A 144179-nucleotide genomic window follows, 5' to 3' on the forward strand; every position below is an offset into this window, starting at 1 on the left:
CTCATACCCGCTCCTCCCTCACTAACACACAGTCTGTCCCACTCTCAGATACCAGCTCCTCCAACACTAACACACAGCCTGTCTCACTCTCAGATACCAGCTCCTCCCTCACTAACACACAGCCTGTCTCACTCTCAGATACCAGCTCCTCCCTCACTAACACACAGTCTGTCTCACTCTCATACCCGCTCCTCCCTCACTAACACACAGTCTGTCTCACTCTCAGATACCAGCTCCTCCCTCACTAACACACAGTCTGTCTCACTCTCAGATACCAGCTTCTCCCTCACTAACACACAGCCTGTCTCACTCTCATACCCGCTCCTCCCTCACTAACACACAGTCTGTCTCACTCTCAGATACCAGCTCCTCCCTCACTAACACACAGCCTGTCTCACTCTCAGATACCAGCTCCTCCCTCACTAACACACAGTCTGTCCCACTCTCATACTAGCTCCTCCATCACTAACACACAGTCTGTCCCACTCTCAGACCAGCTCCTCCATCACTAACACACAGTCTGTCCCACTCTCATACCAGCTCCTCCCTCACTAACACACAGTCTGTCCCACTCTCAGATACCAGCTCCTCCCTCACTAACACACAGTCTGTCCCACTCTCATACCCGCTCCTCCCTCACTAACACACAGTCTGTCCCACTCTCAGATACCAGCTCCTCCATCACTAACACACAGTCTGTCCCACTCTCATACCCGCTCCTCCCTCACTAACACACAGTCTGTCCCACTCTCAGATACCAGCTCCTCCCTCACTAACACACAGTCTGTCCCACTCTCAGATACCAGCTCCTCCCTCACTAACACACAGCCTGTCTCACTCTCATACCAGCTCCTCCCTCACTAACACACAGTCTGTCCCACTCTCATACCAGCTCCTCCCTCACTAACACACAGTCTGTCCCACTCTCATACCCGCTCCTCCATCACTAACACACAGTCTGTCCCACTCTCATACCAGCTCCTCCCTCACTAACACACAGCCTGTCTCACTCTCATACCAGCTCCTCCCTCACTAACACACAGCCTGTCTCACTCTCATACCAGCTCCTCCCTCACTAACACACAGTCTGTCTCACTCTCATACCAGCTCCTCCCTCACTAACACACAGTCTGTCTCACTCTCATACCAGCTCCTCCCTCACTAACACACAGTCTGTCTCACTCTCAGATACCAGCTCCTCCCTCACTAACACACAGTCTGTCTCACTCTCATACCAGTTCCTCCCTCACTAACACACAGTCTGTCTCACTCTCATACCAGCTCCTCCCTCACTAACACACAGTCTGTCTCACTCTCAGATACCAGTTCCTCCCTCACTAACACACAGCCTGTCTCACTCTCATACCAGCTCCTCCCTCACTAACACACAGTCTGTCTCACTCTCATACCAGCTCCTCCCTCACTAACACACAGTCTGTCTCACTCTCAGATACCAGCTCCTCCCTCACTAACACACAGTCTGTCCCACTCTCATACCAGCTCCTCCCTCACTAACACACAGTCTGTCCCACTCTCATACCAGCTCCTCCCTCACTAACACACAGTCTGTCCCACTCTCAGATACCAGCTCCTCCCTCACTAACACACAGTCTGTCCCACTCTCATACCAGCTCCTCCCTCACTAACACACAGTCTGTCCCACTCTCAGATACCAGCTCCTCCCTCACTAACACACAGTCTGTCCCACTCTCATACCAGCTCCTCCCTCACTAACACACAGTCTGTCCCACTCTCATACCAGCTCCTCTGTCACTAACACACAGTCTGTCCCACTCTCATACCAGCTCCTCCCTCACTAACACACAGTCTGTCCCACTCTCATACCAGCTCCTCCCTCACTAACACACAGTCTGTCCCACTCTCAGATACCAGCTCCTCTGTCACTAACACACAGTCTGTCCCACTCTCATACCAGCTCCTCCCTCACTAACACACACACAGCCTGCCCCACTCTCAGATACCAGCTCCTCCCTCACTAACACACAGTCTGTCCCACTCTCAGATACCAGCTCCTCCCTCACTAACACACAGTCTGTCCCACTCTCAGATACCCGCTCCTCCCTCACTAACACACACACACAGCCTGCCCCACTCTCAGATACCAGCTCCTGACCTGGTCACTAAGGAACATGGAGACATTGAATGAACAACAGCAAAGGGATGGAGAACTTATATTTACGGAAATGGTTATCAACAAACTGGTGGCTACAAACAATGTTTCTGTCTTCCTGATCCTTATTGGGCTTCTATCCACCTAGAAATTGGCATTTAAAAGATGTCTGTGCATGAGCCAAGGATGACTACCCTATTGAAGAGAACAAACCCATACAGCTGAGATCAGGGACTGAAACCTGTGGGGGCCCAGTCAATAGCACATGGTTTTTTTAATTGGTTCGGGGATGGGGGCATCACTGGCTAGGCCAGCATTTATTGCCCATCTTTAATTGCCCTTGAGAACTGAGTGGCTTGCTAGGCCATTTAAGAGTCATTGCTGTGAGGCTGGTGCCACATGTAGGCCAGATTTCCTTCCCTCTCAGGCACTAGTGAATCAGATGGGTTTTTACAACAACCAGCCATGGTTTCATGGAGTTCCAGGTTGTTTTTATTGAATTCAGATCCACAGAGTATTACTCTGGGTGTCTGGATTGTTAGACCAGTGACAATACCGCTACGCCACCACAACTCGCTGGTTGTTTTGTAGAACTATGTTTGGTCAGACATAGAGACAAACCTACAATGATAATAGCTCAGGTCATTCTCAGCAGCTCCCGTGTTACTGCTATCTTTCTGCCTTATTAATAGAGTGTGGTCTCCATTGGTGCCTACCTTGGTACTTGACAGCCGTATATAAAATTGCGTCCAGATTTAAATCCAGTGCGAGCTAAATGGTCCAGCACCATAGGGTGATTAGACCCATGGAAACAAAATCAACAACAACCAATGCCAAGAGGAGGACTACAGTATGGAATTTTCATCTGCCTTTCCCGAAAGCCTCAAAGCAGCTAGGGTTAATCAAACGACGGCAGAACAGTACAACTCCTACTGTTATTTTCCAAATTCTCAGATGAGCTACAGCTTATATCTAGGTCTATTTCCGTGGTAGTGGCCTCAGGAAAATGTGTGATGTATTAGCAAGAGTGTTTGCCATTACCCTTGGGTTTGCTAGAATTCATGTAGATTTAATTAAGGCTGATTTATTGATCCATAGATAACACTTCAAAGACGTAGGAGCTTTTCTTAAAACTACTTCTGATCTACATTTCATCTTGTTTTGACGTGATGCATTATCTTAAATCATTGAAGATATATCACATAAATCTACAGCTTTTCATTTCTCCTTGAGGTGTTTGGATTCAGAACATATTGCTATTTTCTGCTATTGTTATTTTATGACCTTCTGGTCATTTCCTGAGTTGGATAACAAAACTGAAGCATGCCTCCCTCCCACTGCTACCCCATCCCACACCACTAACCTGTGCCATCATCACTATGTAGTCCACTGATTCCCTTGCCTTGTTAGCCTTCTCCCAATGCATTACCTCACAGTTCTCCAGACTGAATTCCGTTTGTCATTGTTCCACCCCCTGACACGTCCATTGATATCTTCCTGCTGTCCCCAGGTTTCTTCCTCATGATCAGCCATACAACCAATTTATGCATCGTCTGCAAAATTCTTTCAAGTCCAAATCATTGAAACATACCACACAAAGCAAGGGACCTGGTATTGAGCCCTGCAGAATGCCATTGGAAACATCTTCTACTCACAAAGATACCCATGATCTGATGATTTGATCATTAACACATTGCTGTCTGTGGGATCTTGCTGTGCACAAATTAGCTGCTGCCAATTACAATAGTAACTACACTTCAAAGATACTTAATTGGCTGTAGAGCACTTGGTGATGTTCTGGGGTCGTGAGTGGAGCTATAGAAGTGCTAGGCTTTCTTTTTTTCAGTTTTAATTCTGTCCTACATTCCGCATGATCCTCAAGCCCTACTTTTGGCACTGAATAGATTATAACCTATAATTCATTGACACTATGCAGTATATTGTTTTGCAAAATGAAGCTTTGTGTACTTTTTTGATATTATGTTATAGTAACACGTGCAGCCAAATCACAATGAGTCAAACTTGGGTGAGACTCAACCAATCCCACCGGTAGAATAGCAAATCTCATGGAATGGTGCCTGTGAAATTCCATACCGCTAACTCCAGATTAGTCGAATTTGTCTAACTTTGTTATATGACCATGCTGGCCAATCATAGCGCAGTTAGACCGCCTGCCCGCTTGCTCACTCGCCTGCTTCTTTTCCTATTCAATGCCCCAAAGGCCACAGAGATGCTCTGGGATTTCGCACTGCAGCATGAGAACACTGAAAACATGTTTGACTGTGTTGACAACATGGTGGAATCTATCGCGCACATCCAAAGACAGTCCGCTAAGCAGAAAAAGATCACGGAGCTTTTCCGGAGCTAACTTCAGACATTTTTTGATGCAGAACTCTGGCCATTTACAAGGTCAGGGTATTGTAGGCCATAAGACGTAAGAGCAGAAGTAGGCCATTCGGCCCATCGAGTCTGCTCCGCCAGTCAATGAGATCATGGCTGATCTGATAATCCTCAACTCCACTTTCCTGCCTTTTCCCCATAACCCTTGATTCCCGGACTGATTAAAAATCTGTCTATCTCAGCCTTGAATATACCTAATGACCCAGCCTCTGCGGCAAAGAATTCCACAGATTCACTACCCTCTGAGAGAAGAAATTCCTCCTCATCTCTGTTTTAAGTGGGTGACCCCTTACTCTGAGATTATGCCCTCTGGCCCTAGACTCTCCCACAGGGGGAAATAACCTCTTAGCACCTACCCTGTCAAGCCCCCTAATAATCTTATATGTTTCAATAAGGTAACCTCTCATTCTTCTAAATTCTAATGAGTACAGGCCCAACCTACTCACCCTCTCCTCATAAGAAAATTCCTCCATCCCCAGGATCAACCTAGTGAACCTTCTCTGGACTGCCTCCAATGCCAGTATATCTTTCCTTAGAAAAGGGGACAAAAACTGTTCACAGTATTCTAGGTGTGGTCTAACTAGCGCCTTGTATAGTTTTAGCAAGACTTCCCTATTTTTATATTTCATTCCCTTTGAAATTAAAGGCCAACATTCCATTCACCTTCCCTATTACCTGCTGAGCTTGTACGTTAGCTTCTTGGGATTCATGCATGAGGACTCCCAAGTCCCTTTGTGCTGCAGCTTTCTGCAGTCTTTATTAAATTAATATTCAACTCCTCTACTCTTCCTGTCAAAGTGCATAACTTCACATTTTCCCACATCCTATTCCATCTGCCAAGCTTTTGCCCACTCACTTAACCTGTCTCTATCCCTCTGTAGACTCTTTGTGCTGGATTTTAATGTCGGCGAGCGGAGGGGGGGGGGGGGGGGCCCGCTTGCCGACGCGTAAAATGACATCAGTCGGAATTCCCGATGTCACTGCGCCCCATTTAAATTTTCTGGGAGGTGGGGGCGCAGCAAAATCAGCTGCAGGCCCGCCAGACTGTCAATGGCCCATTGAGGCCATTGACAGATCAATTAAAGTAATTAGTGGGCCTGCTCGTCCAACCTTAATATTGGTGGGCAGGCCAGGATTCCCGGTGGGAAGTAGAAAAAATATGAAACATCATCCATGGGCGGGATGAGGTTTCATGTGGGTTTTAAAAATTTTAATAAAGCTTTTTTGGAAATTATGAACATGTCCCAGCTCATGTGAGGGAATTTTTTTTTTCTATTTTTAATAGAAAATAGAGTCGATCTCCCTGAGGCTGCACTTAGCCTCAGGGAGATGAGTGCACTCTTTCGTGCGCATGCGTGAAAGAGCACACTCTCGATTTTAGGCATTTCCCCTCGCCCGCACAGGGAGCAGACGTCACGCTGGGCGGGCCTTAATTGGCCCACTCGTGTAAAATGGCGCCGCGCCTCTGATCGGCACACCCACATGCGCCCACCCATCAACTTTCCCCCCAACGGGGGGAAAATTCAGCCCTTTGTGTCATCCTCACCACTTGCCTTCCCACCTATTTTTGTGTCATCCGCAAACTTGGCGATAGTACATTCACTCCCCTCACTCAAGTCATTAATATATATTGTAAATAATTGTGGCCCCAGCACTGATCCCTGTGGCACTCTACTAGTTACAGGTTCCCATTCTGAAAATGCCCCCCTTATCCCAACTCTCTGTCTTCTATTAGTTAGCCAATCCTCTATCCATGCTTAAATACTACATCCAACACCACGGACTCTTATCTTATTAAAGTAGCCTTGTGTGTGGTACCTTATCGACCACCTTTTGGAAATCCAAATACAGCTATTGGTTCCCCTTTATCTATCCAGCTTGTTACCACCTCAAAGAATTCTAATAAACTTAATAAGTTAAATGTAAGGTGTGAACAAATTGAATTTAGAATTTTTTCACACATTTACTGCTTTACTGTGTTTTCATTTGGCATGTGAATTTGTTTTTTTGACATAAACCACGTTTGTACGCATACCGGGTTACATACAGACACATTCATGTGGGAATGGGGTCTCCTCGGCTATCATGAAGCTCCTCTTAACACAAATTTGTGGGTGGATATCCTGGGATTCAACTCATCAGGATTTTACTATACCAGCTTTGTCAACAACAACCTGCATTTATATTTCACATTTAATAAAGCATCCCAAGGTACTTCACAGGATCATTATCAAACAAAATCTGACATCAAGCAACATAAGGAGTTAAGACAGGTGACTGAAATCTTGGTTAAACAAGTAGATTTAAAGGGACGTCTTAAAGGAGGAGAGAGAGGTGCAGAGGCAGAGAAGTTTAGGGAGGGAAATCAGAGCTTAGGGCCAAGGCTATGCTGAAGGCATAGTCACATTGTTGGAGTCAATAAAATTGGCAATGGACAAGAGGCCACAATTCACAGTAGCTCTAATATCATACTACACGACATAGAATCACCTAAGGGTTGCAAGCTTTGCAGTCTAGAAACTCGCAAGGTACGGAGTTTGTAATCAGATTCCATTGGATTCAGTTTAGTAACACAACCACTCACAGGAGACAGCCAACACTGACCAGATGGCCCGATTAGCCCCTTTCCATGCTGTCACCATTCTGTGAAGCTAGGATACAGCAGGTTGTGACAAAGTCTCCGAATATTCTGTATGGTAAACTGGCATACAGGCAGCCCTCGACTTTACAACATTCGAGTTACGGCGAAGGGCACTTACGATTTTTATATATTGACACCCTATTTGGACTTTCCTATGTCGGTTTCGACTTTACAGTACCACACCAACAAAAAGTTCAAATGGTCATACACGCATATCGAAGTTCTCCACCGCCCATCTCCTTGACTCAAGACGCTCATTGTTGGTCTGATGCCATTAGTACAGTACTGCATATTTCTATATGTATTTTTAGCTTATGTAGTTTACTTTATGTCAATATGGTTGTTACTTACAACATAAATAGATTAATGTTGCTATATTACTTATCTATAATTGAGTGCAAAATTCTGAGTTATTTTGGTGAAAATAGGGTATCAGGTCTTAGTTCAGGAACCAATCCCCCATTTATAACATTGTTCTTATGGGAAAATCAGTTCCCAGTTACGACGTTTCGACTTAAGACACGGTTTTCAGGAACCAATTGTGTTTTAAGACTGAGGGCCGCTGTACTAATGTCAGAAATTATACTTACTTCATTCCAAACAGGTCCATGGCTCACTGCGCCTTCAGGTACCCGGTTCCTAATGCCATGACACAACTTCCAGTGCCTCCCACACATGGTTCCAATTCCCACCCACATGGTTCCCATCCCCTCAGAGAATGCCCATCCCCTCTCTCAATACCTATTCCGAGCCACCTTTGTTCCCATTCCCTGCCAGGAGAATTCCCATTCTCTCTCACTACATCATTCCCATTAAATTCCACAGTTCCCATTTCTGCCCGCCACACACATGGTTCCCATTCCCTCCCACCATAATTCCCATTCCCTCTGACCCCATGGTTCCCATTTCCTCTCAAAACATCATTCCCATTAAATTCCACAGTTCCCATTCCTGCCCGCCACACACATGGTTCCCATTCCCTCCCACCATAATTCCCATTCCCTCTGAACCCATGGTTCCCATTTCCTCTCACTACATCATTCCCATTAAATTCCACAGTTCCCATTCCTGCCCACCACACACATGGTTCCCATTCCCTCCGACCCCATGGTTCCCATTTCCTCTCACTACATCATTCCCATTAAATGCTGCAGTCCCCATTCCCGCCCACCACACACAGTTCCCATTCCCTCCCACCATAATTCCCATTCCCTCCGACCCCATGGTTCCCATTTCCGCTCACTACATCATTCCCATTAAATTCCACAGTTCCCATTCCTGCCCACCACACACATAGACCCCATTCCCTCCGACCCCATGGTTCCCATTTCCACTCACTACATCATTCCCATTAAATTCCACAATTCCCATTCCCGCCCACCACACACATGGATCCCATTCCCTCCGACCCTATGGTTCCCATTTCCTCTCACTACGTCATTCCCATTAAATTCCACAATTCCCATTCCCGCCCACCACACACATGGATCCCATTCCCTCCAACTCCATGGTTCCCATTTCCGCTCACTACATCAATCCCATTAAATTCCACAGTTCCCATTCCTGCCCACCACATGGTTCCTTTTCCCTCTGACCCCATGGTTCCCATTTCCTCTCACTACATCATTCCCATTATATTCCACAGTTCCCATTCCTGCCCACCACACACATGGTTCCTTTTCCCTCTGACCCCATGGTTCCCATTTCCTCTCACTACATCATTCCCATTATATTCCACAGTTCCCATTCCTGCCCACCACACACATGGTTCCCATTCCCTCCCACCATAATTCCCATTCCCTCTGACCCCATGGTTCCCATTTCCTCTCACTACATCATTCCCATTAAATGCTGCAGTCCCCATTCCCGCCCGTAACACACAGTTCCCATTCCCTCCACCATAATTCCCATTCCCTCCGACCCCATGGTTCCCATTTCCGCTCACTACATCATTCCCATTAAATTCCACAATTCCCATTCCCGCCCACCACACACATGGATCCCATTCCCTCCAACTCCATGGTTCCCATTTCCGCTCACTACATCATTCCCATTAAATTCCACAGTTCCCATTCCTGCCCACCACACACATGGACCCCATTCCCTCCGACCCTATGGTTCCCATTTCCTCTCACTACGTCATTCCCATTAAATTCCACAGTTCCCATTCCTGCCCACCACACACATGGTTCCCATTCCCTCCCACCATAATTCCCATTCCCTCCGACCCCATGGTTCCCATTTCCTCTCACTACATCATTCCCATTAAATGCTGCAGTCCCCATTCCTGCCCACCACACACAGTTCCCATTCCCTCCCACCATAATTCCCATTCCATCCAACCCCATTGTTCCAATTTCCGCTCACTACATCATTCCCATTAAATTCCACAATTCCCATTCCCGCCCACCACACACATGGATCCCATTCCCTCCGACCCCATGGTTCCCATTTCCACTCACTACATCATTCCTATTAAATTCCACAGTTCCCATTCCTGCCCACCACACACATGGACCCCATTCCCTCCGACCCTATGGTTCCCATTTCCTCTCACTACGTCGTTCCCATTCCCGCCCACCACACACGGTTCCCATTCCCTCCCACCATAATTCCCATGCCCTCTGACCCCATGGTTCCATTTCCTCTCACTACATCATTCCCATTAAATGCTGCAGTCCACATTCCCGCCCACCACACACAGTTCCCATTCCCTCCCACCATAATTCCCATTCCCTCCAACCCCATGGTTACCATTTCCTCTCACTACATCATTCCCATTAAATTCCACAATTCCCATTCCCGCCCACCACACACATGGATCCCATTCCCTCCGACCCCATGGTTCCCATTTCCGCTCACTACATCATTCCCATTAAATTCCACAGTTCCCATTTCTGCCCGCCACACACATGGTTCCCATTCCCTCCCACCATAATTCCCATTCCCTCTGACCCCATGGTTCCCATTTCCTCTCAAAACATCATTCCCATTAAATTCCACAGTTCCCATTCCTGCCCGCCACACACATGGTTCCCATTCCCTCCCACCATAATTCCCATTCCCTCTGAACCCATGGTTCCCATTTCCTCTCACTACATCATTCCCATTAAATTCCACAGTTCCCATTCCTGCCCACCACACACATGGTTCCCATTCCCTCCGACCCCATGGTTCCCATTTCCTCTCACTACATCATTCCCATTAAATGCTGCAGTCCCCATTCCCGCCCACCACACACAGTTCCCATTCCCTCCCACCATAATTCCCATTCCCTCCGACCCCATGGTTCCCATTTCCGCTCACTACATCATTCCCATTAAATTCCACAGTTCCCATTCCTGCCCACCACACACATAGACCCCATTCCCTCCGACCCCATGGTTCCCATTTCCACTCACTACATCATTCCCATTAAATTCCACAATTCCCATTCCCGCCCACCACACACATGGATCCCATTCCCACCGACCCTATGGTTCCCATTTCCTCTCACTACGTCATTCCCATTAAATTCCACAATTCCCATTCCTGCCCACCACACACATGGATCCCATTCCCTCCAACTCCATGGTTCCCATTTCCGCTCACTACATCAATCCCATTAAATTCCACAGTTCCCATTCCTGCCCACCACATGGTTCCTTTTCCCTCTGACCCCATGGTTCCCAATTCCTCTCACTACATCATTCCCATTATATTCCACAGTTCCCATTCCTGCCCACCACACACATGGTTCCTTTTCCCTCTGACCCCATGGTTCCCATTTCCTCTCACTACATCATTCCCATTATATTCCACAGTTCCCATTCCTGCCCACCACACACATGGTTCCCATTCCCTCCCACCATAATTCCCATTCCCTCCGACCCCATGGTTCCCATTTCCTCTCACTACATCATTCCCATTAAATGCTGCAGTCCCCATTCCCGCCCGTAACACACAGTTCCCATTCCCTCCACCATAATTCCCATTCCCTCCGACCCCATGGTTCCCATTTCCGCTCACTACATCATTCCCATTAAATTCCACAATTCCCATTCCCGCCCACCACACACATGGATCCCATTCCCTCCAACTCCATGGTTCCCATTTCCGCTCACTACATCATTCCCATTAAATTCCACAGTTCCCATTCCTGCCCACCACACACATGGACCCCATTCCCTCCGACCCTATGGTTCCCATTTCCTCTCACTACGTCATTCCCATTAAATTCCACAGTTCCCATTCCTGCCCACCACACACATGGTTCCCATTCCCTCCCACCATAATTCCCATTCCCTCCGACCCCATGGTTCCCATTTCCTCTCACTACATCATTCCCATTAAATGCTGCGGTCCCCATTCCTGCCCACCACACACAGTTCCCATTCCCTCCCACCATAATTCCCATTCCATCCAACCCCATTGTTCCAATTTCCGCTCACTACATCATTCCCATTAAATTCCACAATTCCCATTCCCGCCCACCACACACATGGATCCCATTCCCTCCGACCCCATGGTTCCCATTTCCACTCACTACATCATTCCTATTAAATTCCACAGTTCCCATTCCTGCCCACCACACACATGGACCCCATTCCCTCCGACCCTATGGTTCCCATTTCCTCTCACTACGTCGTTCCCATTCCCGCCCACCACACACGGTTCCCATTCCCTCCCACCATAATTCCCATGCCCTCTGACCCCATGGTTCCATTTCCTCTCACTACATCATTCCCATTAAATGCTGCAGTCCACATTCCCGCCCACCACACACAGTTCCCATTCCCTCCCACCATAATTCCCATTCCCTCCGACCCCATGGTTCCCATTTCCTCTCACTACATCATTCCCATTAAATTCCTCAATTCCCATTCCCGCCCACCACACACATGGATCCCATTCCCTCCGACCCCATGGTTCCCATTTCCGCTCACTACATCATTCCCATTAAATTCCACAGTTCCCATTCCTGCCCACCACACACATGGACCCCATTCCCTCTGACCCTATGGTTCCCAATTCCTCTCACTACGTCGTTCCCATTCCCGCCCACCACACACGGTTCCCATTCCCTCCCACCATAATTCCCATTCCCTCCGACCCTATGGTTCCCATTTCCTCTCACTACATCATTCCCATTAAATGCTGCAGTCCCCATTCCCGCCCGCAACACACAGTTCCCATTCCCTCCGTCCCCATGGATCCCATTTCCGCTCACTACATCATTCCCATTAAATTCCACAATTCCCATTCCCGCCCACCACACATATGGTTCCCATTCCTTCCCACCATAATTCCCATTCCCTCCGACCCTATGGTTCCCATTTCCTCTCACTACATCATTCCCATTAAATGCTGCAGTCCCCATTCCCGCCCGCAACACACAGTTCCCATTCCCTCCGACCCCATGGATCCCATTTCCTCTCACTACATCATTCCCATTAAATGCTGTAGTCCCCATTCCCGCCCACAACACACAGTTCCCATTCCCTCCCACCATAATTCCCATTCCCTCCGACCCCATGGTTCCCATTTCCGCTCACTACATCATTCCCATTAAATTCCACAATTCCCATTCCCACCCACCACACACATGGTTCCCATTCCCTCCCACCATAATTCCCATTCCCTCCGACCCTATGGTTCTCATTTCCTCTCACTACATCATTCCCATTAAATGCTGCAGTCGCCATTCCCGCCCGCAACACACAGTTCCCATTCCCTCCCACCATAATTCCCATTCCCTCCAACTCCATGGTTCCCATTTCCGCTCACTACATCATTCCCATTAAATTCCACAGTTCCCATTCCTGCCCACCACACACATGGACCCCATTCCCTCCGACCCTATGGTTCCCATTTCCTCTCACTACGTCATTCCCATTAAATTCCACAGTTCCCATTCCTGCCCACCACACACATGGTTCCCATTCCCTCCCACCATAATTCCCATTCCCTCCGACCCCATGGTTCCCATTTCCTCTCACTACATCATTCCCATTAAATGCTGCAGTCCCCATTCCTGCCCACCACACACAGTTCCCATTCCCTCCCACCATAATTCCCATTCCCTCCAACCCCATTGTTCCCATTTCCGCTCACTACATCATTCCCATTAAATTCCACAATTCCCATTCCCGCCCACCACACACATGGATCCCATTCCCTCCGACCCCATGGTTCCCATTTCCACTCACTACATCATTCCTATTAAATTCCACAGTTCCCATTCCTGCCCACCACACACATGGACCCCATTCCCTCCGACCCTATGGTTCCCATTTCCTCTCACTACGTCGTTCCCATTCCCGCCCACCACACACGGTTCCCATTCCCTCCCACCATAATTCCCATGCCCTCCGACCCCATGGTTCCCATTTCCTCTCACTACATCATTCCCATTAAATGCTGCAGTCCACATTCCCGCCCACCACACACAGTTCCCATTCCCTCCCACCATAATTCCCATTCCCTCTGACCCCATGGTTCCCATTTCCTCTCACTACATCATTCCCATTAAATTCCACAATTCCCATTCCCGCCCACCACACACATGGATCCCATTCCCTCCGACCCCATGGTTCCCATTTCCGCTCACTACATCATTCCCATAAAATTCCACAGTTCCCATTCCTGCCCACCACACACATGGACCCCATTCCCTCTGACCCTATGGTTCCCATTTCCTCTCACTACGTCGTTCCCATTCCCACCCACCACACACGGTTCCCATTCCCTCCCACCATAATTCCCATTCCCTCCGACCCTATGGTTCCCATTTCCTCTCACTACATCATTCCCATTAAATGCTGCAGTCCCCATTCCCGCCCGCAACACACAGTTCCCATTCCCTCCGACCCCATGGATCCCATTTCCGCTCACTACATCATTCCCATTAAATTCCACAATTCCCATTCCCGCCCACCACACATATGGTTCCCATTCCTTCCCACCATAATTCCCATTCCCTCCGACCCTATGGTTCCCATTTCCTCTCACTACATCATTCCCATTAAATGCTGCAGTCCCCATTCCCGCCCGCAACACACAGTTCCCATTCCCTCCGACCCCATGGATCCCATTTCCTCTCACTACATCATTCCCATTAAATGCTGCAGTCCCCATTCCCGCCCACAACACACAGTTCCCATTCCCTCCCACCATAATTCCCATTCCCTCCGACCCCATGGTTCCCATTTCCGCTCACTACATCATTCCCATTAAATTCCACAATTCCCATTCCCGCCCACCACACACATGGTTCCCATTCCCTCCCACCATAATTCCCATTCCCTCCGACCCTATGGTTCCCATTTCCTCTCACTACATCATTCCCATTAAATGCTGCAGTCGCCATTCCCGCCCGCAACACACAGTTCCCATTCCCTCCCACCATAATTCCCATTCCCTCCAACTCCATGGTTCCCATTTCCGCTCACTACATCATTCCCATTAAATTCCAGAATTCCCATTCACGCCCACCACACACATGGACCCCATTCCCTCCGACCCCATGGTTCCCATTTCCTCTCACTACGTCATTCCCATTAAATTCCACAGTTCCCATTCCCGCCCACCACACACATGGTTCCCATTCCCTCCCACCATAATTCCCATTCCCTCCGACCCCATGGTTCCCATTTCCTCTCACTACATCATTCCCATTAAATGCTGCAGTCCCCATTCCCGCCTGCCACACACAGTTCCCATTACCTCCCACCATAATTCCCATTCCCTCCGACCCCATGGTTCCCATTTCCGCTCACTACATCATTCCCATTAAATTCCACAATTCCCATTCCCGCCCACCATACACATGGATCCCATTCCCTCCAACTCCATGGTTCCCATTTCCGCTCACTACTTCATTCCCATTAAATTCCACAATTCCCATTCCCGCCCACCACACACATGGACCCCATTCCCTCTGACCCCATGGTTCCCATTTCCGCTCACTACATCATTCCCATTAAATTCCACAATTCCCATTCCCGCCCACCACACACATGGTTCCCATTCCCTCCCACCATAATTCCCATTCCCTCTGACCCCATGGTTCCCATTTCCTCTCACTACATCATTCCCATTAAATGCTGCAGTCCCCATTCCCACCCACCACACACATGGTTCCCATTCCCTCCCACCATAATTCCCATTCCCTCCGACCCCATGGATCCCATTTCCTCTCACTACATCATTCCCATTAAATTCCACAGTTCCCATTCCCGCCCACCACACACATGGACCCCATTCCCTCCGACCCCATGGTTCCCATTTCCTCTCACTACATCATTCCCATTAAATGCTGCAGTCCCCATTCCCGCCCGCAACACACAGTTCCCATTCCCTCCCACCATAATTCCCATTCCCTCCGACCCTATGGTTCCCATTTCCTCTCACTACATCATTCCCATTAAATGCTGCAGTCCCCATTCCCGCCCGCAACACACATGGTTCCCATTCCCTCCCACCATAATTCCCATTCTCTCCGACCCCATGGTTCCCATTTCCGCTCACTACATCATTCCCATTAAATTCCACGATTCCCATTCCCGCCCACCACACACATGGACCCCATTCCCTCCCACCATAATTCCCATTCCCTCCGACCCTATGGTTCCCATTTCCTCTCACTACATCATTCCCATTAAATGCTGCAGTCCCCATTCCCGCCCACCACACACATGGACCCCATTCCCTCCGACCCCATGGTTCCCATTTCCTCTCACTACGTCATTCCCATTAAATTCCACAATTCCCATTCCCGCCCACCACACACATGGACCCCATTCCCTCCCACCATAATTCCCATTCCCTCCGACCCCATGGTTCCCATTTCCTCTCACTACGTCGTTCCCATTAAATTCCACAGTTCCCATTCCCTCCGACCAGATTTCCCATTCCTTCCCACATCATTCCCATTCTATGGTTCCCATTCCCTCCCACCACATGGTCCCCATTCCCTACATCACGTGCTCCAGTCCCAGGGGCACGTGGTTCAGGGCGGCGCGTGTCTAAGCGGGCGAGCCTGGCTCAGTCCATTAACCGCTCGGTGGAAGGGGGGGGGGGGGGGGTGGGTGGGGTTCAAGGCAACAATCCTTCTGAATCTCTCCGTACGTTCCAGCATTCATCTAAACTAAAACTTCAACCCTCAGAAACCATTAACCCCTACATCAGCACCTTAAAACGAGTTAGCCCCGTAACGCCCTGTGCCAATTTGTCTAAAGAGTGTGAAACCAGATCCCCCCCCCACTCTTTCTAAATAATGGAGTGGCCCTTCACCGCGTGACTGGCCCCGCGGGGGGGGGGGGGAAGGGGGCGGGGCGATAACCTTCCGCCATTTACTGACTTGGGCGTCTCGCAAATTCGATGCAGGTGCGATTGTGAAGCGATGGGGAGGGTTTGAGGCGGGAGGGCCGGGGCTTTGAGGTTCGGGGTTCGGGGTTCGGGGTCTGGGGTCTGGGAGTGAGGCGGCCCGGAGGCGTCGAATGAAAATAAGAGACCCCGGGGAGGGGGTGGGGCAGAGAGAGACCCCGGGGAGGGGGTGGGGGAGAGGGGGGCAGAGAGACCCCGGGGAGGGGGTGGGGGAGAGGGGGGGAGAGAGACACCGGGGTGGGGGTGGGGGAGGGGGGGGGGGTAGAGAGACCCCGGGGAGGGGGTGGGGGAGAGAGACACCGGGGTGGGGGTGGGGGAGAGAGACCCCGGGGAGGGGGTGGAGGAGGGGGGGGGGGTAGAGAGACCCCGGGGAGGGGGTGGGGGAGAGACCCCGGGGAGGGGGTGGGGGAGAGGGGGGCAGAGAGACCCCGGGGAGGGGGTGGGGGGGAGAGAGACCCCGGGGAGGGGGTGGGGGAGAGAGAGACCCCGGGGAGGGGGTGGGGGAGAGAGACCCCGGGGAGGGGGTGGGGGAGAGAGACCCCGGGGAGGGGGTGGGGGAGAGAGACCCCGGGGAGGGGGTGGGGGAGAGAGAGACCCCGGGGAGGGGGTGGGGGAGAGAGAGACCCCGGGGAGGGGGTGGGGGAGAGAGAGACCCCGGGGAGGGGGTGGGGGAGAGAGAGACCCCGGGGAGGGGGTGGGGGAGAGAGAGACCCCGGGGAGGGGGTGGGGGAGAGAGAGACCCCGGGGAGGGGGTGGGGGAGAGAGACTCCGGGGAGGGGGTGGGAGAGAGGGGGGGAGAGAGATCCCTGGGTGGTGGGGGGGGTGGAGAGGGGGGGAGAGAGACACCGGGGTGGTGGTGGGGGCGGGTGGAGAGGGGGGGAGAGAGACACCAGGGTGGGGGAGAGGTGGGAGAGAGACTCCGGGGAGGGGGTGGGAGAGAGGGGGGGAGAGAGATCCCTGGGTGGTGGGGGCGGGTGGAGAGGGGGGGAGAGAGACACCAGGGTGGGGGAGAGGTGGGAGAGAGACCCCGGGGAAGGAAGTGGGGGGGGGGGGGGAGAGCCCCGGGGGTGGGAGGAGGAAGAGAGAGACCTCGGGGAGGGGGAGAGAGACGAGGGGGGGTGGGGAGCTGGAGAGAGACAGAGTGAGGCTGGGGCCCAGAGGGGAGATAGAGCCGCATTCAGCGCGGGTGGGAGGGGAGACACATGCACAGAGGACCGAGGGAGACACGGGACCACGCTGAGGCCCAGCCACCTCCACCACACATTGGGATCAATAGCCCAATTTGGAAGGAGTGCCTATTTATTGTTTTTTGCTTTAATTAGCTCTGATTGGTGGGGGCAGGGGGATGAGGCTGTGTTTTTCCACTCACTCACTGACAGACAATGTCTGTTTTGTTCAGCAGGTGAGGGGGTTCCACTACTCGGGGACATCTTGGATTGTGGTAGGATGAATAGGAAGATGGGGATGGAGGTTGAAGAGCAGAATGGAGGGAGGAGTGGTGAATGGGGAGGGAGGGATAGAGAAGTAAAATGGAAGGTGGTTGGAGGGAGGAAGAAGAGAGGAATGGAGGAACGAGAGGGATGGAAGGGAAGTGGAGGATGGAGAGGAGATTGGGGGATGGAGAGGGAGAAATGGGAGAGAGGGATGGGTAGGGAGAAGAGAGGGAGGTGAGTGGTGAGGGGATAGAATAGGGAGGGGCAAGAAGGATGTGGGTAGGAGATGGAGGGTAATGGATAGGGAATGAGAAGGACGAAGGGAGAGGTTTGGGGAGGGGGAAGAATAATTGGAAGGATATTGAAGGTGATGTATGGAGGTGGAAGAAAGATTGAGGGAGGAGGGGAAGAAGCAAGGACAGATGAGGGAGAGTGGATAAATGGAGAGCAAAAGGAGCATAGAAAGGATAGTGTTATGGTTCATTTAACAATTTAAAAAATCTTTAAGAATATTATTTATTAAGTAAATGCCTTTTTTTAAAGTTCCAGTTTTATAATTGAAAAACGCTTTACATTTTATGAAATAAGTATTGAATTGATAGATTTTAAAGCGTGGTAGCTTGTTAATTTTGTTGTAAGTTTAATAAATGGGATGTTAATTGATTCAAACAGATGACAAAAAATTATTTGTCAATACATAACTTTTGCCGTTTCTTTTTATTTGTTCAGTCCATTTGGAATTTAGTTGTAATAATTAGCTATCTCATTTTATTTTCACTTGGCCCTTTTGTTATTTAAATTATACTTGTTTCGTCCAATTTAAATGTTTAGTTATTTTTGTTAATTCTCGGCATGTTGGCGCCAACATTAATTGTCCATCCTCAGAAATACACTCCATTTACGGTGATTTGATACAACCTGAGAAACTTAAGTCACTTTAGAGGGCAGTTAAGCGTTAACCACATTGGTGTGAGACTTGGGACGATGAATGGGCCAGATGGTCGCTTTCCTTCCCTATACACAGGACATCAGTGAACCAGTTAGATTTTTACAACAAGCTGAAGCTTTGTGGTCGCTTTTATTTTCTGATTTTATTTTAAAAAGCTGAATTTATTCTCAAACTGCCACAATTTGATTTGGACTTGCATTCTTGTGATTAACAGTGACCTGACAGTTGCTGCTGGCCTTGGTTTATTTTTCATTTCTTGCTTGCATTACTTATCCTTTGCTCTCTTTTATATTATCCTTCTCCCTCTTTCTCGCTCCCGATTTCCCTCTCTTCCCCCACTCCCAATGCCCTTCTCTTTGTCTACATTCCTTCCTCTCCATTTCCTTCTCAGTTTTCTTTCCTTGTCTCCCTAATGGAGATGATTCTTGACGAGGGATAATTCTATGGCTGACAGTCTGGGATACCTTGCCTGAGATGCCACTGTTAATGCTTGGTTCCTAACATCTTAATACTGCCCACATCTTTTATCCACACAGCTGCACTTTCTAGCCTGATCACTGGAAATCATGAGGGGATGCCAGGACTTTCTTTCCAAGGAAGAATGAAAATATCCAAAGAAGTTTTATTCTTGCTCAGTGGTCACACATGCACTTTACATTTGGGCTCTTCTGTTGCTCAAGTCTTTGACCTTTTTACGTGTCCATTGATATTATGGAAAACGTAAGCAGGATTGGCATTTTGAACGGAAATGGATCAACAGAAAACATGATGAGCAGATAGTACCACCAGGAGAGAGGAACAACAGCAAAATAATGAGTGAAACCTGGTAACTTAAGCATCAAGTTCAAGGTGATTTTATTTTCACAAGTGTGGTTTGGGGTTTCAGGCTTAATGATGCTGAAGATGAAGCATTGAGATGTCATGCTTTTAATTGGATAATTTTTAGGGAGTGGTGGAGATAGTAAAAGCTGCTGTGGTATAATATTTTTAAAATTAATAATGTGATTGAGATGAGGGTAAAAGACAGATGAAAAGACTCAGTCAAGATATGTCATGCAGGAGTTCTAATTGTTGGAGCTGAGCTTTTAATGGAGTGTGAAGTGCAGGATGTCCAGTTACTATTGCAACAACCTTGAATCTGAGATGAATTTTGGAACTTTCTGCCAAGTGACGAGCATTGAACGTTAAGACTTCATCTGATTTTGATGTTTGTATCCATGTTTGTGTGTGGAGCTGCGTTTTCCCGATGTGAAATAAAAGTACAGATCAGTTCTGACTGAAGTTCATTTTGCAGAGTTGTTAATGTTCATCCAAAACTAAGTGGGAACCATATCAAACATATTGAATTATGTGCCTAAACCTACCTTCTGCAATGCAAGCATATTTTTGTTGGTAGTGAGAATATTATTGAATATACTAATTTTGCTATTGGTAACGCTAGTGTTCCATTGTTGATGAGAATTTATTGAATTTTGGTTCACATTCATAGCTTTGTTTCAGTTTTTGGAAACTAATAATTATAACCATTAATTTAGAGAGAGAATGTTGTTTTGTTACTTTTGTTTTAAGAAGTGCCCATAATTTACACTGACTAACTGATACTCTAATTTTAAGCACTTTTAACCATAGTGGTATTTTTGTGGACTGTGCATGCATGGTTCTCATGCTCTCTACAGCACTTCTGACCATAAATGACTTGATCTCTGCCAACAGGTACAAAGATCTACTTTTGGCACATCTGTTCAAGGACCAGAGCTGCAATGCACAAAGAGCTTGAAGACTTGCAGCTCTTTGTCAAATAACATTTTCTTTTTCTGGCTGTTAAGCTTTGAAAGGTCGCTTTTACGTTCTTGGCAGCTGGGTTAAAGCAGCATTTCTAAATGCTACAAACAGTTAAGTCACATGTCTTCTCAGCAGGTGATTCGTGGTTCAGGGCTATTAAAGGAGAAAATGGGGAAAGAGGAAAAAGTTATAAATAATATCTAAAAGATTGCCCATTTTGAAAACTGTTGAAGATCCTTGTTATTTAAGAAGCTATATCACAAATGATTTAAAATCAGTAAAACTATGTTCAGACACTCCATAGGTGAAAGTCTCTGATCTGAAAAATAAGCATAAGAATTTCTAGAAACTAGAGAGAGTGCATCAGTATAACCATGTTCCATAATGGATCAACCCTAATTACCTGTCTCACCATATCCACCTAATCCAAAATCAAAATATGTCAAATTCGAACCAAATATGGGTCCTGTCACACTGATGATGGCACCCTATGCATTGCAGATAAAAGTAGCAAGTACAGCTGACTTCTTTTGCAATGCAAGGCCAGCTCAATTTACTAATTTTACCACAATCCCTGTGTAGATGAGTCTCAGGGAGTACACTAACAATGCGGGATAAGATATCTAGCAAGTCTTTCAAAGGCATGATGGGCCGAATGACCTTGTGACGTAAGATTCTATGATTTGTGAACTGATAACAGAAGTGATTGGCTGATTTTGTATCTTCACATCTTTCCCATGGTGAATATTGTGAAGCAGTGGAAGTATTTGTAGTCTGACAAGCTGCAACATTAATGTTCCTTCCATAACTATAATGACCTTTATATGAATTTGTTCTTTCGTTCTATGTGGCGGGAGGTTTTACTGGCTCCCACAGCCTGGATGATGAGGTCGGGATGACCCATACCCACTAATGCGAATATCCTTTCGAATCTCAAGTCAGAATTTAGAATCAGAGGACCAGCCTTCACTTGCCAGGAATATCTGGAGAGATGCTTCAAACCCTGTACATTCTGAGGTGGCGACACTGCCATTGAGCTAATGCTGGTCCAACCAAAAGTTGAAACGTTTATTCAATATGTTAACTACATGTGGCTATTTAGGAATCCAGATGTGGCTAATTGCATTTCTCATTAACCAGGAGGAGTGGGAGCTGAGCAAGAGAGAAGTGAGATAAAAGGCACAGCGGCAGAGCAGGCTGTGGCCCAAAGAAGCACAGACAGAAATTGGAAGAATGTCAGTGTCAGTGCAGAGAGGAAGGAGCAGCAGAACCCAAGGGAACTATGATCAGTGTAGAGGGTAAGTATTGAGGTGAGGATCTAAGGTTTAAAAAAACTAGGAATATTAGATCAGGTTTTAAATCTTTACTTTGTTTTTAAATCTTAAGTTACTACAAACTAAACTTTAGAAATGTATCATTGACCATCATTTGAGTTCTGAAGTCAAAGTTTAATTGTACCAAGGATCGGCATTGAGCCCCTTGCTCTCCCTAATAGTCATGGATGTTCAAACTAAGCAAGTGTGACAGGAAGTACCATTGTGAATGATGTTTGTAGATGACATTGAGCTGTATGGTAGGGATGATGAGAACATGACTGGAGAGAAACACTGGATAACAGGGGTAAGAAAATCAGTGAACCAAAGACCCAATATATGGACTGCCTGTTTGAATCCAGGGCGCATAATCAGAGTGAAGGTGTAAAAGATTATGGTTGAAGGTCTGGAGAAAGTGAGTAGCTCCAAGTACCTGGGGTTAGTGGTGTCAGAAGATGGAAGCATGGGAATGGAAATTAATCAATGGTTTACCTCTGGTTAGAGTAATCAGAAGTGCATTGGAATGTAGTAGAAAAGTACTGATAAAATTGAAAGGAACAATTTAGAAGACAGTCATGAGTCAATACAGTGCAGAAACTTGGGCATTATCAAGAAGCAAGGAATGACAAGAGGGTACTAATGAGACATGGATGTTCGGATGGGTTTGTGGAGTGACATGTAAGGACAGAATCAGGAACCAGTACTTCAGGCAGTCAGTGAAGATTGTGGAAGTATCGAAGAAAGTTGAGAAAAGATAAAAATGGTATTGTCATCTGTTGCGTGGAGAGAGAGGACATGTGGTGAGGCAAGTAGTAGAGATGGGACTGCCAGGAAGAAGGAGAAAAAAAGGGCCCAAGATCAGATAAAAGGATGGAGTGACTAGAGACTTAAATACAGTGGGACTGGAAGAAGAATGGTGACTGACAGGAGGAAATGGAAAGGGGTGATCAACCAGCGACCTCAAGTAAATTGGGAGAAGCTGATTGAAAATGTTTAGTTAATAATCCAATAAAGAGAGACATGGTAGGGCAACTGTTGTGGAATGCCCATCTGTTCCATGTGAGAACTCCAGGATGGTTCTTATGTCCTGGACATTCAGGAATTGTAGGCAGCTGGAGTCGCAATGGTGCATCTGGAGACTTGAGAGTTTTGAGAATCGTGCGTTTCTAGAGGTTGTCATCTCTCAGCTGATGAGTGTGCAAGCAGAGAAGGATTGGGTAACCATCAGTCAAGCAGGAATAGACAGGAGTCCTTTGAGTGTATCACGCTCTCCAACCAGTTTTCAGTTCTGAACACTTGTGAGAGTGATGGTTCCTTGGGCGAATGCAGCAAGAGCCAAGTTCTTGGCACCACGATTGCCTCAACTGTACAGTGGGGTGGCGGGGGTGGGGGGGTGGGGGGTGGGGGGGGGTGGTGGCTGTGTGTGGGGTGGGCGGCTGGGGGATGCAGATACAGGAAGAAGACTGGGAAAGCAATTGTGATTGGGGATTTGACAGGTGAACAGTCTGTGCTATAACAATTCTATGATTCTATTTAAAAATGAGTAGTAGACAATGTAATTGGGCATATGATCTCAGTACTCATTTGCAACGTGTATGCATATGTAATTTAAGCATTTTTGTATGTTTGTTGATAATTGGAAAAGCAGAGTGTGTATTTTTTGTTAATTGTTGCAAGTGCTCTACCTCCTTAATTCGTGGTGGATGTTTGTGGAGGAAATATACATGTACAAAATACATTTATTTGGATTGCAATTATACTCTGTTTTCTACTGAAGTTAGAACTTGTGACTAAAAGGTTTGGCTATAGCCACACCTGTGTTTACTGGGCTATTATTAGCTCTTGTAGATCATGAACCTGACATTGGCAGCTCAGGATTAGTAAAATATGCTACTTTGTGATCTTGCAATCAGTCACCTTTTACCTGAGCAGTATATGCTAATGAATGCCATATAATACCAAATATTACAGAAAGAGTTAATTATAAACTGAACCAGTTGCGCCTCTTATGTTCCTCTGCAAATGACCACGTAGAAGATTCAGGGTAAAGGTACTCTTGTCTAGCAAAATCTCCTTCTTAGGCAATCCCCCAGGGTCGAGGATGACTTGCTTCCACACTAAAAATGAGTTCTCAGATGACTGAAGAGTCCAATGTGTGACCTAGAGTCGCTGTCACAGGTGGGGCAGACGGTGGTAGGGGGAACGGATTGGTGGGGTGTCCGGGTTGCCACACACTCCTTTCGCTGTTGACCACTTGGCTTCAGCTAGTCCTTGGCGATGGGACTTGAGCTGTTAGCTGCTTCCTGGATGCTTTCCCTCCACTTCGGGCGGTCTTGGGCCAGGGATTCCCAGATGGCAGCGGGGATGCTGCACTTTTTCAAGGAGGCTTTGAGGGTGTCCTTGAAGCGTTCCCTCTGCTCTTTTAGGGCTCGCTTGCCATGTCAAAGCTCCGAGTAGAGCGCTTGTTTCGGGAGTCTCGTGTCAGCCATGTGGATGATGTGACCCGCCCAGTGGAGCTGATCGAGTGTGGTCAATGCTTCAATGCTGGGGATGTTGGCCTGAGTGAGAACACTGACGTTGGTGCGCCTATCCTGCCAGTGAATTTGCAGGATCTTGCGGAGACATGGTAGGGCAACTCTTGTGGAATGCCCATCTGTTCCATGTGAGAACTCCAGGATGGTTCTTGTGTCCTGGACATTTAGGAATTGTAGGCAGTTGAAGTCACCATGGTGCATCTGGAGACTCAGAGTTTTGAGGTCGTACTTCTCCAGAGTTTTGAGGTGCCTGCTGTACACAGTCCACATCTCTGAGCCATATAGGAGGGTAGGTCGTCTGCATACTGTAGTTCAATGACAGAGAATGGGATGACCTTGGATCCGGCCTGCAGGCGGCGGAGGTTGAACAGGTTCCCGCTTCTCTTGTAGTTTAGCTACACTCCAGCGGGGAGCTTGCCGAGGGTGATGGAGCATTGTGGCAAGGTAGATTGAGAAGAGCGTCAGTGCGATGACACAGCCTTGATTGACCTCGGTCCAAATGTGGGTTGGGTCCCTGGTGGGTCGTTTGGTCAGGATCATGGCTTGCATGTCATCATGGAGCAGGGGGAGGATGGTGACAAACTTGGGGGCAGCCGAAAAGGAGGAGGATGCTCCATAATCCTTCGCAGTTGGCAGTGTTGGAGGCTTTTATGAGGTCAAAGAAGGCCATGTACAATGGTTGGTGCTGTACCTTACATTTCTCTTGCAGTTGACACGCAGAGAAGATCATGTCCGTTGCGCCCCTTCATGGGCGGAATCCGCATTGCGACTCTGGGAAGAGCTCTTCAGCCACAGGGAAAAGACGATTGAGGAGGATTCTTGAGATGACCTTCCCTGTGGCTGATAGCAGGCAGATTCTTGTATAGTTACCGTAAAAATATCTTAATAGTAATATCAGAAAAGAACTCTGATGTTTGTCTTGCACTTTACAAAGCTGTCATTTTGCTAATTTCTTTGAATATGTTCACTGTATCTGACGTCAGCTGATTAATAATATCAAAATGATAGATTCAGTGGTTTTTCAAAATTTAATAAATTCTAATCATTGGGGAACTTTTTTTAAAAAAACCTACTTGGGAAACAGGGTTTTCTACAATAAAAATAGTCCTACCTACTTATTCCTTATTAGATTAAGATTAGATGATAAATCTACAAGTCATTTAGGATTTATGGATGAATATCTCCACTGCCTCGTGGATACATCAGGAGAATTGAAGGCTAAGGGAGTAAACCTTGACAAAAAATATGGAGTGGCGCTCAAAGGCGGACTGTTGTCTAAATATGTCATCTTTCCAGCAACTCCTGCAACCAAGCTGTTGCCAAACGTAGTGCGCTGTATTCCTTTGGATTCAACTGGGTCAAGAGCAGGACCCTGATGATTAGGCAGCCAAGGGTCTGCATAAATTTTGCCCAGGCTAGCACCCTGGAAAGGACACTGCTGCAGAGCATTAACACAACACGGGGGAATGATAGAGAACAGGTGCTACTGGCTGGCTTCTGCAGGAGGAACCATCATGTCGCACTAGTCAACTGCCACCCACCTCAAGTCAGGCAGACCCCAGATAATAAAGCGTTGACCTGTCATGTTGGGTGCTTGGATCTTAAGAGTCTCTGCTCAAAAAGTGGACTGAATCCATCCCACCAAGCAAACGAAACAAACAAAAAGAAAGAAGATGCCAACTTTTCGATTAGCATTTGGAACATAAGGACCATGTACATGGGATTAGTAGATGACTTGCAGCTCTTTGATAACACCTGTAAGATGAGTGTCATTGACATGCAACTTGATAGGGAAGCCATGTCAATATTCAGCCTACAAGAGACAAGGCTTGCTGAGTAGATCACTGAAAGAAAAACTTTATATGTTCATCTGGCTGGGGAAGAGTTCAGAGGAAACACAGGAGCAGGGTGTAGGCTTTGCTGTTAAGTGTTACAAGGAGCTTGACACTGCTATCAGTAGAATCCCTAAGAACATCTTTACCTACTGGGTATTGGAAGCAAGAGTGAGTGTGGGCCATGAGGCATGGCCCTCCTACCTCGGACATTATGGCTTGGGAAACGTAAATGAAAAGTGACAGCGACTGGTTGAGCTTTGCTGCCATGAGCTTTGTGTAACTAACAGTTTCAGAACAAACCATGCACAGGGTGCCCTGAAGACATCCAAGATCAGCAGGGCATTGGCACCAACTGGATCTGATCATCACCAGGCCTGACTCTCAACAGCATTCTCAACACACACAACTACCACAGCCCTGACTGATATAAATCACTCCCTGCTGTGCACCAGGGTTAGGATGCTACCTTTGAAGCTTTTTTGTTCAATACAGAAAGGCTGCCCTCGTATCAACTTTACCCATACTGCCTAGGCTTTAAGAACGAACAGTCCTTCGATTCGATTGAACAGGCATTCTCTGGCATTTACACACACAAGCAAAATGGAATATAATTGAAGACACCATTTACAATACTGCTCTGTCAACGTAGGAGAAGCAAGAGTGGAAAAAAGCTGACAGGTTCATGGAGTTAAGGTTCAGAACTGATGAAGAATCATGATGACCTGAAACATTAACTCTTTCTCTCTGCACATTCTGTCTGACCTGATGTGTATATTCAGCATGTTTGTTTTTATTTTAGATTTCCAGTATCTGCAATACTTGGCTTTTGTATCACTGTGATGGAACCAGTTAATTACGTCAAACAATCCGTTCTCATTAATTATAAAGGAGTGCCGGGTGAGAAGACTGCTGACTGCACTAAGAACTGCTCAAAGTAAAGTCCAACAGACTGCTAGGCATCGCGTCAGCGACTACTGGTTACAACCCTATCAGAATTTTCAGATGTCCTTCAACACAGGGGATGCTAAACATAGAAACTAGGAGCAGGAGTAGGCCATTCGGCCTTTCGAGCCTGCACCGCCATTCATTATGATCATGGCTGATCATCCAACTTAAAAGCCTGCTCCCGCTTTCTCCCCATACCCTTTGATCCCTTTCGCCCCAAGAGCTATATCTAACTCCTCCTTGAAAACATACAATGTTTTGGTCTCAAGGGCATGCTAGGGGCATGTATGATTGGATCAAAAAGGCAACAGGTCAATCGGCAAAGAAACAGCTACGTTAAAAACAAAGGCTTGGGTAGGTCATCAACAACTGGAATAAACTGTTGGAGAGATGGGTTGAACACTGCCTTGAGTTGAGAACATGATACCTGAGGCAGCTCTGGACACACATAGCCTATCTTGGAAGAACTGGATATCAAACCTGTAGTGGAGGAGCTTAGGAAAGTTATTGACTCGCTTGTCATTGGCAAAACTTCGGGTGCTGATGCTATATCACTTGATATCTGAGCATAGGAAGCCAGCATGCTAGCATCTGCTTAACCTCCTTTCTCTGCTGAAAGGAGAGGGCAGTGCTTCAGAGGCATGATGCAAAGATTGTGATCCTGTACAAGAACAAGGGAGAGGTAAACGATTACAGCAACTATCGAGGCATCTTCCTGCTGAGCGTTGTGGAAAAAGTATTTGCCTGTGTTGTCTTTGCCAGATTGCAGATCCTGGCTGAGTGCATCTATTCCGAATCCCAGTGTGCTTTTGGAATTGGAAAATCCACAATTGATATGATCTCAGTCCAGCAGATAACAAGAGAAATGCCATGAACAAAAGATGTAATTAAATATTGCCTTCATTGATCTCACCAAGGCATTCAACCATGTGAGCATAGGTGGTCTTTTTAAGCTACTGAAGAAAATTGGCTGCCCTCCAAGCTACTCAGTGTGATCTCATCCCATGAGAACATGATAGGTGAGGTCAGCTATGACGGAGTAATATTGGAATCCTTTGAAATCCGCAGTGGGATTAAACTGGGTTGCTCCCTGACACCGACACTCTTTGGTATATTCTCTTTACTGCTGTCAAATACCTTCAGGTCATCTACAGTAGGTGTCTGCTTATGTACTACAGCTGACGGAAAGCTGATCAGCCTGCTCGCCAGAGATCCAAGGCAAAAGTGTGCCACGTTCTCATTGCTCTACAGCAGTGATGCCGCACTAGCGTTCCATACTGAACAACACTCTCAGTGGAAAATGGATAGACTCTCCTACATTTGTAGAGTTTGGTTTGACTATCAGAATCAGGAAGACAAGTGTCATGGTCCAGGACATTGCCATACTGCCATCAATCAGCCTTGACAATGTGACACTGAGGTTGTTAATAGATTCACATATCTAGGCTCTGCAATTGCCAGCAATCTGTCAGCTGGTTTTGAAATAGCATGTGCATTGCAAAAACTGCAGCTGTTTTGATGCAGTTCAGATAGATTCTGGAAGACACCAACTGCTGGATCAACATTCTGCGCATGTCCAGGGAGCTCTTTCAAAGGCATGAAAGAGGCAAGTTTGTGTGCCTGTGCATGGGAAGTTTGATACGGCCCTTGAGACAGCATTCAATTTGCACAGCATTCTGTGCATGTGCATGGAAAGTTCGAGAAGGAGTGCCCCAGGAGACAGGCAACTAGAAACATTGTCCAAGGAGTTGCTTTACTCACTTTTACAGGGTCAAGTTACAGGGTCTGCAAATTGGCTAATAAACTTGCATTAAGTGACAAGAACTCCACTACTCCCAAAAGGAAGAGGCAGAAATTAGAAGTGATGACACTGGTGAGAAGACAGTGGCCATAACGAGTTCACTTGGGCTTCTACTAATGTCTGAGCACCATCAAGAAGAACAACGATAAAGGTTAGTGGGCAAAGTGCTACTCCTCTAAGTGCCACAAAGATCACCCATACTCGGTGCAGCGTACTAGAACACATGGAGCAATTATTGAATGCAGGGATTCTAGCTAAGGATTTGTTGACTTTGATGTAGAGTTGCACTGCAGAAGGTTACTCAAAGATTAAGCCTTTGCTTGTGGATTTTCTGCATGGTACACAAGCAACGAAAGGTACCAGTTGGGGACATCTTCCTGTAATTTGCAGGTCAAATAAGAAAACTTGTGACAGTGGACATGTTTTCTGAGTGGCTTTCAGTGAATTTATGCCCAGGAACATCCCCAAAATTCAAGAGTCGGGGGGCAGAGGTGAGTATGGTGGCCATTACCAAGGAGAAAGAAAGCTAGGAAAACTGAAAGGTCTGAAGGTGGATAAATCACCTGGACCCGATGGATTACACCCCTGAGTTCTGAAGGAGATAGCTGAAGAGATAGTGGAGGCGTTGGTGCTGATCTTATAGGAATCACTGGAGTCAGGGAGGGTCCCAGAGGACTGGAAAATCGCTAATGTAACCCCACCTGTTTAAGAAGGGAGTGAGGCAAAAGATGGGAAATTACAGGCTGCTTAGCCTGACCTCAGTCCTTGGTAAGATTTTAGAGTCCATTATTAAGGATGAGATTTCAGAATACTTGGAAGTACATGGTAAAATAGGACAAAGTCAGCATGGTTTCATCAAGGGGAGGTCATGCCTGACAAATCTGTTAGAAGTCTTTGAGGAGGTAACAAGCAGATCAGACAAAGGAGAGCCAATGGATGTTATCTAATTGGACTTCCAGAAGGCCTTTGACAAGGTGCCGCACAGGAGGCTGCTCAGTAAGATAAGAGCCCATGGTATTAGAGGCAAGGTATTAGCATGAATAGAAGATTGGCTGTCTGGCAGGAGGCAGAGAGTGGGGATAAGGGGTTCCTTCTCAGGATGGCGGCCGGTGACTAGTGGAGTTCCGCAAGGGTCAGTGTTGGGACCACAACTTTTCGCTTTATACCTTAATGATCTAGATGAAGGAACTGAGGGCATCCTGGCTAAGTTTGCAGATGATACAAAGATAGGTGGAGGGACAGGTAGTATTAAGGAGGCGGGGAGGCTGCAGAAGGATTTAGGCAGGTTAGGAGAATGGGCAAAGAAGTGACAGATGGAATACAACGTGGGCAAGTGTGAGGTCATGCACTTTGATAGGAAGAATAGAGGCATAGTCTATTTTCTAAATGGGGAGAGAATTCAGAAATCTGGAGTGCAAAGGCACTCGGGAGTCCTAGTCCAGGATTCTCTTAAGGTTAACTTGCAGGTTGAGTCGGTAGTTAGGAAGGCAAATGCAATGTTGGCATTTATTTTGAGAGGACTAGAATATAAAAGCAGGGATGTGCTGCTGAGGTTTTATAAGGCTCTGGTCAGACCACATTTAGAATATTGTGAGCAGTTTTGGGCCCCATATCTCAGGAAGGATGTGCTGTCCCTGGAGAGGGTCCAGAGGAGGTTCATGCGAACGATCCCAGGAATGAAAGGCTTAACATATGAGGAACGTTTGAGGACTCTGGGTCTATACTCGATGGGGTTTAGAAGGATGAGGGGGGATCTGACTGAAACTTTCAGAATACTGAAAGGCCTGGATAGCGTGGACGTGGGTGAGATGTTTCCATTAGTAGGAAAGACTAGGACCCGAGGGCACAGCCTCAGAGTAAAGGGAAGACCTTTTAGAACAGAGATGAGGAGAAACTTCTTTAGCCAGAGAGTGGTGAATCTATGGAATTCATTGCCACAGAAGGCTGTGGAGGCCAGGTCATTGAGTGTATTTAAGACTGAGATAGATAGGTTCTTGATTGGTAAGGGGGTCACAGGTTACGGGCAGAAGGCGGGAGAATGGGGTTGAGAAACTTATCAGCCATGATTGAATGGCGGAGCCGAATGGCTTAATTTCTGCTCCTATGTCTTATGGTCTAATATTGTGCTCGGAAAATATCACTCATAAAGCTTTGTTGCTTTTTGGACAATGTCCCAGGGCATCCTTTGAACTTCAACGACCTCTCCAAAGAAGTCTGTGTAGAATATCTCCCTAAAAACACTATATGATTGGTCCAACTCATGGATCAAGGTGTTTTCAAGACTTACTTTCTGCAGGACTTTCACAAAACTCATCAAGGAGGCCGGTGAAGGAAAGACAACGGTATGCATATTCTGGCATGGTTACAACATTGTTCAGACCGTTAGCAACACTGTAAATGCTTAGGAGGAGGTAAAACAGTCAGCCATTAACGGTGTGTGGTGCAAGATCTTTCCTGAAGCCATTCGCGACTTCCACAACTTTGAGCCAACTGAATTTGTTCAGTAAAGGGGAGTGATTATGACCAACATGGTATGATTTCCTGAAGTGGGCCGTGATAATGTTGAAAATGTGCTGGAGCCTCAGCAAAGCCCTGGCCAGTGATGAGCTTACACAGCTTGAGCCAGAATGAGTTGTATCTGGGGAAGATGAAGAAGAGGGGGAAGCATCACCAAGCAACAAACATTGCAACACATGTCAGAGGAACTCAAGCTCGTTGAGGAAGCACTGAAATATTTCAAAAACAAACTCTTTTCCAGAGAAGGATCATTCTCTTTTTTGACAGCCTCAGAGTAAAGGGAAGACCTTTTAGAACAGAGATAAGGAGAAACTTCTTTAGCCAGAGAGTGCTGAATCCATGGAATTCATTGCCAGAAGGCTGTGGAGGCCAGGTCATTGAGTGCATTTAAGACCAAGATAGGTTCTTGATTGGGAAGGAGATCAAAGGTTACGGGGAGAAGGCAGGAGAATGGGGTTGAGAAACTTATCAGCCATGATTGAATGGCAGAGCAGACTCGATGGGCCGAATGGCCTAATTTCTGCTCCTGTGTTTTATGGTCTTATTAAAGGTCGGAAAGATTACAAGGGCCTGTACCAACAATCTTCGCATATTCTTCAAACCGACAAAGCACCTCATTCATCGTGTTAACCATGTGAATTGTGCATTGTATTGTGTTTATTTTTGATGAATAAATAATTGTGTATTTCATATTTAGGTTAAGTTCTGCGGCTGAAAATCTTGGGTTGGGAATGTATCTCCTGATTTTACACTCATTTAAATGGGAAGCCTTGCTTTGATATAAGTAGTGGTTTCAGGAATGTATCTACTACTAAAAACAAGGCATTGCTGTAAATTGAAAGCAAGAGCACCCTCTAGTGTACATCCATTGTGATTTAGCATTCAAGAATAGCTCAGAAAAAGCATATAAAATTAAGGGGACAATGAAACAGAACATTCTCAAATGAGGAAAGATGTGTTTTGTTTTAAGGTTGTATATTTCCTCTGATCCCTTTATAAACATTTACTTTGAAAATACAGCTGTTCTTCCATCTCTGCTTAATGGGTTGTAAAGAATTTGCATTTATATAGCGCTTTCTTGATCTCAGGATTTTACAAGTGATTAAGTACTTTTGAACGCTATTCACAGTTGTTACGCATGGAAGCCTGGCAGTCAGTTTTCACACAGCAAGCTACCACAAAGGGCAATGGGATTATGACCAGATAACTTGTGCTTTTTTTTAAAATTGATGTTGTTTGAGTAATAACTAGGACACCAGTGAGAGAGAACTTCCTTACCCTAGATTTCTCTCTTTTCTGCTTTCCCAGCTGTCGTTGGTACCACATAGATACCAGTGACATAGGTTGGACTAGGAAAGAGGTTTTGCTGAGGGACAACGAGCAGCTCGGGGCTAAATTAAAAAGAACAGCAAAAGTGATAATTTCTGGATTACTACCTGAGCCACATGCAAATTGGTGTAGGGTAAATAAGATTAGAGAGGTAAATGCATGGCTCAAAGATTGGTGTGGGAGAAATGGGTTCCGATTCATGGGGCACTGGCACCAGTACTGGAGAAGGGAGTTGTTCCCTTGGGACACGCTTAATTTGAACCATGCTGGGGCCAGTGTCTTGGCGAATCATATAATTAGTGGGGGGGGGTGGGGAAGAAAGGGTTCAATTGCAGGGAAGTTTTAAAAATTAAAAAGAAATGAGAGAGCAGAGGTGCAGGTTAGTGAAGAGGCGAATGCTATCAAAGTGTGACAGGAAGGGGCAGAAAATATAATCAGAAGAGTGCAGCAGAAATTAGAACCAGAATGAGTAATAATGGTAAAAAGCCAAAGCTTAAGGCTCTTTATCTGAATGCACCCAGCATTTGTAACAAGATAGATGAGTTGACGGCACAAATAGAAATAATTGAGTACGACTTGATAGTTGTTACAGAGATGAGAGATATGGTTGCAGGGTGACCAAGACTGGGAGTTCAATTTTCAAGGGTATTTGACATTCTGGAAAAATAGGCAAAAAAAGGAAAGGGAGGTGGGGTAGCTTTGTTAATAAAGGAAGGTATCAGTGCGATGGTGAGTAGTGATTTGGTGCAATAGATTGTGATGTGGAATCAGTTTGGGTGGAAATAAGGAATAACAAGGGGAAGAAGTCACCGGTGGGAGTCGTTTGTAGGCCCCTGAAGAGTTGCCTCACTGTAGGACAAAGTATAAATTGGGAAATAATGGAGGCGTGTAAGAAGGGTGCTACAATTGTCATGGGTGATTTTAATCTGCTTAATGTTTGGACAAATCAGATTGGCAGAGGTAATATGGAAGAAGAATTTGTAGAGTGCATCAGGAATTGTTTCTTAGAGCAATATTTTGCAGAACCTACCCAGGAACAGACTATTTTAGATCTAGTAAAGTGTGGGATTAATAAGAGATATCGTAGTTAAGGATCCTCTAGGGGAGTAGTGATCACAACATGGTAAAATTTCAAATTCAGTTTGAGGGCGAGCAACTCAGGTCTCAAACCAGTGTGCTCAACTTAAATGGCAATTACAGAAGTAAGAAGATAGAGTTGTCTAAAGCAGGCTGGGAAAATAGACTAAGGGGAAGGTCAATGGATGAGCAGTAGCAGACATTTAAGGAGCTATTTTATAATGCTCAGCAAAAATTTATCCCGGTCAAAAAGAAGGACTCGATGAGAAGGGTGAACCACCCATGGTTAACAAAGGCAGTCAAGGAGAGTATCCAATCAAAAACTAAGGCATACAAAGCAGCGAAACTAATGGTAGGCCAGAGGATTGGGAATTTTTTAGGAACCAGCAGCGGATGACTAAAAAGCTAATAAGGAGGGAAAAAATTGATTATGAAAGTAAATTGGCAAGAAATATAAAAACAAACAGCAAGAGCTTCTGCAGGTACATAAAATGAGAGTAGCTAAAGTGAGCATGGGACCCTTGGAGGACACGACTGGAGAATTGACAACAGGGAACAGGGAAATGGCAGATAAACCAATATTTTGCATAGGTCTTCATGGTGGATGATACTATAAACATCCCAAAGATGTCAGATAAGCAAGGAGCTAATGGGAGAAAAGATCTTGTAACAGTCTCTATCATGAAGGACAAAGTATTTGACAAACTAATAGGACTAAAGGCAGACAAGTCGCCAGGACCTGATGGCCTGTATCCAAGGGTTTTAAAGGAAGTGGTTGCAGAGATAGTGGAGGCATGGGTCAAAATATTCCATAACTCACTGGATTCCAGGAGGGTCTCAGCAGATTGGAAAACCGCTAATGTGACGCCCCTGTTCAAGAAGTGAGGGGAGACAAAAAGCAGGAAACTATAGGCCAGTCAGCCTAACATCTGCTGTTGGGAAAATGATAGAGTCCATTATTAAGGAAGAAATAGCAAGACATTTAGAAAAGCTTAATGCAGTCAAACAGGGTCAACTTGGTTTTCTGAAAGGGAAATCATGTTTGACAAATTTATTAGGAGCAGAATCTTCCAGTTGGCGTGGGGAGGGCGGGCCTGACATACCGACAGGTAAAACGAAGTGCGATGACGTTGGGTGTGTGTCCTGACGTCATCAAGTGCCATCGCGATATTTCGTTCAGCAGGTGCACAACGGAATCAGCTGCACGCTCGCTGAAATGTTAAGGGCCTGTTAGGGCCATTTAATTAATTAAGGTCCTTAAGAATGCTGCCTGTCCAACCTTAAGGTTGGCGGGTAGGCAAAAAGCCCAAACGGCCTTCACGTTTTTCAGGGAACCTCATCCATGGGCGGGATGAGGTTTCCTGAAGCTTGTATAAAATAAATGAATAAATTTTCCCACCTTCACGAGCATGTCCCCTCATGTGACGGTCACATGAGGGGAACATAAACAAAAACAGAATTACCTGGAAAAACTCGGCAGGTCTGGCAGCATCGGCGGAGAAGAAGAGAGTTGGCGTTTCGAGTCCTCATGACCCTTCGACAGAACTTGAGTTCGAGTCCAAGAAAGAGTTGAAATATAAGCTGGTTTAAGGTGTGTGTGTGGGGGGCGGAGAGAGAGAGAGAGAGGGGTGGCGGGGGGGGTGTGGTTGTAGGGACAAACAAGCAGTGATAGAAGCAGATCATCAAAAGATGTCAACAACAATGGTACAAAAGAACACATACGTGTTAAAGTTGGTGATATTATCTAAACGAATGTGCTAATTAAGAATGGATGGTAGGGCACTCAAGGTATAGCTCTAGTGGGGGTGTTTTTTTTAAAAAAATAATGGAAATAGGTGGGAAAAGGAAAATCTTTATAATTTATTGGAAAAAAAAAGGAAGGGGGAAACAGAAAGGGGGTGGGGATGGGGGAGGGAGCTCACGACCTAAAGTTGTTGAATTCAATATTCAGTCCGGAAGGCTGTAAAGTGCCCAGTCGGAAGATGAGGTGTTGTTCCTCCAGTTTGCGTTGGGCTTCACTGGAACAATGCAGCAAGCCAAGGACAGACATGTGGGCAAGAGAGCAGGGTGGAGTGTTAAAATGGCAAGCGACAGGGAGGTTTGGGTCATTCTTGCGGACAGACCGCAGGCGTTCTGCAAAGCGGTCGCCCAGTTTACGTTTGGTCTCTCCAATGTAGAGGAGACCACGTTGGGAGCAACGAATGCAGTAGACTAAGTTGGGGGAAATGCAAGTGAAATGCTGCTTCACTTGAAAGGAGTGTTTGGGTCCTTGGACGGTGAGGAGAGAGGAAGTGAAGGGGCAGGTGTTGCATCTTTTGCGTGGGCATGGGGTGGTGCCATAGGAGTGGGTTGAGGAGTAGGGGGTGACGGAGGAGTGGACCAGGGTGTCCCGGAGGGAGCGATCCCTATGGAATGCCGATGGGGGGGTGAAGGGAAGATGTGTTTGGTGGTGGCATCATGCTATAAAGATTTTCCTTTTCCCACCTATTTCCATTATTTTTTTTAAAAAAAACACCCCCACTAGAGCTATACCTTGAGTGCCCTACCATCCATTCTTAATTAGCACATTCGTTTAGATAATATCACCAACTTTAACACGTATGTGTTCTTTTGTACCATTGTTGTTGACATCTTTTGATGATCTGCTTCTATCACTGCTTGTTTGTCCCTACAACCACACCCCCCCCCACCCCTCTCTCTCTCTCTCCGCCCCCCACACACACACCTTAAACCAGCTTATATTTCAACTCTTTCTTGGACTCGAACTCAAGTTCTGTCGAAGGGTCATGAGGACTCGAAACGTCAACTCTTCTTCTCCGCCGATGCTGCCAGACCTGCTGAGTTTTTCCAGGTAATTCTGTTTTCGTTTTTGTTTTGGATTTCCAGCATCTGCAGTTTTTTTGTTTTTACATGAGGGGACATGTTTGGGTAAATTTTTAATTCGATTCTGTCATTATTTTATTATACATTCAATCCCCCTGAGTTAGCTCCATGCCTCAGGGAGATTGCTGCGCCGCAGGCCCTGACTCTCCTCTTCCCCCCCGCCCGCACCAGTAAATGAATGATAAATGAATCTGAGCGTAAAATGGTGCGCAGCCGATCACGAGCATCAATCTGCTCCGCTCCCGCCCAGCCTACCCGCTATAGGAAAAATCCAGACCTAGAGTTTTTTGAGGATGTAAGAAGCAGAGTTGATAAAGGGAAACTGGTAAATGTAGCATATTTGGATTTCCAGAAGGTATACGATAAGGTGCCACATAAAAAGTTATTGCACAAGATAGGATAGTATTAGGGGTAATGTATTAACATGGATTGAGGATTGGTTAACACACAAAAGACAGAGAGTCAGGATGAATAGGTCTTTTCAGGTTGGAAAGATGTAGTGGAGTGCCGCAAGAATCAGTCCTAGCACCTCAATTATTTACTATCTATATTAATGACTTGGAGGAAGGGGCAGAAAGTAATGTATCCAAATTTGCTGGCTGTACAAAAATAGGTGGAAGGCATGTTGTGATGGGGACATAAGGAACTTGCAAGGGGATATAGATAGGTTGAGTGAGTGGTCAAAAACTTGGCAGATGGAGTTTAATGTAGGAAAGTGTGAGGTCATGCAGGAAGAATCAAAAGGCAGACCATTATTTAAATGGGGAGAGACTCCAAAAAAGTGCAGCACAGAGGGATTTGGGTGTTCTTGTGCATGAAACACAAACAGTTAACATGCAGGTGCTGCACGTAATTAAGAAGGTAAATGGAATCTTGGTCTGTATTGCTAGGGGGTTGGAGTTTAAAAATAGAGAAGTCTTGATACAACTATACAGGGTGTTGGTGAGGCTGCACTTGGAGTTCTCTGTAGTTTTGGTCCCCAAATTTAAGAAAGGATATACTGGCATTGGAGACAGTTCAGAGGAGATTCACTAGGCTGATTCCTGGGATGAAGGAGTTGACTTATCAAGAACAGCTAAAAGAAAAGCTTAAGCCTTTATTCATTAGAGTTAATAAGAATGAGCAGTGACCTTAATGAAACATACAAGGTTCTGAGGGGGCTTGACAGGGTAGATGTTGAGAAGATGTTTCCACTAGTGGAGGAATCTTGAACTAGGGGACATAGTTACAAAATAAGGGGACACTCATTTAAAACTGAGATGCGAAGGAATTTCTTCTCTCAGAGGGTAGCGAATGTCTGGAATTCTCTACCCCAGAGAGTTGTGGAGGCTAGATCATTGAAAGTATTTAAAGAGAAGGTAAATAGATTTTTGAAATATCGGGGGGTTGAGTGCTATGAGGAGCTGGCATGAAAGAGCAGTTGAGGCCTGAGGCAGATCAGCCATGGTCTTATTGAATGGCTGGGCAGGCTTGAGGGGCCGAATGGCCTACTCCTGCTCCTATTTGTAATGTTCTTATGTAGTGCTGTTATCCAGCATAGTTGAAAGAGGAAATTATTTTACAAGAAGGAATCTCTATTGGTTCTGTTGACTCCAACTTTCTCTGAATGCTCTTTCCTTTTTCTCCTGGTCGCAGAGCCTCCAGTCACCTTGGTCCCGCCCCTAAATTCCTTTCCTAAACTTCTGTATCACCCTGTCCGTTTTTTAAAAACTCTCAAAACTTATCTTTTTAACTAAGCTTTTCCATGGGGGATCCCCCGCCCTGCTCACCTCTCCCTTGCTCAATGCCTATTTGTGAAGTACCTTTGAATACTTCTTTGTATCAAAAGTGATAAATAAACGGAAATGTTTTTTTTTTATATCCCTCGTTGTGTCATTGCCTGACCTCAGCTATGCATCGTCCGGGACAGAGACGGCATCAGGAGCTCATCGCTGGGGCAGTAGTAGACTACGTCTTTTTTTTCTAAACCCAGGATTCTGGAAATTAAATGTTATTGACATTATACAAACTTATTTTTTGTCATGTGTTCTGCTGTTGTGGATTTTAATTAATCATATAAGCCATAATAAAGGAGTAGGCCTCTCTTGCCCGGTGGGATATTATGGCCCTGCTGAACTGAATGGAGATATAAATGACTTGCCACATCTGTCAGGGGGTGACACGCTGCGGCAGCGCCATAAATTCCTGGCTCTCGTTACAATAATTTGAAATCCCAGATCATACATGTGACTCCAGAACCACAGCAATGTGGTTTACTCTTAAATGCCCTCTGAACAAGGGCAGTTAGGGATGGGCAATAAATGCTGGCCCAGACAGCGAAGCCCACATGCCATGAATTAATAAAAATACCTGGGGGAGGTGATGGTATAGTGGTATTGTCGCTGGAATAGTAATCTCAAGACCCAGTAATCCAGAGACCTGTGTTCGAATCCCAGCATGGCAGATATTGGAGTTTAAATTCAATAAGTCTGGAATTTAAAAAAAAACAAATTTAAAAAGTTTAATGATGACCATGAAACCATTGCTGATTGTTGTAAAAATCCATCTGGTTCATTAATACCCTCTAGGGAAGGAAATCTGCTCTTCTGGCCTACATGTGACTCCAGACCCACAGCAAGGTGGTTGACTCTTAAATGCCCTCTGAACACAGGCAGTTAGGGATGGGCAATAAATGCTGGCCTAGCCAGTGATGCCCCGATCCCATGAACAAATCAAGGAAATTGTAATTCTAAATTTTCTATATCAGGCTAGATAATAGGAGGATTTTAGCAGTTGCTAACTTGACAGTTGAGGGGTTTGCCTGCACCATTGTAAGGTGTGAATTTGTAGCTGCAATTCTTCGCCCAGTCTGTTCCAAATTTCACCTGTCTTCCCTGTGAAAGGGAGGTGCAGAATGGAAGCAAGGCAGGAGAAAGCAAATCAGGGTGAGTCACCTCTCCCTATCCCTCCCATTTGCAACTACTGACAGTTATTTTAAAGCATATTGCTTGTTACAGCTGGAGAACAATGTGCGGTTTGGAGAAACTTGAGTAGAAAAGTTAAATACATTATGAGGAAAAACTAGAAAATTACTTGTGTATAATTGGTCTATCAAATTTCCGGAAATTAAATCTATCTCTAAACTTATTTATATTTGTATTTTATTAAAGCTTCAGCAGTACAAACAGAGCAAGGAAGAGGATGCTTTTGCTCAGGCTCACGCTGTGAAAATTAGTTGCCAGCTGTTTAATTCTGCAGAAAGACTTGGCCAAATCGGGAGTCATGGATTGCTACAGCTTCACCGATGAAAGCTCTCTCCAAACTGAAATGCATCTGCCTTTGCTATCAGACAGTGAGTTGCCCATTGCAAGTAATATCCAGAGACAAGAATTCATCTCAGACCCTGATGATATTATTTATGCAGGAATGACAAGTATAGAACTTGATTCTAACCTGGAGGCTGCAGAAATTCCTGGCGATCCATTTGCTGACAATGTAGATCTATCCCTGTATACTGTAGATAAGGGATGTGACTCCCCAAAGATTCCCAGTGACTCCACGGACACAGATTCTCCACCCATGTTGCTAGGTACTTGAATGTGCATGCATTTTTCTTTAAGTGCAGCAGTGCTATTGTAACTGTTTTGCTGCTGGGATAAATTTGTTTTGATGCTGGTTCAAAGTAAATCCCCAACCAAAATTACTAACATAAACTACAATTCTGATTGGTAGTAGATCTTGTTAAAATTTACTTGTTGAATTGCTTAATGGCTGTTTGGTAAAGAGGCTGCCTAATGGACAGGTCCACACTTCATATCTTGTTAGTGCTAAATTAACCAGATTAACAGTGGGCACTACAGTTGGTTTCATTCAGGGTTCCCGACTCCAATTTAGATAAATCCTGCAGGATAGAAAAAAATGTGTGAATGCTGCATGCAGGATGAATCAGAACTTGAATGTGATTCCCTTCTCAGTTGAATAACCTGATAACTTTCATTGCCTAGCTTTACACATAAAGAATAATAACAAAGGGCTGTAACTATACCTTACCATAAGTCAGTTCTTTCAGAAGACTAGATGAGAATACTGGGAAAAAAATTAAGCACCTGGAATTTCTACATGTTTTTTCTGATCTCCTTCTCTCACTGTAGGCAGAAACCACTCAGAAATGGCAGAAACAGCCGTTGATGATGCTTTTTGAAGGTTTCCGTTGAAATTATGGCAGGAGATCAGAGGATGCCTAAGGAAAGCTTAGCCCATAAAGTCTAAAAGTTTAATTTTATAGGTGCTTCATGGTTTTTAGGTGTAGGTTTATACCAAAATGGCCAGTTTGCCCTTTAACAAGACAATTCAAACTTACCTAGTGCGTGGTAAACAGGTTAAATTAGCCATCTCCTAGAAGAAAGAATTTCCTGTGTATTAGTGTAAATGTACTATATTCTACTTCATGTGTATCATTTTGCTCTCCTTATTTAGCCTTGTTAAGCCAGATACTATTCTAAAGTGAATGCACTTTATTCATTCCCAGCGTCTGTAGAAGATGCATGAATGCATTTTGAATGACTTAATTGTGGAAGCTCTCCATAATAGTAAGGCAGGAATCATAAATTAGCATGGTGGGTAAGAGAAACCTTTACCCCCCAATATACAAATAGGTCATTAGCACAGGTAAGTCAATCTGCCTGTCTGGATGGTTCCTGCTGGTCTGGTGTTCTCTTCAGTTGTTCTCTTATCAGAAAGCTAATCCTGTAAAGGTTGCCTTTTCTACTTGTGTTTTATTATGAAAGACCATAAGACATAGAAGCAGAAATTAGGCCATTCAGCCCATTGAGTCTGTTCCGCCATTCAATCGTGGCAGATAAGTTTCTCAACCCCATTCTCCCGCCTTCTGCCCGTAACCTGTGACCCCCTTACCAATCAAGAACCTATCTATCTTAGTCTTAAATACACTCAATGACCTGGCCTCCACAGCCTTCTGTGGCAATGAATTCCATAGATTCACCACTCTCTGGCTAAAGAAGTTTCTCCTCATCTCTGTTCTAAAAGGTCTTCCCTTTACTCTGAGGCAGTGCCTTTGGGTCCTAGTCTCTTCTACTAATGGAAACATCTTCCCCACGTCCACTCTATCCAGGCCTTTCAGTATTCTGAAAGTTTCAGTCAGATCCCCCCTCATCCTTCTAAACTCCATCGAGTATAGACCCAGAGTCCTCAAACGTTCCTCATATATTAAGCCTTTCATTCCTGGGATCATTCTCGTGAACCTCCTCTGAACCCTCTCCAGGGCCAGCACATCCTTCCTGTGATACGGGGCCCAAAATTGCTCACAATATTCTAAATGTGGTCTGACCAGAGCCTTATAAAGCCTCAGCAGCACATCCCTGCTTTTATGTTCTAGTCCTCTCAAAATAAATGCCAACATTGCATTTGCCTTCCTAACTACCGACTCAACCTGCAAGTGAACTTTAAGAGAATCCTGGACTAGGACTCCCAAGTCCCATTGCATTCCAGATTTCTGAATTCTCTCCCCATTTAGAAAATTGTCTATGCCTCTATTCTTCCTACCAAAGTGCATGACCTCACACTTGCCCACGTTGCATTCCATCTGCCACTTCTTTGTCCATTCTCATAATCTGTCTAAATCCTTCTGCAGCCTCCCCGCCTCCTCAATACTACCTGTCCCTCCACCTATCTTTGTATCATCTGCAAACTTAGCCAGAATGCCCTCAGTTCCTTTATCTAGATCATTAATGTATAAAGTGAAAAGTTGTGGTCCCAACATTGACCCTTGTAGAACTTCACTAGTCACCGGTCGCCATCCTGAGAAGGAACCCCTTATCCCCACTCTTTGCCTCCTGCCAGACAGCCAATCTTCTATCCATGCTAGTACCTTGCCTCTAGCACCATGGGCTCTTATCTTACTGAGCAGCCTCCTGTGCGGCACCTTGTCAAAGGCCTGCTGGAAGTCCAAGTAGATAACATCCATTGGCTCTCCTTTGTCTAACCTGCTTGTTACCTCCTCAAAGAATTCTAACATCTGTCAGGCATGACCTCCTCTTAATGAAACCATGCTGACTTTGCCCTATTTTAGCATGCGCTTCCACGTATTCTGAAATCTCATCCTTCATAATGGACTCTAAAATCTTACCAACGATTGAGGTCAGGCTAATCGGCCTGTAATTTCCCATCTTTTGCCTCAATCCCTTCTTAAACAGGTGGAGTTACATTAGCGATTTTCCAGTCCTCTGGGACCCTCCCTGGCTCCACTGATTCCTAAAAGCAGCTAAAACAGATTTTGTGACATAGTTTGTAGTACTGCTGATAAATGCTATTTGAAATCTTTTTTGTAACTATGTTCCTTGCACTTAACAGCTACAACCAAATCTGTATGGATAGATGATTTATATTTATAATTTGCGATATTAATGCTTTTACATTATGTAGATATTAAAGATAGCAAGGGATATGGAGATAGTATGGGAAAATGGCATTGAGGAAAGTCATGACCTAGTTGAATGGAGGAGTAGGCTTGAGGGGCCGAATGGCCTACCCCTGCTCCTGTTTCCTATGTTCCTACATACTCTTTTTGTTTTCTTCCACTTACCTTTCCTCTTCTGAAGGTTAGGGTTCAGTTCACAAGTGGGACTTATCGTGGTACCTCATCTGTTTAAGCCTAAAAATGACTATCAGCAGGTTTTTTTGTTGGAAGGCATTATAGCTGAACCTAACACTGTCCCCACCTGATGTCACAACCACCTAGACTTATACAGCATCTTTAATGCAGCAACATATCCCAAGATGCTTCACAGGGGTGTTATCAAACAAAATTTGATGCCAAAGCCCAGTTACTTAGTACAAGCGACCAAAATCTTGGTCAAAGAGGTAGGTTTTAAGGAGAGTTTTAAAAGAGAGTAAGGCAGAGAGGTTTAAGGAGGAAATGCCAGCACTTAGGGCCTTGGCAGCTGAAGGCATGGCTGTCAATGGTGGTGTTTAAAATCGAGGCTGCTCAGGAGAACAGAATTGGAGGAGTGCTGAAAGCCACTCTTGGAAACTACATGTTAGAGGTTGCTGAGCTATCACTTCAGATTTATTTTTTTATTCATTCATGGGATGTGGCGCCACTGGCTAGGCCAGCAATTATTACCCATCCCTAACAGCCTTTGTTCAGAGGGTATTTAAGAGTCAACCACTTTGCTGTGGGTCTGGAGTCACATGTAGGCCAGACCAGGTAAGGACAGCAGATTTCCTTCCCTAAAGGACATTAGTGAACCAGATGAGTTTTTACAACAATCGGCAATGGTTTCATAGTCATCACCAAACTTTTAATTCCAGATTTTTATTGAATTCAAGTTTCACCATCTGCCGTGGTGGAATTTGAACCAGGGTTCAATACTAATCCAGTGACAAAGTCACTACCTCCCTTTTACAGATTGAAGGGTCTGTAAATGGCAGCTAGCAATCTCCTGAGACCTCTAGTTTAATTTTGGTTTCTTGTGTGCAGAGGGCCGTGCTACAGGACTGGAGATCATTTAGACTTTGTTCTTGAAAAATTGAAAAAGCACACTGCCCAATTTATGCTGGAGTAAAGGGAGCAATAAGTTCAACCCTGATGTTTGGCAATTGAACTTGCACTTTACCCACTCTTGATAAAGGACCTTTTTGACACAGGGAATGACTTAATAATACATAGAAAAGGCAGCACAGAAGCTAGCCATTCAGCCCAACTCATATGTGCTAATTTATAACTTAAGTACGTATTTCATCTGTAAAAGGTTGAAACAGCAACAAAAAAAAAAACTGAAATATTGCTGGTTTTTCCTGTCGACTTTGTACAGGCATCAGTCCTCTCCCTCAAAAGAATACCCCTGAGAAATGCGCAAGTAAAAGTGAAGGGAAATACGGAGGGCTGCAGAAGAGAAGGCGTCTCTCCACGAGGCATTCTCCACAGCAAGCATTCCAGGTTAGCACGGCATATGCTTGTTCTTCCAGTCAGCCTGGTTTTAGAGTCCTAAAAAAACATTGCATCGGATGGTTTGTAATCTATAGTATACTTGACCTACCTATTTAAAAAAAAACTCCACATATGAGAACACGTACAAATTTTGTCAAAAGTAGTAAGTCCTGGTTTGTTCTGTAGTAATAGAATATATTAGGGAGATCAATAATAATTTAAGTATTAAAACCTGTCAATATTTTACCTTTATAGTGAATTGAATTTGAAGCAAAAATAAACAATAATTTTCTATACTTTATTGCCTAGGAGTGTAGCCAGTGCGGAAAGTCATTCAGCAGTGCCAGTGCCCTGAGCAAACACTACCTGACGCATAGTCATGAACGTCGGCATGTCTGCAGGATCTGCAATAAGGCCTTTAAGAGACAGGACCACTTGTATGTGAACATTATTTAACTCAGGAATTTTGAGTTAGCTATTTTTTAAACAGACTTCCTTTGTGCGCCCAGAGTGAAACTGAATTATGGATTTCTTTTTATTCATTCCAAGTAAGATGAAGGTTGGATTTGTGGAATGAAATTAGGCACTCCCAGTGTTCAAGTAGTTAACAGGCTACAATCTTGTAAGAGTAAAAGTGACTGTCTGGCAGCACTCCACAAACTGCCATGAGATAAACAGCCAGTTAATCTGTAGTCCTGGGCCTTGGTTGAAGAAGGATTATTGACCTGAATCATAGAACAGAAAACAATGCTAGATTTAAAGGGATAGTACTAAAAGCTAATAGGAATACACAGGTTCTAGGTCTAAATATAAAGTTGTCCATACACGAGCTCCTTCTCTAATACTACACTTGTATGTGAATGGCATGTTCCAAAGGGAACTTTCAAAAGGAAATTGAATAAATACTTGGAAAGAAAACATTTGCAGGGAAAGAGCAGGGGGAATGGGACTAATTGGAAAGCATAGCTCTTTCAAATTACCCCCTCCTGTGTTACATCCATCAATGATTTTAAATTAAGTCTGTTGGTGCGTATATAGAATCTTCAAGCGAGACAGGGGAGGGGGTAAAAGAGGAGGAGGCATTGCATTATTAGTTAAGGAGTCAGTTATTGCAGTAAGGAGAGATGATATCTTGGAAGGGGCATCGAATGAAGCTTTGTGAGTAGAGCTTAAGAACAAAAAAGGGGCAGCCACATTGTTAGGTGTTTATTATAGATGCCCAGATAGTCAGGGGGAAATTGAGGAGCAAATATGTGCACAATTTGCGGAGGTGTATAAAAACAATAAAAATAGGGTAACTATATGAGGTGATTTCAACTTCCCCAACATTAATTGGGATAGACATAGTGTTAAGGGCTTGGATGGAGTGGATTTCTTGAAATGTGTACAAGAGAACTTTTTAGGTCAATATGTAGAGGTTCCAACAAGGGACGGCGCAGTGCTGGACCTAATTCTGGGGAATGAAGCTGGACAGGTGGCTGAGGTGGTGGTGGGGGAGCATTTTAGTGATAGCGACCACAACATGGTACAATTTAAGCTTGTTGTGGACAAAGAAATAGACAAGTTGCAAAAAAATGTTTTGGATTGGGGGAGAGTGGATTTTAGTAAAATAAAGCAGGATCTGGCCAAGGTAGACTGGGAACAGCTACTTGTGGGGAAATCTACAGAAGAGCAGTGGGGGACATTCAAAAAGGAAATGGGGAAGGTACAAGCTCAACATGTTCCCTCTAGGGTGATAGGAAGGAGTAACAAGCCCAGAGAATCATGGATGACCAGAGATATTCAGGATACGATGAGAAGGAAAAGAGAGGCTTTTAGTAGGTACAAGGGAAGCAAGTCAGTGGAGGCATTAGTGGAGTACAGAAAGTGCAGGGCGGAGCTTAAGAAAGTAGTTAGGAGAGCAAAGGGGGAATATGAGAAAGCTCTGGCTGGTAAAAGTAGGGAAAATCCCAAGATATTCTATAAGTATATCAATGGGAAGAGGATAACCAGGGAAAGAGTCGGGACCAAGGGGGCAATCTATAGATGGAGCCAGAGGACATCGCTAGAGTGTTGAACGAATACTTCACATCCGTCTTCACCCAAGAAAATGAGGATGAAAGTATGGAACTCGGGGAGAGAGACTGCGAGGTTCTTGAGCAAATTGATATAGGGAGTGACAAGGTATTGGAGGTGTTGGCAGGCTTAAAAGTGGACAAATCTCCAGGTCTGGATGATGTGTGTCCCAGACTGCTGAGGGAGGCAAGGGAGGAGATTGCAGGGGCTCTGACCCAAATTTTTAATTTCTTTCTGGCCACTGGGGAAGTGCCAGAGTACTGGAGATCAGCCAATGTGGTTCTGCTATTTAAGAAGGGTTTTAGAGATAAGCCAGGGAACTATAGACCAGTGAGTCTCACATCAGTAGTAGGGAAACTATTGGTGAAAGTTCTGAAGGAGAGAATTTATCTCCACTTGGAGAGGCAGGGTTTGATCAGGGATAGTCAGCATGGCTTTGTCAGAGGGAGGTCATGCCTAACAAATTCGATTGAAGTTTTTGAGGAGGTGATCAGGTGTGTGGATGAGAGTAGTGCAGTTGATGTAGTTTATATGGAATTCAGCAAAGCTTTTGACAAGCTCCCACATGGGAGACTTATAAAGAAGGCAAATGCACATGGGATACAGGGTAATTTGATAAGGTGGATTCAAAATTAGCTTAGTTGTAGGAGGCAGAGGGTGGTGACAGAAGGCTGCTTTAGTGACTGGAAGCCAGTGTCCAGTGGCGTACCACAGGGATCTGTGCTGGGTCCCCTATTGTTCGTCATTTATATAAACGACATAGATGACTATGTTGGGGGTAGGATTAGTAAGTTTGCGGATGACACAAAGATTAGCTGGGTGGTTAACAGTGAGGTTGAGTGTCTTGGGGTACAGGAAGATATAGACGGGATGGTCAAATGGGCAGATAAGTGGCAGATGGAATTTAACCCTGAAAAGTGTGAGGTGATACACTTTGGAAGGAGTAATTTGACAAGGAGGTGTTCAATGAACGGCATGACACTAGGAAGTTCTGAGGAACAAAGGGACCTTGGCATGTGTGTCCATAGATCTCTGAAGGCGGAGGGGCATGTTAGTGGGGTGGTGAAAAAGGCATATGGGACACATCTTTATCAATCGAGGCATAGATTACAAAAGTAGGGAGGTCATGTTGGAGTTGTATAGAACCTTGGTGAGGCCACAGCTGGAGTACTGTGTGCAGTTCTGGTCGCCACATTATAGGAAGGATGTGATTGCACTGGAGGGAGAGCACAGGAGATTCACCAGGATGTTACCTGGATGAAGCATTTAAGTTATGAAGAGAGGTTGGATGGACTTAGGTTGTTTTCGTTGGAGCAGAGAAGACTAAGGGGAGACCTGATCGAGGTGTACAAGATTATGAAGGGCATGGACAGGGTGGATAGGGAGCAGCTGTTCCCCTTAGTTGAAGGGTCAATCATGAGGGGACACAAGTTCAAGGTGAGGGGCAGGAGGTTTAGGGGGGATGTGAGGAAAAACTTTTTTACCCAGAGGGTGGTGACGGTCTGGAATACGCTGCCTGGGAGGGTGGTGGAGGCGGGTTGCCTCACATCCTTTAAAAAGTACCTGGATGAGCATTTGGCACGTCATAACATTCAAGGCTATGGGCCAAGTGCTGGTAAATGGGATTAGGTAGGTAGGTCAGGTGTTTCTCACGTGTCAGTGCAGACTCGATGGGTCGAAGGGCCTCTTCTGCACTGTGTGATTCTGTATAGTAATATCAAGTTACATGGAGGAAAATGTCACTGAGATTGGACTTGCTCCTTTAAAAAGATCAATTATCGATCAAAGTTAAAAGAGATGATAACTGAGTTGTTGGTATTTAAGTGGTAAGCATTTACTGATAGATAATGATGGGGGAAGACATCAGTGCAAAAGATGAGGCTGAAGTATTTGCTACAATCTTCAGCCAGAAGTGCCGAGTGGATGATCCATCTCAGCCTCCTCCGGAGGTTCCCAGGATCACAAATGTCAGTCTTCAGCCAATTTAATTCACTCCATGTGATATCAAGAAACAGCTGAAGGCACTGGGTACTGCAAAGGCTGTGGGCCCTGATAATACTCCGGCATTAGTACTGAAGACTTGTGCTCCAGAACTTGCCGCACCCCTAGCCAACTGTTCCAGTATGTCCTGTACACAAAAAGCAGGACAAATCCAATGCAGCCAATTACTGCCTTATCAGTTTACTCTCAATCATCAGTAAAGTAGTGGAAGGGGTCATTAACAATGCTATCAAGTGGCTTGCTTAGCAATAACCTGCTCACAGATGCTCAGTGGCCACTCAGCTCCTGACCTCATTCCAGCCTTGATTCAAATATGGACAAAATAGCTGAACTCCTGAGGTGAGTTGAGAGTGACTGCCCTTGACATCAAGGCCGTATTTGACCGAGCATGTTATCAAGGAGCCCTGGCAAAACTGAAGTTACTGGGAATCGGGGGAAACATTTCTGCTGTTGGAGTTATACCTAACACAAAGGAAGATGGTTGTGGTTGTTGGAGGTCAGTCACCTCAGCTCCAGGACATCACCGCAGGAGTTCCCCAGGGAGGGTCCTAGACCCAACCATCTTCAACTGCTTCATCAGTGACCTTTCATCATAAGGTCAGAAGTGGGAATGTTCTCTGATGATTGCACAATGTTCAGCACCATTCATGACTCCTCAGCTACTGAAGCAGTACATGTCCGTATGCAGCAAGACCTGGACAATATCTAGGCTTGGGCTGACAAGTGACAAGTAACATTCGCACCACACAAGTGCCAGGGAATGACCATCTCCAACAAGAGAGAATCTAACCTTCGCCCCTTGACGTTCAATGGCATTACCATCACTGAATCCCCCACTATCAACATCCTGGGGGTTACCATTGACCAGAAACTGAACTGGACTAGCCATATAAATACTTTGGCTACAAGAGCAGGTCAGAGGCTAGTAATCCTGCGACAAGTAACTGACCTGACTCCCCAAAGCCTGTTCACCATCTACAAGGCACAAATCAATCAGGAGTGTGATGGAATATTCTCCACTTGCCTAGATGAGTGCAGCTCCCACAACACTCAAGAAGCTTGACACCATCTAGGACAAAGCAGCCTGCTTGATTGACACCCTATCCACAAACATTCACTCTCCCCACCATCAATGCATAGTAGCAGCAGTGTTTACCATCTACAAGATGCACAGCAGGAGTTCACCAAGGCTCCTTAGACAGCACCTCCCAAACCCATGACCACTACCATCTAGAAGGACAAGGGCAGCAGATAGATGGGAACACCATCACCTGGAAGTTGCCTTCCAAGTCACTCACCATCCTGACTTGAAAATATATTGCCGTTCCTTCACTGTCTCTGGGTCAAATTCCTGGAGCTCCCTTCCTAGTAGCACTGTGGATGTACCTACACCACATGGACTGCAGCGGTTCAAGAAGGCAGCTCACTACCACCTTCTCAAGGGCAACTAGGGATGGGCAACAAATGCAGGCACAGCCAACAAAGCCCACATCCTGTGAATGAATAAAAAGAATTTAAAAATAAACCGTAGGAAATAGTTTTAAGTTACTTGATTGTAAGCCAACAGCCCAAATCCTCAGTGGAGGCTAGATAAAAAAAACTATTGATTGCTTCCTTTACAGACTGATTCCACTGATTGCTAATGCTATGTTACTGGATTGCACAGGAGATTGGTACACCGTTTAATCTCTGGAATCAATGTTTGATTTTAGGTGAGATTGAAAGGGTCACAGTGATCCTATCCTAGTGGCAGTAAGAATTCCACATGAGATTTGTTTGCAATTGTCTGGCCACAGTTGCTTGTTGGCCAGGCCCATAATTGAAATCCACAACAAGCTGGGTGATCAGCAGTATGTAAGAGTGGGGTCAAAGGGGCAGCAGCGTTTTCTCATAGTCAAGATGAGCTTGGTGAATGAATGAGGAAAGGTAGGAGAGAAACTGGTTTATGCTAATTTCATCAAAGGATACAAAGAGAGGCAAGAGTATAGTGTGTGTATGTGATTGTTTTCCAAGCATCTGACTAATGATTATTTATGATACTTAACACAGGTCAGTTCCATGAGGGAATAATAATGGGATTGCAAAGTATTGTCATTTAACAAATGTTGGGAGCAAAATTTTACTAGTAGGTGAATTTAGTGAAACATTTTATTCTGCATTCTCCTTAGATCTGGACATTTGTTAACGCACCAAAAAAATAAACCTTATGTTTGTATGGAACACGGATGCGACAAGAGTTATTGTGACTCCCGATCCTTACGACGTCACTATGAAGTCCAGCATGGCTTGTATTGTCAGAGGGAGCCCTTTGCTGACAGCAGCTCCAAAGATGTGGATTCAACAGAGAGCATGCTGTACCTACAGAGTGGACATACTCAGACCCTTCAGTGTGAAATGGGAATGGCACAGAGGCCTACATCACAAGTTGAGTCTCTTTCTCAAAGATCCTCGGTGCCTAACCGAGAACTGCTGAGGCCCCTAACAAGCAGCTTAAGCCAAAAAATACCATGTGAAACTGGAACCAGTGGAAGCAAAATCACCTTGCACTATCCCACACAAACCCACCGTACAGCAAGTGTGCTTACTAGTCCAAGTATTTGTTTGTCAGAAAGGTCAGGAACTGTTAGACAAGCCAAATATAGCATAATGCAAAGAGAGCATTCTTCTGGCTTGAACTGTAACATGTCTGATCCATACAACAGAGTAAACCCTCCTCATTTTTCTGCAGCAGACCCCAGTGCCTCTTGTGTAGAAAGTCTAGATTCTTACATTACGGATTCAGTGATTCCTGGTAGACCCTCACAGCCTGCACAGTATACTTTGGAGTCATCAAGACCGGCAAGTTGGCCACAAGCTGTGAGCACAAATCATACATTATCAAGAAATGAAACTGTTTCCACCAAGCAACAACCAAGTCAAGATCTTGTGTGGACCAACAACTTGGCAACTTATAGTGGCAGCAAAGGAAGTTATTCTTATATTGTCCCCAATTCCCAGCCTCCTGAAGAGGTGTCTGCCACGTTTTCCAGTGGTGCTTTGCATAAACTTGACTCATTTGCCCAGGCATTTACAAGACAGAATTTGGATATTCAGTCAAATTCCTCTGTTGCAAAGACCCAGGGTGAAAATTCAGCAGTGTCTGAATTTGATGCTTGTGGAAATGTCTTCAGACAGCTTTTGAGTTACAAAGCTAATCTGAACCAGTGGCAAGCCTTTCCTGAACAGAAGCATCAAATACTGCAGGAACAGTACTCTCTGCACCAGCAACATCAACAGCAGATAGCAACTTCACTCTTTACACAGGTCTACATGGGAGATCAGGAGGCCTCCCCAATGCAGAACCAAGACCAATTTCAAAACCATATGCTCCAGCTGATCTCTGACACTCAATACAATCTGTCTCAATCCCAGAATTCGGTAAGTCAATCACAAGTGCTAGTTACCCAGTCCCAGCATGTACTTGCCCAGAAAATTTCATCCCAGATCCAGAATAATGAATCCCAATCGCATCATCCCTCAGAATTAGCACAAGATTTCCAGCATTCCTTAAGACAGGAAACCACTTCTCCATTTTTACAATTTGAAACCACAAAACAGTGCCAACTCTCCAAGAACATTCTCCCTTGCTATCCACAAGAGACAGAAAGTACAGAGGAGCAGACAGGACCTGGTTTGCAGTCTGCGTTAAGAGGTATCTCAGAATGTCACAAGATATCCAAGAAGAGTCCATTCAAGGCACAACATCCTCTTCAGTCAGTGTGTGAAGAAGAAGTTGTTCAGAATCAGCTTCAGTCACAGTCAGAGCAGCTGGAGGGTTGGTCACTTGCACCCTGTAGCAACAAGAGAGGCAGAATCTCTAATAAAGATTTGTGTATAAAGCATTACACTGTTTCAGGTAAATCCAGTAAGAGTGTGTCAGTTTCTCGAAAGGAGCGACAGAAGTTAGATCCCAATTGCACTGCTCCTCCTAGTCAGGTGGCTATGAACTCCTTTTCTGTTCAGAATTCTTTGACGAGGAGTATGGAAGACTGTCTTCAGGAAGCATCTTTTCATGCTAGTGTCCAGGTAATTAACTTAATTTCTCATTAGGTTTTCCTTTTAACCCTCTTTTCCTGCCCCCTCTCCTGAAGGCACTGACTCTTACTAGAGTGCAATTCTGCATGTGGCAGCAGCTCTCCAGTGCCTCTCCCAAGTATTCAGTTTTCCTTGGGTAAGTCTAAATAGTGAATGTTGGCAGGCATTTTACCTATGAGGACATTCGAGCCTGATCCTTCTTTCAACTGACATCTAAAGATTGCAGGAGGAAAAGGAACTTCTTCCTAACCAAGAACAATTGTGATGCTTCAACTGTAGCCCCAGATAAGATCAGTTAATGCATCACAGGGTGGAACTGGATCTAAGATCTTGCAATTTATGTGGGTTAGTACCTACCCCACAGAGCAATGCATGTTCCTTCATTTCCATAGGGGGGAGTTTTCTCGAGTTTTCCAGCATTTATTGATGTGCTAACTGTAATCTAGTGGAAAATATGGGCTGAAATTGAATATGAGCACAGTGCTAACATGAGTGCCACTGCACTGCTGGTGCCTTGAGGGACATTACATGTAGTTTCCACCGGCCCCTCATCTACACAGTGCTCATACACTCCTGGTGCAGTGTTTGTCCTCTTTTGGGAGTACAGAGGCCTGGGAGCTGTATATCCGGGGCGAGAGCAGAAATATACAGGTGGGGTAGGTACAAAGCCACTGTTGGTAATGCAGGTTGAAATAGGACTTTTTCTGTTTTTTGTGCTGAAGGGCAAGTAGGACAGCCTATATCTGGTGAATTCTCTTGAATGGCAGTAGTACAGTACACACAAAAAGGAGCAAATTGATTTGAACCAAAGAAACAAGCAATATGATAATGAAAAATACCTGGGCAAAAACTGATCTCCCCAGAAGTATAGAATGGGTATTTCGAAGACTATTACTGGTGGATGTGTGCTAGTAGGAGTGTGCTTTGTTCCAGCTTTTAAAAGTGCACAGTGCTGACCTGCCAATGGGGCAACACATTGGAATTCTGGAGCAGGTGGTTCACACGTGAACGGCGCAGAATAGAACAGCTCCAGCTCACGCCCATGAGAAAACACGGGGCAAGCAAAGTTGAGCAGTTGGAGCCAAACCCGTTCTGGATCTGGACCACAAGAATAGAATTTCAGACCTTTTGTTCTTACCAGATCGTGTTTTTTAAAAATTTTGTAATATCTTCATGGGACACAGTCTCCCAGGCCATCCTAATGGGACATGAGGTGACTGAGGTGATGACGTTTGATTTTCCGTTCCTTTGAGGCAAGCTGAGCATCTTCCTACATACGGTATCGGAAACTGATAACATGGAGACACTGTCAGAGCAATGTTCTTGTTTAGCAAAATGTTTTAGAATTTTTTTAACCACAAGCACTGTATTTGTTCTGTAACAGTTTTAAAACCTTTCTGTATAGCGAGGCCCTGGAAATATTGACATGTTCCTGAGGACTCCCTACAAATGTTGACGTTCCCTCAGCCATCCACTGCCCCAAATTCCAAAAGACTGTCAGCTGCCTGAAGGGAAACAATGCCACAAACTTAACAAATACAAAAGAGAGAAAATATAGAATTCTCAAGACACTGCCCGAAATGTTTGGTACAGCTGGCCCCAGATATTCAGAAATTTGATAATCTCGGACCTCTTAGGGACCACAAGTCCCAACTTGAATACTTATATTTTATATTATAGAAATAAAAGTGTAGAACAGCACTTTAGGCTCAGCAACATAAAGCACTTAAATGTTTTTTTGATTCTATTTTCCGTAAAAACCCTCGATCCAAAATATCCCCACTTGCAAAGCTCTTTTAACCTTCTGTTATCCTGTATGTAATGAGCTTTGACTTTTCAGGGTGAAGATATTTACAGTCTTTCCAGCATGCCACAAGAGGGAGATGGATCGTCAACAGTGTTGTGGTATGAAATTTTCCTCCGTAAAAATATATATGTAGAGAGGATGGACGACATCTGCTCATGGTTCCATTGATTTGGGGGTGGGTGAGCAGAGATTTTAGTGCCAATTAATAGTGGGATGCAGGTTTCTACCTGTGTCCCTGAACAGTGAGCTGTTGATTTTTGTGTGATCACTTTGGTGGTTTGAGTAAAAGACAGTTGATATCCTGTAGGGCACTCTCTTATCAAATATCTAGTCAGAGGCCTAGAGCAGACCACCATTCTATCCTCTAGTCAAAAATGGGATGTGATGGGTATGAATCATAAGGGAAATCAGAGAAATATTTTAAGAATATGCTAGTAAAAAGATTAACGATGTGCTGTGCCAAACTTGCTTTGTTAGCCCTGTCTGGGATAATTTTGGCAGACTGCACTGCAAATGAGCACCACTGATACCAAAAGCTTAGCTCCTCAATCTCCTCTCAGGTCTAATGTAAGTAATCCCGCACGTGTGAGAATGCATTATACAGTGCAAGCTCACAGCTTGGCAGGTGCCTTGAAAGTACATTAAACAACAATGTTAAAGGGGCTGGAGCAGGAGGATCCCAGCACTATTCCATTTTGTCCTAATTCTAAGGCCTGAATTTTTTAGTCGGCGTGTGGGCCTGACACGTCAGTGTGTAAAATGATGCGCAATGACATCGAGTGTGCGTCCATACGTCGTCGCGATGTTTCGTTGAGTGGGCGCACACCGGAGTCGGTTACGCGCCCACCAATAACTGATAGGTCTATTAAGGCCATCGACGAATTAATTAATGTAATTGTTTACGCTGACCATCTAACATTAAGGTTAGCGGGCAGTCGAAAAGGGAAGTGGCCTCCACGATTTTTAGGAAACCTCATCCACAAGTGGGATGAGGTTTCCTAAAGCTTTTATTAATTAAATTTTAAAAATTCCTGAAATATAAAAACGTCCCATGAGGGGACATGTTTAATTAAGTTTTTAATCCATTTTTTTTTTAGCAATCGTTTCAATCTCCCTGAGGCAGCTTGTGCCTCAGGGAGATTGAAGCACTCAGCGCTGGCCCTGACTCTCCCTCCCGCCCCCCCCGCCCACATAGGCAGTTCTGAACGCTACGGCTCATGTCTTATGCTGGGCGGGCCTTAATTGGCTCGCCTGCATAAAATGGCGGCGTGGAGCTGATCGCGGGCGGCATTCGGCTCTGTGACCACCAAGCCTGCCTGCCGACTGAAAAACTCAGGCCAAAGAATTTGTACAGGTGATTTTAGAAAATTATATGGTAACCAATTATAGATTTTTACTTTGTTACTGATGTGTTTTTAGAGTACTAGTGTAACTGTAATACAGCTAAGACCATTTTCCCCAGATACACTTTCCCAGAAGCTGCTGTGCAGTTCACCACTTTGTGTACACTGAAGTGATGAAGGCACCAAAACTTAGCTGAGGAAGCAGAACTGCCAGGTCTTATACGAGCATTTTGCCCTGATCCGTACTTCATGACATTAAATAAAATCTGTGTGTAAACCCATATGACACCCATCTGCAGATAAATTATATTGCTGCAGTCTCTTCAAACATACTCAGGTATGAACACGAGAAAAACCAATAGAGCAAGCTCATAGCTAAAATTATTCAGAAGCAGAACAGGGGAAAGAGATTAGTGCCCAATTTTCTTACCTTCTTTCCTTTTCTTGGTGCAATTTGGGAATTTGAGAAACATCTGCCCTCAGTTCTCTGTCTCATGACACTACTGAGAAACATCTGCTCTCAGTTCTCCGTCTCATGACACTCCTGCAGTCTTCATGACCTCGCCTTCCATTACCCAACTTGTGGCCTGGGTGACTCCTGGGACTCTGGTGCATACCGGCAGCAGTCACAGCCCCCCCCCCACCCCCCAGTGGCTCTGCTGTGCACAAGAGCTGCCCAGGAGAAAGCCAGCTGGTGGCCTCACCACTGCCTGATTGACTTTGTGGTTTAGCAGGTTTCCTGAAAAGTGGCAGCGCAGGTCTCTTGTCAGCTCTCGAGCCGGCAGGCAAGTGCCTTGATGCCTCAACAAGATTCCACCCTGTATTTGAGGCTTCCAGAACTAACTGTCTCCCTTTTTTCTTGATTTTACCTAACTTTCAATACACAGCAGGGACTTGGTGAGTAGCAGCACTTCCCAAAATTTGGACGAAAATGAAGAGAACTTCAGGTGCGAAAGGTGTCAAGGTGTTTTCCATTTTCTAAAAGGACTAAACTGCCACATTTGTCCACGGGAAGGAATGGGAAAGCAGCATTTATTGGAAGATGGCATTAAGTCACAGAAGGTTAGGAAATTTATACACATTCGACTTTGGGAAGTCAGGATCCAGGGAATTACCCTCAGTGCTTTAGTGATGCTGTAGGCATAAGTATAGGGATCTGCAACTACTGAAGTTTGTGAACTTACTTTTGGCTTTAGCAGAGTGCTAGTGCAGCTCTGATTGTGCCCCAGAACTGCTCTTGAGTAAGAAACGGCGTGGGTCAATTAGTTACAAGAAGCACAGCGGTTTAATATGATAGCTTAATAGTTATGATACTGAATGGCAGCCTAGATAATTGTGAGTTATAATCTCACCATGGGAGAACTTGTTACCAGGGAAAATGCCGTTGAAAGCTGACCAGGTTGTCATAAAAAAATTTAACTGTTACCCCTGTTCCAAGGAACCAATCTGGTTTCTGATGCCTTTTGTTCTGTTGCTAGGGCCCACAGCTCCCCTTCTGGGAGATAGTACAGCTCAACTCTGAATGTTCTGAACTTTACTGATTCACAGGCTGAGGTTTCACCCCTTACAATGCTTCAGAACCGGCAAAGATCAGGTGTAATACCATTGGATTTCACCAGTTTGGGGAACTGCTGAGAAATTTCAGCCTACCCAACCCCTTAGTATACTACTTAATTGAAATACATACATAGGATTATACAAATTAGGAGTAGGACTTGGCCATTAGGCCTCTCAAGCCTGCTCTGCCATTCAATAAGGTCATGGTTGATCTGATTGTGGCCTCAATTTCACATTCCGCCTGCTTCTGATAACCTTTGCTTTAAAAATATTCAATGATCCTGCCTCCACCGCTCTCCGGGGAATAGTTCCAAAGATTCACGACCCTTTGAGAGAGAAAAAAATTCCTTCTCATCTCCATCTTAAATGGGAGATCCCTTATTTTTAAACTGTATCCCCTAGTTCTAATCTATCCCATAAAGGGAAACGTCCTTTCAGCATCCACCCTGTCAAGTCCCCTCAGGATCTTATATGTTTCAATAAGATCACCCCTCAATCTTCTAAACTCTAATGGATGCATTGGCCCAGCCATCCAACCTTTTCTCATAAGATAACCCCCTCATTCCAGGTATCAGTTGAGTGAACATTCTCTGAACTGCTTCTGACGCATTTATATCCTTTCTTAAATGAGGAGACCAAAACTGTACTCAGTACTCTAGACGTGGCCTCACCAACGTTCTGTTGCTACAGCTGTAGCAAAACTTAATAATTTTATATTCCATTTCCCTTGCAGTAAATACCAACATTCCATTTGCCTTCCTATTCACTTGCTGCGCCTGCATGCTAATTTTTTATGATTCATGTACCAGGACACCGAAATCCCCCTGTACGTCAAGAGTTCTATAACCCCTCTCCATAGATAAATTAAGAATATACTAGTAGAGTGCTTATTGTTATTAGCCTAGTAATCCAGGGGCCTGGACTGATCTTGAATTCATGAAATATGGGTTCAAATCCAAACGTGGCAGCTGGGAAATTTTTTTAAAATCTAGAATAAAAAGCTAGTATCAGTAATAGTGATCAAGTATCTTGAGTATTGCTGAAAAAAAGAGATGTATCAAAGCTTTTCGTCTTGCACTCATCAGGACGCTTCGCAAGAATACCAATATAAGGGGAAAACAACAATTTGTACTGTTAGAAGAGAGTGCTGATTGGTTGGCAAGTAGACTGTAATTGGCAGAGGCATTGCCATGGAGAATGCACCAGTGATGGTGGCTGACAGTTAACTGCCAAAAATTGTTTGAAATTTGAACCAGGCAGCTTGACCCTGATTTGTCAAGGCATTGCCCTGAGGAATGAGTCAGTGAATGGCTTTCACTTACATTGATCAGCTGAAATCAATGTAAGTGACAGCCATTCACTGACTCATTCCTCAGGGCAATGTATTTGTACTGTGGTGTATTTGCGTGTACTAGAATCTACATATGTTAATACACAGGGCCTGTTCTTTTCAAACAGAAAGAAAATGTGCACATTTTGTGCCTGTTTTAGCTAAATAAAATAAGTGACAGCCACTCATTGACTCATTCCTAAGGGCAATGCCTTGACCAATCAGGGTCAAGCTGCCTGATTTAAATTTCAAACAATGTTTGGCAGTTAACTGTCAGCCACCATCACTGGTGCATTCTCCATGGCAATGCCTCTACCAATCAGGGTCCAGATGCCAATCAATCAGCACTCTCTTCATTCAGTATAAATTGTTGTTTTCCCCTTGGTATTTTTGCGGTGTCCTGATGAGTGCAAGATGAAAAGCTTCGACATGTCTTTTCTGCAATACTCAAGTTCTGTCCTATCAAATGACCATGTATTAACTGGATTATTGTAAAAAAAAATGTCTGCTTTACCAGCATCCCTTAGAGAAAGAAAGCTGCTGTCTTTACTGACCTGGCCTATATTTGACTGCAGACAAAGCAATGCCCTCTGAAATGGGTCCAGTTGTACCAAATCTGTACTAAAAAGCCAGTGAGTGTATGGTAGCGGTTCATAAAGGCAGCTCAACAGCATCTCTCAAGGACAATTGGGGATGGGCAGTGAGTGTTAGCCTTGCCAGCAGTGCCCACATCCTGCGAATGAATATTTTTTTAAATGCATATATGAGTATATATTATATATAGAGAGAAAGGATGATAGCAGTAGGTTTTCTTTTATCAACTCGAACCATTATAATAGGCTATTTCTAAGTAATGTGACAAAATATTATTTTGTAATTCTAACTTTAGGTGACTGACAATGGAATGGAGAAAATGGAGCATGGTGGATTGTTCTTTCAGTACCTGGAGGATAAACTCAGTGCTCTTCTGCTCAAGAAGCCATTAGAGGAAAGTGTGGCGATGCCTCTAGTGATTCCAGTCTCTGTACCTGTGAAATCTACTGGACCCAAGAAAGATGGCAAACCAGGGAAATCTGAAAATTCACCGGTTACACCAAGGAAGTCGATCACAACAAGGCTGACTGATTTAGTAGTGACCTCAAATGACAGCTCTGCCCAGGTGAGAATGGTCTTGTAAAGTTTAACTAGTCCGGTGTAATCATCATGCAAATGGATTTGAGCGTCAACCCCAGCAGCATGTAACTGAAGTGAAAACAGAAGTAGCTGGAAACGAGCAGCGAGTTAGACACTTGATAGGAAAATATGACTATATTTCAGAAGGGATCTTTATTAGATCCAGTGAGGGAGGTTTTGCTTTGGTTTCAGATTTCCAGCATTTGTGGCTTTTCTTATCTCTGAGTGACTTAGGACTCAATATATGAACAGTGTTTCATTCACTATAATAGCCACAGCTGCTTTTCTCTTATGAGGCAGCACATGATGTTGTAAGGGATTAATATTTGTATGGTGACATCACACAGCATAAGACAGCACCTCCCAACAGTGCGGCACTCCCTCAGTGTTGCACTAAAATGTATATTACTTTGGAGATTTATAGTTTGAAATGTGTGTTACTTTTGAGATTTATATGTTGTAGGTCACGGAAACTGGCAAACAAGCAAACGTAAATTGTAGAGGCCACTCCAAAAAGCAACGAAGGAAGCGATCTCGTCCAGAACCCCTGTTTATCCCGACTCCAGCATCAAATCAAACTGGGGTGCTGCCAGGGATGGTGCTGTACCAGAGCCATATGCGTTCCCCCGTATGCTTAGCTGATCATCTTCTAGAGAAAAATTTTCAACCTCCGCCATACACGCCTCCCCCGATGTTAAGTCCCATTCGTCATGGCTCAGGGCTTTACTTTAACAGGATCTGTTCTTTGCCAGGGAGCAAGGGACCGCACAATACATACGCTCCTAAAGGAATCCTGGGCAGTGTTATAGGTAAACTTTTTTAATGCTTTACTAATATTTGTCTTTACAACATTTTTGCTGCTATGTGGTACTTAAGGTTTTTGTGTAAAATTAACCTATACAATTTTAATGCTGTTGTTAATTCATTTAAAATGAGTGAAGATCATGTTAAAAGGTTTAACAACCAAATTAAAATAAGGCATCACGGATTATTTGAACATATAAAGCAGTATCCCATTAAAGGATGTTAAATCGTTGGGTGGTTGTTACCAAAGTCTCACCAGATAATCTGTAAAACTATTTAGAAAAAAACAGTAGTTCAAAATAATGTCCATGCACATTTACGACTTTTAAAGCGTATTTTAGAAATGTCTGAGATATCAGTATTGAGGAATAGAACGCTTCCATTTTAGGTAACCACTGTCAGATTTAAGCATTTCAGGTTAGATTTGGCACAGGTTGAAAACAGTATATAGTGTTCTCTATGTTATCTCGCAATTCCTATTGTAGTATCCTAATATCCTAATGTAAAACTGTCACAGGTCAACATTAAATTGGCTGTTTCACTCCAAGAGGCTACATGATGGCTGGTGTGGGAAATTTAGTAGTATTGCATTGGTGGCAGTTGGGGGACATATAATGCGATCAAGGCTGAGGCACTTTTGGGGCAAGATGGAGAGAATTTTACTTTGCATCCATTAAATCTGACCTCCAGGAGCTTGATTCTGATGCAGGGTGGCCAAAGTGGAAATATGTACCATTCACCATTGCTAATAACCATCAACCAAAGAAAACAAGTCATGGAGACTATGTGGAGCTTCTATCAATAGCGGGTGGGACCTGGATGTGGAAGTCCAGCCCCCACTTCCTTCATGAAATTTTTGCGGTAGGGGAAAGGGGGCGGGGCATGCTTCACGCATGAGGGAAACTCAAACTCAGCAGGGCCACTTGAGCTCAGTGCTGAGTTCAAAGCGCCCCATTTTTGCTGCTGCAAAGGACTTAACTTGCATTGTGGGATTCACATTTTTATGGAGTAGATGTAAAGGCTCTTGATGGAGAAGATCTGTATGATGTAAAGTTATTAAGGTGTCAGTGAGAGTTAAATAAAAAAACTCTGTCCTAGCAGTTTCACGAGTCAATGTTGAGATTTCCCTAAGGGATCTTTATAAATGCTTGGTTAACTTCCAAAAGCTACAGTTATCTCAACAGGGGGTTCTAAGCTCACAGTTTGATTGGCAGATAAAGAGACTATTAAAGGATTAGCTGTCTTTGATGTGGGGTATGAATAGAAGTTTGTTTTTAGAAGAGATTAAGCACTTGAAAAAAACGTTCGGGCTATTATATATGGGATTTTTTTAATTTCAAGTGTGTATAGTGAAATCTATATTAGATTTTTAGAGCTTCATTTAATCTCCACATGGCTCCTGAGGTCTGCCCAGAATGGATACTGGGTGAGTTGACTTAAGTTGATATGGGGTATAAGGGGCCATGGGGGTTGTGTAGGGGGCATCTTGGCATGGGGGTATAAGCCTTTGAGGGGTGGGGGGCGATGCTAGAATGCCTAAAATAGTATAACACAACTGGGACATCCAAGTACCAGAAAACTGAGGCAAACTTTTAAACCAACCTGCCTTGACACTAGCCTGCTCCTGTGACCACCTATTCGCTATCTGGGGTCAGTGGCCTGACTCTATCCCACATCTGTCCCCTGAGTGAAGATGGTGACACTCGGGGGCCTTTTTTCTTGGTTGGTGGGGCAAGCCGGGAAATTTCCCAACTCAAGCCATCTGCCTCTGTAGCAAAAATTCAGGCCCATAACTTGAGACACATTGTGAATATCAGGAACGAGTGTGCACTGTCCTGATATATTTTTTGTGTTGGACTAATTTTTGTTTTATTCTTTATAACATTCTGTCCTTTCCAGATGGTGTAGATGGAATTTGTGGCATCTCTGTGGTTAAAGATGACTCCATAGTTTCCATAGAACCGTAAGTTATTATTAAATTTCAGTCCACTATATCAGCATTGATTGTCCAGAAGATAGAACAAAAACCCTTTTAATTTGTTCCTTTGGAGTGAGGACAATTTTTGCACTATTAACATTAGTAGGAATGTTGTAAAACATTGGTTTCCAGCAAGAAGGGTTCTGACTTCCTTCTGCTGATTATAGTTGAGCTTTGCTGGAAAATGTGCTCATGTGGATGATGAGTAAGGGAGTGGGGGAGATCAAGTGCAGGTGTGATTTTCTCCCACTCACCTGCCAGCTCAGTAGATCGCTAACGTGCATTATCCTCGTATACGCGCCTAATTAGCAAATTATTTTCTTCATTTATGGAATGTGGGCATCACTGGGAATGTCAGCTTTTATTGTTTGTCCCCAGTCATCAGGCTAGGACTTAAATGATGTGGTTTAAAAATTAGAGGCAGACCTTTCAGGAGTGAAGTAAGGAAATGCTTCTACAGACAGAGTGGTAAAAGTTTGGCATTCTCTTCTGCAAATGACAACTGATGCTGGATCAGTTGTTAATTTTAAATCTGGCATTGTTAGATTTTTGTTAACCAAAGGTATTAAGGGATAAAGGGCAAAACCAATTACCTGAAGACCAGCCATGATCTCATTGAATAGCAGAACAGGCTTGAGGGGCCAAATGGCCTTCTCCTGTTCCTAGAACAGTTAGGTAGCTTGCAAGTCCATTTCAGAGGGTCAACCACAATGCTGTGGTCTGGAATCACATTTAGGCCAGAGCAGATAAGGATGACAGATTTCTTTCCCAGTTGACATTAGTGGTGGATTTTTATGATAGTCCAATTGTTTCATGCTAGTTTTTTCATTACAGATTTATTAACTGAATTTAAATTCCTCAGCAGCTGTGGTGGGAATTGAACTTGTTTCACCAGATCATTAGTCCAGGCTTCTGGATTACTGTCCAATAACATAGCCACTATGCTACCATACCCCTTAATTGATGATAGAGGAAAACAAAATACTGGCTTCCTAAACTTAGTAACATGTTCTGCGGATATTTTCTTCCTTTGGTGTCTCCTCACAGGCAAGTCAGTTGAGATTAGGATCTTTGTGTATGAAGAATTCCGGGTTCTCCATTCTCAGAAAATGGGCATTTCAATCTCCTGTGTTCGCGCATATTTGTCATAACTCCTGTGTAACTCACTTTAGGCACATTAACATTGGGACACGGTTCCAGGCAGAGATTCCATTACTGCAAGACAAGTCATTGGTTGATGATAGTGTTCACCAAGCAGATCTAGTGTGGAAACCATGGGAGGACATTGAAACCAATAAAGTCACTCAGGCGAGAGGTGAGTTTGCCTATAGGATTGTTCTTTTGGAAATTGGTTGTCTCAGTTGGCACAGATAAAGATAAATTATTTAGATTTAATCACTTAATAGATTTAACAGAGACATGGGGTGGAATTTTAAAACCCCTCCCATTGCAGACTTTTGAACAGTTCGCCACATTTTCCGACCCTGCGCCCCATTGCGACAGGGGTGTAAAATTCCACCCATGGTTACAAGGTAATCAAGGATGGGAAATAAATATTCCAGGGAACACAATATTTAGGAAAAACAGACAGAATGGCAAAGGAGGAGGGGTAGCCCTGATAGTAAAGGATGACACAAGGACATTAGTGAGAAAGTATCTGGCTTCAGAAGATCATGAAGTAAAATCAGTATGGGTGGAAGTTAGGAATAGCAAGAGTCAGAAAAGACCAGTGGGAATAGTTTATAGGCCCCCTGACAGTAGTTATACCATTGGGCAGAGCATTAAACAAGAAATGATTATAGCTTGTAACGAAGGAAATGTAATGACTGGGGGGGACTTTAATTTTCATATAGACTAGGACAATCAAATTAACAGGAGTGGGCTAGAAGATGAGCTCGTGACAGTTTCTTGGAGTGATATTTGTGAAACCAACTAGGGATAAAGTTATCTTGGATCTAGTATTGTGTAATGAAGCAGGGTTAATTAGTAATGTCATAGTAAAAAGATCCACTGGGAAATAGTGATCATAACACCATTGAATTCATGTTAAGTTTGAAAGTGACATTCTCTAATAGCAAACAAAAAGCTTAAACTTAAAAAAATGTCAATTACATAGATATGAGGGGAGTACTGGCTAAGGTTAATTGGGTAAATAGACTAAAAGGCAAGGGGGTGAATGAGCAGTGGGAAACATTTTAAGAAACAATTCAAAATCTTCGACGAAAATACATTCCATTGAAAAACAAAAACTCAGCAAGAAAGACCCATCTGTGGCTCACTCAGGAAATTAAGGCTAGTATTAGATTAAGAGAAGAGGCTTACAATGCTGCCAAAAACAGTAGCAAGTTTGAGGATTGGGAGTGTTTTAGAAACCAGCAGAAAGACACCAAAAAGTTGATAAAAAAGGAAATAATAGAATGAGAGTAAACTAGCCAGTAAAATAAAAACAAATTGTAAGAGAAGGAAGAGAGTAGCTAAAGTAAACATTGGTCCCTTAAAAACAGAGATAGGAAAAAGTATCATGAGGAAGTAGCAGAGGCATTGAACAAATATTTTACGTCTGTCTTCACAGTAGAAGACACAAGTTCCAGAAAAATAAGGTAACCTAGGAACTAAAAAGAGTAAGGAAATTAATATCGGCAGAGCAAAACTGGAGAGACTGAAATATGCCAAAGCCCTGGGATCTGATATAACTAGATTACTTGATGCAAATATGAAAATTCTTCCTATCCTGTAATGCTCCAGTTCAGAGAGTTTTGATTTCTGATCATGAACTGCTATAAATTATTCTTTTGCAAATAAGTGTGCATATAAAGAGCTCACTAATAGTCACATGATTTAACAAACTGAAAATTGGTTTATTTTTTACGTTGAGGGCGATCTTAGGGAAATTTTCTTGTAATTTGTAATCTTTGGGAGAAATTTCCATCATCTAATCATAATGAATAATGGAATTATGCTATTAAGAAATCTTGCTCCTGTTAGCTTCCGCACCGCCCCCCCCCCCCATTATTTTTTGCCTGTCTGGTTTATGACTGGAAGTCTTGTTTTTGAGTGGCTCCAAAGGTCTTTTTTTTTACAACAGATTTTCATGATCCTCACTTGTTTCTGGATCTTATAGGCCGTGGCATTTTCTTGAAATCATGCCTTCTTTGTACTAATTTCCATACAAAGGTAACCAGCCTTTGGACAAGGTATAGCATCAATTCTTGCTCTGGGTCAGTATTCAGCTGAGGGCGTATATACATCGGTGGATGTTGGAATTGGCACCATTGATAGAAAATTGGAGTATTTCGGAGGTTGGAGAGCGAGGAAACAACAGACCATGCTACTGGATTTTACTGCTTAAAAAGTACAGTTCCTTATGGTGACTATTTTCTGTAACTTACTTTTCTGCAGTGACGGACCTGCTGAACTTAGCTTGTTCAAGTGTGCTGCCTGGAGGAGGTACAAATCTGGAACTAGCTCTGCATTGCCTGCACGACACTCAAGGAGACATTTTGGTAACTTTTTTTTTGAAAAAGCATAGTGCTTGTTCTGAACTTTCATAATTGGAGTTTCGTTGCATTTCTTACTCTGCATTAGCTACATTGAGCACCATTTACCACTACCCTCTGTCTTAAATGCGCAACCCCTTATTTTTAAACAGTGACCGAGAGTCTTGGACAAGAGGAAACATTTTCTCCACATTATACCCATTTGCCAGATCTTTGCCCACTCACTTAACCTATCTGTCACTTTGTAGCCTCCTATGTCCTCTTCACAATTTACTTTTCTACCTGTCTTTGTGTCATCAGCAAATTTAGCAATCATTCCTTCATCCAAGTAATTTATATAAATTGTAAAATATTGAGGCCCCAGCACTGATCCCTGTGACACACCACTTGTTACATCCTGCCAACCAGAAAAAGACCCATTTTTGCCAACTCTCTGCTTCCTGTTATCTAACCAATCTTTTATCCATGTCAATATGTTACCCCCTACACCATGAGCTTTTAGTTTCTGCAGTAACCTTTGATGTGGCACATTGTCAAATACCTTCTGGAAATCTAAGTACAGTATACCCACCAGTTTCCCTTTATCCACAACACGTGACTCCTTCAAAGAACTCCAATAAATTGGTTAAACATGATTTCCCTTTCACAAAACCATGTTGACTCTGATTGCCTTGAATTTTAACTTTAATAATAGCTTCTAACATGTTCCCAATAACAGATGTTAGGCTAACTGGCCTTTAGTTTCCTGCTTTCTGTCTCCCTCCCTTTTTGAATAAAGGATTTATTTTTGCTATTTTCCAATATAATGGAACCTTCCCAGAATCTAGAGAATTTTGGAAAATTAAACCAGTGCATCAACTATCTCACTAACCACTCCTTTCAAGACCTTAGTGCGAAGTCCAACTGGACCCGGGGATTTGTCAGCCCACAGCCCCAACAATTTGCTCAATGCCACTTCCCTGGTGATTGTAATTTTCCTGAGTTCCTCCCTCCCTCCCATTCCCTGATTTACAGCTATTTCTGGGATGTTACTTGTGTCCACTAATGAAGACTGAAGCAAAATACTTGTTTAATTCATCCGCTCTCTCCTTACTTACCATTATCAATTCCCCAGATGCATTCTCTATAGGACCAACGGTCACTTTATTAACTCTTTCTTATTTAAATATCTATAGAAACTCTTAACTATCTGTCTTTATATTACTAGCTAGCCTTCTCTCACACTCTAACTTTTTCCTCCCGATTAATCTTTTTGTCATTATTTGCTGTTCTTTATATTTTTTCCAGTCTTCTGACCTGCCACCTGCATAATTATATGCTTTTTCTTTAAGTTTGATATTGACTTTGACTTTTTTAGTTAACCGTGGATGGTGGGCTGTATCCTTGGAACTTTTCTTTCTCATTGAAATGAGGCCAGATGGAGATGTGAGGTTGAGTGCGATCGAGTGAGTGGTGATGTCCCTTGAGCTGGCAGTGAGTGAGATGCCAGTGAAATGTGTGATGACCTTGTCAGTGTGAGTTTAGAGTGATGAGATGATTGCCTTACCCTGGTGGCATGGATGAGATCTTTCATCCTTTTTCTGCACTGGATGGCCAACCTCTGCCTGTGCAGCATTGGCACTGACCACCACTGCCACCGCCTCCCAAGCTGTAGAAGAGATTTCTGGACTTCCTGTGGCCAGAGCAGAGGTGGAGGACATCACAGCGGGCCTCCAAAAGGCATTCCAGTGACTGGTCATTGAATCTTCCTGGCTTTCAGGGCCATGTCTTCACTGGAGCAGTCCTGAGCTGCAAGCATTGAGAACTGTGCGCGCATAGCTACAGTTTAGATATGGCACCCGGAGTGAGAAAACTGTGACGACTTGGCGTGGTGAGTGATTCAGAGGTTGCCCACCAGCGAAACAGCGTGTTTCCTGTGGCTGCATAATTAATAAGGCAGGAAGCGGACGATATGGCGCAAAATCTACCATTGCGACTGGCGGGTAAAACTACTTTTTTCCCACCCACTACCGCACTTTGTGCAAATCTGGGACGATTCTGCCCAGAATGTAATTAAAAAATACTTTCTTATAAGCACATTAATAGTAAGAAATCGGTAAAGATAGAGGAAGGGCAACTAAGAGTTAAGAGGTTTGAAACAAGTATGAGGGAAAACAAATCTAGGTGGGTGCATTGGAATTGGACACAAATATTATACGTTTATATACTGTTGCTTGTGCCCTGGCAACACTGGGTATAAGGGATGCCTCTCTCTCCCTGTAGTGCTCCCCTGACTCCACAATAGTCACAACCCCCACCACCCCGTTGTCCCCTTCTGGCCTTGGGACTCTTGGTTGGGGTGTGTACAATTTGCACAACACTGAGTCGGGACTGAAAACTGGTCTAGACTAATTCCTACCTCAGTTTGCTTAAAATGGCAAGTCACAACTCCTATCCCTGTAAATAAAGCCCCTGCTTCAAGTGTTGCCCAGCAAAATGTGTGGATTTGGAAGAATTCAGTTGCATTTAGTAATTACAGCATGGAGATAGCACTTACTGTAAAAACGCTTTAGACATTTATATTAAATTTCATCGCCTGATATTTAAGATGCATTAAGCTTCTCAAAATAGTTTGAGAACAATTTGACTCAGATGTTAATACGGTACAACAGTTTCCAGATTTGTCTTACTTCCAGCTCTTATGTTTGTTTTTCTAGGCTGCCCTGGATATGTTATTAATAAAAGGTGTGAGGCGAGACCCTTGTCACCCTCTGGGAGATTACCACTACACTGGTAAGGACAGAGCCATTTACATAGAAGATAGATTGAACATTCAGGTGGTTTAGTGGGTACAGCATTGAGCTCACAGCCATGGGGTCACACCATTAACTAGTATCTAAACCACCCTGATCTTATTGGGCACGTTTAGTTTGCAGTCAGTTATAGTGCTGGATGGTAAGGGAAAGCCCTAAAACTTTGGCTTCAAAATGTCTGTATCAATTAATAAATTAGATCAGTACCTGTCAGGAGGGGATGAATGTGTAAAACTATCAGCCAGTCTTTTTGAACTGCTTGAGATAAGGAAGAGAGTCCATGCGTGGGTAGAGGGAGAGCGAGAAATGAACATTATGTTCAGCTCCACACCTCATCCCCCTCCTCCCTTACCTGTCTTCTCCATGTTGGAGTATGATTCACAGGCACCATCTGGTATCTCACCTGAATGGTCATCCTTCATGGTCATCCTTCATGCCTGTGCCTGCTTGGTGTCAGCAGGCTGTTCAGCAGTGATGGTCAAGGGGCTGAGTTCAATCTGTCCTCATTCGACATCCACATACACCTGTACTTCGCAGCTTGATAGCCAGAAGCTAGCTGATTTTTGTTTTCTCCTCCCTACCTTCAGCACAAATCAAGCATCAAACCTGAGGCTCTCCTGCTGTTTATGGCTGGTTAATTTGCCACTGAGCGCTGAACTAACAGCAGGATTTTTCCGGTTGTCGGGTGGGCCTGGGAGTGGCCGGGAAACGGCCTGCAGCCCACGATTGACCCCCGACTGCGATTTCACGTTGCGAGGCGCGCTGAGAAGCTCGGGGGTGGGGGGAGGAGGAGGGCGAGCGCAACAGTCTGCGCATGCGCGGGGAGTGCACACTGAAAACTCCCTGAAAGCAAGGGAGCTGAAGAATTTTAAAATCAAGAACAAAGATTTTGAAAACTGAACAAAATGTCCCCACATAGGACTCAGTCACAGGAACAGAAACATCATAAAAATTCTGCCCCAAAGTTTTTATTTTTTAAAATTTAATTGCAGAAAGCTCATGCTGCCCGTGGATGAGTTTTCCTTAAAAAATGCAAAGGCCACCTGCCCGATTTGCCCGCCTGTCAACCGTAATGTTGGATGGGCAGCAAAAAAAAGGTTAATTAATTGATTAGTGGCATAATAGGCCCCTTAATCGTCAGCAGGCTCATTGCCGACTCTTGTGACTGCCCACCAACCAAAATATCGCGTGCTATTTCACACTCGGGCACACCTGCACACCGAGCAGAAAATCCTGCCCTCTTCTGTAGAGGAGAGGAAAAGAATGGGAAGTAAAGAAGGTATTATGTGGTAGCAAGGCAGTAGCATCCTGTTTTATTTTGGGGAGGAGAGCGTTTCAATCTGAACAGCCCTCTGCTCCCTTTCATTTTTTCTAAGCAGTTTTCTTCTCTCCTCATTTGAAATGTCACTTTGTGACTCACTATTTCCTGTCAAAGAAGCAAACAGACAGTTTGCTCCCCAATTATTGCTAATGCCACTGTGCTGGAGTTCCATTGCCCTGTCAATCCATATCACTGTGTGCTGGAGCTAGAGTATCTGACCAATATTTATCCCTCAATCAACACAAAAACAGATGATCTGGCCGTTAGCACATAGCTGTTTTTGGGAGCTTGCCGTGTGCATACTGGCTGCTGCGTTTCCTACAACAGTAACTACACTTCAATAGCTGTAATGTAATTTAAGACATCCTACATTCATAAAAGACACTATAGAAATGCAAGTCTTTCTACGACTCCATGTCACTTTGTGCTGGTGCTCCATTCATCTATCACTCTATGACACCTTGTGCTGAATCTCCATTGTCCTGTCAGTCCATGGTGATGTGCTGAATCTCCATTGTCTTGTCAGTCCATGGTGATGTGCTGAATCTCCATTGTCCTGTCAGTCCATGGTGATGTGCTGAATCTCCATTGTCCTGTCAGTCCATGGTGATGTGCTGAATCTCCATTGTCCTGTCAGTCCATGGCGATGTGCTGAATCTCCATTGTCCTGTCAGTCCATGGTGATGTGCTGAATCTCCATTGTCCTGTCAGTCCATGGTGATGTGCTGAATCTCCATTGTCCTGTCAGTCCATGGCGATGTGCTGAATCTCCATTGTCCTGTCAGTCCCTGGCGATGTGCTGAATCTCCATTGTCCTGTCAGTCCATGGCGATGTGCTGAATCTCCATTGTCCTGTCAGTCCATGGTGATGTGCTGAATCTCCATTGTCCTGTCAGTCCATGGTGATGTGCTGAATCTCCATTGTCCTGTCAGTCCATGGTGATGTGCTGGAGCCCCATTGTCCTGTCATTCCATAGAAATGTGCTTGAGCCCCATTGTCCTGTCAGTCCATGGTGATGTGCTGGAGCCCCATTGTCCTGTCAGTCCATGGTGATGTGCTGGAGCCCCATTGTCCTGTCAGTCCATGGTGATGTGCTGGAGCCCCATTGTCCTGTCAGTCCATAGAAATGTGCTGGAGCCCATTGTCCTGTCAGTCCATGGCGATGTGCTGAATCTCCATTGTCCTGTCAGTCCATGGTGATGTGCTGAATCTCCATTGTCCTGTTAGTCCATGGTGATGTGCTGAATCTCCATTGTCCTGTCAGTCCATGGTGATGTGCTGAATCTCCATTGTCCTGTCAGTCCATGGCGATGTGCTGAATCTCCATTGTCCTGTCAGTCCCTGGCGATGTGCTGAATCTCCATTGTCCTGTCAGTCCATGGCGATGTGCTGAATCTCCATTGTCCTGTCAGTCCATGGTGATGTGCTGAATCTCCATTGTCCTGTCAGTCCATGGTGATGTGCTGAATCTCCATTGTCCTGTCAGTCCATGGTGATGTGCTGGAGCCCCATTGTCCTGTCATTCCATAGAAATGTGCTTGAGCCCCATTGTCCTGTCAGTCCATGGTGATGTGCTGGAGCCCCATTGTCCTGTCAGTCCATAGAAATGTGCTTGAGCCCCATTGTCCTGTCAGTCCATGGTGATGTGCTGGAGCCCCATTGTCCTGTCAGTCCATGGTGATGTGCTGGAGCCCCATTGTCCTGTCAGCCCATAGAAATGTGCTGGAGCCCCATTGTCCTGTCAGTCCATGGTGATGTGGAGCTCCATTGTCCTGTCAGTCCATGGTGATGTGCTGAATCTCCATTGTCCTGTCAGTCCATGGTGATGTGCTGAATCTCCATTGGCCTGTCAGTCCATGGTGATGTGCTGAATCTCCATTGTCCTGTCAGTCCATGGTGATGTGCTGGAGCCCCATTGTCCTGTCAGTCCATGGTGATGTGCTGGAGCCCCATTGTCCTGTCAGTCCATGGTGATGTGGAACTCCATTGTCCTGTCAGTCCATGGTGATGTGCTGAATCTCCATTGTCCTGTCAGTCCATGGTGATGTGCTGGAGCCCCATTGTCCTGTCAGTCCATGGTGATGTGGAACTCCATTGTCCTGTCAGTCCATGGTGATGTGCTGAATCTCCATTGTCCTGTCAGCCCATGGTGATGTGCTGGAGCCCCATTGTCCTGTCAGTCCATGGTGATGTGCTGGAGCCCCATTGTCCTGTCAGTCCATGGTGATGTGCTGGAGCCCCATTGTCCTGTCAGTCCATGGTGATGTGCTGGAGCCCCATTGTCCTGTCAGTCCATGGTGATGTGCTGAATATCCATTGTCCTGTCAGTCCATGGTGATGTGGAACTCCATTGTCCTGTCAGTCCATAGAAATGTGCTGGAGCCCCATTGTCCTGTCAGTCCATAGAAATGTGCTGGAGCCCCATTGTCCTGTCAGTCCATAGAAATGTGCTGGAGCCCCATTGTCCTGTCAGTCCATGGTGATGTGCTGGAGCCCCATTGTCCTGTCAGTCCATGGTGATGTGCTGGAGCCCCATTGTCCTGTCAGTCCATGGTGATGTGCTGAATCTCCATTGTCCTGTCAGTCCATGGTGATGTGCTGGAGCCCCATTGTCCTGTCAGTCCATGGTGATGTGGAACTCCATTGTCCTGTCAGTCCATAGAAATGTGCTGGAGCCCCATTGTCCTGTCATTCCATGGTGATGTGCTGGAGCCCCATTGTCCTGTCATTCCATGGTGATGTGGAACTCCATTGTCCTGTCAGTCCATAGAAATGTGCTGGAGCCCCATTGTCCTGTCATTCCATGGTGATGTGGAACTCCATTGTCCTGTCAGTCCATGGTGATGTGGAACTCCATTGTCCTGTCAGTCCATAGAAATGTGCTGGAGCCCCATTGTCCTGTCATTCCATGGTGATGTGGAACTCCATTGTCCTGTCAGTCCATAGAAATGTGCTGGAGCCCCATTGTCCTGTCATTCCATGGTGATGTGGAACTCCATTGTCCTGTCAGTCCATAGAAATGTGCTGGAGCCCCATTGTCCTGTCAGTCCATGGTGATGTGGAACTCCATTGTCCTGTCATTCCATGGTGATGTGGAACTCCATTGTCCTGTCAGTCCATGGTGATGTGAATCTCCATTGTCCTGTCAGTCCATAGAAATGTGCTGGAGCCCCATTGTCCTGTCATTCCATGGTGATGTGGAACTCCATTGTCCTGTCAGTCCATAGAAATGTGCTGGAGCCCCATTGTCCTGTCAGTCCATGGTGATGTGGAACTCCATTGTCCTGTCAGTCCATAGAAATGTGCTTGAGCCCCATTGTCCTGTCAGTCCATAGAAATGTGCTGGAGCCCCATTGTCCTGTCAGTCCATAGAAATGTGCTGGAGCCCCATTGTCCTGTCAGCCCATGGTGATGTGCTGGAGCCCCATTGTCCTGTCAGTCCATGGTGATGTGCTGGAGCCCCATTGTCCTGTCAGTCCATGGTGATGTGAATCTCCATTGTCCTGTCAGTCCATGGTGATGTGGAACTCCATTGTCCTGTCAGTCCATGGTGATGTGGAACTCCATTGTCCTGTCAGTCCATGGTGATGTGGAACTCCATTGTCCTGTCAGTCCATGGTGATGTGGAACTCCATTGTCCTGTCAGTCCATGGTGATGTGCTGAATCTCCATTGTCCTGTCAGTCCATGGTGATGTGGAACTCCATTGTCCTGTCAGTCCATGGTGATGTGCTGGAGCCCCATTGTCCTGTCAGTCCATGGTGATGTGCTGGAGCCCCATTGTCCTGTCAGTCCATGGTGATGTGCTGGAGCCCCATTGTCCTGTCAGTCCATGGTGATGTGCTGAATCTCCATTGTCCTGTCAGTCCATGGTGATGTGCTGGAGCCCCATTGTCCTGTCAGTCCATGGTGATGTGCTGGAGCCCCATTGTCCTGTCAGTCCATGGTGATGTGCTGGAGCCCCATTGTCCTGTCAGTCCATGGTGATGTGGAACTCCATTGTCCTGTCAGTCCATAGAAATGTGCTGGAGCCCCATTGTCCTGTCATTCCATGGTGATGTGGAACTCCATTGTCCTGTCAGTCCATGGTGATGTGGAACTCCATTGTCCTGTCATTCCATGGTGATGTGCTGAATCTCCATTGTCCTGTCAGTCCATGGTGATGTGAATCTCCATTGTCCTGTCAGTCCATAGAAATGTGCTGGAGCCCCATTGTCCTGTCAGTCCATGGTGATGTGCTGGAGCCCCATTGTCCTGTCAGCCCATGGTGATGTGCTGGAGCCCCATTGTCCTGTCAGTCCATAGAAATGTGCTGGAGCCCCATTGTCCTGTCATTCCATGGTGATGTGGAACTCCATTGTCCTGTCAGTCCATGGTGATGTGCTGGAGCCCCATTGTCCTGTCAGTCCATAGAAATGTGCTGGAGCCCCATTGTCCTGTCATTCCATGGTGATGTGAATCTCCATTGTCCTGTCAGTCCATAGAAATGTGCTGGAGCCCCATTGTCCTGTCAGCCCATGGTGATGTGCTGGAGCCCCATTGTCCTGTCAGTCCATGGTGATGTGCTGGAGCCCCATTGTCCTGTCAGTCCATGGTGATGTGCTGAATCTCCATTGTCCTGTCAGTCCATGGTGATGTGCTGGAGCCCCATTGTCCTGTCAGTCCATGGTGATGTGCTGGAGCCCCATTGTCCTGTCAGCCCATAGAAATGTGCTGGAGCCCCATTGTCCTGTCAGTCCATGGTGATGTGCTGGAGCCCCATTGTCCTGTCAGCCCATAGAAATGTGCTGGAGCCCCATTGTCCTGTCAGTCCATAGAAATGTGCTGGAGCCCATTGTCCTGTCAGCCCATGGTGATGTGCTGAATCTCCATTGTCCTGTCAGCCCATGGTGATGTGCTGGAGCTCCATTGTCCTGTCAGTCCATGGTGATGTGCTGAATCTCCATTGTCCTGTCAGCCCATGGTGATGTGCTGGAACTCCATTGTCCTGTCAGTCCATAGAAATGTGCTGGACCCCCATTGTCCTGTCAGTCCATGGCGATGTGGAACTCCATTGTCCTGTCAGTCCATAGAAATGTGCTGGAGCCCATTGTCCTGTCAGTCCATGGTGATGTGAAGCTTGACATTGTCCTGTCAGTCCATGGTGATGTGCTGAATCTCCATTGTCCTGTCAGTCCATGGTGATGTGCTGGAGCCCCATTGTCCTGTCAGTCCATGGTGATGTGCTGAATCTCCATTGTCCTGTCAGTCCATAGAAATGTGCTGGAGCCCCATTGTCCTGTCAGTCCATGGTGATGTGCTGGAGCCCCATTGTCCTGTCAGTCCATGGCGATGTGGAACTCCATTGTCCTGTCAGTCCATGGTGATGTGCTGGAGCCCCATTGTCCTGTCAGTCCATGGTGATGTGCTGAATCTCCATTGTCCTGTCAGTCCATGGTGATGTGCTGGAGCCCCATTGTCCTGTCAGTCCATGGTGATGTGGAACTCCATTGTCCTGTCAGTCCATAGAAATGTGCTGGAGCCCCATTGTCCTGTCAGTCCATGGCAATGTGGAACTCCATTGTCCTGTCAGTCCATGGTGATGTGCTGGAGCCCCATTGTCCTGTCAGTCCATGGTGATGTGCTGGAGCCCCATTGTCCTGTCAGCCCATGGTGATGTGCTGGAGCCCCATTGTCCTGTCAGTCCATGGTGATGTGAATCTCCATTGTCCTGTCAGTCCATGGTGATGTGCTGAATCTCCATTGTCCTGTCAGTCCATGGTGATGTGCTGAATCTCCATTGGCCTGTCAGTCCATGGTGATGTGCTGAATCTCCATTGGCCTGTCAGTCCATGGCGATGTGCTGAATCTCCATTGTCCTGTCAGTCCATGGTGATGTGGAACTCCATTGTCCTGTCAGTCCATGGTGATGTGCTGGAGCCCCATTGTCCTGTCAGTCCATGGTGATGTGCTGAATCTCCATTGTCCTGTCAGTCCATGGTGATGTGCTGAATCTCCATTGGCCTGTCAGTCCATGGTGATGTGCTGGAGCCCCATTGTCCTGTCAGTCCATGGCGATGTGGAACTCCATTGTCCTGTCAGTCCATGGTGATGTGCTGGAGCCCCATTGTCCTGTCAGTCCATGGCGATGTGGAACTCCATTGTCCTGTCAGTCCATGGTGATGTGCTGGAGCCCCATTGTCCTGTCAGTCCATGGTGATGTGCTGGAGCCCCATTGTCCTGTCAGTCCATGGTGATGTGGAACTCCATTGTCCTGTCAGTCCATGGTGATGTGCTGGAGCCCCATTGTCCTGTCAGTCCATGGTGATGTGCTGGAGCCCCATTGTCCTGTCAGTCCATGGCGATGTGGAACTCCATTGTCCTGTCAGTCCATGGTGATGTGCTGGAGCCCCATTGTCCTGACAGTCCATGGTGATGTGCTGGAGCCCCATTGTCCTGTCAGTCCATGGCGATGTGGAACTCCATTGTCCTGTCAGTCCATGGTGATGTGCTGGAGCCCCATTGTCCTGTCAGTCCATGGTGATGTGCTGGAGCCCCATTGTCCTGTCAGTCCATGGCGATGTGGAACTCCATTGTCCTGTCAGTCCATGGTGATGTGCTGGAGCCCCATTGTCCTGTCAGTCCATGGTGATGTGCTGGAGCCCCATTGTCCTGTCAGTCCATGGTGATGTGCTGGAGCCCCATTGTCCTGTCAGTCCATGGCAATGTGGAACTCCATTGTATTTTGGCAATGTATGGCAGGCATCACAAAATGAATGAACTCGGAGACCATACACATTTTTTTATCAGGCAAGGTGAGTGGGACAGCTTACTTCTGTCCATTCCTTAAGACAATCTTTGTCTCATTGCTAAGGGTGATATAGTTTGGTACTAATGTCATTAATAATACCCAATCTTTTACAATGATGATATATACGTATGCCATAAGTAAACAGCTAAAAATGAAAAGATGACCTTCAGAAAATTACATGCATAACTGAGGTTAGTCAGCATCTGAATGAGACTCTTTTAATTGAACACTTCCTCAGAATGATGAAGAATCTTACTAAAATTTAATGACTTTTTGCCTTTCATATGCCAACTGGCATGTAGTGTAGTTCTAGAACTTTCTGTCCCTTTCCAGACTTTGGACATTGGCAGTTTTTCATTTTATCTACATTTTGAATTCTTCAATATGTATCTTTTGAATTTAGGTACTGAGAAGTGGACTACTGCAGAGAAAAAGATGTTCAATAAAGCAATTTGCTTTCACAACAAGGATTTCTTTCTCATGCAGAAGATGGTAAGAGATAATCAAATAGCAAAGCCAGTGTATAAAAGGCAGTTAAATGCACAATTCTTCAACATGTCAAAATTGACTCTGTATACAGTATTGAATTTTTTGGGAGCAATTCCCACCTTCACTGTGGGCAGTAAACTGACAGATCAGGGTACCTGCCTGTTGTAGAAGCCACCCATTTTACTTTCCTCACACTGTCAACCTCCTAGTTTCCTAGGTTACACTGCTATCTTAATCTCAGTTCCTGCTGAAAATTAGAGTCCTGTCCAAAGAAATTTCGATCTTTACAGTTCATAAACGGAGAGGGAGCTTTCATCCTATTGATCTTGATGAAACTCCAGGTCTCAGAAGAGAGAATCCCATTCTCACTGCATTGCCCAGCTCCTGGAAACATTTATCAGCCGGCACAAACATTGACACCTTATTACTGGTGTGTGATCTATTTATTGTTATATCGCAGCATGGAATTGTAAAGGTTTAATGGCAGATGATGCAGTTAAAACAGCATATTTTGGTTAGCAGCCTGAAGTGGTATCATTGTAAAGTGCAATATTATTCTACCTATAAATGTTTTAAACCAAACATCTAGGACACCTTGGAAAAACAATCACATTATAGTTTAATCAAGTAATTCGTGCATTGTAAAGTTCTATTTCTACAATTTTGGATTGTTGGTTCACTGTTAGAATTCCCTGCAGTACTCCAGTTTGCTGCTACCACCCAGTGATAAAAGAAAAAGACTGCCGCTGTTAGGATTTTAACTGAAACTGCAAGATGACTCTTAGCCAGTCACCATCTAAATAATTACTTCACATTTGTGGAACTTGGGTTTGAGTCCAATGCACAGAATGAAAGTGTCTGCACAAAAAACATTTGGATGAAGAAAGCCTTTCAGCTCATCCTTCTAACACAAACACCTTCCTATTCCAAGATGTAACTATTCCTTAAATAAATCTTTCCTCCTGGTCTACTAGCTTGAATGAAACGAGTTGGGGACAGTCCCAGTCCCCTTCCTGTGAGCTCACAGCATATAGTACTATTTTCCACAAAGAGGCCATTGCAAGGGCTGATGTCAGTGGAACTATTAGAGGCTGCTGTTTTACAACAGAGGTAGCTTAATTCTACATCTAAAGGTTTAAAACTGGGAATTTCTAGTTAGGACAGCCTCACAGTGAATATCAGGACAGAATGGCTTGTGAATGTAGGACAGATAAGCCATTGAGGCACCATTACGAATATTGTTCTTAAAAATTGTGTTATGAAAAGCCACCTGGCCAGAAATCAGACTGTCCAGTTTAAAACCCTGCATGTGTCCATGCTAATGGTACCACAAAGTGCAAGAACATCCCGCAATCTACTGAAATCAAAACATGTTTCTTTAAAGAATAAAATATAGGAATGATTTAAAATTGAATAGGAGGCGGTGGCAGACTTGTTACAGATTATAGAGCTGATTTTACAAATTACTGCTACCATTGGGAACCACACACTCTGTACATATTGAGAAATCGCAGGGGTTTTGGATCCAAAATGTTGCACAATTGCATTGCCCCAGGTGAGACTCCCCACTATTAGAACACTTGGAAAATCATTCCTGATAGAAAAGGATTATTGCATTCATGGGACCTGCTGTTTTACAGATAAAACACAAGACTGTGGCACAGTGTGTCGAATATTACTACACCTGGAAGAAACAGCTAAAATTTGAGTGGAAAAGAACACACTTGCTTGAGGAAGAGGAGATAAAGCATGAGGCAGACAGTCCCGGTGATGGAAAAGAAATAAAAAAGCTGGTTAGAGATGCTGCTGATTATGCTTAGGCCAATGAGGTGATATGCAGGCAAGTAAGGGGAATTCAAGCCCAGCGCAGAGGAAGCCTTGGTCTTTGCCCGTATCTGGCAGGTATGAGATTTTTGCTGCCTGTGTGGATAAGGGCAAACTCTGCAGGGTAAATAACAAACTGACCACGGTACAGGAGGCCACTGAAGTAGGGGAAGTGAAAAAGAATATGGTAGCGAGGTAGTTTAGTGAGAGGGGACGGATACTGTTCACTAGTCACGACTAGAAGTTCTGAAGGTTATGTTGCCTGCCCAGTGTCAGGGTTTAGGACATCTTGACATGGCTGGAAAGGGTTGGGGAGGATCCATTTGTCGTGGTTCGTGTTGGCACGTCAACATAGGGAAGGGCAGGCAAGTGAATACCAGGAACTAGGAGCTAAATTAAAGAAGAGGACCACAAGCATTTTAATCTCTGGATTACCCAAGCCACCTGTAAATTGGCACAGGGATATGATGATTAGTGAGGTAAATGGCTAAAGGAGTGGAGTAGGAAAAAGAAATTTCCATTTCATGGAATACTGGCATACGTATTGGCACGGGACAGGGAGGAACTAAACCATTTGGGCAGGCTGCACCTGAACTGGGGACCCCAGTTGCCTAGTTGAAAGGATAAATAGGATGGTCAGAAAGGCTTTGATCGAATTAAGGGCGTTGGAGGGGAGTGGGGCTCAATGGTAGTATAGGTAATAGCTCAAAAACAAAAGAAAGACAATAGATTAATTGTCAGAAATTGAGCTTTAGACGCCACAGATATTGGGAAAAACCAAAAGATTTAAAGAAATTAAACAGGGGAAAAAGAATAAGCAAAGTGTCAGTAAAACATTAGAGCAGTAGGACAAGAAAAGTTGTGCAGCTCAAATAGGTTTTCTTTATCCAAACCTATGGAGAATAAGGAACAAAGTGAATGAATTGAGGACACACATTCAGTGTGGAGGCTATGACATGGTAGCCATTACTAAAGTATAGCTGTAAGACAATCAGGACTGGAAACTAAATTTTACCAGAAAACAGTAGAAAGGAACAATACTATTGAACTGATTTCGTTCTAAATCGCTAATGATATGAGAGGATATAGTGGGAGGGTTAAGCAGACAATGGAAACTGCATGGATAGAATTGATAGAAAAGAATAAGACTGGAATGGGATTTGTTTATAGACTCCCTGTAGCAAGTGTGAAGTTGTAGGTTGTATAAGTACAGAGATTAGACAAGCATGTAACAAATGCTGAATAGTTTTAGTGGGAGATTTTAACTTAATATAGATTGGGACAAGCAGACTAGCACCTGTCAGAAAGGTAGTGAATTTGCTGATTGTGTCAGGGATAGATCTCGGCTTAGCGCAATTGACCCCTGGATCTTCAAGCCCTACACCAGAGTTTGAGTTTATAAATCGGGCTGAGACTCCAGTGCAGTATTGATGGAGTGCTGCATTGTCAGAGCTACTGTCCCTTGAATGAGATGCTAAACCTGGGATGTTTTTAAGAGGGCATTAGAGAAGGGAAGATGCACCATCAGTTGAGGCAGAGCATGGTGAAAATGTGGTTGGGACTACTACCTATGGTGGCAGTGCAAGTAATGTGAGACCATTAAGAGAGAATTGTTTGTTTCTAGCGCTGACCAGGTGGACTGCAGCATTCTTTTCCTGCACTGTCCTATGCTTCTACATAAGAAAGAAGTTCTAGTAACAGCAATAGTAAATATCATTAGTTGGTGTGTAAATAATTTCAACTCAGCTTTTTTCCACCTCTCCCCACCCCCAGTCATTCTTAACCTCACAGGGTATGAGCATTCCTTCCCAGACAAGTGAGAGCCGAGAAAAACTAAAGAAGAAAATTACACGGGCTAAGCCGAGCTCTTCTCCATCAGTTCACTGTCAGACAGGAGTCCAGAACAAGAATGAGAAAAAATTTACCTTGGGAAATTTCCCATGTAAAGAATGCACAAAGTAGGTAGAGCTGTGAGTGGTGGGGTCTGGGTGAAAGTTGTGTGATACTGCAGTGTTTCTAACAGTTGTGATTTTCGTTTGATAGTACAGAACTTGAGTATTGCTGAAAGAGAGAGACTTTTTTGTCAAAATTTTTCATCATGTACTCATCAGGACAATTTGCAAGAAAATAACAATGTCAGGGGATGAAAAGTTTTGATAATAAAAGTCTTTTTTCAGCAATACTCAAGTTGTGATTTTCTGGTTAACTGCTATTAAGGTGCACAATTAAATAACTTGAGTTTATATAGGACCTTTCACCACCTTAAAGACATCCCAAAGCACTTTATAGTACTTTTAAGTGCTTTTGAAGTACAGACACTGTTGAAATATAGTGAAATGGAGCACCCAAATTGTGTACAGCAAGCTCCCACAATTGTAACAGGATAATAGCAAAAAACTGCGGATGCTGGAAATCCAAAACAAAAACAAAAATACCTGGGAAAAACTCAGCAAGTCTGGCAGCATCTGTAGAGAGTAACACAGTTAATGTTTCGAGTCTGTATGACTCTTCAACAGAACTAAGGAAAAATAGAAAAGAGGTGAAATATAAGCTGGTTTAAGGGGGGCGGTGGGACAGGTAGAGCCTTTTGTCTGTGACATTTTTTGGTTATTTCCACCTGTCACTGGCCCTCTATCCAGCTGTACCTGTCCCACCCCCCTTAAACCAACTTATATTTCACCTCTTCTATTTTTCCTTAGTTCTGTTGAAGAGTCATACGGACTCAAAACATTAACTGTGTTACTCTTCGCAGATGCTGTCAGGCCTGCTGAGTTTTTTGAGGTATTTTTGTTTTTGTCTAGTAACAGGATAATGTTCCTCTACCATTCTTAGGTGAGTTTCAGTGAGTTTTGGGTTCCACTTCTGACTCCAAACCCAGTGAGCAGCCTTCTCTTTAACCTTTGCTGAGGAAGGTTTATGACTTCACTCACTTCTCCACTCCCTCATGCTCTGTGAATCTTCCAGAGCCAGTTCCCACTTTCTCTTCCTGTTGTGGTGAAACTGCAACAAGTACGAAAAGATAAACAGCTTGTCCATCTAACCTGTTCCGAGACAGAAATCAACAAAGACTTGCACTTGGATAGCACCTTTAATGCAGTGAAACATTCCAAGGCACTTTACAGGAGAGTTATTGGACAAAAATCAGTTTTGACACAACTAATCCTGGCTCCCAGGTTTCCCTCCCATCAGCACTCAATCTCCTGCAAGAGGATAAAACAGATGAAGAACCCGAGGCTAAATAAGGTGGGGGGTGGGCCCTGAACTCACCATCTCCCACAGCTCAAGAACATGGCCTTAAGGCATGAGGAGTTTCAGGTTAGGGATACCCACTCTGATAACCTCACCCTTTTGAAGTAAAGGAATTAGTTTTAGGGTTGTACATGGAATCAATTGGTGTTGGGGGAGATACGTGGTATGTGAAATTCTGAGCTAGTTTTCCACTTAAGCAGAGTGAATTGTGAAGAGTTAGTTGTACAACCGTTAGGTTTCAGACAGTGAAGAACCATCAGTGCCCTTTCTGCTGCAGTTTTCAACCATGATCAACTCTTCAAAGCATTTTACTTTCAGAGCTGCATGTGGGTGTAAACCATTCTCTGTGAAGGAGCACTTTTGAGTATTACAGTATAAACAGCAACTTGCAATGACAAGAGACCTCATACCGTCACACTTTTTAACTGTGCTTTGCACTACAGCATCACATGATTGACAAAGAGCTGAGGTTTACTTCCTTCTGTTATCAGCAGAGCTTACTTTGATTATTTTGGATGTCAAATAACCAGAATTGGCTTATAAACTAAGAACCCATAGTACCACATATTAATCTTTATTATGCACGTATATTTCAGAGTGTTTGACAAAGTGAAAAGTCGAAATGCTCACATGAAATGCCACAGGCAGCAGGAGGAGCAAGAAAGACAGGCAGAGATGAAACGATCGAGGATACGTTTGAAAGTTGAGCCAAAGGAGGAACCAGAGGAGACCAGTCTGGTCTTCACATCTAACAATCTGTCAAACATTACGACACTATAAAGACGTTTCCAGCATCTTGTGATTAGCAGAGGTAGAAAGAAGGCGATGGGGAGAGCATGGAGCGGTAGTCTGAGTTTTGGATTGTACAAAGAGCTAGCACAGAGACAGGGCCAGTTGGCCCTGTACTGTAAATATCTCTGGTTCTAGGTATTTTGATTTGGTTTATCTGGAGGCAGGGAGGGAGTGCACATTACCACATGACATCTTATAAGTCTAGATTGCCAAACGCACAAAAACACTCTGGAGTCTGCAGAAAAAAATGTTGAATTTTTATTTTAATCTTACTTTGGACACTTTTCAAGGTGAAGACAGCTCCTGACCTATGTGCTTAGTGTAAGCCACAAGATTTACGAGTGGGATAGAGAAAACCTGGTTCAATAATGATGTGTTAAACCTGTACTCCCAACACTGAGGTGCTAAACTTGCAGTAATCTACAGCCCATAATGACCTTGGTCTAGTGTAGACATAGAAACCCTCAAAAGGTAATGAACACCAGAACCATTGTATTTCAGTCATCGTTAGAGAATGTTCTATTGCTGCCCTACTAACCAGCCAATGGACAGATAGAAACTGGTGATGCCCTAGATTCTAGAGTAAAATCACTGATCAAGATCAGCAAAACAGTAGGGATGTGGAACACGAAGAAACAGGCAAAAAGGCAGAGGTTCAAGGAAAGAAATCCCTTCTCCCAAAATGGAAAACGTAGGATAATGGAAAAGGGAAGATGATTAGCCTAGGGGATGTGAGCACAGGGGTTCCATGCATCACAGCAGAAGCTAACGTCAGGAACAGTTTATAAACGGGTAAATGATGATCAAACACCATCTCCGAGTTCTCATGGAAATGAGAGACAAGCGGGGAGGTTAGTGTTGTAAGTGGATAAACTGCATATTAGCTGCTACCCAGTGCAATGTCCAATCTGTAACTATGTGGTATAAAAAGGCTTTGGAGCTACTTTTGGTCTCTGTGAGCTGAGATCTGCACAGCAGGGGTAAGCAAATAATGGTTGGTCGGCTTCTATCAGTGTCTCTTGTAACCAGTTGATTTGAGGGAGGAAACAGAGGTGACAACTTCAGATCTTTCCTTCTGTCCTGAGGAGTGAACTCCTTGCCCTCTGCCAGGGCACATGGACAAGATCTTCCATAATCTAGCACTCTGCCTCCCAGGGAAGTTCTTCCTTTAAGTTTGAGGATAACTTTCCTCTGTTTCTCCTTTATGGTCTCTACCAGGGTGTGTGCATTAAGGACAACCAGAGGATGGGCTGGGGAAATGACTTGTACAAGTTTTGTGCCCAGTGTCACTAGGAGGTGCACAAGTTTGTTTCAGGAGCAAGTCTCCCTACGAGTACAGGGCATGGGTTTCAGTTGGTAGATGCCTGCTCAGCCATGCAGGAGATGGAAGCTGTGCCACAATGCTTCTGAGACACCCACTTTGCTGCTCCAACCCAGCGTAATGTTCACACACGAATATCTTCCGGCAAGAGTGACTAGATAGTGAGCAGGAATTACGAACAATATTTCAACTCTACCGTTTAGGAGGTGCTGAGGGTAACTAGCATTTCAATAGTTGCCCTGCCCTGAAAAATTACTTAATGTTTTTATCCTCTTGCTTTGCATTTTTAACAAGTATTTTTGACATTGGTGATTTTTTCACTGTCTGTGGCAATGTAAAGATAATTGCTACAGTCTTATATTTTATGTACCATTTTAAGATAAAACTTTTGCAGTAAATTTTAGTGGTTTTAAACAGGAGGTAAAGCTGGGCCAGTGGGAGACTGTGCCCTCTTATCTCCAAGAGTCTGGTCAACACACGAGTCACTTCAGGCAGGAGCAGGAAACTTTTAACTGAAGACAATCACCGAGATGTCTTTATGCCAAATCTCTGGGTAGGATTTGCACAGACTATTTTTTATGGCGGCTGGACCTGAAAGGCATCAAACTTTGTACCCGAGCATTAGGTATACATCCAGGAGTGGGAAAGACTCAATATTGAGCCAGCTGAAAACCAACCTGCCCCATTATTAATTTTCATTTGGGGAAGATCACAGCTGTGGGGCATTATAAGTATAAACTTTTTGCAATCATATTACATTATAAGAAATCTTTTATCAGAAAACGGAGGTCAGCATTTCCTCATTAAGGAGAATTTTTTTAATTTAAGGGAGAGGGGCAAGTACTTTAGATTGAAACCACGTATTTTAACTTCGAGGCCTCCTACTAAGTTTGTCTTGTTTCCTCATCCCTTTCATGTAGTCTGAGAGACTACAGAATTCATGTCAAATTTATATAATACTTTGCGCTACACACCGTCATCCTCTAAGAATTTGACTCTAGCTATCCCAAAATCCATTCAAACTGGAATCCCTAAAAAGCCAGGCAACACCAAAGACTGAAAATAAAACCAGTATATTTCAGAAATGCACAGCCGATCTATCAGCCTCTGTATAGAGGGATGGGTTAAATATTGGGGTGTACACCTCTAGGATCTGGTAACGTTACACAGCTTTGACAAGACGTGCTATGCAGTCCCAGCATTATCTGTAAATCGAGCCTCCAACCAGCCAGTGTAGATCTGTCTCCCGTTAGTTTACACCAGACTAACTCTCAGTCTCAGAGGTTGAATGAGTAGTATCTTATACGAGAGAATGGGAATGCATTAAGCACCAGAGCAACTATTTATGTAGTTCTGTTTCACATTTTTGATTAAAGTCATGGTTTATAATAAAACATGAACAACTCTTTAAAATGCATGATAACATAATTGAGTTGGGAGCTAGAAAATATCAGAGCTTTAACTATTTCTGTTTGACAGGTGAGATGAGGAATGTGGTCTAATCAGTTTCCTTCACAAATTCACCCAAACTAAAGATTTTTTTTTTAAAAAGCCTAATCTCAGTTTTAGATTCTTTCACAATCTGAAAAATCTAAAATGAAACAGCTATTGCTTTACATACGAGATGTATATCTCTTAATTTTCTATTGTACATTGCTGTATATTCTCCTTAAAAGTACAAATCCAAAAGGCAGTTCGTAGATCACTAGAAAATTGCATTACGAGTGGATGTATTTTTACTTTTTTTTGCTGATGAGTGCAGTTTTTTTGTATATGAGAATTTTTACAAATGCTGCATACCTAAGTGTGTTTCTGCATTTCTGTTGAAGATGGTAAAAGGAGGAAGGGAGTGGAGATTGCCCTCTCTGATCCAATTACCTCAATTCCTCCTTGAAGCAGTATGCTGCCAGTGTTCAGCAGCACTGAAGTGTTTCAAATTCGAGTTGGGGTTTTGTTTGTGTGGAAAATAAAATCTGTTAAATAATTAGGTGAAAACCCACCAATGCTGTAAGCACATGGCCCTGTTGCTTTAAAAGTATGCAGGATTGTTTCAATAAATGTGATGTTGACTGTTGAAAGTATTATTTCAGCTTTGTACAGAAAGCAGGGTATGCACAAACATTTGGGGCAGAGGAAAGAGCACAACTGGTTTTCCTTTTTCACTTCCTGAAAGAACACTAGTAAATTACTCAACTTCAGGATACACAACTAGCCAGGTATAAAAACAGAAAATGCTGGAAATACTCAGGCAGTATTTTATATGTGACACTTCCTTACACCTGAAACCTCAGTAACAGTCTCATTCAGATGCTGACTGACCTTTTATGCAGTGCCATCAATTTGTTTAATCAGATACTTTTCTCCAGAGTTGGTCAGTTCTTCTAGCCCCAAAAACCTTTTACTGGGTCAAAAAAAAAATCAGGAAAAATAACTGCTGTTGGAGACAATTAGTTACGCCCCACAATCCTGAGTTTACCATCACTCAAACACCCCCACCCCCCAAAAGTAATGAGGGTGCTGGTTTGAGCAGAATTAAATGATTACTGCTCGATCACTGTTGCTGTGGAGATAACGGTGCTGAGACTGCTTCAGGTTAGTTAGGACCAGAGTTTTACAGCATGGATTTTCTTAAGTGTGACCTCTGCCCCCGACCTTGCCCAGACAGTGACTGCAAGCAGCGAGGAACCCGATCCTGCCCTTACCTGATGCCTAGACTATTAAACACGCGAATGGTATCAATCTTCAAGGTTATGAGTTTAAGTCCCAATGCAGTCCTGGGATTTTATTGAATGCTAGCCATGTAACCTATACCAAAAATGAGCCAGCTTAACATTTAATGCTTTTCATTCTCATTAACTTCCTTTAATTCCTCCACTCCAGCAATCATTGTATTTCCCAACACAAAGCATTATTTCCATAACCAGGACTAACTACGCAGCCAGATCCTTTCATTTCCAGTGAAGATGAGTGTGTTTAACAGACTGACTGGCTGAAGTATATACAAGGCATACCTAAAAGGACAACTTTTCCCAACCCCAAGACATGGTAGCAAGGAGTGAATCACCAGGCAATGTTCCCCTCTCTGAGAAAGCAGAATGGTATAAGATTTAGAGGCACCCTCCAGCCTACACTCTGTGCGACATCCCATTCTGATGGCAATGTATAAATGAAACTGAAATAACAGTTTTCATATTAAAACAAAAACATTTAATCTGCAAAAACCATAACCTGAAGCAACAAAAAAAAACCAAATTACTGGGTAACCAGAACTTTGGTCCTACAGAAACAACTCTGCAGAAACAACACATCAGACAAGAAATTTCAACTTTCTAGAAAAACGTTTAACCCAAAAGAGCTTTTCTTCCAAGACAGTCTGTTCAGTCCTCAGTTCTATCAACAGGACAGGTTACAGAAAAAGTGTTTGTAAATCCACTCTCATCTATGATGATCTTGGTCTGAACACAAACAAGCCGAAGTGCCAGTATTATGTCAGAGTCCACCCATGAATGACAAAAGCAGTCAGGTATGTTTTCGACATTGGTGTGTGAATGTAAGAGCAGGGCCCTTCATTCCATTCAATACGGTTCCTGTTTTAAAACACCAATGCATAATAAAAAGGAGCAAGCTTTCTAATGGGCTGGTTGGAGGTGGTGGTGGTGTTGGGAGGGAATGGGGCGGGGGGGGGGAGAAGAGGTGAGAATAAATCAAATTATTTCTACAAAAATACTGAGATCTACAAAGCAGCACAATGAGGTGCTCCCAAGATCTGAAGAGAAACATCTGTGAGCTAAAAAAAAAAATTGGTGCAATCACTCTCCTTGTAGAGCATTGATCCGCTGAGCCAGCACAGCAGCTACTTTCCTGCTTGCTGGGCTTGTCGGCGGAGCAGGATGTAGATCTTCTCCTTGAGCCAGTCCTTGTTGTAAGGTTGGTAAGTCTGCGTGTCTGCTCGATATCTGGAGAGCAAAAATAAAAGCGTTTTATCTAAAAGGTTCATTGTTCAATACCAGACTCCTGCAGCTTGTAAAAACTGGAAGGGTCAAGCGTTCTGATGTTCGGCTTTCAATCTTCAGCAGGCACCCCCACCCTTCCCACTACTCAGCAGCTCCCATTTTTAGAGGGTAGTGATTTTGCAACCAAAGTGTCAGAAAGCACATTGCGTTGCCCTGCGTCTGTGCGCACTGACTCTCAATTATTTGCAAAAGGAAAAAAACGGCAGAAGTGTGGAGCTACCTTTTATGCACAGAGTTAATTATTCCATCAAAAATCGTGAGCATTTTTTCATTTAAAAACTGGTTTCCAGGCTGGGAGATCAAAGATCATCAGATTCATGTACATCAGGATTTAGAGGCCATCCACAGGGCAAGTGTGGATTTACTACAAAATCATTCCTGCTGCTGTACACTAAAGTAAAAGTGTTCTCTGCAATGATAATGCCATTATTCTTTGGGTAGCTAACAACCTTTCAGGGTTGGACTAATCAGATAGCTAATTCAAAGAGCTGGAGCAGACACAATGGGCTTACTGGCTTCCTTGTGCATTCTAAAATTCTATGATAAGTTAACGACAGGATCCCCAGGCTAGTATCAATACGGGCAAACATGCTGGGAGCTGTTAATATTGGCAGACGCACGTGAATTTTCTAGACCGTTCAGTGGTGATTTCAGGAAGCTCTCCTTCACACAAAGTATAGTGAAAATCTGGAACTCTCTCCCCCTCAAAACCTGTTGTGGCTGAGCTGAGGTCAATTAAAAATTTCAAAACCAAGATTGATAAGATTTTTCTTAGAGTTTTAAGGGTTAAAGAACAAAGACAGGTCGATGGAATTAAGACAGATCAGGCATATCTAACTGACTGGTGGACAGGCTCATGGGGACAATTGGCACAGGTGAAGAAGTAACAGCAACAGCACTTACACAAGGCAGCTGAGGTCAGCAAGGTCATCAATGAAGTCAAAGAGTTGGCTAATGTCATATGTGATGGATGGACTGTTTGGGTTCATCCTCTTCAAATGCTCTTCAAACATTTTGCAGACACCTGGTGAGGAACGAAAGCAAACTCTGGGTGAGTCTCAATATCTTTTAACTTTAGTTTGAAACCTCGAGCGCGCTGGGAGCTGCTGAACTTGTATTTTTTCCTTTGTGGGATATGGGCATTGCCGGATAGACCAGCATTTATGGCCCATGCTTAATTGCCCTTGAGGTGAGTTGACTTCTTGAACTGCTGCAGTCCATGTGTTGTAGGAACACAGGCAATGCCATTAGGGAGGGAGTTCCAGGATTTTGATCCAGTGACAGTGAAGGAATGGTGAATTCTCACAAGGAAAACAAAACAAGAATCCCTGCATGCACACCTTTTACCCCAAACTCTTCCCCACCTCCCCCCTTGCAATCACTGCTCCCAGAACTTTGTTGCATATCAGGATTAGCAGATCTCCCACAATATACTTGCTAGTTTTCTTAGAAGGAAAGTAACTGGGGTGTCAAAGGGGAGACCACAAGAAAACTAGTGGTTGGGAGCTGCCACACAAAAAGCAAGCCATGCAAATCTAGATAAACCAATATCATCTTGCATTTATATAGCACCTCTAACATAGTAAAACACCCCAAGGCAGTACATAGGAGGGTTATAAAAATTTGACACCACACTACATGATATATTAGGACAGATGACCAAAAGATTGGTCAAAGAGGTGGGTTTTAAGGAACATCTTACAACCAGCATCGGGGGCTCCTGTCGGATCACATTCGAGAGGCAGAAATGGCATCAGGAACCGGCAGAAGAGAAACCACAATGTTTGCGGACATGGATTTTGGACAAAGGGTTTCCACAGCAGAATATCCTGACGACAAATATGTTGATTGACTCACACGTTAGGAATGGTACCCTTGAAACGCAAAGCACTGCGAGAGCTGCCTTCAGCAGGACGGGGGTAGGAAATAAGTTGCAAATACAAAGTAGGCTCCAGTAAACAAAAAGTCCAAGGTAGTTAAACCGTTTTCTCAAGACAGCAACTGACCCGTCTCTAATGTCCTGTTCCTGAATAGACAAATGGGTCAAGAGAGAAATCCACCTACAGATTCATGTTAAAATACTGAAATTAAAACTGCAGAGGTATATAAGGACTGATTCCTGTGCCATACCTTCCATACATTCATTGACCGATTCATAATCTGCATAGGTCCTTCCCTCTGGTCGTTTTGTAGGCTGTACGAGGAGAATGGTGTGAGACTAAAATAAAATAAACAGGAAAGAGATTAATTAGAAGCTATAGGAACAGTATGAAGACACTCCTCTCATTGAAGCTATTTGGTCATCACCAACCACAACAGTTTGATTGCTCCAATCCCAAATCTCAACCTTTCCTCCATTCCTTGTAACCCAAACTTTCTCCTTAGCACCGCAGATATCTTCCGGCGATAGTGTATTCCACATTCCCCCAACAACTTGGGCAATTTCATCTGGTTTGATTTCACTTCTTAAGCTACTGTTATTCGTTCTGGGTTTCCCGTTTGAAGGATGGGTCCTCCGCTGGTTACCCCGTGAATCCCCATTTTCAATTCCTAAATTGTAACAACCTGCATTTATACAGCACCATCAATGTAATAAAACATCCCATGGTGCGACTATCCAACAAAAACATCAAACAGCAACATATTGGGTCAGGTGATCAAAAGCTTGGTCACAGAGGTCAAGTTTTAAGGCACGTCTTAAAGGGTCAGCGGAGAGGTTTAGGGAGGGAACTCCAGAGCTTGGGGCCCAGGCAGCTGAAGGCACAGACGCCATGTATTTCCAGCGATGGAAATCAGGGGATGTTCGAGAGGCCGGAATTGGCGGAGCAGAGAGATTTTGGAGGGCTGTCGGAGATTACAGAGATAGGATGGGGTGTTGGGGGGAGGCTTTTTTAGTTTTGTTCGGTTTTTGAGGTTTTTTTGGGTGGGGTATTTTGGGGTTTTTCTTTGTTCTTGGTAGGGGGGAATTTGTTGGATTTTAGGGGTTTTTGTTGGGGGATGGTTGGGTTATGGGAGAGCGTTGGGTTTTTAATGGGGACTTTTGGAAGGTTGGGGGTTTTTTGCTGGCTTTGGGTTTTTAATAGGAGGGGATTTATTGGCTCTGAGCCACCCTCCCTGGGTTGGTTTTTTGGGGGGAATTTAATTGGGTTTTTTGGGGGTTTAATCGTGTTCTTTGGGGTTTAGGGGTGTTTATCGTGTTTTTTGGGGTTTATCTGGTTTTTGCGGGGGGGGTTATTTGGTTTCTGGGGGGGGTTATCTGGTTTTTGGGGGGGTTACCTAGTTTCTGGGGGGGTTTATCTGGTTTTTGGGGGGGGGGTTACCTGGTTTTGGGGGGGTTACCTGGTTTTTTGGGGGGGTTACCTGGTTTCTGGGGGGGGTTACCTGGTTTCTGGGGGGGGGGCTTACCTGTTTTTTTGGGGGTTACCTAGTTTCTGGGGTGGGGGGGGTTATCTGGTTTTTGGGGGGGTTACCTAGTTTCTGGGTGGGTTACCTGGTTTTGGGGGGGGTTACCTGGTTTTTGGGGGGGTTACCTGGTTTTTAGGGGGTTTATCTGGTTTTTTTGGGGGGGTTACCTGGTTTTTGGGGGGGGTTTATCTGGTTTTTGGGGGGGTTTATCTGGTTTTTTTGGGGGGGGGGTTACCTGGTTTTTTTGGGGGGGGGGTTACCTGGTTTTTTTGGGGGGGGTTATCTGGTTTTTGGGGGGGCTTATCTGGTTTTTGGGGGGGCTTATCTGGTTTTTGGGGGGGGTTATCTGGTTTTTGGGGGGGGTTATCTGGTTTTTGGGGGGGTTACCTGGTTTTTGGGGGGGTTACCTGGTTTTTGGGTGGGTTACCTAGTTTCTGGGGGGGTTTATCTGGTTTTTGGGGGGGGGGTTACCTGGTTTTTTGGGGGGTTACCTGGTTTTTGGGGGGGTTATCTGGTTTTTGGGGGGTTACCTGGTTTTTGGGGGGGGTTACCTGGTTTCTGGGGGGGTTACCTGGTTTTTGGGGGGGGGGGGGTTACCTGGTTTTTGGGGGGGGGGGGTTACCTGGTTTTTGGGGGGGGGTTACCTGGTTTTGGGGGGGGGTTACCTGGTTTTTGGGGGGGGGGGGGTTACCTGGTTTTTGGGGGGGGGGTTACCTGGTTTTTGGGGGGGGGGGGTTACCTGGTTTTTGGGGGGGGGCTACCTGGTTTTGGGGGGGGGGGTTACCTGGTTTTTTTGGGGGGGGGGTTACCTGGTTTTTGGGGGGGGGGGGTTACCTGGTTTTTGGGGGGGGGGGGGGTTACCTGGTTTTTGGGGGGGGGTTACCTGGTTTTTGGGGGGGGGTTACCTGGTTTTTGGGGGGGGGTTACCTGGTTTTTGGGGGGGTTATCTGGTTTTTGGGGGGTTATCTGGTTTTTGGGGGGGGTTACCTGGTTTTTGGGGGGGGTTACCTGGTTTCTGGGGGGGTTACCTGGTTTTTGGGGGGGTTATCTGGTTTTTGGGGGGTTACCTGGTTTTTGGGGGGGGTTACCTGGTTTTTGGGGGGGGGGGTTACCTGGTTTTTGGGGGGGGGGGTTACCTGGTTTTTGGGGGGGTTATCTGGTTTTTGGGGGGGTTATCTGGTTTTTGGGGGGTTACCTGGTTTTTGGGGGGGGTTACCTGGTTTTTGGGGGGGGGGGGGTTACCTGGTTTTTGGGGGGGGGGGTTACCTGGTTTTTGGGGGGGGGGTTACCTGGTTTTTGGGGGGGGGGGGTTACCTGGTTTTTGGGGGGGGGGGGGGGGTTACCTGGTTTTTGGGGGGGGGGTTACCTGGTTTTGGGGGGGGGGGTTACCTGGTTTTTGGGGGGGGGTTACCTGGTTTTTGGGGGGGGTTACCTGGTTTTTGGGGGGGGGTTACCTGGTTTTTGGGGGGTTACCTGGTTTTTTTGGGGGGGGGTTACCTGGTTTTTTGGGGGGGGGGGTTACCTGGTTTTGGGGGGGTTACCTGGTTTTTGGGGGGGGGGTTACCTGGTTTTTGGGGGGGGGTTACCTGGTTTTTTGGGGGGGGGTTACCTGGTTTTGGGGGGGGGGGGGTTACCTGGTTTTTGGGGGGGGGGGGGTTACCTGGTTTTGGGGGGGGGTTACCTGGTTTTTGGGGGGGGGGGGGGGTTACCTGGTTTTTGGGGGGGGGGGGGGTTACCTGGTTTTTGGGGGGGGGGTTACCTGGTTTTTGGGGGGGGGGTTACCTGGTTTTTGGGGGGGGGGGTTACCTGGTTTTTGGGGGGGGTTACCTGGTTTTTGGGGGGGGGGGTTACCTGGTTTTTGGGGGGGTTACCTGGCTTTTGGGGGGGGGTTACCTGGTTTTTGGGGGGGGGGGGTTACCTGGTTTTGGGGGGGGGGGGGTTACCTGGTTTTTGGGGGGTTACCTGGTTTTTGGGGGGGTTACCTGGTTTTTGGGGGGGGGGGTTACCTGGTTTTTGGGGGGGTGGGTTACCTGGTTTTTGGGGGGGTTGGGGTTACCTGGTTTTGGGGGGGGGTTACCTGGTTTTTTGGGGGGGGGGGGGTTACCTGGTTTTTGGGGGGGGGGGTTACCTGGTTTTTGGGGGGGGGGGGGGTTACCTGGTTTTTGGGGGGGTTACCTGGTTTTTGGGGGGGTTACCTGGTTTTTGGGGGGGGGGGTTACCTGGTTTTTGGGGGGGTTACCTGGTTTTTGGGGGGGGGGTTACCTGGTTTTTGGGGGGGGGGTTACCTGGTTTTTGGGGGGGGGGTTACCTGGTTTTTGGGGGGGTTACCTGGTTTTTGGGGGGGGGGTTACCTGGTTTTTGGGGGGGGGGGGTTACCTGGTTTTTGGGGGGGTTACCTGGTTTTTGGGGGGGTTAATCGGGGTTTTGTTGCCTCTGAGCCGCCCTCCCCGGGTCGGTGGGCTCCAGGCCCCGGGAAGGTTCTCGCCCCCCCCCCGCCCCCCCCAACCTAACCCCACCCGGGACCCCGGCGGGATCCACCGCCTCTCCCCCCGGGACTCTCCCCCCGCCGCCCGCTCCACCACCGCCCCCCGCTCCCCGCCCCCCGCTCGCCCGGAGCCGGCCTGGGGTTTCTCACCATTTTTATTTTTCGCTGGTTTGATGCCTCACGAGAAAAAAAATGGAAGCCGGAAGCCTCGACCTTTAACCCGGAAACGCGCTGACGTCAGCCCCTCCTCCCCCCCCCCCAACTCCAAAAAAAAACTTGAACAAAAGTTCAGGAAAAGTTTTGCAAAATTTGCTGAAACTTCAGGAATAAACGTCTCACATTGAAGTTTGGGTTTACTGAACAAAGCCTGAAGCTTCTCAGAAACTTTAACTTTTTTTTTATAACAAGTTTTTGGGGAAACTTTTAGAAACAATGATCCAGGAAAAATTAAATTGATTTTTAAAATTTATTCTTTATGGGACGATTTTTAAAATTTATTCTTTATGGGATGCGGGCATCTCTGGCAAGGCCAGCGTTTGTTGCCCATCCCTAATTGCCCTTGAGCTGAGTATCTTGCTTCGCTATTTCACAGGGCAGTTAAGAGTCAACCACGTTGCTGTGGGTCTGGAGTCACGTGTAGGTCAGACCAGGTAAGGACGGCAGATTCCCTTCCCTAGAGGGCATCACACCAATCGGTCACCACTACTGAGACTAGCTTTCAATTCCAGGTTTATTAACTGAATTTATTAATTTCACCAGCTGCCGTGGTGGGATTTGAACCCACGTCCCCAGAGCATTAGCCCAGGCCTCTGGATTCTTAGTCCAGTGGCATTACCGATATCTCCCTGTTTGACCAATTTGACTGAGTGCTTGGACGAAGTAAATGGAGAGTTCGGTGAGGGAAGTACAGTTGATGTTGTGGATCTGGCATTTGACAAGGTACCACATAATAGCAAAATTAAAGCCCATGGGATTAAGGGACACTGGCAGCATAGGTATGGAATTGGTTAAGGGACCGAAAGCAGAGCAGTGGTGAACAGTTGTTCCTCAGACCAGCACAAACAGCGATGTTCCCCACCTGACGTGTTTTGACCACAGCTCTTATTGATGACCTGGACTTGGATATACAGAGCACAATTTCAAAGTTTGCAAGTTTGTGGATACCAGCAGAGACTGCAGTATTAACTGGTGAAATGGGCAGCAGACATATTGTAGCTGAAATTTAATACAGGAAGGTGATTTATTCTGGATGGAAGAATGAAGATTGCCATCACAAATCAAATGCTACAATTTTTGAGGGGGTGCAGGAAGGGACACAGGGGGGGTTCACAAATACAAATTTTTGAAGGGGACAGGACCAAGCTGAGAATCTTGGCCCAATTCTGGGCAAAGCACTTTAGGAAGTGTGTTAATGAAGAGAATGCCAGGGATGAGAGATTTTAACCATGTGAAAGGAACTAAAGAAGCTGGGATAGGTTTTCTTTGTGTAGAGAAGGTTAAGGGGAGATTTAAAAGGGGTGTTCAGTTTTGACAAGAGTACACAAGGAGAATCTGCTTCCACCTGAAGGAGGGTTGGTAACCAGAGATACAGATCAAAGATAATTGGCAAAATAATCAGACAGGAGATGACAAGGACAGTTGACATGATCTGGAATGCACTATTATACTCGAAAGCAGGTGGAAGCAGATATAATAGTAATTTTCAAAAAAAAATCGGGTATAGACTTGAATAGGAAAATAAAAAACTGCACGACTTTAGGGAAAGAGCGGAATTGATTGGAAAACTGTTTCAGAGTGTTGGTGCAGGCACGATGAGCTGAATGGCCACCTTCTGTGCTGTAAGAGTTTTGGAATGACTCAGGGATATTGAGTCACTCACCTCAGCTCCTCTTTGCTCTGCTCCAGGGTAGCTGACTGCACCCGGAGGGGGAGGAGGGCAACAGTTAAATAACAACTCGCCTTCCTGCTCATCCCTGAGAAGCTGCAGTGACTCCTGGCCAGGTGAAGGGAAGCAGGCTGGGAGTTGTGTTCACGCCCATCCTGAGCAAGTGGCATTCTAACGGAGGCTTACTTAGGATCCGACAGTCTCACTGGCTGCAGTGCTTTTTATTCAGATCTGTGATACTCAGATAGGAGAACAGGCCTGAGTCTGGGATATCTCATTGAACAAAATACTCAAACTATTTAATTCATACAGACTGAGGCAATTACTCAGTCTGTGAACTGGTAGTTGGCGCAAGCACTAAACACATATTTACACAAACAGATGCCACTGGTCTGCTCATATTTAATCAATGGCAGTAGCTAAGTGGGTGGTACTATTGTCAGAGGTTATTGGGTTTGAGTCCCACTCCAAACACTTGAGCACAAAATCCAGACCGACACTTTGACTGTAGGAGGCGCCATGTTTCAACATGAGACATCAAACTGAGGCTCCATCTGCCCTCTCAGGTGAATGTAAACAAAACCATGGCCACTATTTTGAAGAAGAGCAGGGGAGTTCTCTCCACTGTCCTGGCCAATATCTATCCCTCAACCAGCAGTGAAGCAGATTATCCAGTCATTGTCACATTGCTTTTGGTGGGATCTTGCTGTGCACAATTACCTGCATTAGAACAGCGTTCGCACTTCAAAAAGCCTTTGTTGGCCATGAAGTGCTTTAGGATATCCTGAAGTTCTGAAAGGCGCTATATAAATGCAAGTTCATTCTTTCAACAGTCACTTTTCTAGATCAGCAGTTTTCTTCTGAACCACTAATTTAATCAATAATTTCATTTGTAGAGAAGGCTTTAAACTAAATAGTGGGTGGGAGGGTTCATGTGAGAGGGAATTTGGAAGGTTGAGGAGGAAGGACAGGACAATAGTGCAGGCTTGCAGTAGAGATAACAATAACCAGAGTGTGACAGGGACAGAGCATACACAAGCATAAGATTACACCAGCAAATAAGGTCAGAGTAGGGAAAACTGTAAAAAGATAGAATTAAAGACTCATTATCTGAATGCTCACATCATTCCTAACAAGATGGATGAATTGACAGCAGAAGTAGAAATATATGAGTATGATATGAAAGTCATAAAAGAGATGTGGTTGCAAAGTGACCACTGCTGGGACCTGAATATTGGAAGGACCGAAAGAAAGAAAAAGGAGGTTGGGTGGCTCTGTTAATAAAGGATGACATCAGTACAGTAGTGAGAAATGATCTTGGTTCAGAAGATCAAGATGTAGGCAATGACTATCTCCAACAAGAGAGAATCTAACCATCACCCCTTGACGCTTAACGGCATTACCATCACTGAATCCCCCACTATCAACATCCTGGGGGTTACCATTGACCAGAAACTGAACTGGACTAGCCATATAAATACTGGGGCTACAAGAGCAGGTCAGAGACTAAGAATCCTGCAGCAAGTAACTCGCCTCCTGACTCCCCAAAGCCTGTCTACCATCTACGAGGCACAAGTCAGGAGTGTGATGGAATATTCCCCACTTGCCTGGATAAGTGCAGCTCCCACAACACTCAAGAAGCTTGACACCATCCAGGACAAAGCAGCCCCGCTTGATTGGCATCCACAAACATTCACTCCCTCCACCACCAAAGAACTGTGGCAGGAGTGTGTAACATCTATCACTGGGAAAATACTAGAATCGATTCTTAAGGAAGTAGCAGCAGGATATTTAGAAAATCACATTACAATCAGGCAGAGTCAACATGGCTTTGTGAAAGGGAAACTATGTTTGACAAATTTATTAGAGTTCTTTGAGGATGTAACAAGTAAGGTGGATAAAGGGGAACCAGTAGATGTAGTGTATTTGGATTTCCAAAAAGGCATTCATAAAGTTGCACAGAAAAGGTTACTGCACAAGGTAAGAGTTCATGGTGTTGGGGGGTGATATCTTAGCAAGGGTAGTGGATCAGCCACCTAACAGGAAACAGAGAGTCAGGATAAATGGGCCATTTTCAGGCTGGCAAACTGTAACTAGTGGAGTGCCACAAGAATTAGTGCTGGGACCACAATCACTTTATGATTTATATTAATGACACGGATGAAGGGACTGACTGCATTGCAGCCAAATTTGTTGATGATGTAAAGGTAGCTAGGAAAGCAAGTTGTGAGGAGGCTACAAAGCGTCTAAATAGGTTAAGTGAATGGGCAAAAAAATTGGCACATGGAGTATAATGTGGGAAAATGTGAGGTTGTCCACCTTGGCAGGAAGAATAGAAAAGCAGTATGTTATTTAAATGGAGAGAGACTGCAGAATGCTGCAGTACAGAGGGATCTGGGTGTCCTGGTACATGAATCACAAAAAGTTAGCATGCCAGTACAGCAAGTAATTAGGAAGGCAAATGGAATGTTGGCCTTTCCTGCGAGGGAGGTGGAATATAAAAGCAGGGAAGTCTTGTTACAACTGTACAGAGCATTGAGAGAACACCTAGAGTACTACATACAGTTTTGGTCTCCTTACTTAAGGAGGGATATATTTGCGTGGGAATCAGTTCAAAGAAGGTTCACAAGGCTGACTTGAAGGATGACAGGGTTGTGTTATAAGGAAAGGTTGAGCAGGTTGGGCCTATACTCATTGGAGAATAGAATGAGGTGTGATGTTATTGAAGCATGTAATGAAGCATATTTTGGGAGGGTTTGACAGGGTAAATGCTGAGAGAATGTTTCCCCTCATGGGGGAATTTAGAATTAGGAGAGCACAGTTTAAAAATAAAGGCTCTCCCACTTTGGACGATATGAGGAGGAATTTCTTCTCTCAGAGGGTCATTAGCGTTTGGAATTCTCTTCCCCAGAGAGCAGTGGAGGCTCAATAATTGAATATATCCAAGACTGAGTTAGATAGATTTTTGATCAACAAGGGAGTCAAGGGTTATGGGGGAACAGAGAGGAAAGTGGAGTTGAGACCACAATCAAATCAGCCATGATCTTATTGAATGGCAAAGCAGGCTCAAGGCCTGAATGGCCTACTCCTGCTCCTGTTTCTTTTGATCTTATGTTCTTATGTGAGAGAAATTTCAGTGTAAACTCGTTTTGTAGTTTCCTTTTCTTGAGAACATTCGAGGCTGCCTGAGCAGCTATGTTTGCGGAGCAGTTGATCAATGCATTGTCACAGTTAATCAGGATTCAGGTTTATTCCCAGCCCTGTGCTGTGTTAGGTCACTAACTGGTTTGGGAGTAGGTTACGACTTTGTGAACATTCTGAATTTCCCCCATTCCCAGTCATTATCCTTACAAAAGGAAAGAATGGGATACAGCACTTTTGGATAATGCGCCTGCAGATTGCGCCAATGCTTTGTGGTTTCAGTACTATTTCAGATTGATGAACTATCGTGTGCTAATCCCTGACCTCAATCTCTGAGTTAAATTTAACAACTAATCTAACATCAGCTGCTGTTTGACAAAGAGAGTTCCAAACTTCTACTACCCTTTGTGTGTGGAAGTGTTTCCTAATCCTGTGGTGGATTCGAGCACTTTTAGACAAAGTAATATTTTATCCTGGTAGGGATTGTCAATTCAGCACACTGAGGCTGCTCCATCATTTTCTAAAATGTGGCAGCTCTTTACTTTTGAATCTCAATCTCCCAAGTCACCCATTAACCTCAACAATTTACACCTTCCCTCGCTTGGAAATACATCTCCCAATTCTGATGCCTTGATGGGCAATGACTCGACTTGGAATAAATGGTTGTTCAGAACTTGTACCCTGTGATATCTGGTGAGGAGGATCTTTGTTTGTTTGTTAGGACAGAGCCAGGAGGTGCAGTTTTGGTGCTGGGCTGTGTGGGGGAAGTGGGGATGGCAGAACATTCCCAGATACCACATACACACCTCCTAATGACTGAGTAAAGAGGAAGAGCTAGCACAGGCGTGATGAGCCAAATGGCCTCTTCCTGCGACATATCTCTGCTGGTCTGTGGTTGGGCTGGTGGAGTGGAGAAGGGAGAATTGAGAACACAGACCTCGTTCAGCTGAATCACTGACACCAGGATAATATGGAGATGCTGAGCTTTCCTGTGACAGTGCACAGAACCACAGTATACAGGACAGGCTGAGATCCATTGCTGCACCACTATGTTTCTGAACTGAAGCTGCAGCACCTCCCTGCCTGGATGAACATAAGAACAGGAGGCCATTCAGCCCATTGAGCCTTTCTGCCATTCAATGAGATCATGGCTAATCAATGATCTAACTCCATATATCGGCTTTTGCCCCAATCCCCCTAATACCTTTGGATAACAGAGATCTATCAATCTGATTTAAATTTAACAACTAATCTAACATCAGCTGCTGTTTGACAAAGAGAGTTCCAAACTTCTACCACCCTTTGTGTGTAGAAGTGTTTCCTAATTTCACTCCTAAAAGGACCGCCTCTAATTTTTAGGCTGTGCCCTTAGTCCTACGCTCCCAATCAGTAGGGAGATAATTTAGAAGTTACACCCAGGTAGTGCCTGGATCCTCCTGATCACTGGCTCCACCAAGAGTCTGCACCTCTTCACAGCAGCACAAGGTTCAAAGCAGGTGGTTCCTCAAAGAGGAACAGTACACAAGTCAACAGGTCACTTGTTGATCCCCACCTGTTTAAAGGGATCAAGGTTAATCCACACTTTGCCCATCAGAATTTCACTGCTGCTCCTGCACACATTAAAACATTGATCCCATAAAACCATACATTTCACTGAATCACAAGGGATGTAAGCATTGAAGATAATGTATCGGTTATATATTCATCTCATAAACAGAAAATAACTGACACAACTCTGCGGAAGCACACTGACTGAGATTCCTTTCTATAGTTTTGCCGGTAATGTTATTCTCCTGTTCTCCGAAACACAAGGTTTGGGGAGTGAGCTGACAGTTCATTTAGTTTGTGACATCAGGAAACATGTCCAGAAGAAAAGAGTTGACGTTTCGAGAAGGGTCATGAGGACTCGAAACGTCAACTCTTTTCTTCTCCGCCGATGCTGCCAGACCTGCTGAGTTTTTCCAGGTAATTCTGTTTTTGTTTTGGATTTCCAGCATCCGCAGTTTTTTTTGTTTTTATTTATTATTATTAGGAAACATGTCCATTTACTGAGCAGCTCTTTTTACGTTTCAAGCTTTGTACCATTCAGCCCATCTGATCCTATTCTTTCCACTGCCCCATTCAACTGTTCCTTTAATGGGCTCAGCCACCTCCTGGGTTACAGGCTCCAGTTGTTATGGCTCTAGGTGAAGGCAGACCCCCGAAACCCACCCCCCGCACCCCGAAACTTGCCTGCTTGTCAGGTCTGACCCACCATGGGGTGTTGCAGGAAGGCCAGCAGAAGCACAGTGTGTCATGTTCCTGAACACCGAGCGAGTTAAAGCAGATCAGGTTAGGTTATACACTGGATCCGAGGCTTTTGAATACTGTTTTTTTTTATTTGTTCGCCAGCGTTTATTGCCCATCCCTAACGGCCCTCATTCAGAGGGCACTTTTAAGAGTCAACCACGTTGGGTCTGGAGTCAGGTGTAGGCCAGACCAGGTAAGGACGGCAGATTTCCTTCCCTAAAGGGCATTAGTGACCCAGATGGGTTTTTATGACAATCGACAATGTTTTCATTAGACTTTTAATTGAATTCAAATTCCACCATCGTGGTGGGATTTGAACCCCGGTCCCCAGAGCATTACCCTGGGTCTCTGGGTTACCAGTCCAGTGACAGTACCACTGTGCCACCGCCTCCCAGGCGTTGGTCTGACAGGCGCTCATCTCAAAGCAGCCTGTGGGATCTTGTTGTGCATGGACCAGCCAGATGACACTGATGTCGTACGTTACAACAGTGACTGCACTTCAGAAGCTTTCAATGGCCCTAAAGTGTTTTGTGACATCCTGATGGGGGTGGGGGGGGTTGAAAGGAGCTCCAGAAATGAAAGTGCTTTCAGCTGCGTTGCTGAGGGCTGTGGAGAAACAACTTGTCAAATCTAATGGACTGACGTTAAGAGTTTTTCTTGGGTGAGTTTTTTCTTCCTGGAGTCCTTGTTCATTGCCGAGTTATCTGAACACACCCTGTGTGAGGCTGTGAGGCTCCTCCAAGGGGAGCTTGAATTCCACTTTTACTGGGGAGGAGAGACAAGCCAGTTTTCCAGCACCCTATCCAATGGATCTTGGACGGCAGGATTGGCCTCAGCTGGGATGCCTGCCTTGGTCGATCTACCTGCCAAAACTCACAGCTTTGGCTGTTACGGGTGTACAATTGGAAAGCAGCTGGAGCCCGTGGGTGTGGAGGGGGAATTGAAGGTCGTCAACAGTTGCCGGCGGGGGGGGGGGGGGGGAGGGACAAAAAACTATTGGCCAGAGATTCAAATAAACCCCCAATTAATGAACAAGTTGAGAAAGAAACAAATTAAATCTGTCCCTGCAAATCTGTAGAAACCGAGTGTCCATGGGCCTCACTGTCTGTACCTCCTTAGTGATTCGATATAATCAAAGTTTTTGTGCAAGAACAGGATCTGGTCGATGTCGCCTGGTAGCAGAGCTGATCTGGTCTGGTCTGGAATGTTACTGGAACAGAAGAAAGCTGTGGTAGCGGAGACAGAGGCAGCAGGAATGGCCAGGTATTGTTTGGCCAGGCTGGCCACGGCTGGGAAGCGATGCTCATTGTTTCTCCACCACTCGAAGGGGTTGGTGTTGCGTTTGCGCAGGGGCTCGGCAAGGTAACTCTCTAGCTGCTGGTGAATCTCCGGCATCCGTTCAGTGGGATCTTCACCGAACAGGAGGTCGTACTCGCACTGGCTGGGCTTGTGGCTGCCCTTGCGATCACGGTGTTTGCTGCCTGGCTCGTGTACTGTGGCGTTGTGCTCGTCTGAGGAGGAGCTGGACGAGTGGGACTGAGGACTGGGCACGGCACTGGACAGCATGTTCTTCACCTTGTTGTGGACCTTGTCTCGTGTGTCGGCGCTCAGGAAGCGGAGGTCCTTGAATCGTGGGTCTAAAAAGGAGGCCACAATGGCGGGACTCTCCATCATCTCGTCATCGTCAGGGAGGTGCCAGCGTTTGGCAATCTCTGTCCTGATCTTTGCACTCACTGTTCTGATGATACAGCCTTGGTCACTGTGGTGATGCATGAGGGCTGTCATCACTCCATGAAGACAGGGGACCAAGGAGGACACGGAGGCATTTTGCTCTTCACTTAAGAAAGATGAGGCCACTTTAAGAGTCTTGAGGATGGGCAGCAGATCCTGCAGAAGTTTCCACTGGTGATCAGACAGGTTTGGAACAGTCAGGTGCCCAGTTCGATCCTCTTCCAGCACCATGCTTACTGTCCAGCGCAACTCCAGCAGTCTCTCGCACATGTCCAAGGTGCTGCTCCAGTGAGTAGCAGCGTCCATGACCAACGTCAGCCTCTCTTTGTTCATCTCTGCCAGCTTGGCACTGAGCTCGGCATTTGCCCGGGTGCTGTGAATGAAGTGGTTGACGACGCGCCGAGCGACGCTCAGCGTGTGCTGCACCTGCTCCACTTGCAGCCCCAGTTTGATGCACAGCTGCAGCATGCGGCCGGCGCAGCACAGACTGGACCAGCCAAAGCGCTCCTGCAGCAGGCGCGAGCTGCTCAGCAGGCTGCCCGTGCTGTCGTGCACCACACAGCTCACCGCCTTGCTGGAGATGCCAAACTCGCCGATGACCGAGAAGAGCAGCTCACCAATGTAATCCGGTGCTGGGTTGTACTGGGGGGTGGTCTTGAGTACGCAGCGTGCCAGGCGCCAGCGACAGTCAATGAAATGCCCCACGATGGTGAGGTAGGTCTGTTTGCCCTGTGAAGTCCAGGTATCAGTGGAGAGAGTCAGAGATGGGACTGAGTGTAGATAGTGCTCCAACTGTAACTTGGCAAGGGTGTATTTGTGTCTCAGGCTAGTGGCTAAAAGTGTGCTTGACGGTATTTTATAACTCGGCTCCAGAAAGCCAAGCAGCCTCTTAAAGCCCTCGTTGTTAATGAGAGAGAGGGGCTGAAGGTCTCGAAAAACCATTCCCAGGATCAGGTCACTGATCACCTCCTCTCTTTTCTCTGAGCAGGATCTGACGTCGTGCAGGACAAGATCGGAGATGCTCACTGGCTTGTTCTTCTTCACTTCAGGCTCCTGCCCCATGGACTCAGAGGACGAGGATCCCTCGTCCTGGGACTGGCGAAGATCGAGCTCACTCAGGTTGTGTTTGCGTCTCAAGTGTTCACGTAGGCTGGTCATGCTGTTGTGGTAGCACAGCTGCTTCCGGCAGAGGCTGCACTCCACGCAGCGCTCGTTCAGCTTCTTGAAGAATTCCCAGGTTTGGGACTTTTCTTGGCAGCTCACGGGTGAGGCTCGATTGTAGTTCAGCTCGCCTCCCTTCCTCCTCCCCTCCCTGGCCAGGTGGTAAGATCGCAGCACCATGGAGAGCTCGTCTGCACATGACACAAAAACCATTCAGGGCAGCCGAATGTCCAGTTCACAGAATCAGAACATAACACAGCACGTGCAGCACAGAAACAGGCCATTCAGCCCAACAGATCTGTGCTGTTCATGGTACAAGCCTCCTCCCTCTTATCTTTATCTCACTTTATCTACATATCCTTCTATTTCTTTCTCCCTCATGTGTTTATCCATCTTCGCCTTACATATATCTATACTGCTCCCTGTGGGAGTGAGTTCCACATTCTCCCCACTCTCTGGGTAAAGACGTCTCTCCTGAATTCCCCATTGGATTTTTAATGACTGTCTTAGATTGATGACCCAGAGTTCTGATCTCCCTTGCCCCCGACAAGTGGGAACATTTTCTGTACACCTACCGACCAAATCCTTTCATGATATTAAAGACCCTAAGAGGTTACCCCTCAGCCTTCTCTTTTCCGGAGAAAAGAGCCCTCATCCTGTCCAGCATTTCCAGAATGAAACAGCACACATACAAACAGGAGTAGACCACAACAAGACACACAGCAATACCATTCAGCCCACTGTGCCTCTACCAGCTCCTTGAAAGAGCTATCCAATTAATCCCACTCTCTTGCTCTCTCTACATTGTCCTGTAGATATTTCCCCTTCAGATATTTATCCAAATCTCTTTTGAAAGTTATTATGAAGTTTACTTCCACCAATCTCTCAGGCACTGCATTCCAGATCAGCACAGTAATATTGCGGAACTGACTCCAAATGGTCAGAGAGATCTGGTGACTTCAGTCCTGTACCATTTGCCGTGCTCCCCACTTTGCAAATCCTCAGCAGCTACTGTCCAAGTCAGTTTGAGCCTTTGTCCAGCCTGGTTATACAACAACGATGGCACTGGGATTTGTTGCTGTTCCCTCTCCTCCTCTCACAGGTACCGTAGTTTCCTGACAACCACCTGTCCTATTTAAAACAACTGCTCTTCCTTCAGTTTCCTATCTCCATTCAGAAGCGCGGACCCTTCCTCATTGTCCCGACACCAACACCTGCACACTTAATAATAGCAGATCACTGACCAGTGAGTATGGACACCGGGCAGTGGGGTACAGGCAATGGTGGCACTGGGCAGAGGGGTACAGGCACCAGGCAGTGGTGGCACTGGGCAGTGGGGTACAGGCAGTGGGGTACAGGCAGTGGGGTACAGGCATTGGGCAGTGGTGGCACTGGGCAGTGGGGTACAGGCATCGGGCAGTGGTGGCACTGGGGTACAGGCACCAGGCAGTGGTGGCACTGGGGTACAGGCACCAGGCAGTGGTGGCACTGGGGTACAGGCACCGGGCAGCGGGGCACAGGCACCGGACAGCGGGGTACAGGCACCGGACAGCGGGGTACAGGCACGGGGCAGTGGGGTTGAATTTCCTGACAGAGTTAGTGAGCACTGGCTAAATTTAATCTAACATTCCACTCTAGGCTGTGACTGTACCTTCAGCTAATGCAGTACAGGATTCACTAACTCCAGCAAAGGGGTTGATTTCCTGGTCCTCATCAGCCTCTAATCGAGCTGCACACTCTCGCAGCATATCCGATATCCTCTTACTGGTGTATGTCGTGAAGGTTACCTTGATGGAATAAAGGAACAACATTAATAATTTCTTCACAGCCTGCCCTGTGATGGTAATCAATTGGCTACAGAATCTACACATTCTCATCTCAGTGTCTGACTGAAACGGGGAGGGGGAAGTTGTGGGGAGGTGGGGTTGTGAGGAGAGAGGGTGTGGGTGTGGACAGGGAGATTCGGGGGGTGGGAGGTGGGGCATATTGTAACTTTATTATTTGTTAAGTTACACAGACCAAAGGGTCACAGATTCAACGCCCATCCTGAGCTTGCTGAACAGAGGATGCTACTCGCAATCTGCGTCTCACAATTTCATGTTCCGATACTGAAGTTGGGAACAATAACTCACAGGACTATCTATCCCAATCAGCTGTGTGATTTTCGGAGTTCTGTCCTTGCTGGCCAGGAGGCGAGGGATTCGCTCAGCTCTGCTGTTTCCCTGCAGCGTATTGTGGTCAACAGCCTCCTCTGTAAAGTGGATGCGATGATTCCTCTCCAGGTGCAGCCGGAGCACAGTGGCACTGCCCGAGGTGACCAGCTCCTTGCTGCAGATGTTGCACACGGTGGTTTTCTCATCTCTCCTGGTTACATATTTCCAGATGTCACTGGCACGGGGCATCTCGCTACAGCCCAGACTCCTCACCAGCACTGCTCTGACTGAAATAAAACAGGCACACGTCACACCTCTTCCTTGCAAACACCTGTTCTCCATCTTACCTTCATCAATTCCATCGCTCACTCCCACACCTCCCATCACATCCTCCCTCCCACACTCCCTCCATCCTCCCTCCCACACTCCCTCCATCCTCCCTCTCACACTCCCTCCATTCTCCCTCCATCCTCCCTCTCACACTCACTCCATCCTCCCTCCCACACTCCCTCCATCCTCCCTCCCACACTCCCTCCATCCTCCCTCCCACACTCCCTCCATCCTCCCTCTCAAACTCCCTCCATCCTCCCTCTCACACTCCCTCCATTCTCCCTCCATCCTCCCTCTCACACTCACTCCATCCTCCCTCCCACACTCCCTCCATCCTCCCTCACACTCCCTCCAACCTCCCTCACACTCCCTCCAACCTCCCTCACGCACCCTCCATCCACACCTCACGCTCTCTCCATCCTCCTTCACACTCCCTCCATTTTCCCTCACATTCCCTCCATCTTCCTTCACTCCCTCCATCTTCCCTCACAATCCCTCCATCCTCTCTCACTCCCTCCATCCTCTCTCACACTCCCTCCATCCTCTCTCACACTCCCTCCATCTTCCCTCACTCTCCCTCCATCTTCCCTCATGCTCCCTCCAACCTCCATCACACTCCCTCCATCCTCCCTCACACTCCCTCCATCCTCCCTCACACTCCCTCCATTTCATTCTCACCCTCCCTCACACTCCCTCCATCCTTCCTCACACTCCCTCCATCCTCCCTCACAATCCCTCCATTCACCCTCACTCCCTCCATCCTCCCTCACACTCCCTCCATCCTCCCTCACACTCCCTCCATCCACCCTCACACTCCCTCCATCCTCCCTCACACTCCCTCCATTCTCCCTCACACTCCCTCCATCCACCCTCACACTCCCTCCAGCCTTCCTCACACTCCCTCCAGCCTCCCTCACACCCCCTCCATCCACCCTCATGGTCCCTCCATCCACCCTCACCCTCCCTCCATCATTCCACTCCCTCATCCTCCATCACACTCCCTCCATCTTATTCTCACCCTCCCACACACTCCCTCCATCCTCCCTCACACTACCTCCATTTCATTCTCACCCTCCCTCACTCCCTCCATCCACCCTCACTTCCTCCATCCTCCCTCACACTCCCTCCAGCCTCCCTCACACTCCCTCCAGCCTCCCTCACACCCCCTCCATCCACCCTCATGGTCCCTCCATCCACCCTCACCCTCCCTCCATCATTCCACTCCCTCATCCTCCATCACACTCCCTCCATCTTCCCTCACTCCCTCCATCTCATTCTCACCCTCCCACACACTCCCTCCATCCTCCCTCACACTCCCTCCATTTCATTCTCACCCTCCCTCACTCCCTCCATCCACCCTCACTTCCTCCATCCTCCCTCACACTCCCTCCAGCCTCCCTCACACTCCCTCGAGCCTCCCTCACACCCCCTCCATCCACCCTCATGGTCCCTCCATCCACCCTCACACTCCATTTCATTCTCACCCTCCCTCCATCCTCCATTCCACTCCCTCATCCTCCTTCACACTCCCTCCATCTTCCCTCACTCCCTCCATTTCATTCTCACCCTCCCACACACTCCCTCCATCCTCCCTCACACTCCCTCCATCCTCCCTCACACTCCCTCCATTTCATTCTCACCTCCCTCACTCCCTCCATCCACCCTCACTTCCTCCATCCTCCCTCACACTCCCTCCATCCTCCCTCACTCCCTCCATCCTCCCTCACACCCCCTCCATCCTCGTTTACACGCCCTCCATCCTCCCTCACACGCCCTCCATCCTCCCTCAATCCCTCCATCCTCCCTCACACTCCCTCCAGCCTCCCTCACACCCCCTCCATCCTCCCTCAAACTCCCTCCATCCACCCTCACACTCCCTCCAGCCTTCCTCACACCCCCTCAATCCTCCCTCACACTCCCTCCATCCACCCTCACACTCCCTGCATCCTCCCTCATACCCCTCCATTTCATTCTCACCCTCCCTCCATCCTCCCTCACACTCCCTCCATCCTCCCTCACACCCCCTCCATTTCATTCTCACCCTCCCACACACTCCCTCCATCCTCCCTCACTCTCCCTCCATCCTCCCTCACACCCCCTCCATTTCATTCTCACCCTCCCTCCATCCTCCCTCACACCCCCTCCATTTCATTCTTACCCTCCCTCACACTCCCTCCATCCACACTCACACTCCCTGCATCCTCCCTCATACCCCCTCCATTTCATTCTCACCCTCCCTCCATCCTCCCTCACACCCCCTCCATTTCATTCTCACCCTCCCTCCATCCTCCCTCACACCCCCTCCATTTCATTCTCACCCTCCCTCACACTCCCTCCATCCACCCTCACACTCCCTGCATCCTCCCTCATACCCCCTCCATTTCATTCTCACCCTCCCTCCATCCTCCCTCACACTCCCTCCATCCTCCCTCACACCCCCTCCATTTCATTCTCACCCTCCCTCCATCCTCCCTCACACCCCCTCCATTTCATTCTCACCCTCCCTCACACTTCCTCCATCCTCCCCCACACTCCCTCCATCCACCCTCACTTGCTCTATCCTCACACACACTCCCTCCATCCTCCCTCACACTCCCTCCATCCACCCTCACACTCCCTCCATCCTCCCTCACACCCCCTCCATCCTCCCTCACACTCCCTCCATCCTCCCTCACTCCCTCCATCCTCCCTCACACTCCCTCCATCCTCCCTCACACTCCCTCCATCCTCCCTCACACTCCCTCCATCCACCCTCACTCCCTTCATCCACCCTCATACTCCCTCCATCCACCCTCACACTCCCTCCATCCTCCCTCACACTCCCTCCATCCACCCTCACTCCCTTCATCCACCCTCATACTCCCTCCATCCTCCCTCACACCCCCTCCATTTCATTCTCACCCTCCCTCCATCCTCCCTCACACCCCCTCCATTTCATTCTCACCCTCCCTCACACTCCCTCCATCCACCCTCACACTCCCTGCATCCTCCCTCATACCCCCTCCATTTCATTCTCACCCTCCCTCCATCCTCCCTCACACCCCCTCCATTTCATTCTCACCCTCCCTCCATCCTCCCTCACACCCCCTCCATTTCATTCTCACCCTCCCTCACACTCCCTCCATCCTCCCCCACACTCCCTCCATCCACCCTCACTTGCTCCATCCTCCCACACACTCCCTCCATCCTCCCTCACACTCCCTCCATCCACCCTCACACTCCCTCCATCCTCCCTCACACCCCCTCCATCCTCCCTCACACTCCCTCCATCCTCCCTCACACTCCTCCATCCTCCCTCACACTCCCTCCATCCTCCCTCACACTCCCTCCATCCACCCTCACTCCCTTCATCCACCCTCATACTCCCTCCATCCACCCTCACACTCCCTCCATCCTCCCTCACACTCCCTCCCTCCACCCTCACACTCCCTCCATTTCATTCTCACCCTCCCACACTCCCTTCATCCTCCCTCACTCTCCATCCATCCTCCCTCACTCTCCATCCATCCTCCCTCACACTCCCTCCATCCTCCCTCACTCTCCCTTCATCCTCCCTCACTCTCCCTCCATCCTCCCTCACACTCCCTCCATCCTCCCTCACACTCCCTCCATCCTTCCTCACTCTCCCTCCATCCTCCCTCACTCTCCCTCCATCCTCCCTCACTCTCCCTCCATCCTCCCTCACACCCCCTCCATCCTCCCTCACGCTCCCTCCATCCTCACTCACACTCCCTCCATCCTCCCTCACACTCCCTCCCTCCATCCTCACACTCCCTCCATTTCATTCTCACCCTCCCACTCCATTCTCGCTCACTCTCCCTCCATCCTCGCTCACACTCCCTACATCCTCCCTCACTCACCCTCCATCCTCCGTCACTCTCCCTCCATCCTCCCACACACTCCCTCCATTCTCCCTCACACTCCCTCCATCCTCCCTCACACTCCCTCCATCCTCCCTCACACCCCTCCATTTCATTCTCACCCTCCCTCCATCCTCCCTCACATCCCCTCCATTTCATTCTCATCCTCCCTCACACCCCCTCCATTTCATTCTCACTCCCACACACTCCCTCCATCCTCCCTCACACTCCCTCCATTTCATTCTCACACTCCCTCCATCTTCCCTCACACTCCCTCCATCCTCCCTCACACCCCCTCCATTTCATTCTCACACTCTCTCCATCCTCCATTCCACTCCCTCATCCTCCTTCACACTCCCTCCATCTTCCCTCACTCCCTCCATTTCATTCTCACCCTCCCACACACTCCCTCCATCCTCCCTCACACTCCCTCCATCCTCCCTCACACTCCCTCCATTTCATTCTCACCCTCCCACACACTCCCTCCATTCTCCCTCACACTCCCTCCATCCACCCTCACTTGCTCCATCCTCCCACACACTCCCTCCATCCTCCCTCACACTCCCTCCATCCACCCTCACACTCCCTCCATCCTCCCTCACACCCCCTCCATCCTCCCTCACACTCCCTCCATCCTCCCTCACACTCCCTCCATCCTCCCTCACACTCCCTCCATCCTCCCTCACACTCCCTCCATCCACCCTCACTCCCTTCATCCACCCTCATACTCCCTCCATCCACCCTCACACTCCCTCCATCCTCCCTCACACTCCCTCCCTCCACCCTCACACTCCCTCCATTTCATTCTCACCCTCCCACACTCCCTTCATCCTCCCTCACTCTCCATCCATCCTCCCTCACTCTCCATCCATCCTCCCTCACACTCCCTCTATCCTCCCTCACTCTCCCTTCATCCTCCCTCTCTCTCCCTCCATCCTCCTCACACTCCCTCCATCCTCCCTCACACTCCCTCCATCCTTCCTCACTCTCCCTCCATCCTCCCTCACTCTCCCTCCATCCTCCCTCACTCTCCCTCCATCCTCCCTCACACCCCCTCCATCCTCCCTCACGCTCCCTCCATCCTCACTCACACTCCCTCCATCCTCCCTCACACTCCCTCCCTCCATCCTCACACTCCCTCCATTTCATTCTCACCCTCCCACTCCATTCTCGCTCACTCTCCCTCCATCCTCGCTCACACTCCCTACATCCTCCCTCACTCACCCTCCATCCTCCGTCACTCTCCCTCCATCCTCCCACACACTCCCTCCATTCTCCCTCACACTCCCTCCATCCTCCCTCACACCCCTCCATTTCATTCTCACCCTCCCTCCATCCTCCCTCACATCCCCTCCATTTCATTCTCATCCTCCCTCACACCCCCTCCATTTCATTCTCACTCCCACACACTCCCTCCATCCTCCCTCACACTCCCTCCATTTCATTCTCACACTCCCTCCATCTTCCCTCACACTCCCTCCATCCTCCCTCACACCCCCTCCATTTCATTCTCACACTCTCTCCATCCTCCATTCCACTCCCTCATCCTCCTTCACACTCCCTCCATCTTCCCTCACTCCCTCCATTTCATTCTCACCCTCCCACACACTCCCTCCATCCTCCCTCACACTCCCTCCATCCTCCCTCACACTCCCTCCATTTCATTCTCACCCTCCCACACACTCCCTCCATTCTCCCTCACACTCCCTCCATCCTCCCTCACACCCCTCCATTTCATTCTCACCCTCCCTCCATCCTCCCTCACACCCCCTCCATTTCATTCTCACCCTCCCACACACTCCCTCCATCCTCCCTCACACTCCCTCCATCCTCCCTCACACTCCCTCCATTTCATTCTCACCTCCCTCACTCCCTCCATCCACCCTCACTTCCTCCATCCTCCCTCACACTCCCTCCATCCTCCCTCACTCCCTCCATCCTCCCTCACACCCCCTCCATCCTCCCTCACACTCCCTCCATCCACCCTCAATCCCTCCAGCCTCCCTCACACTCCCTCCAGCCTCCCTCACACTCTCTCCATCCACCCTCACACTCCCTCCAGCCTCCCTCACACCCCTGCATCCTCCCTCACACTCCCTCCATCCACCCTCACACTCCCTGCCTCCTCACTCATACCCCCTCCATTTCATTCTCACCCTCCCTCCATCCTCCCTCACACTCCCTCCATCCTCCCTCACACCCCCTCCATTTCATTCTCACCCTCCCTCCATCCTCCCTCACACCCCCTCCATTTCATTCTCACCCTCCCTCACACTCCCTCCATCCTCCCCCACACTCCCTCCATCCACCCTCACTTGCTCCATCCTCCCACACACTCCCTCCATCCTCCCTCACACTCCCACCATCCTCCCTCACACCCCCTCCATCCTCCCTCACTCCCTCCATCCACCCTCACTCCCTCCATCCTCCCTCACTCCCTCCATCCACCCTCACTCCCTCCATCCACCCTCATACTCCTTCCATCCACCCTCACACTCCCTCCATCCTCCCTCACACTCCCTCCCTCCACCCTCACACTCCCTCCATTTCATTTTCACCCTCCCACACACTCCCTTCATCCTCCCTCACTCTCCATCCATCCTCCCTCACACTCCCTCCATCCTCCCTCACACTCCCTCCCTCCTCCCTCACACTCCCTCCATCCTCCCTCACACTCCCTCCATCCTCCCTCACTCTCCCTCCATCCTCACTCACACTCCCTCCATCCTCCCTCACACTCCCTCCCTCCACCCTCACACTCCCTCCATTTCATTCTCACCCACCCACACTCCCTTCATCCTCCCTCACTCTCCCTCCATCCCCCTCACACTCCCTCCATCCTCCCTCACTCGCCCTCCATCCTCCGTCACTCTCCCTCCATCCTCCCTCACACCCCCTCCATCCTCCCTCACACCCCCTCCATCCTCCCTCACACCCCCTCCATCCTCCCTCATGCTCCCTCCATTTCATTCTCACCCTCCTACACACTCCCTCCATTCTCCCTCACACTCCCTCCATCCTCCCTCACACTCCCTCCATCCTCCCTCACACCCCTCCATTTCATTCTCACCCTCCCTCCATCCTCCCTCACATGCCCTCCATCCTCCCTCACACCCCCTCCATTTCATTCTCACCCTCCCTCCATCCTCCCTCACACCCCCTCCATTTCATTCTCACCCTCCCACACACTCCCTCCATCCTCCCTCACATCCCCTCCATTTCATTCTCACCCTCCCTCCATCCTCCCTCACACCCCCTGCATTTCATTCTCACCCTCCCTCACACTCCCTCCCTCCACCCTCACACTCCCTCCATTTCATTCTCACCCTCCCACACACTCCCTTTATCCTCCCTCACACTCCCTCCATCCTCCCTCACTCTCCCTCCATCCTCTCTCACTCTCCCTCCATCCTCCCTCACACCCCCTCTATCCTCCCTCACGCTACCTCCATCCTCCCTCACGCTCCCTCCCTCCATCCTCACACTCCCTCCATTTCATTCTCACCCTTCCTCACTCTCCCTCCATCCTCCCTCACACTCCCTCCATCCTCCCTCACACTCCCTCCATCCTCCCTCACACTCCCTCCATCCTTCCTCACTCTCCCTCCATCCTCCCTCACTCCCCCTCCATCCTCCCTCACACCCCCTCCATCCTCCCTCACGCTCCCTCTATCCTCTCTCACACTCCCTCCATCCTCCCTCACACTCCCTCCATCCTCCCTCATACTCTCTCCCTCCACCCTCACACTCCCATATCTCTTACCCTCCCACACACTCCCTTCATCCTCCCTCACTCTCCCTCCATCCTCCCTCACTCTCCCTCCATCCTCCCTCACTCTCCCTCCATCCTCCCTCACATCCCCTCCATCCTCCCTCACGCTCCCTCCATCCACCCTCACACTCCCTCCATTTCATTCTCACCCTCCCACACACTCCCTCCATTCTCCCTCACACTCCATCCTCCCTCACACTCCCTCCATCCTCCCTCACACCCCCTCCATTTCATTCTCACCCTCCCTCCATCCTCCCTCACACTCCCTCCATCCTCCCTCACACCCGCTCCATTTCATTCTCACCCTCCCACACACTCCCTCCATCCTCCCTCACACCCCCTCCATCCTCCCTCACGCTCCCTCTATCCTCTCTCACACTCCCTCCATCCTCCCTCACATGCCCTCCATCCTCCCTCACACTCCCTCCATCCTCCCTCACACTCCCTCCCTCAACCCTCACACTCCCATTTCATTCTCACCCTCCCACACACTCCCTTCATCCTTCCTCACTCTCCCCCCATCCTCCCGCACTCTCCCTCCATCCTCCGTCACTCTCCCTCCATCCTCCCTCACATCGCCTCCATCCTCCCTCACGCTCCCTCCATCCACCCTCACACTCCCTCCATTTCATTCTCACCCTCCCACACACACCCTCCATCCTCCCTCACACTCCCTCCATCCTCCCTCACACTCCCTCCATCCTCCCTCACACCCCCTCCATTTCATTCTCACACCCCCTCCATCCTCCCTCACACTCCCTCCATCCTCCCTCACACCCCCTCCATTTCATTCTCACCCTCCCACACACTCCCTCCATCCTCCCTCACACCCCCTCCATTTCATTCTCACCCTCCCTCCATCCTCCCTCACACTCCCTCCATCCTCCCTCACACCCCCTCCATTTCATTCTCACCCTCCCACACACTCCCTCCATCCTCCCTCACTCTCCCTCCATCCTCCCTCACACCCCCTCCATTTCATTCTCACCCTCCCTCCATCCTCCCTCACACTCCCTTCATCCTCCCTCACACTCCCTCCATCCTCCCTCACACCCCCTCTATTTCATTCTCACCCTCCCTCACACTCCCTCCATCCTCCCTCACACTCCCTCCATCCTCCCTCACACCCCCTCCATTTCATTCTCACCCTCCCTCCATCCTCCCTCACACTCCCTCCATCCTCCCTCACACCCCCTCCATTTCATTCTCACCCTCCCACACACTCCCTCCATCCTCCCTCACTCTCCCTCCATCCTCCCTCACACCCCCTCCATTTCATTCTCACCCTCCCTCCATCCTCCCTCACACTCCCTTCATCCTCCCTCACACTCCCTCCATCCTCCCTCACACCCCCTCAATTTCATTCTCACCCTCCCTCACACTCCCTCCATCCTCCCTCACACCCCCTCCATTTCATTCTCACCCTCCCTCCATCCTCCCTCACACTCCCTTCATCCTCCCTCACACTCCCTCCATCCTCCCTCACAACCCCTCCATTTCATTCTCACGCTCCCACACACTCCCTCCATCCTCCCTCACTCTCCCTCCATCCTCCCTCACACCCCCTCCATTTCATTCTCACCCTCCCTCCATTCTCCCTCACACTCCCTTCATCCTCCCTCACACTCCCTCCATCCTCCCTCACACCCCCTCTATTTCATTCTCACCCTCCCTCACACTCCCTCCATCCTCCCTCACACCCCCTCCATTTCATTCTCACCCTCCCTCCATCCTCCCTCACACTCCCTTCATCCTCCCTCACACTCCCTCCATCCTCCCTCACACCCCCTCCATTTCATTCTCACGCTCCCACACACTCCCTCCATCCTCCCTCACTCTCCCTCCATCCTCCCTCACACCCCCTCCATTTCATTCTCACCCTCCCTCCATTCTCCCTCACACTCCCTTCATCCTCCCTCACACTCCCTCCATCCTCCCTCACACCCCCTCCATTTCATTCTCACCCTCCCTCCATTCTCCCTCACACTCCCTCCATCCTCCCTCACACTCCCTTCATCCTCCCTCACACTCCCTCCATCCTCCCTCCATTCTCACCCTCCCTCTCTCTCTCACATTCTCTCCATCCCTTTGTTGCCACGGAAACGAACCGGAAGCGCTGCCGGTGGAGACCCGGAAGTCGCCGAAAGATAGAGAAAAAAACCCACCCCCAGGGACAGAGAGAGAGACCCCCCCCCCCCCCACCCCCAGGGACAGAGAGAGACACACACAAACCCCCCCCCCCCCCCCACCCCCAGGGACAGAGAGAGACCCCCCCCACCCACCCCCAGGGACAGAGACACACACAAACCCCCCCCACCCCCACCCCCAGGGACAGAGACACACACAAACCCCCCCCCACCCCCAGGGACAGAGAGAGACACACACAGACCCCCCCCCACCCCCACCCCCAGGGACAGAGACACACACAAACCCCCCCCCCACCCCCAGGGACAGAGAGAGACACACACAAACCCCCCCCCCACCCCCAGGGACAGAGAGAGACACACACAGACCCCCCCCCACCCCCACCCCCAGGGACAGAGACACACACAAACCCCCCCCCACCCCCAGGGACAGAGAGAGACACACACAGACCCCCCCCCCACCCCCACCCCCAGGGACAGAGACACACACAAACCCCCCCCCACCCCCAGGGACAGAGAGAGACACACACAGACCCCCCCCCCACCCCCACCCCCAGGGACAGAGAGAGACACACACAAACCCCCCCCCACCCCCACCCCCAGGGACAGAGACACACACAAACCCCCCCCCCACCCCCAGGGACAGAGAGAGACACACACAGACCCCCCCCCCACCCCCACCCCCAGGGACAGAGAGAGACACACACAGACCCCCCCACCCCACCCCCACCCCCAGGGACAGAGAGAGACACACACAGACCCCACCCCCAGGGACAGAGAGAGACCCCCCCCCACCCCCAGGGAGAGAGAGAGACACACACAGACCCCCCCACCCCCACCCCCAGGGACAGAGAGAGACACACACAGACCCCCCCCCCACCCCCACCCCCAGGGACAGAGAGAGACACACACAGACCCCCCCTACCCCCACCCCCAGGGACAGAGAGAGACACACACAGACCCCCCCCCCACCCCCAGGGACAGAGAGAGACACACACAGACCCCCCCCCCCACCCCCAGGGACAGAGAGAGAGACACACAGACCCCCCCCCACCCCCAGGGACAGAGAGAGACACACACAGACCCCCCCCACCCCCACCCCCAGGGACAGAGAGAGACACACACAGACCCCCCCCCCCCACCCCAGGGACAGAGAGAGACACACACAGACCCCCCCCCCCCACCCCCAGGGACAGAGAGAGAGACACACAGACCCCCCACCCCCACCCCCAGGGACAGAGAGAGACCCCCCCACCCCCAGGGGCAGAGAGAGAACCCCCCACCCCCACCCCCAGGGACAGAGAGAGAGACACACAGACCCCCCCACCCCCAGGGACAGAGAGAGAGACACACAGACGCCCCCCCACCCCAGGGACAAAGACTGACCCCCCCCCCCACCCCAGGTTTATGTGAGTTCGGTTTATTTAATAGTTTATTAAAGTTGGATTTATTTACGAGAGTTGGGTTTATTTATTAGAGTTGGGTCTAATAAACCTTAATAAATAAACCCAACTCTAATAAATAAACCCAACTCTAATAAATAAACCCAACTCTAATAAACCTTAATAAATAAACCCAACTCTAATAAATAAACCAAACTCTAATAAACCTTAATAAATAAACCCAACTCTAATAAATAAACCCAACTCTAATAAATAAACCCAACTCTAATAAACCTTAATAAATAAACCCAACTCTAATAAATAAACCCAACTCTAATAAATAAACCCAACTCTAATAAACCTTAATAAATAAACCCAACTCTAATAAATAAACCCAACTCTAATAAATAAACCCAACTCTAATAAATAAACCCAACTCTAATATTAGGGTTTATTGGAGTTGGGTTTATTTATTGAGTTGGGTTTATTGGAGTTGGATTTATTTATTAAGGTTTATTGGAGTTGGGTTTATTTATTAGGGTTTATTGGAGTTGGGTTTATTTATTAGGGTTTATTGGAGTTGGGTTTATTTATTAAGGTTTATTGGAGTTGGATTTATTTATTAGGGTTTATTGGAGTTGGGTTTATTTATTAAGGTTTATTGGAGTTGGGTTTATTTATTAGGGTTTATTGGAGTTGGGTTTAATGATTAGGGTTTATTGGAGTTGGGTTTATTTATTAGAGTTTATTGGAGTTGGGTTTAATGATTAGGGTTTATTGGAGTTGGGTTTATTTATTAAGGTTTATTGGAGTTGGGTTTATTTATTAGGGTTTATTGGAGTTGGGTTTATTTATTAGGGTTTATTGGAGTTGGGTTTATTTATTAGGGTTTATTGGAGTTGGGTTCATTTATTAGGGTTTATTGGAGTTGGGTATATTTATTAAGGTTTATTGGAGTTGGGTTTATTTATTGGGGTTTATTGGAGTTGGGTTTAATGATTAGGGTTTATTGGAGTTGGGTTTATTTATTAGGGTTTATTGGAGTTGGGTTTATTTATTAGGGTTTATTGGAGTTGGGTTTATTTATTAAGGTTTATTGGAGTTGGGTTTATTTATTGGGGTTTATTGGAGTTGGGTTTAATGATTAGGGTTTATTGGAGTTGGGTTTATTTATTGGGGTTTATTGGAGTTGGGTTTATTTATTGGGGTTTATTGGAGTTGGGTTTATTTATTGGGGTTTATTGGAGTTGGGTTTAATGATTAGGGTTTATTGGAGTTGGGTTTATTTATTGGGGTTTATTGGAGTTGGGTTTATTTACTGGGGTTTATTGGAGTTGGGTTTATTTACTGGGGTTTATTGGAGTTGGGTTTATTTATTGGGGTTTATTGAAGTTGGGTTTATTTACTGGGGTTTATTGGAGTTGGGTTTATTTATTGGGGTTTATTGAAGTTGGGTTTATTTATTGGGGTTTATTGAAGTTGGGTTTATTTATTAAGGTTTATTGGAGTTGGGTTTATTTATTAAGGTTTATTGGAGTTGGGTTTATTTACTGGGGTTTATTGGAGTTGGGTTTATTTATTGGGGTTTATTGAAGTTGGGTTTATATACTGGGGTTTATTGGAGTTGGGTTTATTTATTGGGGTTTATTGAAGTTGGGTTTATTTATTGGGGTTTATTGAAGTTGGGTTTATTTATCAAGGTTTATTGGAGTTGGGTTTATTTATTAAGGTTTATTGGAGTTGGGTTTATTTATTGGGGTTTATTGGAGTTCGGTTTGTTTATTGGGGTTTATTGGAGTTGGGTTTATTTATTGGGGTTTATTGGAGTTGGGTTTATTTATTGGGGTTTATTGGAGTTGGGTTTATTTACTGGGGTTTATTGGAGTTGGGTTTATTTACTGGGGTTTATTGGAGTTGGGTTTATTTATTAAGGTTTATTGGAGTTGGGTTTATTTATTGGGGTTTATTGGAGTTGGGTTTATTTATTAAGGTTTATTGGAGTTGGGTTTATTTATTGGGGTTTATTGGAGTTGGGTTTATTTATTGGGGTTTATTGGAGTTGGGTTTATTTACTGGGGTTTATTGGAGTTGGGTTTATTTATTAAGGTTTATTGGAGTTGGGTTTATTTATTGGGGTTTATTGGAGTTGGGTTTATTTATTGGGGTTTATTGGAGTTGGGTTTATTTACTGGGGTTTATTGGAGTTGGGTTTATTTACTGGGGTTTATTGGAGTTGGGTTTATTTATTGGGGTTTATTGAAGTTGGGTTTATTTACTGGGGTTTATTGGAGTTGGGTTTATTTATTGGGGTTTATTGGAGTTGGGTTTATTTATTGGGGTTTATTGAAGTTGGGTTTATTTATTAAGGTTTATTGGAGTTGGGTTTATTTATTAAGGTTTATTGGAGTTGGGTTTATTTACTGGGGTTTATTGGAGTTGGGTTTATTTATTGGGGTTTATTGAAGTTGGGTTTATTTACTGGGGTTTATTGGAGTTGGGTTTATTTATTGGGGTTTATTGAAGTTGGGTTTATTTATTGGGGTTTATTGAAGTTGGGTTTATTTATTAAGGTTTATTGGAGTTGGGTTTATTTATTAAGGTTTATTGGAGTTGGGTTTATTTATTGGGGTTTATTGGATTTGGGTTTATTTATTGGGGTTTATTGGAGTTGGGTTTATTTATTGGGGTTTATTGGAGTTGGGTTTATTTACTGGGGTTTATTGGAGTTGGGTTTATTTATTAAGGTTTATTGGAGTTGGGTTTATTTATTAGGGTTTATTGGAGTTGGGTTTATTTATTAGGGTTTATTGGAGTTGGGTTTATTTATTAGGGTTTATTGGAGTTGGGTTCATTTATTAGGGTTTATTGGAGTTGGGTATATTTATTAAGGTTTATTGGAGTTGGGTTTATTTATTGGGGTTTATTGGAGTTGGGTTTAATGATTAGGGTTTATTGGAGTTGGGTTTATTTATTAGGGTTTATTGGAGTTGGGTTTATTTATTAGGGTTTATTGGAGTTGGGTTTATTTATTAAGGTTTATTGGAGTTGGGTTTATTTATTGGGGTTTATTGGAGTTGGGTTTAATGATTAGGGTTTATTGGAGTTGGGTTTATTTATTGGGGTTTATTGGAGTTGGGTTTATTTATTGGGGTTTATTGGAGTTGGGTTTATTTATTGGGGTTTATTGGAGTTGGGTTTAATGATTAGGGTTTATTGGAGTTGGGTTTATTTATTGGGGTTTATTGGAGTTGGGTTTATTTACTGGGGTTTATTGGAGTTGGGTTTATTTACTGGGGTTTATTGGAGTTGGGTTTATTTATTGGGGTTTATTGAAGTTGGGTTTATTTACTGGGGTTTATTGGAGTTGGGTTTATTTATTGGGGTTTATTGAAGTTGGGTTTATTTATTGGGGTTTATTGAAGTTGGGTTTATTTATTAAGGTTTATTGGAGTTGGGTTTATTTATTAAGGTTTATTGGAGTTGGGTTTATTTACTGGGGTTTATTGGAGTTGGGTTTATTTATTGGGGTTTATTGAAGTTGGGTTTATATACTGGGGTTTATTGGAGTTGGGTTTATTTATTGGGGTTTATTGAAGTTGGGTTTATTTATTGGGGTTTATTGAAGTTGGGTTTATTTATCAAGGTTTATTGGAGTTGGGTTTATTTATTAAGGTTTATTGGAGTTGGGTTTATTTATTGGGGTTTATTGGAGTTCGGTTTGTTTATTGGGGTTTATTGGAGTTGGGTTTATTTATTGGGGTTTATTGGAGTTGGGTTTATTTATTGGGGTTTATTGGAGTTGGGTTTATTTACTGGGGTTTATTGGAGTTGGGTTTATTTACTGGGGTTTATTGGAGTTGGGTTTATTTATTAAGGTTTATTGGAGTTGGGTTTATTTATTGGGGTTTATTGGAGTTGGGTTTATTTATTAAGGTTTATTGGAGTTGGGTTTATTTATTGGGGTTTATTGGAGTTGGGTTTATTTATTGGGGTTTATTGGAGTTGGGTTTATTTACTGGGGTTTATTGGAGTTGGGTTTATTTATTAAGGTTTATTGGAGTTGGGTTTATTTATTGGGGTTTATTGGAGTTGGGTTTATTTATTGGGGTTTATTGGAGTTGGGTTTATTTACTGGGGTTTATTGGAGTTGGGTTTATTTACTGGGGTTTATTGGAGTTGGGTTTATTTATTGGGGTTTATTGAAGTTGGGTTTATTTACTGGGGTTTATTGGAGTTGGGTTTATTTATTGGGGTTTATTGGAGTTGGGTTTATTTATTGGGGTTTATTGAAGTTGGGTTTATTTATTAAGGTTTATTGGAGTTGGGTTTATTTATTAAGGTTTATTGGAGTTGGGTTTATTTACTGGGGTTTATTGGAGTTGGGTTTATTTATTGGGGTTTATTGAAGTTGGGTTTATTTACTGGGGTTTATTGGAGTTGGGTTTATTTATTGGGGTTTATTGAAGTTGGGTTTATTTATTGGGGTTTATTGAAGTTGGGTTTATTTATTAAGGTTTATTGGAGTTGGGTTTATTTATTAAGGTTTATTGGAGTTGGGTTTATTTATTGGGGTTTATTGGATTTGGGTTTATTTATTGGGGTTTATTGGAGTTGGGTTTATTTATTGGGGTTTATTGGAGTTGGGTTTATTTACTGGGGTTTATTGGAGTTGGGTTTATTTATTAAGGTTTATTGGAGTTGGGTTTATTTATTGGGGTTTATTGGAGTTGGGTTTATTTATTGGGGTTTATTGGAGTTGGGTTTATTTATTAAGGTTTATTGGAGTTGGGTTTATTTATTGGGGTTTATTGGAGTTGGGTTTATTTACTGGGGTTTATTGGAGTTGGGTTTATTTACTGGGGTTTATTGGAGTTGGGTTTATTTATTAAGGTTTATTGGAGTTGGGTTTATTTATTGGGGTTTATTGGAGTTGGGTTTATTTATTGGGGTTTATTGGAGTTGGGTTTATTTACTGGGGTTTATTGGAGTTGGGTTTATTTACTGGGGTTTATTGGAGTTGGGTTTATTTATTGGGGTTTATTGAAGTTGGGTTTATTTACTGGGGTTTATTGGAGTTGGGTTTATTTATTGGGGTTTATTGAAGTTGGGTTTATTTATTGGGGTTTATTGAAGTTGGGTTTATTTATTAAGGTTTATTGGAGTTGGGTTTATTTATTAAGGTTTATTGGAGTTGGGTTTATTTATTGGGGTTTATTGGAGTTGGGTTTATTTATTGGGGTTTATTGGAGTTGGGTTTATTTATTGGGGTTTATTGGAGTTGGGTTTATTTACTGGGGTTTATTGGAGTTGGGTTTATTTATTGGGGTTTATTGGAGTTGGGTTTATTTATTGGGGTTTATTGGAGTTGGGTTTATTTATTGGGGTTTATTGGAGTTGGGTTTATTTATTAAGGTTTATTGGAGTTGGGTTTATTTATTGGGGTTTATTGGAGTTGGGTTTATTTATTGGGGTTTATTGGAGTTGGGTTTAATGATTAGGGTTTATTGGAGTTGGGTTTATTTATTGGAGTTGGGTTTATTTATTTGGGTTTATTGGAGTTGGGTTTATTTATTGGGGTTTATTGGAGTTGGGTTTAATGATTAGGGTTTATTGGAGTTGGGTTTATTTATTGGGGTTTATTGGAGTTGGGTTTATTTATTGGGGTTTATTGGAGTTGGGTTTATTTACTGGGGTTTATTGGAGTTGGGTTTATTTATTGGGGGTTATTGGAGTTGGGTTTATTTATTGGGGTTTATTGAAGTTGGGTTTATTTATTGGGGTTTATTGGAGTTGGGTTTATTTATTGGGGTTTATTGAAGTTGGGTTTATTTATTGGGGTTTATTGGAGTTGGGTTTATTTATTGGGGTTTATTGGAGTTGGGTTTATTTATTGGGGTTTATTGGAGTTGGGTTTATTTACTGGGGTTTATTGGAGTTGGGTTTATTTATTGGGGTTTATTGGAGTTGGGTTTATTTATTGGGGTTTATTGGAGTTGGGTTTATTTATTGGGGTTTATTGGAGTTGGGTTTATTTACTGGGGTTTATTGGAGTTGGGTTTATTTATTGGGGTTTATTGGAGTTGGGTTTATTTATTGGGGTTTATTGGAGTTGGGTTTATTTATTGGGGTTTATTGGAGTTGGGTTTATTTATTAAGGTTTATTGGAGTTGGGTTTATTTATTGGGGTTTATTGGAGTTGGGTTTATTTATTGGGGTTTATTGGAGTTGGGTTTAATGATTAGGGTTTATTGGAGTTGGGTTTATTTATTGGAGTTGGGTTTATTTATTGGGGTTTATTGGAGTTGGGTTTATTTATTGGGGTTTATTGGAGTTGGGTTTAATGATTAGGGTTTATTGGAGTTGGGTTTATTTATTGGGGTTTATTGGAGTTGGGTTTATTTATTGGGGTTTATTGGAGTTGGGTTTATTTACTGGGGTTTATTGGAGTTGGGTTTATTTATTGGGGTTTATTGGAGTTGGGTTTATTTATTGGGGTTTATTGAAGTTGGGTTTTTTTATTGGGGTTTATTGGAGTTGGGTTTATTTATTGGGGTTTATTGAAGTTGGGTTTATTTATTGGGGTTTATTGGAGTTGGGTTTATTTATTGGGGTTTATTGGAGTTGGGTTTATTTATTGGGGTTTATTGGAGTTGGGTTTATTTATTGGGGTTTATTGGAGTTGGGTTTATTTATTGGGGTTTATTGGAGTTGGGTTTATTTATTGGGGTTTATTGGAGTTGGGTTTATTTATTGGGGTTTATTGGAGTTGGGTTTATTTACTGGGGTTTATTGGAGTTGGGTTTATTTATTGGGGTTTATTGGAGTTGGGTTTATTTATTGGGGTTTATTGGAGTTGGGTTTATTTATTGGGGTTTATTGGAGTTGGGTTTATTTATTGGGGTTTATTGGAGTTGGGTTTATTTACTGTGGTTTATTGGAGTTGGGTTTATTTATTGGGGTTTATTGGAGTTGGGTTTATTTATTGGGGTTTATTGGAGTTGGGTTTATTTATTGGGGTTTATTGGAGTTGGGTTTATTTATTGGGGTTTATTGGAGTTGGGTTTATTTACTGGGGTTTATTGGAGTTGGGTTTATTTATTGGGGTTTATTGGAGTTGGGTTTAATGATTAGGGTTTATTGGAGTTGGGTTTATTTATTGGGGTTTATTGGAGTTGGGTTTATTTACTGGGGTTTATTGGAGTTGGGTTTATTTACTGGGGTTTATTGGAGTTGGGTTTATTTATTGGGGTTTATTGAAGTTGGGTTTATTTACTGGGGTTTATTGGAGTTGGGTTTATTTATTGGGGTTTATTGAAGTTGGGTTTATTTATTGGGGTTTATTGAAGTTGGGTTTATTTATTAAGGTTTATTGGAGTTGGGTTTATTTATTAAGGTTTATTGGAGTTGGGTTTATTTACTGGGGTTTATTGGAGTTGGGTTTATTTATTGGGGTTTATTGAAGTTGGGTTTATATACTGGGGTTTATTGGAGTTGGGTTTATTTATTGGGGTTTATTGAAGTTGGGTTTATTTATTGGGGTTTATTGAAGTTGGGTTTATTTATCAAGGTTTATTGGAGTTGGGTTTATTTATTAAGGTTTATTGGAGTTGGGTTTATTTATTGGGGTTTATTGGAGTTCGGTTTGTTTATTGGGGTTTATTGGAGTTGGGTTTATTTATTGGGGTTTATTGGAGTTGGGTTTATTTATTGGGGTTTATTGGAGTTGGGTTTATTTACTGGGGTTTATTGGAGTTGGGTTTATTTACTGGGGTTTATTGGAGTTGGGTTTATTTATTAAGGTTTATTGGAGTTGGGTTTATTTATTGGGGTTTATTGGAGTTGGGTTTATTTATTAAGGTTTATTGGAGTTGGGTTTATTTATTGGGGTTTATTGGAGTTGGGTTTATTTATTGGGGTTTATTGGAGTTGGGTTTATTTACTGGGGTTTATTGGAGTTGGGTTTATTTATTAAGGTTTATTGGAGTTGGGTTTATTTATTGGGGTTTATTGGAGTTGGGTTTATTTATTGGGGTTTATTGGAGTTGGGTTTATTTACTGGGGTTTATTGGAGTTGGGTTTATTTACTGGGGTTTATTGGAGTTGGGTTTATTTATTGGGGTTTATTGAAGTTGGGTTTATTTACTGGGGTTTATTGGAGTTGGGTTTATTTATTGGGGTTTATTGGAGTTGGGTTTATTTATTGGGGTTTATTGAAGTTGGGTTTATTTATTAAGGTTTATTGGAGTTGGGTTTATTTATTAAGGTTTATTGGAGTTGGGTTTATTTACTGGGGTTTATTGGAGTTGGGTTTATTTATTGGGGTTTATTGAAGTTGGGTTTATTTACTGGGGTTTATTGGAGTTGGGTTTATTTATTGGGGTTTATTGAAGTTGGGTTTATTTATTGGGGTTTATTGAAGTTGGGTTTATTTATTAGGGTTTATTGGAGTTGGGTTTATTTATGGGTTTATTGGAGTTGGGTTTATTTATTGGGGTTTATTGAGTTGGGTTTATTTATTGGGGTTTATTGGAGTTGGGTTTATTTATTGGGGTTTATTGGAGTTGGGTTTATTTACTGGGGTTTATTGAGTTGGGTTTATTTATTAAGGTTTATTGGAGTTGGGTTTATTTATTATGGGTTTATTGGAGTTGGGTTTATTTATTGGGGTTTATTGGAGTTGGGTTTATTTATTGGGGTTTATTGGAGTTGGGTTTATTTATTGGGGTTTATTGGAGTTGGGTTTATTTACTGGGGTTTATTGGAGTTGGGTTTATTTATTGGGGTTTATTGGAGTTGGGTTTATTTATTAGGGGTTTATTGGAGTTGGGTTTATTTATTGGGGTTTATTGGAGTTGGGTTTATTTATTGGGGTTTATTGGAGTTGGGTTTATTTATTGGGGTTTATTGGAGTTGGGTTTATTTATTGGGGTTTATTGGCGTTGGGTTTATTTATTGGGTTTATTGGAGTTGGGTTTATTATTGGGGTTTATTGGAGTTGGGTTTAATTATTGGGGTTTATTGGAGTTGGGGTTATTTATTGGGGTTTATTGGAGTTGGGTTTATTTATTGGGGTTTATTGGAAGTTGGGTTTATTTATTGGGGTTTATTGGAGTTGGGTTTATTTATTAAGGGTTTATTGGAGTTGGGTTTATTTATTGGGGTTTATTGGAGTTGGGTTTATTTATTGGGGTTTATTGGAGTTGGGTTTATTTATTGGGGTTTATTGGAGTTGGGTTTATTTTACTGGGGTTTATTGGAGTTGGGTTTATTTATTGGGGTTTATTGAGTTGGGTTTATTTATTGGGGTTTATTGGAGTTGGGTTTATTTATTGGGGTTTATTGGAGTTGGGTTTATTTATTAGGGTTTATTGGAGTTGGGTTTATTTATTGGGGTTTATTGGAGTTGGGTTTATTTATTGGGGTTTATTGGAGTTGGGTTTATTTACTGGGGTTTATTGGAGTTGGGTTTATTTATAGGGGTTTATTGGAGTTGGGTTTATTTATTGGGGTTTATTGGAGTTGGGTTTATTTATTGGGGTTTATTGGAGTTGGGTTTATTTATTGGGGTTTATTGGAGTTGGGTTTATTTATTGGGGTTTATTGGAGTTGGGTTTATTTATTGGGGTTTATTGGAGTTGGGTTTATTTATTGGGGTTTATTGGAGTTGGGTTTATTTATTGGGGTTTATTGGAGTTGGGTTTATTTATTGGGGTTTATTGGAGTTGGGTTTATTTATTGGGGTTTATTGGAGTTGGGTTTATTTATTGGGGTTTATTGGAGTTGGGTTTATTTATTGGGGTTTATTGAGTTGGGTTTATTTATTGGGGTTTATTGGAGTTGGGTTTATTTATTGGGGTTTATTGAGTTGGGTTTATTTATTGGGGTTTATTGGAGTTGGGTTTATTTATTGGGGTTTATTGGAGTTGGGTTTATTTATTGGGGTTTATTGGAGTTGGGTTTATTTACTGGGGTTTATTGGAGTTGGGTTTATTTATTGGGGTTTATTGGAGTTGGGTTTATTTATTGGGGTTTATTGGAGTTGGGTTTATTTATTGGGGTTTATTGGAGTTGGGTTTATTTATTGGGGTTTATTGGAGTTGGGTTTATTTACTGGGGTTTATTGGAGTTGGGTTTATTTATTGGGGTTTATTGGAGTTGGGTTTATTTATTGGGGTTTATTGGAGTTGGGTTTATTTATTGGGGTTTATTGGAGTTGGGTTTATTTATTGGGTTTATTGGAGTTGGGTTTATTTATTGGGGTTTATTGGAGTTGGGTTTATTTATTGGGGTTTATTGGAGTTGGGTTTATTTATTGGGGTTTATTGGAGTTGGGTTTATTTATTGGGGTTTATTGGAGTTGGGTTTATTTATTGGGGTTTATTGGAGTTGGGTTTATTTATTGGGGTTTATTGGAGTTGGGTTTATTTATTGGGGTTTATTGGAGTTGGGTTTATTTATTGGGGTTTATTGGAGTTGGGTTTATTTACTGGGGTTTATTGGAGTTGGGTTTATTTATTGGGGTTTATTGGAGTTGGGTTTATTTATTGGGGTTTATGGAGTTGGGTTTATTTACTTGGGGTTTATTGGAGTTGGGTTTATTTATTGGGGTTTATTGGAGTTGGGTTTATTTATTGGGGTTTATTGGAGTTGGGTTTATTTATTGGGGTTTATTGGAGTTGGGTTTATTTATTGGGGTTTATTGGAGTTGGGTTTATTTATTGGGGTTTATTGGAGTTGGGTTTATTTATTGGGGTTTATTGGAGTTGGGTTTATTTATTGGGGTTTATTGGAGTTGGGTTTATTTATTGGGGTTTATTGGAGTTGGGTTTATTTATTGGGGTTTATTGGAGTTGGGTTTATTTACTGGGGTTTATTGGAGTTGGGTTTATTTATTGGGGTTTATTGGAGTTGGGTTTATTTATTGGGGTTTATTGGAGTTGGGTTTATTTATTGGGGTTTATTGGAGTTGGGTTTATTTATTGGGGTTTATTGGAGTTGGGTTTATTTACTGGGGTTTATTGGAGTTGGGTTTATTTATTGGGGTTTATTGGAGTTGGGTTTATTTATTGGGGTTTATTGGAGTTGGGTTTATTTATTGGGGTTTATTGGAGTTGGGTTTATTTATGGGGTTTATTGGAGTTGGGTTTATTTACTGGGGTTTATTGGAGTTGGGTTTATTTACTGGGGTTTATTGGAGTTGGGTTTATTTATTGGGGTTTATTGGAGTTGGGTTTATTTATTGGGGTTTATTGGAGTTGGGTTTATTTACTGGGGTTTATTGGAGTTGGGTTTATTTATTGGGGTTTATTGGAGTTGGGTTTATTTATTGGGGTTTATTGGAGTTGGGTTTATTTACTGGGTTTATTGGAGTTGGGTTTATTTACTGGGGTTTATTGGAGTTGGGTTTATTTACTGGGGTTTATTGGAGTTGGGTTTATTTATTGGGGTTTATTGGAGTTGGGTTTATTTATGGGGTTTATTGGAGTTGGGTTTATTTACTGGGGTTTATTGGAGTTGGGTTTATTTATTGGGGTTTATTGGAGTTGGGTTTATTTATTGGGGTTTATTGGAGTTGGGTTTATTTATTGGGGTTTATTGGAGTTGGGTTTATTTATTGGGGTTTATTGGAGTTGGGGTTTATTTATTGGGGTTTATTGGAGTTGGGTTTATTTATTGGGGTTTATTGGAGTTGGGTTTATTTATTGGGGTTTATTGGAGTTGGGTTTATTTATTGGGGTTATTGGAGTTGGGTTTATTTACTGGGGTTTATTGGAGTTGGGTTTATTTATTGGGGTTTATTGGAGTTGGGTTTATTTATTGGGGTTTATTGGAGTTGGGTTTATTTACTTGGGGTTTATTGGAGTTGGGTTTATTTACTGGGGTTTATTGGAGTTGGGTTTATTTACTGGGGTTTATTGGAGTTGGGTTTATTTATTGGGGTTTATTGGAGTTGGTTTATTACTGGGGTTTATTGGAGTTGGGTTTATTATTGGGGTTTATTGGAGTTGGGTTTATTTACTGGGGTTTATTGGAGTTGGGTTTATTTATTGGGGTTTATTGGAGTTGGGTTTATTTATTAGGGTTTATTGGAGCTGGGTTTATTTATTGGGGTTTATTGGAGTTGGGTTTATTTATTGGGGTTTATTGGAGTTGGGTTTATTTATTGGGGTTTATTGGAGTTGGGTTTATTTACTGGGGTTCATTGGAGTTGGGTTTATTTATTGGGGTTTATTGGAGTTGGGTTTATTTATTGGGGTTTATTGGAGTTGGGTTTATTTATTGGGGTTTATTGGAGTTGGGTTTATTTATTGGGGTTTATTGGAGTTGGGTTTATTTACTGGGGTTTATTGGAGTTGGGTTTATTTATTGGGGTTTATTGGAGTTGGGTTTATTTATTGGGGTTTATTGGAGTTGGGTTTATTTATTGGGGTTTATTGGAGTTGGGTTTATTTATTGGGGTTTATTGGAGTTGGGTTTATTTATTGGGGTTTATTGGAGTTGGGTTTATTTATTGGGGTTTATTGGAGTTGGGTTTATTTACTGGGGTTTATTGGAGTTGGGTTATTTATTGGGGTTTATTGGAGTTGGGTTTATTTATTGGGGTTTATTGGAGTTGGGTTTATTTATTGGGGTTTATTGGAGTTGGGTTTATTTATGGGGTTTATTGGAGTTGGGTTTATTTATTGGGGTTTATTGGAGTTGGGTTTATTTATTGGGGTTTATTGGAGTTGGGTTTATTTATTGGGGTTTATTGGAGTTGGGTTTATTTATTGGGGTTTATTGGAGTTGGTTTATTTATTGGGGTTTATTGGAGTTGGGTTTATTTACTTGGGGTTTATTGGAGTTGGGTTTATTTATTGGGGTTTATTGGAGTTGGGTTTATTTATTGGGGTTTATTGGAGTTGGGTTTATTTACTGGGGTTTATTGGAGTTGGGTTTATTTATTGGGGTTTATTGGAGTTGGGTTTATTTATTGGGGTTTATTGGAGTTGGGTTTATTTATTGGGGTTTATTGGAGTTGGGTTTATTTATTGGGGTTTATTGGAGTTGGGTTTATTTATTGGGGTTTATTGGAGTTGGGTTTATTTACTGGGGTTTATTGGAGTTGGGTTTATTTATTGGGGTTTATTGGAGTTGGGTTTATTTATTGGGGTTTATTGGAGTTGGGTTTATTTATTGGGGTTTATTGGAGTTGGGTTTATTTATTGGGGTTTATTGGAGTTGGGTTTATTTACTGGGGTTTATTGGAGTTGGGTTTATTTATTGGGGTTTATTGGAGTTGGGTTTATTTATTGGGGTTTATTGGAGTTGGGTTTATTTACTGGGGTTTATTGGAGTTGGGTTTATTTATTGGGGTTTATTGGAGTTGGGTTTATTTATTGGGGTTTATTGGAGTTGGGTTTATTTACTGGGGTTTATTGGAGTTGGGTTTATTTACTGGGGTTTATTGGAGTTGGGTTTATTTAATGGGGTTTATTGGAGTTGGGTTTATTTACTGGGGTTTATTGGAGTTGGGTTTATTTATTGGGGTTTATTGGAGTTGGGTTTATTTATTGGGGTTTATTGGAGTTGGGTTTATTTACTGGGGTTTATTGGAGTTGGGTTTATTTATTGGGGTTTATTGGAGTTGGGTTTATTTATTGGGGTTTATTGGAGTTGGGTTTATTTATTGGGGTTTATTGGAGTTGGGTTTATTTATTGGGGTTTATTGGAGTTGGGTTTATTTATTGGGGTTTATTGGAGTTGGGTTTATTTATTGGGGTTTATTGGAGTTGGGTTTATTTATTGGGGTTTATTGGAGTTGGGTTTATTTATTGGGGTTTATTGGAGTTGGGTTTATTTATTGGGGTTTATTGGAGTTGGGTTTATTTATTGGGGTTTATTGGAGTTGGGTTTATTTATTGGGGTTTATTGGAGTTGGGTTTATTTATTGGGGTTTATTGGAGTTGGGTTTATTTATTGGGGTTTATTGGAGTTGGGTTTATTTATTGGGGTTTATTGGAGTTGGGGTTATTTATGGGGTTTATTGGAGTTGGGTTTATTTATTGGGGTTTATTGAGTGTTGGGTTTATTTACTGGGGTTTATTGGAGTTGGGTTTATTTATTGGGGTTTATTGGATGTTGGGTTTTATTTATGGGGGTTTATTGGAGTTGGGTTATTTATTGGGGTTTATTGGAGTTGGGTTTATTTACTGGGGTTTATTGGAGTTGGGTTATTTACTGGGGTTTATTGGAGTTGGGTTTATTTATTGGGGTTTATTGGAGTTGGGTTTATTTACTGGGGTTTATTGGAGTTGGGTTTATTTATTGGGGTTTATTGGAGTTGGGTTTATTATATTGGGGTTTTTTGGAGTTGGCTTTATTTAATGGGTTCATATTGGAGTTGGGTTTATTATTAGGGTTTTATTGGAGTTGGAGTTATATATTAGGGGTTTATTGGAGTTGGGTTATTTATTGGGGTTTATTGGAGTTGGTTTATTTATTGGGGATTATTGGAGTTGGGTTTATTTACTGGGGTTTATTGGAGTTGGGGTTTTGTTATTGGGGTTTATTGGAGTTGGGTTTATTTATTGGGGGTTATTGGAGTTGGGTTTTATTTATTGGGGGTTTATAGGAGTTGGGTTTATTTACCTGGGGTTTATTGGAGTTGTGGTTTATTACTGGGGTTTATTGGAGTTGGGTTTATTTATACTGTGGTTTATTGGAGTTGGGTTTATATATTGGGGTGGGTTAATTATTGGGTATGGGTTGGGTTTAATTACTGGGGTTTATGGAGTTGGGTTTATTTATTGGGGTTTATTGGAGTTGGGTTTATTTATTGGGGTTTATTGGAGTTGGGTTTATTTACTGGGGTTTATTGGAGTTGGGTTTATTTATTGGGGTTTATTGGAGTTGGGTTTATTTATGGGGTTTATTGGAGTTGGGTTTATTTACTTGGGGTTTATTGGAGTTGGGTTTATTTATTGGGGTTTATTGGAGTTGGGTTTATTTATTGGGGTTTATTGGAGTTGGGTTTATTTATTGGGGTTTATTGGAGTTGGGTTTATTTATTGGGGTTTATTGGAGTTGGGTTTATTTACTGGGGTTTATTGGAGTTGGGTTTATTTATTGGGGTTTATTGGAGTTGGTTTATTTATTGGGGTTTATTGGAGTTGGGTTTATTTACTGGGGTTTATTGGAGTTGGGTTTATTTATTGGGGTTTATTGGAGTTGGGTTTATTTATTGGGGTTTATTGGAGTTGGGTTTATTTACTGGGGTTTATTGGAGTTGGGTTTATTTATTGGGGTTTATTGGAGTTGGGTTTATTTATTGGGGTTTATTGGAGTTGGGTTTATTTACTGGGGTTTATTGGAGTTGGGTTTATTTATTGGGGTTTATTGGAGTTGGTTTATTTACTGGGGTTTATTGGAGTTGGGTTTATTTACTGGGGTTTATTGGAGTTGGGTTTATTTACTTGGGGTTTATTGGAGTTGGGTTTATTTATTGGGGTTTATTGGAGTTGGGTTTATTTATTGGGGTTTATTGGAGTTGGGTTTATTTACTGGGGTTTATTGGAGTTGGGTTTATTTATTGGGGTTTATTGGAGTTGGGTTTATTTATTGGGGTTTATTGGAGTTGGGTTTATTTATTGGGGTTTATTGGAGTTGGGTTTATTTATTGGGGTTTATTGGAGTTGGGTTTATTTACTGGGGTTTATTGGAGTTGGGTTTATTTATTGGGGTTTATTGGAGTTGGGTTTATTTATTGGGGTTTATTGGAGTTGGGTTTATTTATTGGGGTTTATTGGAGTTGGGTTTATTTATTGGGGTTTATTGGAGTTGGGTTTATTTACTGGGGGTTTATTGGAGTTGGGTTTATTTATTGGGGTTTATTGGAGTTGGGTTTATTTATTGGGGTTTATTGGAGTTGGGTTTATTTATTGGGGTTTATTGGAGTTGGGTTTATTTATTGGGGTTTATTGGAGTTGGGTTTATTTACTGGGGTTTATTGGAGTTGGGTTTATTTACTGGGGTTTATTGGAGTTGGGTTTATTTATTGGGGTTTATTGGAGTTGGGTTTATTTATTGGGGTTTATTGGAGTTGGGTTTATTTACTGGGGTTTATTGGAGTTGGGTTTATTTATTGGGGTTTATTGGAGTTGGGTTTATTTATTAAGGTTTATTGGAGTTGGGTTTATTTACTGGGGTTTATTGGAGTTGGGTTTATTTACTGGGGTTTATTGGAGTTGGGTTTATTTATTGGGGTTTATTGGAGTTGGGTTTATTTACTGGGGTTTATTGGAGTTGGGTTTATTTATTGGGGTTTATTGGAGTTGGGTTTATTTATTGGGTTTATTGGAGTTGGGTTTATTTATTGGGGTTTATTGGAGTTGGGTTTATTTACTGGGGTTTATTGGAGTTGGGTTTATTTATTGGGGTTTATTGGAGTTGTGTTTATTTATTGGGGTTTATTGGAGTTGGGTTTATTTATTGGGGTTTATTAGAGATGGGTTTATTTACTGGGGTTTATTGGAGTTGGGTTTATTTATTGGGGTTTATTGGAGTTGGGTTTATTTATTGGGGTTTATTGGAGTTGGGTTTATTTATGGGGTTTATTGGAGTTGGGTTTATTTACTGGGGTTTATTGGAGTTGGGTTTATTTATGGGGTTTATTGGAGTTGGGTTTATTTATTGGGGTTTATTGGAGTTGGGTTTATTTATTGGGGTTTATTGGAGTTGGGTTTATTTATTGGGGTTTATTGGAGTTGGGTTTATTTACTGGGGTTTATTGGAGTTGGGTTTATTTATTGGGGTTTATTGGAGTTGGGTTTATTTATTGGGGTTTATTGGAGTTGGGTTTATTTATGGGGTTTATTGGAGTTGGGTTTATTTACTGGGGTTTATTGGAGTTGGGTTTATTTATTGGGGTTTATTGGAGTTGGGTTTATTTATTGGGGTTTATTGGAGTTGGGTTTATTTACTGGGGTTTATTGGAGTTGGGTTTATTTATTGGGGTTTATTGGAGTTGGGTTTATTTATTGGGGTTTATTGGAGTTGGGTTTATTTACTGGGGTTTATTGGAGTTGGGTTTATTTATGGGGTTTATTGGAGTTGGGTTTATTTATTGGGGTTTATTGGAGTTGGGTTTATTTACTGGGGTTTATTGGAGTTGGGTTTATTTATTGGGGTTTATTGGAGTTGGGTTTATTTACTGGGGTTTATTGGAGTTGGGTTTATTTATTGGGGTTTATTGGAGTTGGGTTTATTTATTGGGGTTTATTGGAGTTGGGTTTATTTATTGGGGTTTATTGGAGTTGGGTTTATTTACTGGGGTTTATTGGAGTTGGGTTTATTTATTGGGGTTTATTGGAGTTGGGTTTATTTATTGGGGTTTATTGGAGTTGGGTTTATTTACTGGGGTTTATTGGAGTTGGGTTTATTTATTGGGGTTTATTGGAGTTGGGTTTATTTATTGGGGTTTATTGGAGTTGGGTTTATTTATTGGGGTTTATTGGAGTTGGGTTTATTTACTGGGGTTTATTGGAGTTGGGTTTATTTACTGGGGTTTATTGGAGTTGGGTTTATTTATTGGGGTTTATTGGAGTTGGGTTTATTTATTGGGGTTTATTGGAGTTGGGTTTATTTATTGGGGTTTATTGGAGTTGGGTTTATTTATTGGGGTTTATTGGAGTTGGGTTTATTTACTGGGGTTTATTGGAGTTGGGTTTATTTATTGGGGTTTATTGGAGTTGGGTTTATTTATTGGGGTTTATTGGAGTTGGGTTTATTTACTGGGGTTTATTGGAGTTGGGTTTATTTATTGGGGTTTATTGGAGTTGGGTTTATTTATTGGGGTTTATTGGAGTTGGGTTTATTTATTGGGGTTTATTGGAGTTGGGTTTATTTATTGGGGTTTATTGGAGTTGGGTTTATTTACTGGGGTTTATTGGAGTTGGGTTTATTTATTGGGGTTTATTGGAGTTGGGTTTATTTACTGGGGTTTATTGGAGTTGGGTTTATTTATTGGGGTTTATTGGAGTTGGGTTTATTTATTGGGGTTTATTGGAGTTGGGTTTATTTATTGGGGTTTATTGGAGTTGGGTTTATTTACTGGGGTTTATTGGAGTTGGGTTTATTTACTGGGGTTTATTGGAGTTGGGTTTATTTATTGGGGTTTATTGGAGTTGGGTTATTTATTGGGGTTTATTGGAGTTGGGTTTATTTACTGGGGTTTATTGGAGTTGGGTTTATTTATTGGGGTTTATTGGAGTTGGGTTTATTTATTGGGGTTTATTGGAGTTGGGTTTATTTATTGGGGTTTATTGGAGTTGGGTTTATTTATTGGGGTTTATTGGAGTTGGGTTTATTTATTGGGGTTTATTGGAGTTGGGTTTATTTACTGGGGTTTATTGGAGTTGGGTTTATTTATTGGGGTTTATTGGAGTTGGGTTTATTTATTGGGGTTTATTGGAGTTGGGTTTATTTACTTGGGGTTTATTGGAGTTGGGTTTATTTATTGGGGTTTATTGGAGTTGGGTTTATTTATTGGGGTTTATTGGAGTTGGGTTTATTTATTGGGGTTTATTGGAGTTGGGTTTATTTATTGGGGTTTATTGGAGTTGGGTTTATTTATTGGGGTTTATTGGAGTTGGGTTTATTTATTGGGGTTTATTGGAGTTGGGTTTATTTATTGGGGTTTATTGGAGTTGGGTTTATTTATTGGGGTTTATTGGAGTTGGGTTTATTTATTGGGGTTTATTGGAGTTGGGTTTATTTACTGGGGTTTATTGGAGTTGGGTTTATTTATTGGGGTTTATTGGAGTTGGGTTTATTTATTGGGGTTTATTGGAGTTGGGTTTATTTATTGGGGTTTATTGGAGTTGGGTTTATTTACTGGGGTTTATTGGAGTTGGGTTTATTTATTGGGGTTTATTGGAGTTGGGTTTATTTATTGGGGTTTATTGGAGTTGGGTTTATTTATTGGGGTTTATTGGAGTTGGGTTTATTTACTGGGGTTTATTGGAGTTGGGTTTATTTATTGGGGTTTATTGGAGTTGGGTTTATTTATTGGGGTTTATTGGAGTTGGGTTTATTTATTGGGGTTTATTGGAGTTGGGTTTATTTATTGGGGTTTATTGGAGTTGGGTTTATTTACTGGGGTTTATTGGAGTTGGGTTTATTTATTGGGGTTTATTGGAGTTGGGTTTATTTATTGGGGTTTATTGGAGTTGGGTTTATTTATTGGGGTTTATTGGAGTTGGGTTTATTTATTGGGGTTTATTGGAGTTGGGTTTATTTACTGGGGTTTATTGGAGTTGGGTTTATTTATTGGGGTTTATTGGAGTTGGGTTTATTTATTGGGGTTTATTGGAGTTGGGTTTATTTATTGGGGTTTATTGGAGTTGGGTTTATTTATTGGGGTTTATTGGAGTTGGGTTTATTTATTGGGGTTTATTGGAGTTGGGTTTATTTATTGGGGTTTATTGGAGTTGGGTTTAATTTATGGGGTTTATGGAGTTGGGTTTATTTACTGGGGTTTATTGGAGTTGGGTTTATTTATTGGGGTTTATTGGAGTTGGGTTTATTTATTGGGGTTTATTGGAGTTGGGTTTATTTATGGGGTTTATTGGAGTTGGGTTTATTTACTGGGGTTTATTGGAGTTGGGTTTATTTACTGGGGTTTATTGGAGTTGGGTTTATTTACTGGGGTTTATTGGAGTTGGGTTTATTTATGGGGTTTATTGGAGTTGGGTTTTATTTATTGGGGTTTATTGGAGTTGGGTTTATTTACTGGGGTTTATTGGAGTTGGGTTTATTTATTGGGGTTTATTGGAGTTGGGTTTATTTATTGGGGTTTATTGGAGTTGGGTTTATTTATTGGGTTTATTGGAGTTGGGTTTATTTACTGGGGTTTATTGGAGTTGGGTTTATTTATTGGGGTTATTGGAGTTGGGTTTATTTACTGGGGTTTATTGGAGTTGGGTTTATTTATTGGGGTTTATTGGAGTTGGGTTTATTTATTGGGGTTTATTGGAGTTGGGTTTATTTATTGGGGTTTATTGGAGTTGGGTTTATTTATTGGGGTTTATTGGAGTTGGGTTTATTTATTGGGGTTTATTGGAGTTGGGTTTATTTACTGGGGTTTATTGGAGTTGGGTTTATTTATTGGGGTTTATTGGAGTTGGGTTTATTTATTGGGGTTTATTGGAGTTGGGTTTATTTATTGGGGTTTATTGGAGTTGGGTTTATTTACTGGGGTTTATTGGAGTTGGGTTTATTTATTGGGGTTTATTGGAGTTGGGTTTATTTATTGGGGTTTATTGGAGTTGGGTTTATTTATTGGGGTTTATTGGAGTTGGGTTTATTTACTGGGGTTTATTGGAGTTGGGTTTATTTATTGGGGTTTATTGGAGTTGGGTTTATTTATTGGGGTTTATTGGAGTTGGGTTTATTTATTGGGGTTTATTGGAGTTGGGTTTATTTACTGGGGTTTATTGGAGTTGGGTTTATTTACTGGGGTTTATTGGAGTTGGGTTTATTTATTGGGGTTTATTGGAGTTGTGTTTATTTATTGGGGTTTATTGGAGTTGGGTTTATTTATTGGGGTTTATTGGAGTTGGGTTTATTTACTGGGGTTTATTGGAGTTGGGTTTATTTATTGGGGTTTATTGGAGTTGGGTTTATTTATTGGGGTTTATTGGAGTTGGTTTATTTACTGGGGTTTATTGGAGTTGGGTTTATTTATTGGGGTTTATTGGAGTTGGGTTTATTTATTGGGGTTTATTGGAGTTGGGTTTATTTATTGGGGTTTATTGGAGTTGGGTTTATTTATTGGGGTTTATTGGAGTTGGGTTTATTTACTGGGGTTTATTGGAGTTGGGTTTTATTTACTGGGGTTTATTGGAGTTGGGTTTATTTATTGGGGTTTATTGGAGTTGGGTTTATTTATTGGGGTTTATTGGAGTTGGGTTTATTTACTGGGGTTTATTGGAGTTGGGTTTATTTATTGGGGTTTATTGGAGTTGGGTTTATTTATTGGGGTTTATTGGAGTTGGGTTTATTTATTGGGGTTTATTGGAGTTGGGTTTATTTACTGGGGTTTATTGGAGTTGGGTTTATTTACTTGGGGTTTATTGGAGTTGGGTTTATTTATTGGGTTTATTGGAGTTGGGTTTATTTATTGGGGTTTATTGGAGTTGGGTTTATTTATTGGGGTTTATTGGAGTTGGGTTTATTTACTGGGGTTTATTGGAGTTGGGTTTATTTATTGGGGTTTATTGGAGTTGGGTTTATTTAATGGGGTTTATTGGAGTTGGGTTTATTTACTGGGGTTTATTGGAGTTGGGTTTATTTATTGGGGTTTATTGGAGTTGGGTTTATTTATGGGGTTTATTGGAGTTGGGTTTATTTATTGGGTTTATTGGAGTTGGGTTTATTTATTGGGTTTATTGGAGTTGGGTTTATTTAATGGGGTTTATTGGAGTTGGGTTTATTTATTGGGGTTTATTGGAGTTGGGTTTATTTATTGGGGTTTATTGGAGTTGGGTTTATTTATTGGGGTTTATTGGAGTTGGGTTTATTTATTGGGGTTTATTGGAGTTGGGTTTATTTATTGGGGTTTATTGGAGTTGGGTTTATTTACTGGGGTTTATTGGAGTTGGGTTTATTTATTGGGGTTTATTGGAGTTGGGTTTATTTATTGGGGTTTATTGGAGTTGGGTTTATTTATTGGGGTTTATTGGAGTTGGGTTTATTTATTGGGGTTTATTGGAGTTGGGTTTATTTATTGGGGTTTATTGGAGTTGGGTTTATTTATTGGGGTTTATTGGAGTTGGGTTTATTTACTGGGGTTTATTGGAGTTGGGTTTATTTATTGGGGTTTATTGGAGTTGGGTTTATTTACTGGGGTTTATTGGAGTTGGGTTTATTTATTGGGGTTTATTGGAGTTGGGTTTATTTATTGGGGTTTATTGGAGTTGGGTTTATTTATTGGGGTTTATTGGAGTTGGGTTTATTTACTGGGGTTTATTGGAGTTGGGTTTATTTATTGGGGTTTATTGGAGTTGGGTTTATTTATTGGGGTTTATTGGAGTTGGGTTTATTTATTGGGGTTTATTGGAGTTGGGTTTATTTACTGGGGTTTATTGGAGTTGGGTTTATTTATTGGGGTTTATTGGAGTTGGGTTTATTTATTGGGGTTTATTGGAGTTGGGTTTATTTATTGGGGTTTATTGGAGTTGGGTTTATTTACTGGGGTTTATTGGAGTTGGGTTTATTTACTGGGGTTTATTGGAGTTGGGTTTATTTATTGGGGTTTATTGGAGTTGGGTTTATTTATTGGGGTTTATTGGAGTTGGGTTTATTTATTGGGGTTTATTGGAGTTGGGTTTATTTATGGGGTTTATTGGAGTTGGGTTTATTTACTGGGGTTTATTGGAGTTGGGTTTATTTATTGGGGTTTATTGGAGTTGGGTTTATTTATTGGGGTTTATTGGAGTTGGGTTTATTTACTGGGGTTTATTGGAGTTGGGTTTATTTACTGGGGTTTATTGGAGTTGGGTTTATTTATTGGGGTTTATTGGAGTTGGGTTTATTTATTGGGGTTTATTGGAGTTGGGTTTATTTATTGGGGTTTATTGGAGTTGGGTTTATTTATTGGGGTTTATTGGAGTTGGGTTTATTTATTGGGGTTTATTGGAGTTGGGTTTATTTATTGGGGTTTATTGGAGTTGGGTTTATTTATTGGGGTTTATTGGAGTTGGGTTTATTTATTGGGGTTTATTGGAGTTGGGTTTATTTACTGGGGTTTATTGGAGTTGGGTTTATTTACTGGGGTTTATTGGAGTTGGGTTTATTTATTGGGGTTTATTGGAGTTGGGTTTATTTATTGGGTTTATTGGAGTTGGGTTTATTTACTGGGGTTTATTGGAGTTGGGTTTATTTATTGGGGTTTATTGGAGTTGGGTTTATTTATTAAGGGTTTATTGGAGTTGGGTTTATTTACTGGGGTTTATTGGAGTTGGGTTTATTTACTGGGGTTTATTGGAGTTGGGTTTATTTATTGGGGTTTATTGGAGTTGGGTTTATTTACTGGGGTTTATTGGAGTTGGGTTTATTTATTGGGGTTTATTGGAGTTGGGTTTATTTATTGGGGTTTATTGGAGTTGGGTTTATTTATTGGGGTTTATTGGAGTTGGGTTTATTTATTGGGTTTATTGGAGTTGGGTTTATTTACTGGGGTTTATTGGAGTTGGGTTTATTTATTGGGGTTTATTGGAGTTGGGTTTATTTATTGGGGTTTATTGGAGTTGGGTTTATTTATTGGGGTTTATTGGAGTTGGGTTTATTTATTGGGGTTTATTGGAGTTGGGTTTATTTATCTGGGGTTTATTGGAGTTGGGTTTATTTACTGGGGTTTATTGGAGTTGGGTTTATTTATTGGGTTTATTGGAGTTGGGTTTATTTATTGGGGTTTATTGGAGTTGGGTTTATTTACTGGGGTTTATTGGAGTTGGGTTTATTTATTGGGGTTTATTGGAGTTGGGTTTATTTATTGGGGTATATTGGAGTTGGGTTTATTTACTGGGGTTTATTGGAGTTGGGTTTATTTATTGGGGTTTATTGGAGTTGGGTTTATTTACTGGGGTTTATTGGAGTTGGGTTTATTTACTGGGGTTTATTGGAGTTGGGTTTATTTATTGGGGTTTATTGGAGTTGGGTTTATTTATTGGGGTTTATTGGAGTTGGGTTTATGGTTACTGGGGTTTATTTATTGGGGTTATGGAGTTGGGTTTATTTATTGGGGTTTATTGGAGTTGGGTTTATTTATTGGGGTTTATTGAGTTGGGTTTATTTACTGGGGTTTATTGGAAGTTGGGTTTATTTACTGGGGTTTATTGGAGTTGGGTTTATTTACTGGGGTTTATTGGAGTTGGGTTTATTTATTGGGGTTTATTGGAGTTGGGTTTATTTATTGGGGTTTATTGGAGTTGGGTTTATTTTATTGGGGTTTATTGGAGATGGGTTTATTTACTGGGGTTTATTGGAGTTGGGTTTATTTATTGGGGTTTATTGAGTTGGGTTTATTTATTGGGGTTTATTGGAGTTGGGTTTATTTACTGGGGTTTATTGGAGTTGGGTTTATTTATGGGGTTATTGGAGTGGGTTATTTTATTGGGGTTTATTGAGTTGGGTTTATTTATTGGGGTTTATTGGAGTTGGGTTTATTTAATTGGGGTTTATTGGAGTTGGGTTTATTTATTGGGGTTTATTGGAGTTGGGTTTATTTATTGGGGTTTATTGGAGTTGGGTTTATTTTATTGGGGTTTATTGGAGTTGGGTTTATTTACTTGGGGTTTATTGGAGTTGGGTTTATTTATTGGGGTTTATTGGAGTTGGGTTTATTTATTGGGGTTTATTGGAGTTGGGTTTATTTACTTGGGGTTTATTGGAGTTGGGTTTATTTATTGGGGTTTATTGGAGTTGGGTTTATTTATTGGGGTTTATTGGAGTTGGGTTTATTTATTGGGGTTTATTGGAGTTGGGTTTATTTACTGGGGTTTATTGGAGTTGGGTTTATTTATTGGGGTTTATTGGAGTTGGGTTTATTTATTGGGGTTTATTGGAGTTGGGTTTATTTACTTGGGGTTTATTGGAGTTGGGTTTATTTATTGGGGTTTATTGGAGTTGGGTTTATTTATTGGGGTTTATTGGAGTTGGGTTTATTTACTGGGGTTTATTGGAGTTGGGTTTATTTACTGGGGTTTATTGGAGTTGGGTTTATTTATTGGGGTTTATTGGAGTTGGGTTTATTTACTTGGGGTTTATTGGAGTTGGGTTTATTTATTGGGGTTTATTGGAGTTGGGTTTATTTATGGGGTTTATTGGAGTTGGGTTTATTTACTGGGGTTTATTGGAGTTGGGTTTATTTATTGGGGTTTATTGGAGTTGGGTTTATTTATTGGGGTTTATTGGAGTTGGGTTTATTTATTGGGGTTTATTGGAGTTGGGTTTATTTATTGGGGTTTATTGGAGTTGGGTTTATTTATTGGGGTTTATTGGAGTTGGGTTTATTTATTGGGGTTTATTGGAGTTGGGTTTATTTATTGGGGTTTATTGGAGTTGGGTTTATTTACTGGGGTTTATTGGAGTTGGGTTTATTTATTGGGGTTTATTGGAGTTGGGTTTATTTATTAAGGTTTATTGGAGTTGGGTTTATTTACTGGGGTTTATTGGAGTTGGGTTTATTTACTGGGGTTTATTGGAGTTGGGTTTATTTACTGGGGTTTATTGGAGTTGGGTTTATTTATTGGGGTTTATTGGAGTTGTGTTTATTTATTGGGGTTTATTGGAGTTGGGTTTATTTATTGGGGTTTATTGGAGTTGGGT

At 44.5% G+C, this 144179-nt stretch overlaps 3 protein-coding genes across 3 annotated transcripts; 1 reads left to right on the forward strand and 2 right to left on the reverse strand.

Annotated features, from left to right (window-relative positions):
- Positions 1 to 16469: 16469 nt before the first annotated feature.
- LOC121272576 (zinc finger protein 541-like) lies at positions 16470 to 83862 on the forward strand. Its single transcript, XM_041179225.1, has 18 exons — positions 16470 to 16538; positions 40086 to 40504; positions 44748 to 44872; positions 45173 to 45300; positions 51088 to 52336; positions 52517 to 52610; positions 52815 to 52984; positions 55527 to 55691; positions 59920 to 60189; positions 60667 to 61003; positions 62907 to 62970; positions 64158 to 64300; positions 66385 to 66488; positions 69179 to 69254; positions 77789 to 77877; positions 79515 to 79667; positions 81511 to 81656; positions 83544 to 83862. The coding sequence occupies exons 2-18, from the start codon at positions 40198 to 40200 to the stop codon at positions 83725 to 83727; spliced, it is 3804 nt and encodes a 1267-aa protein (XP_041035159.1). The 5' UTR covers positions 16470 to 16538; positions 40086 to 40197; the 3' UTR covers positions 83728 to 83862.
- A 4035-nt stretch (positions 83863 to 87897) lies between these two features.
- erh (ERH mRNA splicing and mitosis factor) lies at positions 87898 to 95221 on the reverse strand. Its single transcript, XM_041179191.1, has 4 exons — positions 95114 to 95221; positions 91204 to 91291; positions 89977 to 90097; positions 87898 to 89016 (listed from the first exon to the last, which is right to left on the reverse strand). Exons 1-4 carry the CDS (start codon positions 95114 to 95116, stop codon positions 88914 to 88916), a joined length of 315 nt encoding a protein of 104 aa, XP_041035125.1. The 5' UTR covers positions 95117 to 95221; the 3' UTR covers positions 87898 to 88913.
- A 6302-nt stretch (positions 95222 to 101523) lies between these two features.
- LOC121272577 (E3 SUMO-protein ligase ZBED1-like) lies at positions 101524 to 107572 on the reverse strand. Its single transcript, XM_041179226.1, has 4 exons — positions 107303 to 107572; positions 106822 to 106957; positions 103390 to 105361; positions 101524 to 101599 (listed from the first exon to the last, which is right to left on the reverse strand). Exons 1-4 carry the CDS (start codon positions 107570 to 107572, stop codon positions 101524 to 101526), a joined length of 2454 nt encoding a protein of 817 aa, XP_041035160.1.
- Positions 107573 to 144179: the final 36607 nt, after the last annotated feature.

Source organism: Carcharodon carcharias, chromosome 34 (genome assembly GCF_017639515.1).
Source record: "Carcharodon carcharias isolate sCarCar2 chromosome 34, sCarCar2.pri, whole genome shotgun sequence".
NCBI lineage: Eukaryota > Metazoa > Chordata > Chondrichthyes > Lamniformes > Lamnidae > Carcharodon > Carcharodon carcharias.

Excerpts from the sequence above, each read along its gene's own strand:
- LOC121272576 (XM_041179225.1), top strand. The coding sequence starts at position 40,198 with ATGGATTGCTACAGCTTCACCGATGAAAGCTCTCTCCAAACTGAAATG. Across the intron at positions 55,692-59,919 it reads CCATCGACGAATTAATTAAT|GTGACTGACAATGGAATGGA; the intron begins GTAATTGTTTAC and ends TTCTAACTTTAG. Across the intron at positions 66,489-69,178 it reads ACACTCAAGGAGACATTTTG|GCTGCCCTGGATATGTTATT; the intron begins GTAACTTTTTTT and ends TTGTTTTTCTAG.
- LOC121272577 (XM_041179226.1), bottom strand. The coding sequence starts at position 107,572 with ATGCCCCGTGCCAGTGACATCTGGAAATATGTAACCAGGAGAGATGAG. Across the intron at positions 106,958-107,302 it reads TGATTGGGATAGATAGTCCT|GTAACCTTCACGACATACAC; the intron begins GTGAGTTATTGT and ends TATTCCATCAAG. Across the intron at positions 101,600-103,389 it reads TATATCGAATCACTAAGGAG|GAGCAGCAGTGAAATTCTGA; the intron begins GTACAGACAGTG and ends TAATGTGTGCAG.
- erh (XM_041179191.1), bottom strand. Across the intron at positions 90,098-91,203 it reads GGTCAATGAATGTATGGAAG|GTGTCTGCAAAATGTTTGAA; the intron begins GTATGGCACAGG and ends GTTCCTCACCAG. Across the intron at positions 89,017-89,976 it reads GCTGACCTCAGCTGCCTTGT|ATATCGAGCAGACACGCAGA; the intron begins GTAAGTGCTGTT and ends TTTGCTCTCCAG.